Source organism: Budorcas taxicolor, chromosome 25 (genome assembly GCF_023091745.1).
Source record: "Budorcas taxicolor isolate Tak-1 chromosome 25, Takin1.1, whole genome shotgun sequence".
Taxonomy (NCBI): Eukaryota; Metazoa; Chordata; class Mammalia; order Artiodactyla; family Bovidae; genus Budorcas; species Budorcas taxicolor.
This window is the reverse complement of record NC_068934.1, coordinates 14561523-14705701: the sequence shown is the minus strand read 5'-3', so window position 1 is coordinate 14705701 and position 144179 is coordinate 14561523.

Below are 144179 nucleotides of genomic sequence, written 5' to 3'. Positions count from 1 at the left end.
ATATGTATGTATTAATATGCAATATTTGTTTTTCTCTTTCTGAATTACTTCACTCTGTATAACAGTCTGTAGGTTCATCTACCTCAGTAGAACTGACTAAAATCGGTTGCTTTTTATGGTTGAGTAGCATTCTCCAGCCATCCCACTCCTGGGCATATACCCTGAGAAAACCATAACTGAAACAGACACATATAGCCCAGCATTCATTGTAGCACTGTTTACAATAGTCAGGACATGGAAGCAACCTAGATTTCCATTGAAAACTGAATGAATTAAGAAGATGTGGTAGATATACACAGTAGAGTATTGCTCAGCCTTGTTTTCTTGCTATATGATCTTTGAAATTTGCCTGTGACTCAGGATGCCATCGCTCTCTATCCCTGACTCAAGACCCCTCTGTGTCTCTTGTACGTTTCCATCAGTTCCCTTTCTCTGGTGATAGCTTCTTTACTATTTGCACTGAAAAGAGGGGTGTTCAAACCCTTAGGCAGAAAAATATCACTTTTGGCTTATCTTTAAGTTTGAAAATAAATTGATCCTTTCTTGCAATGACATGACACTTTCCCTGTGGCATCCCTTTCTTTCACTTCAGTTTTAGCTTGAACGTAAAATTTTAACAGCTTCATATTCAACAAGGTGTTCACAAATCCTCTGTTTCAGTTCACTAAAAACAAAGGCCAAGCAATCTGTTTACAATCAGAATGACAGACTCTGGTAGGCTGGCCTGATGTCAGTCTTACACATTAAACAGCACATTGAAAAACACATCATAAGTTTCATTGCAGTAAAAGTCCCAATTTCTCAATTCCAGTCCCAACTTTTTCCTGAACTTACTGCATGATGTACCTTACTAACTTCTCTGGACTTCAATTTCCTTGATTAAAAAGGAAGCATTTGGTTTAAATAACTCTAAAGTTGTATCTAGTTCTACACGTTCTCCTTGGGCCATAATGATTTTTCTATATTAAATAATTTTTATCTTTAATTCATAACTGGGGACTTATTAACATATAAGCTTTCTCATTGAACTTCCAGTCAGAACCATCTCACTTATTTCTAATCTATTTCTGGACACATTTTGAGTGAGAAGACATCCACCCTCCAATTACAGGAGCCTGGAGCCTGACTCAGAAACCTTTGAAGCTTTCTTATATTCCCAGTAAAGACACATTTTTGAAACCTGTAAGATAGGGTGACATTTGTAAGGTTCAAGGCAGTGTGAACTTTGGCACTGAACATATTATACTATTCAGTTATACTTCCTGAAGTTTACATTTAATGTAGGCTTTATGCTGCTATTGTAAAACATACCTTTGAATCAAAGAAGAAAGAGGAAATATCTCAGTAAAGGTAATTTTGACATAAAGATGTCTATTGTTACTAGCAGAGCTTCTGAATACACTGGAACAGTTCTTGGCAGTAAAGAGGTTTTCATTATTTATTTTCCATCACAGTCTAACAAGTAGGAAGGGAAAAAAGAACAATCGCTAAATGTCTATGTTTTTTGGCACTGTGTCAAGAAATAGGAAAAGAAAAATGAATCTCACAGAAAAGAATGGGATAGTATTTTATTTTTGTAATCAGCAGAGATGATTTTATTTCTTTTACAGAAACATCTCTATGAAAAAGTGTTCAATAACGTGTCGGTTAATACATTTTAATTGAGTAGGACAACTATATTCACTTATTTTAGTAGCTAATTGATGCTTGTTCAAAGAATTTTCAGGATTGGTTGAATCGATGTGTGTATTTTACAGAGGTCACGATGTAGTTGGGGGTTGCTTTTGAATCCTTGGTTTCATTTCCCATTTGTGAAATGTTGGTTAAGAGACTCTCTAACCCTTAGTTTTCCTCATCTATGAAACCTGTAGAATATAATCACTGGTGTAAATAGCTGGGTAGGAAGATTTGCCCAAAATTGCATAGTAACTACTAGTGTTAGCGCTATATTAAATACAACGTATCTAAAATTTGAAATCCAGTCTGTGACTTTTAAACTCCATTCTTTGACTTTTGAAATCCAGTCTTTGACTTTTTTGTTATCCGGATTTACCTCCCTCCAGGTGTGCTAGTGGTGAAGAGCCCGCCTGCCAATGCACGTAGATAAAGAGGTGCAGGTTCAATCCCTGTGTCAGCTAGATCCCCTGGAGGAAGGCATGGCAACCCACTCCAATATTCTTACCTGGAGAATCCCATGGGCAGAGGAGCCTGGAGGGCTACAGTCCATAGGGATGCAGAAAGTCAGACACACTGAAGCGAATTAGCACGCACCTCCCTCCCAGAAAATATAATGTGTGTATGTTTTCCTCATGCTTTCCAGATGTACTAATGTGATATATATATATAATCACATTACTATATGTTATATATATATTATATATAGAGTATATGTGTTGCTTATATATAATTTATAAGATCTATATCATATTGTATATGTTACTTACATAGATAGAATATTATATATATATATGGTGGTGGTAGTCGCTCAGTCGTGTCCGACTCTTTGTGACCCCGTGGACTCTAACCTACTGGCTTCTCCATCCATGGGATTATATATTATATATATATAATATGTGTTACTATGTGCCAGACAGTCATTTTATCTATTTGATCCTCACAAAAATCATATGATACAAATATATCTTCTCTAATGTAGATATTTTGATGTAGCAATATCAAATTACTTATTCAAAGTCACAAGCTAGTTAGTTTGAGACAAGATTTGAATCCTAATGGTTTGGTTACTACTATTTGTTTTCTATACATTGTGATTATTGAGTTCCTAAAATAAGGGCTTCTAACAGCATTGGAGCAATACTTAACCAGTTTAACTTCTGTGAAAAATCTTTTCTGCTTAGAAATGCTTATACTATGGCATAGGGAAACAGAGACATAGGGAAATGCTTGTACTATGGCAAAGTGTTGTTGGTAGGACAGAAACTAACCTATACCATATAAATACAATTATGTAAAGCTAAACATTACAAAATTATAATCACAGTTGGGTTAAAGTAGTGGCCATTTCACTTCATAGCATGTTCACATGTGAAAGGTAATTCTCTTGACTATGGAGGTTAGATTAGTGAGGGAATTGTCAGGGTGCTGGTTAGAAGTTATTATAATTGTTCAAATAAGAGGCCAAAGAGACCTGAACTAGGAGTGACCTGGGGCCTGAGTAATTAAAACAAAGCTGTAGTTTATTAGCATTATTGGTACTAAGCTGTCAAAGTCAAAAAAGGCAAAATACAAAGTAAAGGAGCAACTTTCTTCTATCTGTTTGGTCATTTTATCTATTGCTGCCCCTTGAACTCTCCAGACTGGAAAAGAATCTCAGTGCAAAAATGCAGACACTTTAGCAACATTTAAACTCTGTCATCTCAAGATTTCTAATGCATTCCCTTACACCCTACCCCAATAACATAATATCAGAATGTTATCCAATTCTGATAACATTTTGCCTACCTACCTCCATCTCCTGCTTCTTTCCTGAAACAAATTAAGATAAGGTTAAGAGATTATTTATGAAAGTAGGAAGTCATTTTTGACCTCAGATAGAACAGTGTCAATAGAGAAGTGAGGCTAAAGTCAAACTGTGGTAGACAAAGCAGAAATGAAGGCAGGAAGAAAGTGGAGATTAAAAGGAAAATACTGCAGACACAAGAGAGAGCAAGAGAAAGAGAGAATGAGAGGGAAAGGTGGGGGAGAAAAACATCTAATACTCCTGATTACGTATAGCAAGAATCCAATATGTTGAAAGAATCCAATCCAAATGAAAGCTAAAGGAGAGAAAAGATGCTTTTAGCTGATGAATTTGTATACGAAAGTAAATCAAAAAGATAGTATTTGAATGACTTCCTTCAAATGTGATTTTTCTTTCTTTTTCTACTCAAGCATATTGTATACATCATAAATATAAGTTTCAGGTCTTTACTCGTCTAATGTAGAACTCAACCTGTTTTTGCTCCCAAACTTAATATTTGACATAATTTATCTGTATTTTGTCATGTAATTCATTCCAAAATATTCAAAGTTGGGTAGAAAGAAAAAATAGGAATTATTTCTTAGTCATTTATGCTTAGAAATGGTCCAGCCATTTTATGTGGATTATTTCATATAACCCTTACAACAATCCAAAGAATTAAGCATGATATTTACTTGGTAGGTAAATAGAAGCTGAGAGGATTAGTGATTTGTCAGATGTTACACAGTCATTTATTAGCAGAACTGGAGGTTGAATCAGGTGTATCTGATTTTAGAAATTATTCATATCTCACTGGAACATTAAAGTGACTATGAGATAAAGATGTCACTTCTTGAACCATAAGTAAAAATTATGTACAAATTAGCACCATGTTTCCCTTAGGGGCAGGGTAAAAGGCTTCTGATTTTTTAGGCAACTATGTTTCTCATCTAATATTTCTGTTGTCACAACCAGGTATGTTAAAAATATACTTTACTTAAGCTCATTTCATTTCTAGCCTCTTTGAGCATAAATATCTGATCCACATAATTTGTTTCAGTTTCTCAGATCACATTTACCCCAAGATGTTTTAGTTGACAATTTACTATATAGAACAAAAATGCTGTTTTCCAAATAAAAGAAAAAAAGTTTATATCAATAAGGAAATAACAGTTTGTATAAATAATAACACTTTACCATCTGAGCCACCAGGGAGATCCATAAATAATAAACTATTATCTTTTTGCTTACTTATGTGTCTACATATGTATATAGGGGCTTCCCTGATAGCTCAGTTGGTAACGAATCCACCTGCAATGCAGAGATCCTGGTTCGATTCCTGGGTTGAGAAGATCCACTGGAGAAGGGATAGGCTACCCACTCCAGGATTCTTGAGCTTCCCTTGCGGCTCAGCTGGTAAAGATTCCGCCTGCGATGTGGGAAACCTGGGTTTGATCCCTGGGTTGGAAAGATCCCCTGGAGAAGTAAAAGGCTACCCACTCAGGTATAGTGGCCTGGAGAATTCTAGGACTGTATAGTTCATGGGGTCGCAAAGAGTAGGACATGACTGAGCGACTTTCACTTACTCACACATATGTATATACGTAAGAAATCTGAGATAAATAAGCTTGATAAAAATCTCTAGGGAAAGATGAGTCTTTCTGAGTATTTTGTAACTTGCTTTCATTTATTAAATTTTGAGTTGATTTATTCCACTTAAGCTAAACTGATTCATTACTCATATTTATTGAAGGACATAAATAATGTTGATTTTTATAATACATCCAAAAGCTCTCTTTACAAATTCACTAGGAACTAGGCTGTAACTCATTGCCAATGCATTATCAACTCATTAGAACATGAAATTTATAAGAATCTTTGTTCAGCTCAAGGGAGAAAAGGTATAACATTTTATCACAGGTGAGGTAAATACTAAATATACCACAGACAGACTAGAATGGGGACAAATTATTATGTACTCAATATTAAAAAAAAAAAAAAAACCTCTTGAAATCTCTTATAGGAAGTTGTTCCACTGCATTTTAACTCTCTGCAAACTTGCCCCTTAGCATGGAACACATTATTTTGCAAAATAACTATGTCAACATGATGGCTGGAAAAGTAACCACGTTTCCAACATTCTTAGTGATATCTGCTGTATCAAGGCCTTTCACTTTTCTTATCCAACATCCAAACATCAGGCCCTTCCATGGTATCTTTAAAATGGTCATGTGTCAGGAAAATGGTAAGAAAAGTCATCCATTCTCCAGTCATTCAGAATGCTGTTTACCGCCTCATTAAAATAATCTACTGTGGTCAGTTTGGGAAATGTCTAGGGAGAGGAAAGAGAAAATAAGGAGACTTATAGCATCAGACAAATACAAAGCTCTAATCAACCCTGCATTCATCTTGCAAGCGTTTATCTAAACTTACTCTGGTGGGTGCATCATAGTTACTGTAAATACAGCACAGAGGGGAGGAGGATGCAGACCTCGTGCTCAGACACTTATATAACTAACTACAAATACAACCATGTGATTGTAGCAGTATGTTACTTAATTGCTATAGCTCAAATAGCACAGTGCATGGTACATGCAATGCCCTCAATAGATATTAGGGCATTGTCATATATACTATAATATTAAAATCATAGGTATATCATGTATGCATATATACCACATGTATTATATATCATTTATATGCTATATATGAGCTATTATTATTTAAAAGTACTTTTTTAATATTCTGGAAAGGAAGTAATATGTCATCGTTAGGATAAGGAAGGATGATCACAAAAGCTTCCACTGAACGTTTGACAAATTAGGTTGATCTTGAGAAAGAAACTAGACCATATTAACAGGAAAATAAGGAGCAGATTTGTTTGTTTGTTTGTTTGTTGCCTTATTGGGTCTTCATTGTTGCACGTGGACTTTCTCTAGCTATGGTGAGTGGGGGCTACTCTCTCATTGTGGTGCACAAGCTTCTTATTGTGGCAGATTCTCTTGTTGCAGAGCATAGCTGTGAGCTTCAAAAGTTGCAGTGTGTGGGTTTAGTTGCCCCACAGTGTGTGGAATCTTCCTGAACCAGGTATCAAACCCATGTCTCTTGCATTGGCAGGTGGGTTCTTAGCTAATGAACCACCAGGGTAGTCCAATGAACAGAATTCTGAACCCGACATATAAGCAGTAATTTCCTTACACCTGGGAATGAGGTGCTTATGTATTAAATCCTGAACTTTAGAGGATCAACCTCCAACCTTTCTCAGGTCATGTTACTCCTCCCCCAGAGCCCATAGCACACCTTCTAGACCATGCTCTAGATACGTAGGTCACTTGAGTTCCCAAGTATGTACAATACTTTTTTCTAGCCTTAGTCTTCTGAGTGCAGATTGCACTGTATTGTCATAACAATACTACTGAATAGTGGCAAGACTTGGTTGATTGTCAGGAGTGTGGCTGGAGCTCAGAATAATGGGCTGGGTGTGTAGGTTTCAGAACATAGACCATGTGAAGGCTTAGGGTAATTTTCTTTTGTGTGGCCACATTCTGGAGTAGAATTCTGAGGGAAGAAGACAATTCTATATTCGAAGTAAGTCTTCAAGACTGTTATCAAAGTGTACTTGACATAGTAATAAGATAGGATCCATTTATTAGTTTGATAGTTGATTTGCAGTTTTTCACTATTTTATAAGGTAGGTGGACGTCCATTTGGATGTTTGTCCCAGATTCTAAAAATACAAGGGATGGGCTTGTAACCTAACCGGGAAAGTAAAATTGCCCTGCTCACAGTATATGGATCCATGTGACAGAATTATAGAAAAGAATGAATAACGGGGAGGAAAGAATGACTAGGAAGGTGACATTCAAGTCAGATCACAAAATACTGATGCTAAGGATATGAGATTTATCCTAATGGTGGTTTGGTTATGGCTTCCAAAGTTATCCATGTACAAATTTTTAGAACCTATGAATATGTTATCTCATGTGGAAAAAAGGATTTTGAAAATATGGTCATATTACAGATTTGGGGATGATGTCTGAATTATCCGGGGGGTTCTAATCTAATTCCATGATTTCTTAAAAGCTGACACCCTTTCCCAGCTATGTGTAGAAAGTGAGACATGGGGGTAGAAGAAGAGTGAGAGAGATTCAACATCACTGACTTTAAAGGTAAAGAAAGGAAACGTGAGTCAAGGGAAACAAGTGGCCTCTAGGAGCTGGAAAGAGCAAGAAAACAAACTCTCTGGAGTCTCTAGAAAGTAATGATGCCTTGATTTTGGCACTGTGAGACCTGTGTCAAACTTCTCACCTTCAGATAATAAATGTGTGCTATTTTAAGCCTCTAACTTGTTGTTAATTTATTACAGTTCCAATGGAAATGTAATAGAGGCAGCGTCACTGAAAGTGTTTCCAGAAAATCTTGTTAGAAGTTAAACAGAGATAAATTCCTGCTGTAACATTTAGGGAATTATTTTGTCACAAATAATAAGATAAGCTGACAAACAGTGGTATACATAGGTGATGTATTTTCCTGCTTTAACCAGAAGTCCAGAGGTAGGGCCTCTGGGCTAGAGCAACTGTGCTAGGACCCAGAATTCCTCAGTCTTTCTGCACTCCATTCAATTCAACCCGTGTGCTCACGGTCACAAGATGCCTGTTGTAGGTTTCACATCTGTGTCTGAGAAAGGAGGAAGAAAGGGGATGAAAACATAGGAAGCATGCCAACAGAGGAGGATCTTCCTTTAAAATATTGTTTCCAGAAGCTCCATCCAATTCAATTACACTTAAATTTCATTGGCCAGCACTGGTTTACTTAACCAACTTCTGGATAAAAGGAAGTCACAGATATTAGGGTTTTATGTGGACACATTGCCAGAGCTCTGATAGTAGGAAGAATTAGGAGAGGGAAACTGGGAAGATAAAGCAGGTTTCTGAATTATAGGACTTATCAAAGCTTCTAAAATGTTAGTGTACATTGTCACTTTCTAAGAGGGTGATATACAGTGTTATCCAACCTTATCTGAATAAGGACACATAACTTTATTTACTTTCATATGGAGGAAGATTTCACCAGGCTAGTAAACAGCACAGACTGTAAAACATTGTTATAAAGAAGGGTAGCTATCAAAGGATTCTGAACAACTCTGAATGGGGAACGGCCTGATTCAATTTCACTCTGATTGCAGTGTTGCCATGGGTGACAAGGAAGTATCACTTTGCATAGCCTGTTGCTCATGCTCCATTCAAAGTGCAAGATCAGTGGATACAGGAGGGGCACTAAATACTCCCTATTGTTAGGTTAGGACAGTAAACACTTTAAAGTTCTCAGGATCTTATCTCTTAAACTTTGTACAAGTGTTCAGCAAAACAACTTATTAATTGAATGACTGATGCAGTTTCCAAGAATCTAAAGAAACTGATTAACCTTTGCTTTAGTTATGTAGATATACTGGAGAGACTTTAGGAAGCTAACACTCGCATCAAGGTTTTGCTTTTTAAGTGCAAAATACCGCTGAGAGCTTTGAAGGAATCCTTGAGTGAGTGAGTGATGTCGCTCAGTGCGACCCCATGGACTGTAGCCTACCAGGCTCCTCCATCCATGGGATTTTCCAGGCGAGAGTACTGGAGTGGGTTGCCATTTCCTTTTCCAGAGGATCTTCCCAACCCAGGGATTGAACCCGGGTCTTCCTCACTGTAGGCAGACGCTTTACGGTCTGAGCTACCGGGAAAGTCCTGAAGGAATCCGTAGTAGTACTGAATCCAGAGTAGTACTGAAGAGAGTACTGAAGAGAGTACTCACATCAGATTAGAGAAACAGTCTATCATTACACAGCTGTCCACTGGTGATCTTAGGGCAGAAGCCCAGTTCTCTCATTATCCAGAGTAGGTTTTTCTACTATTTCATGAGACTATTGAGCAGTAAACTTTCACCTGAGATAAGCATAAAGTTTCAGGGGATAGGATTAGAATGCAGTATATGTGCATGTATAGACCGCTTTTCCTTCTATAAAATAAGACCATCATCTACTTTCCACTGCTTCCCAGGAGTTTGAATAAATGAGCTTTGGCGATGCCTTTATGACCATAATCGGGTTCTACTTTATTTCAAATATATTCCTGTTTGGAATTTAACAGAAAATCACCTCACTGCTGCAACTAAGTTAACATGTGTAGACATAGCTGTAAATTCAGCAATATATTTTAATATAACTTGCTAGGTTCATCACACATTATTGAGTTAAGGACAGAGCCCTCTGCAGGGATGAAGATACAGGGGTATAGGACACATGCTTGTGGTCCTCGGAGAGATTTTACTTTGGGTAGAGAAGAAAAAGATTCAGAAACGGGCAGCTAAACCTGCAAGACAGCCACGGTTGAGGAAGAGAGATGAGATTTAAGCAGAGGCCACATCATTAAAAGAACTGTTTACTACAGACTTGGGAAGCATCAAATGCTGCCCAGGCTTCAGAATTACATCACTGGCACTCAAGAAGAATTGCAGAGTACAAGCTTGGCTTACAAAACAAGAAAAGAAAAAGAAAATGAGACCTTCTCTCCCCCTGCTACTCTCAACTGCCCCTCCTTTGTGTTCTGGTAATACCAAGGGCACATCGCTAGCTTCAGCAATTGTTTCCACACTTTGCAATACTGTTTATCTGTGGGTGCAACCAAATGTTTTCTGATCATCTATAGGTAATTGAACAATGTGCTTCAATACTTGCCTCTTTCATCCCAAGCAGGGTGCCAGGCTTAAGTACTGGGTCAGTGCTGATTAAATTAAATATTAAGTTATGAAAACATTCCTGGCAAAGGGAAAATTCCTCCTCCATATTTTTATTCCTTTGAATATAATACATTTATAAGTTGTAATACACAGTTAATAATTGAATAATAATTTTATTTAATTTATTAATACATTCCAACCCTCTTGAGCTGTCAGAGAATCACCCTGGAGGTCTGGAAATGTATTGCTCAGCAATGTAGAGTCAGCACATTCAAGTACAAATTCCATTTCTGCCACTAATTATCCTTGGACTTCTAAGCAAGTGACCTGACTTTTCTAAACCTCAGTTTCCACAGAAGAAAAATGGAGGTAATCCATTTAACAGATGACCATTTCGTGTATATAGATTTTTAAAAGACAAAGATTTTGTCCTAAAGATAAAATTACCTCACGCATGTTGTAGCAGACACCCTTTGAACTTGAATGATATCCCCTGGTGTCATTTGATGTGGCCGGGAGGCAGAGAGTTCCACGTAAACTCAGGTTCACCTTGACTTCTGGTGACCCACACCAGGCAGAAAGGACCTATCTGTCTATCTTTCTGCATCACAAAGACAGAACCTAATACAAACTATTGAATTTAGTTAATAATAATGTAGCAATATTGGTTCATCACTGGTAAAGATTTTAATAATAGGGAAAGTATAGGGAGATGTTGAATTTCCTGCTCATGGGAAAGCTAGAACTGCTCTAAAAAGAAAGCTAATTAATTTGAAAAAATAACAATCTAGAGCACATATGCTTATTTCTGATCTAAAATTTCAGCATATTGAATTTCGTGTGTGTAATGCATTTCAAGGGTTCATTTCTTATCCAGGAATAGCATTCTTACCTTTGAATACATAAAGTGTTTCATTTCACAACAATGACACACTTTCCTTGTTACCAGGGTGGCTGAAAGACAAGTACAACTACAAACCATTGAAAGTGATAATACAGTTTCATATAAGCTTTACAGCTAAAGGAGGCACTGTTAATCTGCTTTTACAGTTGAAGAAACAGGCTGAGAGATCTAAGATCAAATGTCACACAACCAGGGAGCAGTCATTCAGAATTCAAACCCATTCATTCTTCTTAGCATCCATGATGCCTTTAGTATTACAAAGGTAAATACATCTCTTCCTCTCTCTATATATAATTATATATCTTGGCCCTCTACAAGAAAACTTGAGCCTCATTCTTCAGTTACTTGACAAACAGCATAGCTTGCATCCACGATATGCCACTGAACCATCTTTGTCCTCAAAATGTTAACTAATAAACAATACTTTTTTTCCAAAAGATTGCCATTAAAATAATGAAAGCAATAAAGTGACGGATACATTTCTGGATAAAATATTTTGTTAATTTCCCTTGATTTATTCACAGGCATCCCTAACTAATATTTATACCAGAGAGAATTCCCTTTCCAAATAAGCAGTTAGTATTCTAGGAATGATTAGCCAGTTGGTTGCCCTCAGCTCAGCACAGAACCTTGGATGTTACAGGGCAATTATATAGAGATGGATGATCCAGATGAGATTGTAACATGGAATCCTTCAGAGAGGGTAGGACTCTCTTCTTCCTAACTTCGGACATGACATTTAAAAAAAAATTATTTATTTGGCTGCATCTGGTCTTAGGTGTAGCATGCGGGTTTCTCTCCAGGTGTGGTATGCAGGCTTAGAATCCCTTCGGCAGGTGGGATCTTAGTTCCCAACCAGGGATCAAACCCAAGTCCTGTGCATTGGGAAGGCAGATTCTTAATCACTGAACCACCGGGGAAGCCCCTGGATATGACATTTTTTGGCATACTGAATCTTTCCTTACTCAGCTCAGTGCTTGTGTGTTGTAGCCCATGTCCCTGAGGTTCATCTGTATTGATTTTTGCATGCATCTTTAAGGACAGGGACTGTCTTCTCCAGGATACAAGTATTAACACCACTGCCTCAAAGACTGTTGAAAGCACTGGGTCATTGACTCAGAAAGCAGAAAAATGGTTAAAAGCAAAACAAAATAACAGCACAATAAGAACAATGCAGAGATAGTCCCAAGATAATTAACATTGCATCTGCAGGTGAAAACATTACAACCCTAACTTTATGAAAACAAATGCTTTTATCTACTTTATGTCATTCTATTTTACTAGTCTCTTTCCTGTTAAAGGTATTACAAATAAATTATGTATATAGCAATGAAAACTGCAGGTATAATCTCTAGGCAACAGATCCTGGGACATAATTTGTACTTTTTGTGGTTTATGTTAAGATAGCATATAAATCATAAATCTTTCTTTTTCCTTTATTAAAGACGGTAAAAATCTATTATTATTGTTGTTGTTATCCCTATAACTGAATATTTTCTATAGTGGATCCTAAAATCTAAAGTCACTTCTGGGATCCACACTACCTCTTTGCACATTCTTAACAAGACTTCCTCAGATACATCATTTAAACTCTTTGACAAGCTGATCAAACACCATTTTCTCACTTTAAAAATTAACATTGCAAAATATCACCTTGAGAAAATTTCCAAATCTAGAATCACTACCTTCAAAACCCTTTTCTACTGATCTCCTTCATCCATACTGACCACGGGCTACTCAACTCCTGCTGGACTGAGCACCACCAGCTACATGGGCCTCGCTCACACCCGGGGCCCCACAGCTTCACTTCCCAGAAGACTGTCTCCTCTTCCTCACTGCCTTCTTGCCCTAATTATTCTGCCTGCCAGCTGTCATCCTTTCCTCTTCACAACTGGCTGATTCAATACTCCTTCATCTTTCAACACCACTCCCAGAAATACCTGCTCTGATAACCGTTTCTGCTGCTGCTGCTGCTGCTAAGTCGCTTCAGTCGTGTCCAACTCTGTGCGACCCCATGGACTGCAGCCCACCAGGCTCCTCTGTCCCTGGGATTCTCCAGGCAAGAGTACTGGAATGGGGTGCCATTGCCTTCTCCGGTTAACCGTCTCTAGTTTGAGGTTTATACCTAAGTGGACACACTTAGATCCTACTCAGCATTCCTTCTTTACTTTAACCTTCCTAACACAATACTGGTTTTGTCCTCTTCGTGTTGTTTTTCTCTGTTTGCTGCACCTTGTTATTTCAGGATGAAGATCTTTGAGACAGAGCAGGAGGGAGAGATCTCAGCTGGTAAGGTGATATAGTGGGCTTCCCTGGTGGCTCAGAGGTTAAAGCGTCTGCCTGGAATGCAGGGATCTAGTACACTAGATCCCCTCACTGGTCTGGATTACTGGCATGGGGAGATCTGGTTTCAAATTTTGACTCTGCAGGTTACAGGGTGCACAGTCTTTGACAGTTTTACTTTTCTGAGACCCAGTTTTGTAATATTACTATGAAGATTGCAACATCACTTTATAACATTATTATGGGGATTAATTTTTATTAAAGGTCTAGGACAGTTCTTGGCACATTGTAGGTACTCAAAAAGAGGGAAATTTTATATATGGAGTTATAGATAAACACTCTTCTGTATAGAATACTGGAGGTGTTTTCAATGAAACTTCAGAATCCTTTAGGTATATTATTTCACTTCCCTTGCTAATCTTTACATTATTGTTTGGACATTTATATATCTGATATGTACATATGCATGTGTGTATACATATATATAGTAGTGAAAACCGTGCAGTCATGTCCAACTCTTTGCAACCCCATGGACTGTAGCCCACCAGGTTTCTCTGTCAATGGAGTTCTTCAGGCAAGAACACTGGAGTGGGTAGCCATTCCTTTCTCCAAGGGATCTTCCCAACCTAGGGATCAAACCCAAGTCTCCCACATTACAGGCAGATTCTTTACAGTCTAAGCCACCAGCAAAGTCCATATAACATATATATGTATATCATATATATAATTATTCTATGTGTAATTATTTATAGAATGATATATACATTCACATATCCTTTATATGGCCTTTCTCTCTCCCTACACACCCCCCCTCTCTATATATATATGAAGTATAGTATTATACTTGTATTTCTGTAACCAAAGAAAATATATATTGTAGGGAGAAGTGTAGTGAAGTACAAGAAGCTCCAAACCTGGGTGAAAGGGATTTGAATTCTGACAATCTATGGCATCTGTTAGTGGATGACCTCATATACGTTACTTAAGACTTATCAACCTCGCTTTCTCTTTCGAAAAATAAAGAAAATATACTCTGTCAGAATGAGTTATTTCTAGGACTTAAGATAACAGTCTATGAGCAATGTATAGTGTGCATGTGTATGTGCGTGTGTGTATGTGTGTGTGTGTGTATATGTGTGTGTGTGTGTATGTGTGTGTGTAGTATGTTTTCCTAGAAGCAATAGTTTGAGTATTTATCAATCCAGTGTTTGTGATGGTTTCAGAGAACTAACACAATAATGGGAACTAACCCTATATATTTGTACTTTTATCCCCTTTAGGATGTCATTCACCTCTATATACAACACTGTACTCTGACAAAGCCTACTGTATAATGAATACTTGATTCATTTTCGCAGGAGAAAGCACAGTGGGAACAGAGGAAAGGAGAGAAGAGAGGAAGAAGACAGCAGGGCTGAAGCAGGGATGATGTCATGAGATTGCTTCAACACTCATCACAGGGCAGACACGTGGCTATGTCTAATGACTCTTTTCCCATCAAAATTCGACTGCTAAATTTTCACAGAAACGTTCCTTTTTAATGCCTTTCATGCTTGGCATCAGGACTCCCTATCATCTCTCCTGAATGCCAAATATACCTCCACATGCTTTTCATTGTTCTTCTCAAAAGATGCGCCACCATTTATAGCATCACCTTTTGCATCTGGGTCATCTGTTTTCCGGTTACACCAAGCTCTTGCTAAATCTGTAAATGAGCTCAGAGCATCCCTTCTTTTGGAGGATTCTTCATTTTTCTCCCTCTACTCTACTTCATGCTGGGATTGTGTGTGCCCTGTCCACATGTTATTTTTTCTTTCCAAGTAAGCTGAACCAGAGACTAGTGGAGCAATTTAACAAGAAGTAAAGCCATTTTTGATCTATTGGAAATCTTTGACTATAAGTGATATTAACAATATTCTTATGAGTAAAATGAGATCTGCTGGCCAGGTAACATACTGGGCCTATTCTATACTGTCATGGGCTGAATGATTTCCCTGTGAATTTTGCAGGTTAAAGTCTTAACCCTTAACCTCTAGTACTGCATAAGAGAATAGTATTTGGAGACAGAGCCTTTAAAACAAGGTAATAAATGTAAAAGGACTTCCCCAGGGGCTTAGCAGTAACAAATTCACCTGCAAATGCAGGAGGTGTAGGAGCCACGGGTTCGATCCCTGGGTCAGTAAAGGGTTGGACTCAACTTAGTGATTTAACAACAAAAACAATTAATGTAAAACAAATTAATAAGGGTAAGTCCTAACTCAATATGACTCATATCTTTAAGGGAAAGAAATATTAGGACCCAGAATTGCACAGAAGAAAGATCATGGAGAGAGAGAGGGAGATGGTGTTCCCTGGTAGCTCAGACAGTAAAAGAATCTGCCTGCAAGGCAGGAGACCATGGTCCAATCCTTGGGTCAGGAAGATCCCCCTGGAGAAGGGAATGGCAACCCACTTCAGTATGCTTGCCTGGAGAATTCCATGGACAGAGGAGCCTAGTGGGCTACAGTCCATGGGGTTGCAAAGAATTGGACACAGTTGAGCAACTTAACACTTGCTTTGACTTGATGACCACCTAAAGCCAAGAAGGGTCCTAGAAGAAATGAGCTTTGTTGACACAGCTTTGAATTCTAGCCTCGGGGACTATTCGAAAATATATTTCTGTTTTTTAAGTCCTAGAAAATTAGCATTTATATATACTTCATTCCATTTGTTGTCCTAGGAAGAACAAATAACTATCCCTTTCCCCTTTTTATAGAAGGTGAAAGTAAGACCCAGAAATAACATTTGAGGGAGAAAATCAAGCCACTTTTACTCACATTTAATCAATGTGATTAAATACAACCTAAAAAGGCAAATATAATCTGAGGCAATGTCTTTGTAGCCTGATACTCATATATTAAATACATTTCCAGTTACCTGTGTCATTCAGTAAACTAAGTTTAATTGTATCTTTTGTGTCAAGCATCGTGATCTGTGTTGAGGATGCAGAGAAACAAAGCATGGTTCCTCCTCCAAAAGCTCTTGGCCTTTTAGAGATAAGGCACACAAAATAGATTCCTTTAATGCGTTGTAATGGACACCCATCTAATTGTCAGAACTCTAGACACAGACATGATTGACTCTGTTGAGGATCAAGAAAGCCCATTTAGAGGAAATTATGACTCATCTGAGCCTTGAAGCATGAGGTTGTCAGAATAATGGCCAATAATAGCACCTCAGATGAAAACAATGTTGCATGTTATTATTTAGTTACCAGCTGGGCAGATAAGCAGATGACCAGAAATAGGAACTGAGGCAAGCCTTAGCCTTAAGGTTTTCATCAGGACTAGCTGTGCTCAGAAATTGCTCCCCTGAGCACAGCCTGGCTACCCCCAGCTCAGCTACCTGCAAATTGTGGAAAACCCATCAATCCTGATGATAGACTGACTAACTAAACAACTGCCTTATATCTGTCCATTTATTTTTAATCTGGGCTGATAATACTACCAACCTCTTCCCTGCAGAGTATATATGAAGATAAATGAGGTAATTTATGCCATAAGGTTCCAAATTCCTTAGAGAAAAATGTTCAAATAAATTTACAGTCATATTATATATTCCTTAATAAATATTTTATTGGATGTGCATAGAATATCTGTGATCGCTTAAGATTTAGGGGGAAGATCTTAAATCTTCCCCCTAAAGAAAAGACCCATAAGCCTTAAACTGCCAAAATCCAGAAGATAATTTAAGCAATGTGATAAGTAAGTTGACCTATTTCTCATTTTAAAGGCAGAAATAAAATTGCTATTCATATGTAGGAAAAGGTTTCCTTCTATGCTAAGTATGAGTAATATTAACAGAAAGCTTTCTCTTTCTTGAGAAATACTTCTAAGCTGAGCTAATTGTGCGTGAAAGAAACTCAGACAAATACAAAAGCACAACCATGAACAACAATCATAGTAGCAGGTCCTTGAACAAATCTAATCAATCCCTTTATGCTGCTCCTGAGATGCTGGGCACATTGTGGAAAAAGCAAGGGTTTTGAAGTCATGATGACCAGTGTTTCCCTCCATTTTCTTCCAATTATAAGCGAGTGGGTGGCACAGTTGGTAAAGAATCTGCCTGCCAATGCAAGAGATGCAAGAGACACGGGTTTGATCCCTGTGTTGGGAAGATCTCCTGGAACCAGAAATGGCAACCCACTCCAGTATTCTTGCCTGGGAAATCCCATGGACAGAGGAGCCTGGCGGGCTACAGTCCATGGGGTCGCAAAGAGCCAAGACACAACTGAGCACACGTGTATGGCTTTGGACAAGTGACTTAAACTCTTTATACCTCGATGTGCTCATCAATAAAAATGGAGATATTAATAAGCAGTGTGGAGATTTGTTGCATGCATGCATGATCAGTCACTTCAGTCATGTCTGACTCTTTGCAACCCCGTGGACTGTAGCCTGCCAGGCTTCTCTCTCCATGGGATTTTCCCAGCAAGAATACTGAAGTGGGTTGAAGATTTGTTGCAAGTACCCAATAAGGTAACTTTAAAAACATCTAGTACGCTCATCAAGGTATTATAGGTGGTCACCAGCCATGATATATTGTTCTTTCCACAAAATGTGTGGTTTCTAACAGGCATGGTGTTAGACTAAACTTTAGGACTTAAATGACAACTTATTAAAAGATGACTACTATTATCTTGGACTTCCCTGGTGGCTCAGATGGTAAAGCATCTGTCTACAATGTGGGAGACCCGGGTTCGAAACTATTATCTTATTTAATACTCAGTAGTCTCCTACAGTAGAGATGCTAGCACTATCAGTATTCTATAGGTCGGGAAACTGGACTTTAGAGAGATTAATGCACTTACCAAATTCAAAACGTCCATACATGGCAGACACGGGACCACATGCCAAAATCAGTATGGGAAGACTGTGCTCTTAAGTCATCACAAGGCGCTGTCTATAGAAGAAGCAACTGGTGTGTGTGTGTGTGATTAACTCAATGTAAGCAAAGATTTAGTCTTGTTTCTATTGAATAATAATATTGATTATATCTCAGATTTCTACAGCATATTTATATTTTATCAGGGTGTGTGTGTGTATGTGCATAAAAGACAACCTTGCAAAGCAGGGTTAAAGAAATCTTCTTCCTCATCTTTTAGGGGATAAAAGAAATTCTTAGAGAATGTAAGTAACTCTATTATACGTATGTGTGTGTGCATGTAAATACACACACACACGAACTAAAAAGGTGCCATTTTGCTTTTGAACAATTAACTACTCAACTCTCTACTGGGCTTCCCTGGTGGATCAGGTGGTAAAGAATCTTCCGGCAATGCAGGAGACATGGGTTCGATCCCTGGGTTAGGAAGATCTCCAGGAGAAGGAGTAATTCTCTGGTATTCTTGCCTGGATAATTCCACAGGCAGAAGAGCTTGGAGGGCTACAGTCCGTGGGGTCACAGAGAGTCAGAGATGACTCAGCATACATGCACAACAAAGAAACTGTTGTATATCACCCACTAGCACTGCACGCAGGAGGTTATCGCTGGACTGTGGACAGAAAGCCCTGGCCAGTAGCTTCATCTGAGTGTCTTGCAGACTTAGGAAAATCATTTAAATATGCTCAGTGTCACCTTGTTAGCTAAACATGGATATAAAACTTTTATTTAAGTTTCTTACTTCACAGGGTGAAGATTACTTTGCTCTATCACCAGCAGGGATGACTCCTCAGGACTCCCTCCAATTCTGAGAACTAATTTAGTCCTCTCTCTAATCCCAATGCCTCGCATTTAGAATTTCCTCCCCTATCTATCATTTAGGACTGATTACTCAGTTAGACCATTTTCACGGGTTGGTTTTCATTTCTCCCCAGCTACTCTGCCTCGGCTTATTCTTCTCAAGGTCATGTTCGACAGCCTGAGGACACTTGCCATTCCCTTCTCAGCTCAGTCCAGAGGAAAATATATGACAGCAAACTCAGATGTCTGGGCTGCTTCTGGTTTGAGAGAATGATCTGGACATGCTATAAAAGAGATGAGAGAAGGGAAAGATGGGGAAAGAGCAAAGTTCTAAAGTGAATGATAGAAACCAAGGAAAATGCGGGTGCAGGTTGGCTGTACACTCCCCTGGGGAGAAGGTAGAGCAGAATTTTCAGGAGGCAGATGTGCTTTCAAAATCTCATGTGACCCAGACATTTCCCATTCAAGCAGCCCAAAGATCTTGAACAGACTTTGTGAGAATTCTTGAAATGTCGCTGCCTCCTGTCTTCCTCTCCTCGTGTCTGTAATAACTGGAAAAAATTATGGTGGTGGTAGGAAGGGAAGGTGATTTGTTTAAAGGGAAATCTACTCTTCTCCCCTGAAAAAGTTTCCCAGGTCTTAAAACTGTAATTATTACCAAGACCTAAATTCAATGTCCTAGAAATTCTTACCTTTTGTATTTGAGTGGGCAGAATATAGGCAGACTCTATTTAAAATCAGATAACCCACTAACCATGTATGGATGTGAGAGTTGGACTATAAAGAAAGCTGAGTGCTGAAGAATTGATGCTTTTGAACTATGGTGTTGGAGAAGGCTCTTGAGAGTCCATTGGACTGCAAGGAAATCCAACCAGTCCATCCTAAAGGAGATCAGTCCTGAATATTCATTGAAAGGACTGATGTTGAAGCTGGAACTCCAATACTTTGGCCACCTGATGTGAAGAGCTGACTCATTTGAAAAGACCCTGATGTTTGGGAAGATTGAAGGCTGGAAGAGAGGGGGATGACAGAGGATGAGATGGTTGGATGGTATCACCACTCAATGCACATGAGTTTGAGTGAACTCCGGGAGTTGGTGATGGACAGTATTATATAGTATGGACTGGCATGCTGCAGTCCATGGGGTAACAGAGAGTCAGACACGACTGAGCGGCTGAACTGAACTGAACCCACAAGTCACTGCATTCCCTGAGAGGAAACATCTCAAGGGGCAAGGCAGGGTTTTCCATGTCCTGTCTCCTCATAAACCACTCTTGGGCTAGAATGTTGAGAACTGTCCCAAGTACTGGGTTGTGATGACAGGCAAAAGGGGTGGTTGAGGGAACAACTGCAGACCTGCTGCTTCTAAGCTCATTCCCAACCCATTCTGGGCCAACACAATTACATTCACTTGCTCTCTGGGGTGACTGTACCTTGGCTCCCACTTTCTCCAGGATGCCAAATGCACTAGATGTGTATGAATGACGTATCTTGTGCATTTTAACTTTTTTTCATAATATATTCAGGTTTTATATTTTTGTGTATTTTAATCTAAGGTCCTCAATCCTGCACTCTGTTCTCAGGCACGTGGGCAATTTCAGGGATAAGCCGGAAGCAGCTCCGGGTTTGCTCAACAGGAATGCTTTTTGTTGCTGAATCACCAGAGAGAACTATTTGGAGTGTAGAGCCTATTGAACTACCTCCTTTTTGCCAATTAGAGCTGACTTTTTTGCCATAGTGTCCTGCTGAAACCCCTCCATCTTCAGCGTTTCATGAGAGACTAGGTTCTAACTGGGTTGCCCCATGGCTTGGTCTCCTTCCTACTGAAAGATTGGAAATTGGTCTGAAGAGGAAAACGTGGTGCAGAGAAGTTAGGAGAGGCTGGGCCAGGTAAAAGGTGCAGAGAGGGGAAGCCAAGATTAGGCAAAGGTCATCTGTATGTGTGATAAAGGATTCCTGTTGCAGAGCTATAATCCCAGGGCACAGGATTTGTTTTATACACCAGATCCATCTTTCACCTAACTGGGCTAGGCTGACCATGCACAACAGGGTGTATGTGTTTATCAAAAAATGTAAGTTGGTAAGGAAATGTTTTAAAAACGACGCCTTCGTACCCATCTTGAGCTGCCCAGGGATGGAAATATGAAGCAAGGACAAGATCCTTAACCTGTAACAGTTCTAGGCTTGTCTTCCTTGGCTTCCAGAGAGACCATCAGCAATGGCTTCTTTGCGGTTCCCAAAGCAGGGTCCTGCCCTGCTGCAGCAGTGATTAGTATCATGGTAGCTAAAGGAGAAAGGGGAGGGGGATTTCATTTACACGCTATGAGATCACTGCAGACCTACCTCGTCGTGTTGTCATGGAACAGAACACACTGGGTGATGTGTGTCTGATCCTTCTCTCCTGCAACTGCTGCCCCCTCTAGTTATTATAAGTGTCTGGGCTTTGTAGGACCTCACAAGTAGCTGATTTGGGGATTGCTAGGTGGCCTAATTTGTGTAAATATGTGTTGGTCTTCTCCATGTTCTTTTGGGGTTTTATTGTTTACAAACTTCTTTTTATATTGAGAAAAACAGCCAAAGTATCTTTGAAAACATGTTCTGCACCAAACAAAAGAATCTGACACATAAGCTTGGGGGCCCCTCTTCTTGAAGTGGGGGGGGTCTTGAACCACACCTTCTTTTGTGTTCCCTTCCTCTATTTCCTATTTCAAACAACATCTTCTGTCCTGAAAGCTAGATTCCTACCACCTCTTTCCACCTGTGTGCCCCGCAAAATAGACCATACACCTATATGTTTAATTTGTGGGGTATCTATGATTAAACAATTTGTGCAAAAATCCTGGCAAAGCTAATAACTCTCCATCCCTTGTTCACAATCTCAAGTCATGCCCATTCGTTGATGTAATTCATGCTAAACAGACTGCTATATTTGGATGGATTAAGACCTACTTTAATTTCTAATTCAAGGATAAAGAGGAGCAATCAGAGTCCTTCCATGTAGAAGGTGGGGCAGGGAGACCACGAAAGGAAAGATGAATATATAGCAAAGTCACTCAGAAACTTGTTATCCCAAAGCACTCATCCCACACGCTAGCAAAGTAATGATCAAAATTCTCCAAGCCAGGCTTCAACATTATGTGAACCATGAAATTTCAGATGTTCAAGCTGGATTTAGAAAAGGCAGAGGAACCAGAGATCAAATTGCCAACATCCATTGGATCATAGAAAAAGCAAAAGACCTTCCAAAAAATCTACTTCTGCTTTATTAACTATGCCAAAGCCTTTGACTCTGTGGATCACAACAAACTGGAAAATTCTTAGAGATGGGAATACCAGACCACCTGACCTGCCTCCTTAGAAATCTGTATGCAGGTCAAGAAGCAACAGGTAGAACTGGACGTGTAACAACAGACTGGTTCCAAATCAGGAAAGGAGTACATCAAGGCTGTATAAGGCCACCCTGCTTATTTAACTTATATGCAGAGTGCATCATGAGAAATGCTGGACTGAATGAAGCATAAGCTGGAATCAAGATTGCTGGAAGAAATATCAATAACCTCAGATATGCAGATGACACCACCCTATGGCAGAAAGCAAAGAAGAACTAAAGAGCCTCTTGATGAAAGTGAAAGAAGAGAGTAAAAAAGTTGGATTAAAACTCAACATTCAGAAAACTGAGATCATGGCACCTGGTCCCAAAACTTAATGGCAAATAGACAGGAAAACAGTGGAAACAGTGACAGACTTTATTTTGGGGGGCTCCAAAATTACTGCAGATGGTAACTGCAGCCATGAAATTAAAAAATACTTGCTCCTTGGAAGAAAAGTTATGACCAGCTTAGACAGCATATTTAAAAGCAGAGACATTACTTTGCCAACAAAGGCCCATCCAATCAAAGCTATGGTTTCCTCAGTAGTCAAGTATGGATGTGAGGGTTGGACTATAAAGAAAGCTGAGCGCTGAAGAATTAATGCTTTTGAACTGTGGTGTTGGAGAAGACTCTTGAGAGTCCATTGGACAGCAAGGAGATCCAGCCAGTCTATCCTTAAGAAAATCAGTCCTGAATATTCATTGGAAAGACTGATGCTGAAGCTGAAACTCTAATGCTTTGGCCACCTGATGCGTAGAACTGACTCATTTGAAAAGACTCTGATTCTGGGAGAGACTGAAGGCTGGAGGAGAAGGGGATGACAGAGGATGAGATGGTTGGATGGCATCACCAACTCGATGGACATGAGTTTGAGTATACTTCAGGAGTTGGTGATGGACAGGGAGGCCTGGTGTGCTGCAGTCCATGGGGTCGCAAGGGTCAGACAGGACTGAGAGACTGAACTGAACTGAAAGAAGCTTATGTCAAAGTAGACACAAAATTGTTTAATAGGAGACAGATGAATGTAACTCCATATATACTGCTAGAAACCAAAGCTTTGCATGAAATCTTGAATTTATGGGGAGGAAGGGGGTTAGAAAAGCAAGTACCCATCTGTTCTTTCCCTCATCCCTTCTTCTCATTCATGAATTTCAGGAGATACAACCCCTTAGGCTTCAGTGGCCCCATGTGGGCAGTATTTATTTGATGGCTGATTTTGCTGTGCCAGTTACTTCCTTTCCCATTTACTATCATTTTGTAAAACACACTCTGATCCTTTTCCCTTCCCTTTCTTTTTCTTGGCAATATACAACAAATAAAAACATATTGGTAGTGAAAAAAAAAATGAGGTCTGAATTTCAAACAAAGCTAAGGAAACAGTAATGAATGTAGGTTTAATGTAGTTGTGGTTCAAATTTGATGAGAATAAGCAAGGAAATTGATGTATCTGTAAAACCACTTCTTTTGTTCAGTATGATTTTGTGGCAGTCAACTCAACATGTTTTATAAGTTCTTCTAAGATGTACATTTTTATTTTTTAATGCTTTTGAAATTGGGATGCATTTTAAAGTGGGCCACTTGAGTTACTTTAATTGGCATCTTTTTTTAATGGCACAAAATATCAGTGCATCTTAAAACTAGCAGTATATTAGAGTTAATGAATTATGCTAATAAATGTATGGTGAATAAGCATTTAAACTGCACAGAAAGAGAAACTCTTACAATTCATTTTAAGGTTTCCAAGTTTCAGTCAGTAGTTCTCAAACTTTGATATACATCAGAATCATTTGGAGAGCTCATTATAACACAAATTACTACCTCTTCCCACCAATTTTGGATTCAGTACCTTTACATTTAACGCTGATACTGCTAATCTGAGAGCAACTGCCATAGGTCATTTGAAAAAAAAATTAATTTTTTAACCTCAGTGTTTAGTACCATTAATTTAAAAAAATTCAGTTAGACTTTTATGATGTCACACCTAGAAAATTAGCATTGTCTTCTACATTTTCTCATTACTTCCATTCTCTTCTCATTCAGAACCATCTTTCCTATAAAAAATAGTATTATCTGATAGTACTTATCTTCTCAAAGTATACACACACACATACGCCTTCATTTACAATTGAAGACTGTTTAGAGTCAGACCATAATCTTCCTGAGGTAAGGCTATTCCTTCAATGGTTTGATCCTAGATTTAGCCCAAGAAACTTCTGTCCACTAGTTCCCCCATATATCAGCTTCTTCCCAACCTTTGCACTGATTTTTTGTTGCTCATCTAGAACATAAAACTCTACGTTAGTCCAACAGACAGCCTTACAGACTCAGCACTAAGACCATCTCCTTCAATTTTCCCATGACTGCACTGAAAGAAACATTTACTTCTTTTTTTTTTTTTTTTAGGACATTTACTTCCTAATATGAGGTCCATTAACATTATTGTATAGTGTGCATTACATAATCATTATGTGAGTTTGCTTATTTCTTCCCTCATTTGGACAATATCATTTCATGCTAAGATTATGTTTTATTTTATTTCATTATTTTATTGAATGTTTAACAGAATCCTTGGCACATAGATGGGACTCAATAAATGCTGTTATATGGAATCATATTGAAGTGAAGCTATATATCCTATTAAATTAGTGCTTTGGGGCTAACATGTATGCAAGTGGTCATTGTACACATATGGTTCTATTTAATTTAACCACAGTTTACTAAACATTATGTGGAAATTATTATCTGAGACACTGAAAAGAATAGAGGTGGAAAAATACACAAGATCAATTAAGCAGTGCATGTATTTATTGAACACCTATAACATGTTGAGTACATCTGAGAACCTTTCAGAGTAAAAGGCTAATGATATTCTACCAAGGGGCAATGTTTGGAAGAAGCCTGTAAAACATTCTATTGAGTTAGAGCCTCAGTATTGCTTCTTGTAGTATTCCACTGAGGCTTAAACAAAGAGCTATCCAAAAAGAATTAAATCATACTCACTGGGGCCAGAGGAAAGATGGTCCCCTCCAGACATGAAAGGAGGCAAGTGCATTTCAGAAATAAATGACTTTACATAGACACACAGGCCTCTTGAGGATGGAGCAGGCACTTCAGCTGGAAAGCTCTCAGACTAAATCAGATAGCAAAAGGTCACAACTGACAAAAAGGGAATCTCTTCTAATTTTTTTTTTTTTTTACATATCTCAACCTTAAGAAGAAACTACTTCAAGCCTCTTAATGACTAACTCAGTTTCAAGTGTAAATTGAAAAACACTAGGCCAAGATATTGCTATGGTTCAGAAATTTGGTAAACACATACTTGGCTTCAATACCGGCTTGGTTAATTAAATAAAGTATTTTGTTTTAAAACTGCACAGGAAAAAGGAAAAAATAAAGCTTAAGGCACATTATCTGCTGCTCCTAACATCTATCAAGATTCCTAGATGAATTTTACATGGCAGCGGCTCTCAAGTAGCAACAAAAAAGGGGAATCTATGGAAATGAAAAATTCTAGACACAGCTTTTCTAATTTATGTTGACCTAATTCACCTTCTAGGAATCACTGTGTGTCTACTCTCTACTGTACAAAAGCTTATCAACTAATAAAATTTGGGAGTAAGAAAATTCACAGAGCCAAATAATGGAAGTGTACATACGCAAACCTACTTCTTCCAGCTGTCAATTCTCTATATCTGCCGGTCACCTCACCCTAAATTGCCAAGCATCACTCTTCTGCATGTTGTCAACATTTAGTTATTTATTTTAAAACCTGTTTCTTCAATTAGGTACACTAAATGCTTCACTTGAAGAAATGAGTCTTTATTAGGTATCCAGAAGAGACCCTTCTGAGATTATGTCTATGTTATAATTCAGAGGATATCTCAGTCCTTCAATGAATCATTTAAATTATTATTGCAACTTGTACTCTACCCTTGTAAATAAATCTCTACCAACAATAACTTTAAAGTCAAAGGAATATGAAGTGTGACTGTTAAAGATTCAACACAGGAAACATATCAGAGTTAGAAAAAATTAAATTTTTATCTATCCCTCTATCTAAGCCCTTCATTCAAAATTAAATGCAACTATAAATTGTTCCAGGTAAAGTCAATGTTTTACTCCTCACTCTGAGAAATATGAAATAAAAATTAATTCAACTGAAAAATGATCACTTAGATTTGGTTTTCTCTCTTAGAAATGGAATTGCCTTATAATCTTTTGATTGAAAAGGAATATCACTTGAATATTAGACATGATTTCTAGAACCATTTATATTTTCATAAAACTAAGTGTCTTCCATATTACAATATATAAGAATTGACCTAAAAAAACCCCTACATTTCCCTATTTCTATCAAGAATAGAATGCAACTTGACGGGTTTATTTGTGGGTGCTTTAATCTTCCACAGTAGTAAGCCTTTCGTGCATGGAACAGTGAGGACAGAGCGGAAATTAAGAATATGAGTTCTGGTCTCTGATTACTGGGGTACAAATCCAACTCCACCCCACTTCCTGGATGTGTGACATTGGCAGTAAGGTACTTATTCATTCTGTGCCTCAATCTCCCAACCTGTAGTATGGAGATAATTCTAATAGTACTAATCAACAAAGGATAAAAATAATTGATTCCTTTTTAAGATACAATTTTCAAAATATTACATGTGACATAAATCACTTACAGTTAGCCTTAACTTAGGATAAGGGCTTAGTAAATGGTTTCTGGGCTTCCCAGGTGGCTCAGCGGTAAAGAATCCACCTACTAATGCAAGAACCAAGGAGACAAGGGTGTGATCCCTTGGTCAGGGAGATCCCCTGCAGCTGGAAATGGCAACCCATTCCAGCATTCTTGCTTGGATAATTCCACAGACAGAGGAACCAGGTGGGCTACAAAGAGGAACCATGGGGTCACGAAGAGTTGAACATGACTGAGTACGCACACTTGCATGCAGATTGCTTCTATTTTTGTTGAAGTTTGCATTTATCTGGAAGTCTGAGATTCTTGTATGATCCCGTTCTCTACCCCTCAGTAACAATGAAAAGGGTTTTATTCATTCAGCAAATGTGAGAATATATAATGTTCAACAAAAATACAATTTCTGACCTCAGGGAATGTATAGGTTTTATGGGATGACAGACCAGAAGCGACAACTCAGTTTGTAAATTTTCATTTCTCCATTCACCAAAAAAAGAGTTGACCTATATTTATTTTAGCTCTTTTTCTCCCCTAAAGGGCTAGATCTTATAAACTAAGTTAATGTGTAAATAAGGGTTGTAGTTTTGTCCATCACAAATCTGTACCTCCGGGAATAAATGTGAGCATGAGTATGAAAATCTTTTCAAAGATATCCCTTTGGATTAATAGTAGGAATTTATTATCAATAAAGAATTCTGTTTTTTTTAATGATTTTAATTAACAATGATAATTATAATTTAATGAGCTCGACCATTCATAGAGCTTTTTAAAGTTATTCACTTCCATAAAATAATAAATTCCACATAATTTAAATGGAGTTATAAAACAATATGGGCTTCCCAAGAGGTGGTAGTGGTAAAGACCCTATCTAAAGGCAGCAGACATAAAAGACACAAGTTTGATCCCTCGGTTGGGAAGATCCCCTGGAGGATGAAATGGCAACCCACTCCAGGATTCTTGCCTGAGGAATCCCATGGACAGAGGAGCCTGGTGGGCTACAGTCCATGGGGTCACAAGGAGTGAGATACAGAGTAGAGGACAGAGCGGAGTCTTATAAAAACAATATAAAACTACTATGTGGGTGGTGATATTAGGGTCTATCAGTTCAGTCGCTCAGTCATGTCCAACTCTGCGACCCCATGAACACAGGCTTCCCTGTCAATCACCAACTCCCGGAGTTTACACAAACTCATGTCCATTGTGTCAGTGATGCCATCCAACCATCTCATTCTCTGTCATCCCCTTCTCCTCCTGCCCTCAATCTTTCCCAGCATCAAGGTCTTTTCCAATGAGTCAGTTGTTCGCATCAGGTGGCCAAAGTATTGGAATTTTAGCCTCAGCATCAGTCCTTCCAATGAACACCCAGGACTGATCTCCTTTAGAATGGACTGGTTGGATCTCCTTGCAGTCCAAGGGACTCTCAAGAATCTCCAACACCACTGTTCAAAAGCATCAATTCTTCTGCACTCAGCTTTCTTTATAGTCCAACTCTCACATCCATACATGACTACTGGAAAAACCATAGCCTACACTAGACAGACCTTTGTTGACAAAGTGATGTCTCTGCTTTTTAATATGCTGTCTAGGTTGGTCATAACTTTCCTTCCAAAGAGTAAGCATCTTTTAATTACATGGCTGAAATCACCATCTGCAGTGATTTTGGAGCCCCCCAAAATAAAGTCAGCCACTGTTTCCCCATCTATTTGCCATGATGTAATGGGATCGGATGCCATGATCTTAGTTTTCCTGACTATTGAGCTTTAAGCCAACTTTTTCACTTTCTTCTTTAACTTTCATCAGGAGGCTCTTCAGTTCTTCACTTTCTGCCATAAGGGTGGTGTCATCTGCATATCTGAGGTTACTGATATTTCTTCCAGCAATCTTGATTCCAGCTTGTGCTTCCTCCAGCCCAGCATTTCTCATGATGTACTCTGCATATAAGTTAAATAAGTAGGGTGACAATATGCAGCCTTGACGTACTCCTTTTCCTATTTGGAACCAGTCTGTTGTTCCATGTCCAGTTCTAACTGTTGCTTCCTGACCTGCATACAGGTTTCTTAACAGGCAGGTCAGGAGGTCGGATATTCCCATCTACTTCAGAATTTTCCACCATTTATTGTGATCCACATAGTCAAAGGCTTTGGCATAATCAATGGCTTTGGCATAGTCAATAAAGCAGGAATAGATGTCTTTCTGAAACTCTCTTCCTGTTTTGATGATCCAGTGGATGTTGGCAATTTGATCTCTGGTTCCTCTGCCTTTTCTAAAACCAGCTTGAACATCTGGAATTTCATGGTTCATATACTGTTGAAGCCTAGCTTGGAGAACTTTGAGCATTACTTTGCTAGCATGTGCGATGAGTGCAATTGTGTGATAGTTTGAGCATCCTTTGGTATTGCCTTTCTTTGGGATTGGAATGAAAACTGATCTTTTCCAGTCCTGTGGCCACTGCTGAGTTTTCCAAATTTGCTGGCATATTGAGTGCAGCACTTTCACAGCATCATCTTTTAGGATATGAAATGGCTCAACTGGAATTCCATCAACTCCACTAGCTTTATTCATAGTGATGCTTCCTAAGGCCCACTTGACTTTGCATTCCAGGATGTCTGGCTCTAGGTGAGTGATCATACCATCATGGTTATCTGGGTCATGAAGATCTTTTTTATATAGTTCTTCTGCATATTCTTGCTACCTCTTCCTAATATCTTCTGCTTCTGTTAGGTCCATAAATTAAGCCATTCCAGTCCATTTTAGTTCACTCTTTCCTAAAATGTTGATGTTCCCTCTTGCCATGTCCTTTTTGACATTTCCAATTTGCCTTGAATCATGGACCTAACATTCCAGATTCCTATGCCATATTGTTCTTTACAGCATCGGATTTTACTTCCATCACCAGTCCCATCCACAACTGGGTATTGTTTTTGCTTTGGCTCTGTCTCTTAATTCTTTCTGGAGTTATTTCTCCTCTGATCTCCAGTAGCATATTAGGCACCTACTGACCTGGGGAGTTCATCTTTCAGTGTCCTATCTTTTTGCCTTTTCATACTGTTCTTGTGGTTCTCAAGGTAAGAATAATGAAGTGCTTTGCCATTCCCTTCTCATGGACCACATTTTATCAGAACTCTCCAGAATGACCCATCCATCTTGGGTGACCCTATACATCATGGCTCATAGTTTCATTGAGTTAGACAAGGCTGTGGTCCATGTGATCAGTTTGATTAGTTTCTGTGGTTATAGTTTTCATTCTGTCTACCCTCATGTGAAGAGTTGACTCATTGGAAAAGACTCTGATGCTGGGAGGGATTGGGGGCAGGAGGAGAGGAGGACGACCGAGGATGAGATGGCTGGGTGGCATCACGGACTCGATGGATGTGAGTCTGAGTGAACTCTGGGAGATGGTGATGGACAGGGAGGCCTGGCGTGCTGCAGTTCATGGGGTCGCAAAGAGTCGGACATGACTGAGCGACTGAACTGAACTGAACTGAACCCTCTGATGGATAAGGATAAGAAGTTTATGGATGCTTTCTGATGGGAGAGACTGACTGAGAGGGAAACTGGGTCTTATTTGATGGGCAGGGCCATGGTCAAACCATGAGGCCAAACTATGGTGGAGGTAATGAAGATAATGGCGACCTCCTTCCAAAGGTCCCATGCACTCACTGCTACACTCAGTGCCCCAACCCTGCAGCAGGCCACTGCCAACCCACGCCTCTGCCGCAGACCCCTGGACACTCATGGGCAAGTCTGGCTGGGTCTCTTGTGGGGTCACTGCCCCTTTCTCCTGTGTTCTGGTGCACACAAGGCAACCTCCTCTAGGAGGGCTTATGCCATACCCAGGCCTGCTGCACCCAGAGTCCCTGCCCCTGCAGCAGGCCACTGCTGACCTGTACCTCCACAGGAGACACTCACACACAGTTCTGACTCAGTCCTGGTGGGGTCTCTGGGTCCCAGTGTGGACAAGGTTTGTTTGAGCCCTCCAAGTGTCTCTGGCAGGTATCGGGTGTGATTCGAAATGCGTTTTTGCCCCTCCTACCATCTTGCTGGGGCCTCTCCTTTGTCCTTGGATTCAGGGTATCTTTTTTGGTGGGATCCAACATTCTCCTGTGGATGGTTGTCAGCAGTGAGTTGTAATTTTGGAGTCCTCACAGGAGACGATGGGCGCACGTCCTTCTACTCCACCATCTTCCTCCCACCAGGGTACTGAATGAGATTTTTGCTGTGCCATTAACTTTGAAAGCTTGTACAGTGTTATCCAGAAGAAGGGTGTTGTAAACCACCTCTGTATGCTGTATATCTCAGGCCAACTCTGATGTGCACATTGTAGGTTCTGCCAGCAGGCAATCGGAAACATGAGGTCATTACTGTCCACACAAGGTCTTCGTGTCCCAGCTGCATCCTCTGGGCTGGAGAAGAAAAGCCTGGAGGCCCAGCTGCACCGCCCCAGGACTCCATCAGTGTCTGCCCAGCAGCCTGCGCCATGGCCCCGAGCTACAGCACTGCCTCCTGCACCTCCTTCCAGGATGAGCTAACCAACCTGAAGCAGTGTCACAGGGAGCCCTGATCCCACCCCACTGACCCCAGAGTCCTGAGAGAACGGACTTCTCTGGTTGCTCAGTGGTAAAGAATCTGCCTGCCAAGACAGGAGATGAGGCTTCGATTCCTGGGTTGGGAAGATCCCTTGAAGAAGGAAACAGCCACCCACTCTAATATTCTTGCCTGGAAAATCCAATGGACAGAGGAGCCTGGTGGGCTACAGTTCATGGGGTCACAAGAGTCAGACATGACTTAATGACTAAACCACCACCGCCACTTACATTGTTGGTGTAAATTTGTACAGCCACTATGGAAAACAGTACAAAGTTTCCATTAAGAAAATAAAAGTAGAGCTACCATATGATCCAGTAACCCCACTCCTGTGTATATATCCAAAAAAACAAAAATTCTGATTTGAAAAAATAGATGCACCCCAATAACTATAGCAGCATTATTTATAACAGCCAAAACAGGGACATAACCTGAATGGATAAAGAAGATGTGGTATGTATGTATGTTTGTATGTATATAATGGAAAATATATATATAATGAAATACTATATAGCCATAAAAAAGAATGTGTGGACCTAGAGATCATCATATTAACTGAAGTAAATCAAAGACAAATGCCAGATATTAGTTACATGAAGAATCTAAACAAAATGATACAAAGGAACTTATTTACAAATAGTAACAGACTCTCAGACATAGAGAAAAAAACAAAACAAAACATATTTCCCAATGGAGAAGGGGAGGGGGATAAATTAGGAATTTGGAATTAGCAGATATAAACTACTGTATTAGATGAACAGTAAGATCCTCATAGCACAGATAACTGTATTCAAGATCTTTTAATAATCTATAATGAAAATAACCTTAAAATTATATGTATAACTAAATCACTTTCCTATATACTTGAAACATTGTAAATCAACTGTATACTTCAATAAATAAATAGCCAAGTCAGTTTAAACGAATAACAGTGATAGACAGTAATACATATGATTCACTAACATTCACATGCCTTGTTTTTATAGGAACATGAAACAATACTGAATTTAACCTTTGCCTTGGCTGTTCGCTCAGCCTCTGTGACCTTTGACATAACACACACTGGCCAGCTCACAGCTGTGAATCTACCTTCCTATGGCCCAGTTTATTTTTTTCCCATTGTAAAGGTGACCAATATCTCCCCAGCAGCCTTAGGGGTGTCTATGAGTTCCCTAAACTCGCTTGAGGGCCCCCATTCATCAAGGATGACCACAACAGAGCCCCATATACTAGTGGATAGCCACCCCCAGGATTTCCTCTGCAACTTTCAGGATCAGCCCACAACTTTACGGGCCCTCGTTAGTGAGTGGCAGCCCTGAAGTTGCACCTGTACCTTTCAGGCCCCACACGTTAGTGGATGACCCCGCAACGTTCCATCCTTGTATCATATCCCGACATCCTGGTGCTCACGGGAGTTCCCTCAGTCTCCTGGGCTCTGCCATTTGCTGGGCTGCACCCTACAGGCCTGCAAGCCCTGTGCTGGCCCAGCTTTAAGGCCAAGGAAAACCCTGCAGTCATTAACAGGGATGTCAGTGGTTAATGGATGGGAGAGCTTACCTGTCTTAAAGCAAGTTCCTGGAATGACGGTGTGGAAGCTGGGCAGGACATGGCAACCGGCTTTGCTTCTGGCTAGAGGTGGTTACCAGAGAAGGCAATGGCAACCCACTCCAGTACTCTTGCCTGGAAAATCCCATGGATGGAGGAGCCTGGTAGGCTGCAGTCCATGGGGTCGTGAAGAGTCAGACATGACTCAGCGATTTCACTTTCACTTTTCATTTTCCTGCATTAGAGAAGGAAATGGCAACCCACTTCAGTGTTCTTGCCTGGAGAATTCTAGGGATGGCGGAGCCTGGTGGGCTGCCATCATAGATGGCACAGAGGTTGCACAGAGTTGGACACGACTGAAGTGACTCAGCAGCAGCAGCAGCAGAGGTAGTTACTGGCTGTAAGGGGAATTGACAACAGGTTGTCTCATCAGTTACCAGGGAAACTAGCAGAGGAGCACGCTCCTCACTGCCCCTTTGACAAGCTCTCCAGGTGGAAATGTTCAAATCTAAATATTAGAACAAGCACTACCTGGGGTAGAAGCAAATGTGTAGGAAGGTCAGTCGTGTGAGTTTGGTGAGGGTGAAGCAGGCACTGGTCCACGAGGGGATGTACACCCTCGTGAGATTAAGATGTACACCCATCTTGGGTGGCTAGATCATGCAACATTTAAACATAAATCCCAGTGAGGGTATCTAAGAAATAAATAAGGAGAAATCTAGAGAGGTCTGCAAGAATCATTTTATACAAACTGCCAATGTAAGATGAGAACAATTTTCAATCAGACATAGTAAGAAGCTGGAGTTGGATGTCATTGTGGGCTCACTTCTGATTATACATATATCAGATTACTTAACTAATCCACCCAACTTTGTATCTTCTAATTATAAAGTGAACGAAGTCACAACTAGGAAATACCTTTACTCAAGATATTTTTTTTGGTTTGTTTTTCTCTTTGTTTTTAGCCTTATTTCATTTTTTGCATGAAATATTAACCTAAAAATTTTAATAAAAACAATTCAGAGTGTGACAAAAAAGTGGAAGCACTCTATAGGGATCAATTATTCATGTTTATTCTTTTAGACTCTTCATGAACATGTTTTGCAAAATATGTGAAAGAATTAAAGAGAAAAAAAAGTAATTGTCTCCAAACTCGAGCAAATATTTCTTAATGGATAACTATTCCTGAAATTTCTCTATCCTCACTACCATCTCTAATTTACATATATATGGCTTTTAATAATTTTTATTAAACCACAGTTCTGCTAAAGTGATGCATTTGCTCAGAAATCTGCAATCTCCCCCATCAACAATTTTCACCTAACCAGCCTGTTATTTCCCTCTCTCTTTAATCTGTCTGTAACCCAAATCTCCAAACTCCTTTCCTCAAGTGTCTTTTTTTCTATTCTGCCTGAATCACTAGCTTTGTCAACACTTCCTGTCTTTCTCACCTCCAAGCCTTGGGCCCACACAAGGAATGCTTTCCCCCTACTTTTGGCAGCCCTTCAAGTCCACCTAGCTCCTGTTGTCTTTCTGAATCCCTTCCTGATTTATTTATTCAAAAGTAAGCTTTCCTTCCACTAGTATATACACATTAATTGCTATATTTCAATTAAGTAATTTTTATATTTCAGCTTCCATTTCCTGCAAAATGGAAAGGAATAAAAAGAAAATGGCATGTAAATATCACTTTTAGATTCTATGTATATCATAAACATAAGCCGGGCTTGTTTAATTCTCAAACATAAAAATAATAAAACTCTTATAAAGACATTACAACAATTTACAGATAAGGAAACTGAAGTAGAAGTAAAATAATCTGAACTTTGTTTTGAATTAGAAATTAGTAAAGCCAATCTGGGGCTTCCCAGGTGGCACCAGTAGTAAAGAAGCCACCTGTCAATGCAGGAGGTATAAGAGATGCAGGTTTGATCCCCAGTCAGGAAGATCCCCTGGCGGAGGGCATGCCAACCCACTCCAGTATTCTTGCCTGGAGAACCCCATGGACAGAGGAGCCTGGTGGGCTGCAGTCCAGAGGGTTGCAAAGAGCTGGACATGACTGAAGCGACTTAGCATGCGCACAAAGCCAATCTACAATGCATTCTATATGATCTACCGTAGCAGAGTACTTTAGTTTCTAGAAATATATATGAAAGTAATGCAAAACTTAAAGGACTATTGAATTCAATGTCTTTTTATTATTTTTGACATTTTTATTCCTTTTTATATTTTTTATTGAATTGTATTTGATCTGCAATATGTTTCAGAGGTACAGAATAGTGATTCACAATTTTTTAAATTTATTTACATTTATAGTTATTATAAAATATTGGCCATATTCCTTGTGTTATACTGTACATCTTTGTAACTTATTTATTTTGTACATAGTAATTTATATAAATTTACATAATTATAAATTATTTTAAAATATATATTTTATATATCATATTATATGTAAATATACATATTAGTATATATATTGTAAATATTATATAATTTATATAAATTACTATGTATATTTAAATTTCTAAAATTTGTATAAATTATAATTAACTCTTATCCTTATCTTGACTGCCCCCACACACACCCTGGTAACCACCTCTTTGTTCTCTGTATCCATGAATCTTTTCTGTTTATTTGCTTTATTATTTTATATTCCACACATAAGTGAAATCAGCTGGTATTTTTCGTTTCTTGATCTGACTTATTCCACTTAGCATAATGTACTCTAGGTCCATCCATATTGTCACAAATAGTAAGATTTCACTCTCTTTATGGCTCAGTATAAGAAAAGTTATGACCAACCTAGATAGTATATTCAAAAGCAGAGACATTACTTTGCTGACTAATGTCCATCTAGTCAAGGCTATGGTTTTTCCTGTGGTCATGTATGGATGTGAGAGTTGGACTGTGAAGAAGGCTGAGTGCCGAAGAATTGATGCTTTTGAACTGTGGTGTTGGAGAAGACTCTTGAGAGTCCCTTGGACTGCAAGGAGATCCAACCAGTCCATTCTGAAGGAGATCAACCCTGGGATTTCTTTGGAAGGAATGATGCTAAAACTGAAGCTCCAGTACTTTGGCCACCTCATGCGAAGAGTTGACTCATTGGAAAAGACTCTGATGCTGGGAGGGATTGGGAACAGGAGGAGAAGGGGACGACCCAGGATGAGATGGCTGGATGGCATCACGGACTCGATGGATGTGAGTCTGAGTGAGCTCCGGGAGATGGTGATGGACAGGGAGGCCTGGCGTGCTGCGATTCATGGGGTCACAAAGAGTCGGACACGACTGAGCGACTGAACTGAACTGAACTGAATGGCTCAGTAATACTCCATTGTATACATTTATCACATTTTCCTCGTCTATCAGTGGACATTAGATTGCTTCCATATCTTGGCAATTGTAAATAAAGCTGTTATGAACACTGAGGTTCATGTATTTTTTCAAGTTAGGGGTTTTGGATGTTTTTGTATGAACAAAACAGGAGTGGATTTTTGAGTGACCTGGTAGTTCTGTTTTTTTTTTTAGTTTATTGAAACACTTCTATAGTGTTTTCCATAGTACCTTCACCAATTTACACCCCCACCCACAGTGTGTGACGGTTCCCTTTCTCCACATCCTTGCCAACACTTGTTACTTGTGGTTTTTTAGATGTTAGTCATTCTGACAGGTGTGAGGTTTAATGGGTGTAATTTGCATTTCTCTGATAATTAATCAAAATGAAGGTCTTTTCATGTGCCTATCGACCATCTGTTTGTTCCCTTTGGAAAGTGTCTATTCAGGTCTTCTGCCCATTTTTCATCAGGTTGTTTGTGGTTTTGATGTTGATTAGTATGAGCTGTTTGTATATTTTGGATATTAATCTCTCACTGGCCATATCACTTGTTTCTCCCATTCTATAGGTTGTCTTTTTGTTTTGTCTATGGACTCCTTTTCTGTGCAACAGCTTTAAGTTTAATGAGGTCCCATTTGTTTAGTTTTGCTTTTGTTTTCTTTCCGTTAGAAGACAAAGCAAAAAAAAAAAAAAAAAAGTATTGCTAGTTTATGTCAAAGAGTGCCCTGCTTTTGTTTTCTTCTTCTGATTCTTTAATTCATTTTCTGGAAGGTCTATTTTTTAAATTTAAATTTATTGATTTTCAATTGGAGGATAATTGCTTTATAATATTGGGTTGTTTTCTGCCACATATCAGCATGAGTCAGCCATCAGCGTCCATATAGCTCCTCTCTCTATAACGTCCCTCCCACCCCATCCCACTCCTTTAGGTTGTCACAGAGCATCAGATTTGAGCTCCCCGAGTCATACAGCAAATTTCCACTGGCGATCTAATTTTGCATGTGATAATGTAGCTGTTTCCATGCTACTCTCTCGATTCGCCCCACCCTCTCCTTCCCCCACTGTGTCCTTAAGTCTCTTCTCTACATCTGCATCTCCATTGCTGTCCTGCAAATAGGTTCATCAGTACCCTCTTCTTTTTTAGATTCCCTCTACATGTGTTAATATATGATATTTGTTTTTCTCTTTCTGACTTGCTTCATTCTGTATAATAGGCTCTAGGTTCTTCCACATCATTAGAACTGAGCCAGGTGCATTCTTTTTTTATGGTTGCATAATATTCCATTTGTATACATACCACTGTGTCTTTATCCATTTCTCTGTCGGTGGACACCTAGGTTGCTTCCATGTCCTGCTGCTGCTGCTGCTAAGTTGCTTCAGTCATGTCCGACTCTGTGCAACCCCATTTGGCATGTCCTAGCTATTGTAAATAGTGCTGAAATTAACATTGGTGTACATGCGTCTTTTGTAATTACAGATTGCCTAGGGTATATATGCCCAGTACTAGGATTGCTATCTCATATGGTAGTTTTATTGTTAACTTTATAAGGAATTTACATACTGTCTTCCATCAGTCAGTTCAGTTCAGTTCAGTCGCTCAGTCGTGTCTGACCCGACTCTTTGCAACCCCATGAGTCACAGCACACCAGGCCTCCCTGTCCATCACCAACTCCCGGAACTCACTCAGACTCACGTCCATCGAGTCAGTGATGCCATTCAGCTATCTCATCCTCTGTCGTTCCCTTCTCCTCCTGTCCCCAATCCCTCCCAGCATCAGAGTCTTTTCCAATGAGTCAACTCTTCACATGAGATGACCAAAGTGCTGGAGTTTCAGCTTTAGCATCATTCCTTCCAAAGAACACCCAGGACTGATCTCCTTTAGAATGGATTGGTTGGATCTCCTTGCAGTCCAAGGGACTCTCAGAGTCTTCTCCAACACCACAGTTCAAAAGCATCAATTCTTCGGCATTCAGTTTTCTTCATGGTCCAACTGTCACATCTACACATGACCACTGGAAAAACCATAGTCTTGACTAGAGGGACCTTTATTGGCTGTATAAATGTAGGGTTTATTTTTTTATACACTGTCAGAGAATGATCTAATTTCATTCTTTTACATATAGCTGTCCTGTTTTCCCAGCACCACTTATTGAAGAGACTATCTTTTCTCCATTGTATATTCTTGCCTTCTTTGTAGTACATTAATTGATCATATATGTATGGGTTTATTTTTGGAATTTTTATCCTGTTCCATTGATACATGTGTCTGTTTTTATGCCAGTACCATAACCCCTTTGATAACTGTTTCTTTGTAGTATATTCTAAAGTTAAGGGATGTGAATTGTTAATTCTGTTCTTTCTCAAGATTGTTTTCACTATTTGGGTTCTTTCATATTTCCATACAAATTTTAAGATTATTGGAAACTGTTCTTGGTATTTTATTAGAGATTGCATTAACCATCCATATTTGGTCTATATTTTTCTCCATTGCTTTTTATTTCATTCACCTGTCCTCACATCCCTATCTTCTTTCTCCTCTCTTTCTGTCTCTGTCTCCCTCTCCATCCCTTTCAATACCAAATGTGGATATTTCCAGATCACCACCTTCCTTTAGAACTTTAGAAATTGTCTTGTGTTTAAACTCCGAGACATACACATGAAAATCTTCTTTTATCCTTCCTCACCTCATTGACAAACTGACCATCTCAATTCAAACTCCATTGAATACTTGTAGGATACTTGACAATGACTTAGACCTCTACTGTTGCCGAAATTCTCAGAGGGACACGTTGGTTAGGTTCTGTAAAGGATTTGCTAAGAACAGTGTTTTATGTGAACAAGAGCACATCTTCACTTTATAGCAGCACAGCAATCCTTCCTTAATTCCTGGAATATATCCACTTCACATTTCTTTCTTTTCAGTGTATCATCATTCTATCACTCTATCTCCCTTTTCTCTGGTCTCTAGTCTTTTTCTCCAGTTTCTCCAGAGGAGACAGACTCTTCTCTGCCACCTCCTGGCTTATGGCATTCATCAACCAAATTTACTGGCTTGTTCTCCATCCCTGTTCACATTCATTAATCTACTGTTGGTAGCCTAGGATTTGAGAAGTACTCAGCATGTTCTTGGAGAAGGCAATGGCAACCCTTTCCAGTACTCTTGCCTGGAAAATCCCATGGATGGAGGAGCCTGGTAGGCTGCAGCCCATGGGGTCGCTAGGAGTTGGATACGACTGAGCAACTTCACTTTCACTTTTCACTTTCATGCATTAGAGAAGGAAACGGCAACCCACTCCAGTGTTCTTGCCTGGAGAATCCCAGGGACAGGGGAGCCTGGTGGGCTGCCATCTACGGGGTCACACAGAGTTGGACACGACTGAAGCAACTTGGCAGCAGCAGCAGTGTGTTCCAACAAATCCATACTGAAAGCTGACGTTTTCTGATTTCAATCACTGCTCAGATGAGGAAATTTTGAAACCCATTCAATTTAGCTATCATCACTGAGGTTAATAATTACTTTTTTTCTCAGCAACAGACTTGTGTTATTTCTGTTGACAGCACCTGAGGTCCACACATTATCCCATTTGATCTCATATTACTGTTTAGATGGTGGAGAAATTGTCAACTTGTTTGGGTTCCCACATACTGTGGAAGGAATCTGCGTGAGCACTGGATTTTTAGCTAAAACAACTGATCTCAAATTCCTGTTTTATCCTGTGTAATCTTTCAGAGAGACCACGTTTTAATCTCTAAAATGGAATTGCTACGAAAGTCTCCCTTAAAGGATTGCTGTAAGGGCTGAACTGATACAATAGATATGAAAACACCTAGGACAAGGTCTCGTGTTTTACTTGATCCTCTATACCTTCCTAACATTCCTTCTCTCTAAATGTTTTCCAATAGTCTGCCCAATAAAGAGAAGATCTTTGACATTCTCAGAATACATGCATGTTTTCAGACCGGTCATTAGAATACATTTTAGAGGAACTTACATATTAGGTTAAGAAATTGCAGCCCTATTCTATAGCCAATATATGATTTTTCCCTATTGTAGTTATTGTAGCTGTATAATTGTTAACTGCTAGGGCTCTAAACCCTACATATAAACCACATGCATAGAGTATCTAATATTTAGTAAATAAATGTGTATATAAAAATCAATTCATACTCAATAGGACATATAGGAATGACTTGTACTTTGAGTTAACAAGTGATTTATACTTTCATACTAACCTCAAAGAACTTTAATTGCATAAAGGATCTGCTCTCTATCATTGGACTTTACAGCATCTGACAAAAGCTTTGTATACAGTAGATTTTCAAAAATAAAGTATATGAAAAAAAAATGAATATCAAGATTGCTTATAATAACCCTGATACTAAATAAGTCAGAGAGTTGAGTCTTCTTAACACAGCTATTCTTAAACTTTGCTTCCAAAGAAGAAATATATTCATTTTCCAAGGATTTTTCTATTCCTTAAGAACAAATATCTAGAGTTACCTTTTTTCTCCATTAACTATAAAAGTCAAGATCTGTCCACATGGGTAAACCGATTTACAAGACCTAAAACACTAAAAACATGCCTATTATTGCTATTGTTGTATGCAATGGGGTATGCAGTACCCTAGAATGGGAGATAAGATAATCAGCCTCAGTTCCTGCTTTTCTACAAGTCAGCTGTCTGATCTTGTGAGACTAATTTAACCTAGTTTTGTAACTTTGCTAATTGATTGAGTTGAGTCCAATCATTCTAAGATAGCTTTCTCCTCCAATATTTATTAGTAATCCATAGTATGATATTATACTATATAACAGTATATATTATATTATTATATAAGCAGAAATAATTAGGATGCAATTTACATTTCCTTTTCCATTTATTTTCCTTATATGAGCTGTCAGATAAATACTTAATCCAAAATAAAAATGAACTTTCTAATTGTAAATATAAATGCAGTTTTTCAGATGATCTAGGGATTTTTTTCAAAAAAAATCTACCATAGAAAAAATATCAGGTATCTTTCTTGATTTTTAAATACATCTACAAGGAGATCCAATCAATCCATTCTGAAGGAGATCAGCCCTGGGATTTCTTTGGAAAGAATGATGCTAAAGCTGAAACTCCAGTACTCTGGCCACCTCATGCGAAGAGTTGACTCATTGGAAAAGACTGATGCTGGGAGGGATTGGGGGCAGGAGGAGAAGGGGACGACCGAGGATGAGATGGCTGGATGGCATCATGGACTCGATGGACATGAGTCTGAGTGAACTCCGGGAGTTGGTGATGAACAGGGAGGCCTGGCGTGCTGCAATTCATGGGGTCGCAAAGAGTCGGACACGACTGAGTGACTGAACTGAACTGAACTGAACTGAACTGAACATCACTGTTCATGTTTTAAAAACCTGTCTGATGTTTTAGGGGCTTTCTGGGTGGCCCTAGAGGTAAAGAGCCCATCTGCCAGTGCAGGAGACATAAGAAATGCAGGTTCAGTCCCTGGGTTGGGAAGATCTCCTGCAGGAGAGCATAGCAATCCACTCCAGTACTCTAGCCTGGAGAATCCCATGGACAGAGGAGCTTGGCAGGCTACAGTCTAGGGTCACAAAAAGTCGGACACGACTGAAGTGACTTAACACGCACACACACTGATTCTTTAGATACTTCTTCATGTTTTTAGCTGTCTCTCTTGATTTCTCACATTGAAAAGATCCTTTAGTGATGTGTGGTACTGACTTGTCTTTCATATGGATGATGCCAGAAAGAGAATAACACCTTCCAAAAATATAATAAAGTTCTTTACAAATGCAACGTTGACATCTTGAGTTTTCATTTAATATAAATAATTATTTTTTTTTTTTACTTTTACTATGTAAAATCAATTGCTGAAGATACAAAAGTGAACAAGGCATAAGAATATGCCATCTGGTAGATGAGAGAAATAATAAGCAGGCAACTGCAAGCTATTCAGGACACATGATGATGGAGATATACAGAGTGATCAGAGTATATAAAGCAGGAGGAAGTTGTTTACCATTACAAGGATCCTCAGAAAAAAACTACTCTGAAGGAAGCAGTATCTCAGCTGAGGTTTGAAGAACCTCAGGCAAAGAGGACATACTGTATGTTAAAAGCCAATGAACAGTCTGAACAAGAGTCTGGAGAGGTAGACTGAGACAGAACTTATACACGATTATACATGATCCCTAATATCTGGTGTGAATAGTTTGAAAGATACAGTGGTAAGAAGTGAAACAAGAAATGTAAGAATAGGCTGTGTAATATGTGAAAGGCTTTGGAACCCCCAGTTATGAAAATCAGACTTTCTCCTGATTGTATCAGAGTTTTCCTATGTGTGGAAAATAATTGCCAGAAGCAAATTTGAAGGGAAATAGATTATACAAATCATAACTCACTAGTGCAAACATATGAGTATGTAGAGGACCGAAAATGGTCAAAGATAGGCTGAGCTGTGGAATACACTTTAAATGTCTTTTCTCTGGTTCAATCTGAAATTGAATCTGATTTTACAAAGATAGCCAAAATATTTCAAGAGTTAAGATATATTATATATTTCAACTTACAAGACCCAGTTTCCCCTTCAGTCAGTCTCTCCCATCAGGGAGCTTCCATAAGCCTCTTATCCGTACCCATCAGAGGGCAGACAGACTGAAAACCACAATCACAGAAAACTAATCAGACTGCTCACATTAACCACAACCTTGTCTAACTCAGTGAAACCATGAGCCATGACGTGTAGGGTCCCCCGAGACCGATGGGTCATGGTGAAGAGTTTGGACAAAACGTGGTCCACTGGAGAAGGGAATGGCAAACCACTTCAGTATTCTTGCCTTGAGAACCCCATGTGCGAAAAGGCAAAAAGATAGGACACTGGAAGATGAACACCCCAGGTCAGTAGGTGCCAAATATGCTACTAGAGAACAGTGAAGAAAGAATGAGGAGACAGAGCCCAAGAAAAACACCCAGTTGTGGATGGGACTGGTGATGGAAGTAAATTCCAATGCTGTAAAGAACAATATTGCATAGGAACCTGGAGTGTTAGGTCCATAAATCAAGATAAATTGGAAGTGGTCAAACAAGATGGCAAGAGAGAACACTGACATTTTAGGAATCAGCGAACTAAAATGGACTGGAATGGGTGACTCTAATTCAGATGACCATTATATCTACTACTGTGGTCAAGAATATCTAAGAAGAAATGGAGTAGCCATCATAATCCACAAAAGAGTCTGAAATGCAGTAATTGAATGCAATCACAAAAAAATGACAGAATGATCTGTGTTGATATCCAAGGCAAATGGTTCAATATCAAAGTAACTCAAGTCTATGCCCCAACCAGTAATGGTGAAAAAGCTGAAATTGAACGGCTCTATGAAGAACAACAAGACCTTCTAGAATTAACACCCCCAAAAGATGTCATTTTCATTATAGGGGACTGGAATGAAAAAGTAGGAAGTCAAGAGATACCTGAAGTGACAGGCAAATTTGGCCTTGGAGTACAGAATGAAGCGGGGCAAAGGCTAACAGAGTTTTGCTAAGAGAATGCACTGGTCATAGCAAACACCCTCTCCCAACAACACAAGTGAAGACTCTACATATGGACATCACCAGATGGTCAATATCAAAATCAGATTGATTATATTCTTCGCAGCCAAAGATGGAGAAGCTCTACAAACTCAGCAAAAATAAGACCAGGAGCTGACTGTGGCTCAGATCATGAACTCCTTCTTGCCAAATTCAGACATAAATTGAAGAAAGGAGGGAAAAACCACTAGATCATTCAGGTATGACCTAAATCAAATCCCTCATGATTATACAGTGGAGGTGACAAACAGATGCCTTGTTCATAAAACTGCAAATTTCTGTGTAGCAGGAGATTTGCACTAAGTAGATTTGCACTAAGTAGATTTGTTGCCCATTTAAAGCATTTCTTACATTAGCTTGAGGATTCTTCAAGGGTACAATGGCACTTTACCTTTGTTTTTCATCCATCTGCTTAATCCAACACCTGAAAAAAATGTTGAGTTGAAAATATGTTTCTGTAACAGAAATAGTTTTCTTTGAGATCCCTGCAGTGCTGCATGGTAAGTTTTTTAATGACAATGGGTTAGCATTGTTTACTAGTATATAGTGTCCTTATGTGTAAACAGCAACAACAATGACGAACTGAGATTTGGATGATTTGGTCAAGGTGACTAAGCAAAGTCACTTAAAAACAAGTCTTACTATTTGCAAGGTGGGAAGAGAGATGCAGACTTAGAGGACGGACTTGTAGACACAGTGGGGGAAGGAGAGGGTGCGAGGAATTGAGAAAATGGGGTTGACATATGTACATTACCATGTGTAATCAGCTGAACTCAGCTCAGTGCTCTGTGATGACCCAGATGGGTGGGATTTGAGTGGTGGCATGGGAGGGAGATTCCAGATGGAGGGTAATGTATGTATACATATAGCTGATTCACAAGGGCGTATAGCAGAAACTAATACAACATTGTAAAGCAATTATACTTCAATTTAAAACCTTAAAAAATAATTTCTAGATTCCTTGAATTCTTGCTTTGTCTTCAGACCATACTGACTTGTTTTTATCTTTTTTAATCTGTTTGATTTCGGCTGGTAATCACTACCACTGATTTCTTACAAAATATTTGTTACAAAACAGGGCATTTCTTCTTCTTTAACTCACTTATATATTTTCAGTCTTGAAACAGATTTTAACAGGAGACTGCTGAATCGAACGGAGTTATGTGATTTTTCACAAATGTCAACATCTATTTTCATAATGGCTAAATGCTAAGATTCTACACAGCATACCAGGAAGAAAATGAGATATCCAGTTCTAAACCTAGGAAAATAAATTTTGCCAGACCATTTTCAGTTAATTTTCCCAGACCATTTTAAGTTAATTTTCCCAATGGAAATCCAATTTCATTTGCATGCTCATAAGTAGACCATTTTTTGAGAGTTTAGATTCAAATACTAACCAATATTCAGTGATCTAGAATAGGGCATCTATTTCAAGTTCTTAATATAATTTTGAGGTCACCTTTGAAGTACAATCTTTTAAGCCTTTATTCTTTCATCATTTTAAATCTTTAAAGTGAATGTCATTCTGTTTTTCTTTTCCTCCGTGAGATTAACATGAATAGAAGGCTATTTTTTAATACTCTTTTGCATAGTTTTAGTTAGAAAATGCTGAACTTATCGCTGATGAGGTTTATTTACAAGGTAATTAGTGCACTTGAGATGTTGTCATTATGAGATGGATGAAACTGGAGCCGATTATACAGAGTGAAGTAAGCCAGAAAGAAAAACACCAATACAGTATACTAACACATATATATGGAATTTAGAAAGATGGCAATGACGACCCTGTATGCAAGACAGGAAAAAAGACACAGCTGTGTATAACGGACTTTTGGACTCAGAGGGAGAGGGAGAGGGTGGGATGATTTGGGAGAATGGCATTCTATCATGTACACTATCATGTAAGAATTGAATCGCCAGTCTATGTCTGACGCAGGATACAGCATGCTTGGGGCTGGTGCATGGGGATGACCCACAGAGATGTTATGGGGAGGGCGGTGGGAGGGGGGTTCATGTTTGGGAACACATGTAAGAATTAAAGATTTTTAAATTAAAAAAAAATAAAATTAAAAAAAATAGGTTCTTGATGTGAGATGAATAAAAATCAGAGAACAGGTTTAGAATAGAATTATATGGGCAAAGTTTTTTAATATCTCTATTAATGAACCTTCAAATTGAGAATGTACTTCTATACAGATAACAACTTCCACAAAGAAGTATGGAACATATATGTACATTGTTGTCATGCTTCATAGAAACCTTCCATTCGGGCAGCAGGATTAATTATTTCACCTAAATATAGAACCCTTTTATAATAGGAAGCATAAGAATACCAAAAATAATAAAGGCAGTTATAAATATGTATGGAGATCCTTTACTCTTCATGCATTAAGCTAGTCACATGCTTTATCCATAATCATCACAATAACCCTAGCTGGTGTCTATCTTTAGCCGTGTGTTATAGGTGAATAAACTTAGACTGGTGGCGGTGGTAGTTTAGTCACTAAGTCATATCTGACTCTTGCAACCCCATGGACTGTGTAGCCTGCCAGCCTCCTCTGTCCATGGGATTCTCCAGGCGAGAATACTAGAGTGGGTTGTCATTTCCTTCTCCAAAACTTATATTAGACATGATTTTTAAAATTGCCCAGCATCACACGGGGAAGAAGTGAGGTTATCAGGCTTAAAATCCAGTTTTATTCATCTCCAAAACCCATCACTTTTTACTGCCACCGAGCTACCCATTTATAAGTTATATTACAAATAATCTATAAAAACACAAAGCATCATTATTTTTACGCCAAATTCTCCATTCAACCACAGCACCTAAATTCCCAGTAAATGGCCCAGGGACTCCCATTGTAAATGAGAATTTTTTTTTTTTTTTAATGATTGAATTCTCATAAATTAGACCACTAATCCAGGTTGAAAGTGAAAGTGAAGTCGCTCAGTCATGTCCAACTCTTTGCAACCCCATGGACTGTAGCCTATCAGGCTTCTCCATCCATGCGATTTTCCAGGCAAGAGTGCTGGAATGGATTGCCATTTCCTTCTCCAGGGGATCTTCCCGACTCAGGAATCGAACCCAGGTCTCCCGCATTGCAGGCAGACGCTTTACCGGCTGAGCCACCAGGGAATCCAGGTTGGTCAGTCTAAATGTAGATTCAGATTCAAGAGATCCTTTGTATCGCCATGATTGTCAAGAGCTTGGTATAGTCTCTCATGTGTTATTTTTATTTGTTTAACATGTAAATCTTGGGCTATATCAATAACTTTGGAGTAAAAGTTAACAAAGTTGGGATCTTCACCATAATCCCCAGGCTATGAGGACTCCTTGACCATATTCATGAAGACTGTGATAACTGGAATGTGTATATAAGTTTTTACAGCACATGGCATACATTTTCCATAGAATAAAAAGATGTACAACATTCTGATTTCTCAGAGGTGGTTAGAGCGACTGTGACAGTTATCAGCCAGTCTGCGGCCACGCTTATATACTGAAGATAGTTGACAAGTAAAATAAAAATCAGAGTAGTAGCATGTCAAGACACTCCTGTCCCAAATAGGAATTTTAGAAGCTTCACAGATCTACGATGGTAGTGTTGGCCATATCCTCATACGTGCACTTATATTGTAAGCCTCACAAACATGACAAATGCATGTACACATGCTACACACATCACACGCAGCACGAAATATCAATAGCTGAATGTGCAAGGCCAAGTGGATGATGTTAACATGTGTTTCCTGTCCAAGAGGGTCTAAAAGTAAATGAGGAATAGAATCTATTTTCCACTCCTGCCCTTGCAATATATATTAAATTGGGCAAGCTTGTCATGTCTGAGTCTGTAGCATCTGTCAAATGGGCATAAAACTGCCCTCCATGATAGGGCTGCTGTAAAGATCTCAGCAGAACATACAGGGAAAAGCTTCAGACATACATAAACACAGTCCAGTAGTGAGCACACATCAGTGAATACAGGACCAAACCATGTGGTAGAATTAAATTATTGCATGCCTACTGTACCAGGGCCTAGGCCAGGTGCTGAAGTCTAGAGATGAATAAACTCAGTCTCTTTTCTGGAGCACCCCATGACTAAATAGATGGTTATTTCCACAAAATGAGCATTACTGGAAAAGGAATCAACACAGACATAGAAGTACATAGAACATGTACAGGGAATAGAAATAATTTAAAACTTCACACCATGAAATGTAAGATAAAGCATATCAGGTATTAATACAGGAAAAATAAGGCAGATCCTTGCATCTCCAAGGGCATTTTGGGCCATGTTAAAATAACATAAGTTTACCTATTATTTTTTCCTTTTCTCTTTTACATGCTATAGTTTATGCTCATATTGAGAAGACAATAAATATTATTGAGATGAAATATTGTTGTCATGATTTGAAATATAGCTAGAAACCCATTTTTAAATATAACTGGATATTCTCTTACTTAAGACACTCAATACATTTAATTAAGAAGTATATATTGATAACGACCATGTACATGGTATTCTACAAGCCCTAGAACAGATGATAGAGACTAAAATGGACAAAAGAAACCTGACTGATAATATCAGTCTAAAGTGGAAATGCGCAATGTTTAGAATGTTAAACTGGCAACCCCAAAAAGGAGGCTTTAGTTCTAGCACGGTCACACAATATTAACAGATGACATTGACTACAGAATTATAAGTAAGTTGCTTTAATTTCTGAGCCTTCTTCCTCTTTTTCCAAGCAAAATAAGAATTCTCAAATTGTCAAGTCAGTTCAGTCACTCAGTCGTGTCCAACTCTTTGCAAACCCATGGACTGCAGCATGCCAGGCCTCCCTGTCCATCACCAACTCCCAGAGCTTACTCAAATTTATGTCCATTAAGTCAGTGATGCCATCCAACCATCTCATCCTCTGTCGTCCCCTTCTCCTCCTGCCTTCAATCTTTCCCAGCATCAGGGTCTTGTCAGATGAGTCAGTTCTTCGCATCAGATGGCCAAGGTATTGGAGTTTCAGCTTCAGCATCAGTCCTACCAATGAATATTCAGGGCTGATTTCCTTTAGGATTGACTGGTTGGATCTCCTTGCAGTCCAACAGAGTTTTATTAAAGTATAAAAGAGATAGGAAAAGCTTCTGACATAGACATCAGAAGGGGGCAGAAAGAACGTCCCCTTTCTAGTTTTTAGAAAGGCATTTTTTGTCTGTTGCTGCTGCTGCTAAGTCAGTTCAGTCGTGTCCGACTCTGTGCGACCTCAGAGACGGCAGCCCACTAGGCTCCCCCGTCCCTGGGATTCTCCAGGCAAGAACACTGGAGTGGGTTTCATTTCCTTCTTCAGTGCATGAAAGTGAAAAGTGAAAGTGAAGTTGCTCAGTCTTGTCTGACTCTTGGTGACTCCATAGACTACAGCCTACCAGGCTCCTCTGTCCATGGGATTTTCCAGGCAAGAATACTGGAGTGGAGTGCCATTGTTAGCAAGCTATTAATCATATAAATAAAACACCTCAAGGCTGAGGGCACCAGGTCCCTCTCCCACAATATGCATTTTTGAGATAGAATGGCACAATGTGTCATCCCTGGCCATAAAACAATTGACATGAATATTGGTTTGTTGAGCCATTATCAGCCCAAATTTTCAGAAAAGAAAAAAACAAAATGAAACAAAACAGATTAGTATCAGGTGGAACCATTTTGAAGAAAGATTCCAAACTGTCAAATGTATAAGCTTAATTCATAACTATGACAGTGTATGTGAAAGTCCTTAGTACATGGTAAAACTCATATACTTAGAAAAACAAGATAGATATTAAAAACCTCCTGCTACTGCTAAGTCACTTCAGTCGTGTCCGACTCTGCAACCCCATAGACTGCAGCCCACCAGGCTCCCCCATCCCTGGGGTTCTCCAGGCAAGAACACTGGAGTGGGTTACCATTTCCTTCTCCAATGCATGAGTCTTTTACATGGTTTATCTCATTTAATTCTCACAACAACCTAGGAGGTGGTACTACTATGACCCTCATTTAACAGATGAGAAACAGAGGCTCCAAGTGTTTAAACAACATCCTCAAATCCACATAACTCACAACTATCAGAATTATAATTTAAACCCAGGAAAAAATTTGGTGGCTGATCTTGTCTCACAGTCCGCCTCCCTCTCTACTTTGTACCAAGTGAAAGTGCTACCAGCCTACTTAACCAAAACAGAGTCTGGTGAAAAAAAAAAAAAAATGAAATGACAAACTGAAGTTTAGCATTATGAAGAATACAGTTAGTTAATACTCACATCATGTTAGAATTCCGGTGATGACTTGAGAAAAGTCAGAGAATTGTCACCACCAACCAGACAGTGTCCCAGGCCTCCAATGAGAAGTGATATGATGAGAAAGAAATGAAAGGGAAGAGGAGGCAGATAAGTATTCATCAGCCAGTGTGGGCCAGAGCATCATCAGGCCCGCAAGCAGCCAGAACAAGGCAGATCAAGAAGAAAGCACTGTCCTGTAAGGAAAGAAAGGCCCACTGCACTCGGTGAGAGGAAAGGATGCAAAGGCCGAGAGACAAAGGCACCAAAAAGGAGACCGAAAAAGCCCCATGGAGGACAGAGGGAGGAAGAGGCTTTAATTATCCCATAAAAAGTCACCAGAAATGCCACCTTCTCTCTGTAAAAGAGAGCTCAGCCCACTGCCTGTGGCTGTGAAGAAACTCGACGCGTTCAAACTGCGTGCGTCTCAGGAAAGACGTTTTGTTCTCTGCAGGCCTTTGGACTGTGGGGATCATGAAAACACATTTTACCAAAATAGGTTTGTAGGACATATTTGATTTCTTCTGTGACAGCTCCAAACCTAATCCTTTGAGGAAAAAAAAAAAAAAACAAAGGTGGAGGAATGTAAGGAAAACTAATGTGACAGGACAATAAAAATATCCTCACTCATGACAAAGAGAATACGTGAAGCTGAAAAAGAATTAAAGAGTAAAGCATCTAAGTATGGGGTTGGAAGAGGATGTCAAATCCAGGCTGTGATCTGAGTCAGTGTCACTGCCTGATCCTCACTCCTCAGGAACTATTCCCTCTTTTGCTGCAAAGCTTTCATTCTTAGTCCTGTGGAGATATAACAATACAATGAAAGTTAAAAAAAAAAAAAAATCCTGGAATTTCTCATCCTGTTTCTTAAAAGACAGTAGAGACATCCTGGAATGAATGACTCATGGAATTTAGCAAAAGTATTAAGATAGAACTGTTTAAAGTGCCAACCTCAGGCTAACCAAGGAGGAAGAGCTTTCTCCACTGTATGGTATACCTTGAGAATGTGGGCTACACACTATGGTATGCTGCTGATACTGCTGCTAAGTCGCTTCAATCATGTCCGACTCTGTGCGATCCCATAGACGACAGCCCACCAGGCTCCGCCAACCCTGGGATTCTCCAGGCAAGAACACTGGAGTGGGTTGCCATTTCCTTCTCCAGTGCATGAAAATGAAAAGTGAAAGTGAGGTCGCTCAGTCGTGTCCGACTCTTCGCAACCCCATGGACTGTAGCCTACCAGGATTTTCAGTCCATGGGATTTTCCAGGCAAGAGTACTGGAGTGGGATGCCATCGCCATGATTGAGTCCAAATCCTGGCTTTGCTGTTGTATAGTTTTGTGAAAGACAGGCACATCAGTCATCCTTTCTGAGCCTCAGTTTGTTTACCTGTAATGACAGACTCTATGTTTCTGTGAAGGTTAAGTTAAATTTTATGAGCTTTTTTTTTTTTTAATGCCGCACCTTACAGCATGTGGGATCTTAGTTCCCTGATTGAACTCAAGACCCCTGAATTGGGAGCGCAGAGTCTTAACCACTGGCCTTCCAGGGAAGTCCCTATGAGTTTTTTTTTTCCCAACAGCTGGCACAATAGATAGTTAAGTATTGTTAGTTCTCTCTCATGGTTTTGTTCAGTTGTTCAGTCATGTCTCGACTCTGTGCAACCCCATGGACTGTAACCCACCAGGCTTCTCTGTCCATGGGATTTTCCAGGCAGGAATACTGGAGTTGGTTGCCATTTCCTTCTCCAGGAGATCTTCCCAACCCAGGGACTGAACCATCCTCTCCTGCATTGGCAGGCAGATTCTTTACCACAAGAGTCACCTGGGAAGCCTAAATAAAAATTAAACTTCTGAGTCCTGGTTAAGCTTACTGTAACCATTTTATAAATGGCATTCATAAATATAAAACAATTAAAATTTATTTTATTTTGAGTAGATTTATTTTCATGAAGGGCTACGTGTCAGTATCTTTACGTTAGATTCTAGTGGAATCTGTACAAAATCTTCCCTGGTTCCCCTCTAAAGAATTATTTTCAGAATCCATTTTTTTCTTTAAAATTTAAAAAGTAGTTTTGGGTTCACAGCAAGGTTAAAATGAAGTACAGAGCTTTCTTATATACCCCCCTGCGTGGCCCCTCCACTTGCATAGCCTCTACTATAAGCAATATCCCCCACCAGAAAAGTACCTGCTATAATGGATGAACCTACATGAAATAACTGTCCAAAGTCCAGAGTTTACATTAGGGTTCAGAACTCCTTTTTAATGAATACATGTTTATGAAATAGATGTGAAATATTACTAAAACAAAAAAATCCAAAAATGTCCTTTAATTATACAATTTTCTATCATTTGCCCCCCTTTTCACTAGCACCACAAGATGGGAACATAATATTAAAAACAGGGAGCCTAATGTACTTGATTTGAGTAATAAAAGAATTGGACATGAGTGTCCCTTATGCCACATTTATAGAGACAAAGACAGCAGACATTTTAAAAGAGAAAAATAGAAATAAGAAATAAAATGTGTTTTTGCTAGATTGTTCAATTTCTCAGCCATCTGGTGAATGTCTTACAGATTTTGCAAACTTGTTTGCCCTGGTTCACTAACACCATAGAATAAGAAATCTGAAATGATTTACGGTGATGCCTAAACTATAGATGGTGGAGGATCATTAACTCAACATTTAGTTTATCCAAAAGCAGACCTTGCTATGAGGATTTATTGACTTTGTGTAAGTTCTTTAAATCTTAACTTTTTTTCCTTTAAGAAAAAAATTGTGTATGAACCTGTAAAGATTCTATATCTCCCTTGAAATTATTTGCAAAATGTTCTGTGAAATCAATGTTTGCATTTTTGGAGGAAAGGACCTGGAGAGACTTTATAAATTTTTTTAACAGGTAAGTAAACTGATTAAGAAATAAATTGGTTAATTCAATTTAACAAATGTTTATTCATTGTCAATATTTTTTGAAGTTTGGTATAAAATATTTCTGTATACCTACTATAATTTAGGTACAATATTTTGTTTTGTTTCAGTTCAGTTCAGTTCAGTTGCTCTGCTGCTGCTGCTGCTGCTGCCAAGTCGCTTCAGTGGTGTCTGACTCTGTGTGACCCCATAGACGGCAGCCCACCAGGCTTCCCCATCCCTGGGATTCTCCAGGCAAGAACATTGGAGTGGGCTGCCATTTCCTTCTCCAAAATGAAAAGTGAAAGTGAAGTCGCTCAGTCGTGTCTGACTCTTCACTACCCCATGGACTGCAGCATGCCAGGCCTCCCTGTCCATGTTTTGTTTACTAACATGTGTATTCAGTAAAATATTGATCACACCCGGGCCTAGTTAGCAAATATTATAGCATAAATAGAGGGGAAATGGAATGACACTCATCCTGCTGAGGTAACCTTTGATTTTATTGTGTAAAATGAATTGCTACAATGGATATAGCTTGATATGTCACTTGGAGAGACATCAAGTTCTGCTGAACCTGGTGTTTGCATCTGGGCAAAATATCCAGAAAATGAAAGAAACAAAGAAAAAATATGTCTTCCCAGATACTCAGTAAAACAGCATCAAGCAAAGGTACCTAATTTGGACAGTAGAGACTAAAGACTTTGCACTAAAATTCACAGTATAAGGAAATCAAATATTCTAGACATCAGAAATGTAAAATCAATTAAAGAAAAACTGGTGCCCTATAACATGTTTTTGTAGATTCTGTCTATGAAATCAACCCAGGAGGAAATTGTAGTCCTTCTTTCAAAGTTATTCAAATTGAATTGATGTCACCGTATGCAAGTTGAAATACAGCAGCAATTTAATTGGCTATATTCTTTGTTTCTAAAGGGCAATTTTGCGTGTGATATCTAGGTGTTCTCTGTTTGCTATTTCATTGACCTTTAGAGATTCTTAGAAACAGTCTAACAGGTTTCACACCATTTTTTTCCCCACACTGAAAACAGCTTATTAAATTGTTTCCTCTGAGATAATAACATCACCATTATAGAGACATGAATATGGAGAGACTAAGGTTGTGTCAATGATATCCCAAGTACATTCAAATATAACTGAATTTAGGGTATGGATGTCTAAGGGTTTTTTTTGCTTAGTTTTAGCTTTTCATTGTGTTTCCTTTTCTTTTCTCACAAATATAAGATGATCAATTATGATGGAAATAGTTAATTGGCAGACAATGCATACAATAGTTCATGTAATGAAATTATCTTTGTAAATGATATAGAAATCTCAGAAAGTAAAAACTGATGTTGTTTGAAATCTATAGTGTTCCAGATCTTTATTTTCCATTTAAAAAATTATAGATAATTAGCAGAAAGAACAAGTAAATTGACCACACAAATATTTAGTAATTGATCTGATTTAAATCTGAATCATGAGATTCAATGAGAGTATTTTCTTCTTTCTATTATTTAATAATGCCACCTCAGGAAAACATCATAGGTACTCTAATTACTATTACTTATTAACACTAAACTATATAATCAGATTGCCTTATGATTGCAGATCATCAGTATATCTTATATATTAGCCCATTAGTAAATAACTGACTAATGGAGAACCTTGAAAGATAAAGTCTCTGACCTTCAATGGGTTAGTATATCTTTCCTTGGATTATCTTAGATGTTGAAAGGCAGCTGAGACTGCTGACACATGAAAGTTAGGGAAAGTGTAAAGTTCATTTGCATCTGTGACAACATGATTAGGAAAATAGGATTCTGAGTTAGTTAAGAAGATTTTAAAGTACTGGTTCCCACAGTACTAATTGTATGAACTAGGGCTAATTGTTTAGCTTCCTTCATTTAAATGTCCTCATTCACAAATTCAAGGTAATAACATCATCTAAATTGTGTGGGTTTTGTGAGACTGAAAACTGTGAATACACATGAAGCTTGGACTACCTTCTAGCACATGGTGATTACTCAAATATTAATTATAGCAGGATATCAGGAAGAATGTCTTCACTTTAAAGGTACAGAAACCCAAACTATCTTAAGACAGAAGTGAATTTGTGACTTATGCATTGAGGAAGTCTACAGAATAGAACTAGCTTTAGGCACAGATGGATCTAGGGGTCATGTGATATAATAAGAATTCTGGTTTTCTCTCTCTCCCAGGTTTTTCGCTCTGGTTGGCCTTGTTTTCAGAAATGCTCTGTCTATGCCCCCTCACACTGCTACTGTCAGGCCCAATCTACCTATAGCCATACAATTTCCATATCCAGAGAAAACATAGGCAGGCCACCATGGAGATCTGGTTAGTCTAGCTTAAGCTCTGTGTTGTGACTCCAGTAATCACTATGGTTGCATGAAGTTCTGATTAGCTAACCTGAAGCACATGCTCAGCTCACCAGCCCCTGCAGTTAACTAAAGCTGGCGAGGTAATGTTACTAGAAGAAAGAAGGGATGCTGGGTACCTACATCACACACATACACAAACATACAAGATACACCATAGTTATTTGTTACTATCATTATCATTCCTTAATGTTACACATTCGCTTTCCTGGAAGAAAATAACATTTGCAATTTTTTTTTCCTGTGTGCATGTGTGCTTAGTCATGTCCAACTGTTTGCAACCCCATGGACTTTAGCCCGCCAGGCTTCTCTGTCCATGGATTTCTCCAGGCGAGAATACTAGAGTGGGTTGCCATTTCCTTCCCCAGGAAATCTTCCTGACACAGGCATCGAACCAGTGTCTCCTGTGACTCCCATATTGACAGGCAGATTCTTCTACCACGGAGCCACCTGGGAAGATCTGATTTTTTTCTAGGTTAGGAAAATCTTTGCATAGATATTCTTTACTTTATAATTATAGCTTATTTATGGAATGAACACATTCTTCATTTTATAGGAAAATATTAGTGTAGTATAAATTAATACTAGCCCAATGTATATATTAGTCTAGTGGAGCATTCGTTCTTCAGGAAAAATAAGTAAAATAACACTAGAAAATGATTTTTAAAACACATTTTTTAAACTTTTAATTAGTAGCATTATTAATTTTGAACAAATAATCTAACCTGTTTGTTAATACTTTCCTTCTATGAAGTGGGTATATGATTGCCCATGAAGGTATATAAAGGAATGTACAGAGCGAGCTTAACAAACCAACTGTACTTAATAAGATTCCTGATAGATATCAGTTAAATTATTAATGGTATAAAGTTCTAAGCCTGCATTGATAAATTATAAATACTTAAAATATTTTTCAGCACTGACTAAAAAAATATGCCTCAGCTGCATTTCAATGTGTCTTGAAATCTTATAAACTTCAGTGTCTTTATTCTGATTTAAGCTAAAACCTTTTTTTCCTTTTTCGATGTATAGTTGAGGTACAATATTGTATGTTTCAGATGTACAACATCCTGAAAGTGTACAATTTGTACAGAAATGTGTACAACATTCATAAAGACTACACTCTATAGTAATTATAAAGTAGCAGTTGTTTTCTCTGTACTGTACAATATATCATTTCATCTGACTCATTTAAAACATAGTAGTTTGTAGCTCTTAATCCACTCTCCTGATCTTGTCCCTCCCCCAATTCCTCTTTCTAATGGTAACCACTAGTTCATTTTTTATATCTAGTTCTTCTTTGTTATATTTATTAGTATGTTTTATTTATTAGTTTTCATAAATAAGTAATGACATACAGTATTTGTCTTTCTCTATTATAGATCTTGGTTTGTGGTGACCATAAGGTTTTTTATAGCTGTCCATATATGTGACTATCTTAAATTGCTGATCTCTTAACTTTAAATGCATTTTAACACCTCTCCATTGGTGCTCTCCTCCCTCATGATTACTGATTCTGACATCATGTGCACGCATACTCAGTTGCTTCAGTTATGTCTCTTTGAAACCCTATGGACTGTAGCCCACCAGGCTCCCTGTCCATGGGATTCTCCAGGGAAGAATACTGGAGTGGGTTGCCATGACCTCCTTCAGGGGGTCTTCCCAACCCAGGGATTGAACCCAGCTCTCCAGCCTTGCATGTGAATTCTTTACCACTAAACCAGTGGAGAAGCCCTTTGACATCATATGTTATGTCTAATTGTTCTGTGTATCCCTTACCTGCTTATTGTGTATTTTGATGATTTCACTACTTTTGTCTTTCTAGCCTTCCTACTAGCTTTGCACATGATAGATTCCCATCTTTACTGTCTTTATCAACAAGCGTTTGTCTTTTGTAATTTCCATGTTTCTAAACTGTGACCTTTCTGTTTTGCTTACAGATGTTCCTTCAACATTTCTTTAAAGCTGGTTTGGTGATGCTAAACTCATAGCTTTTGCTTGTCTATAAAACTTTCGATCTCTCCATTGAATCTGAACAAGAGACTCACTGGGTAGAGTCATTATTTGTTATAGATTTTTTTTTTTCCCTTTCATCACTTGAAATGTATTGTGCTATACTATGCAATCTCTTCTCTAATGTTTTCTCTTTCTGCTGAAAAGTCAACTATCAGCCTTATGAGAGTTATATACATGTCCCCTGTATGTACGTTGTTGCTTTTCCTTTGCTGCTTTTAATATTCTATCCTTATGTTTAATTCTTGTCATTTTAATTATAATATATCTTGATGCGCTCCTCTTTAGGCTGATCCTGTGTGGAGCTCTGTGCTTCCTGGAAGTTGGATCTCTTGTTTTCCTTCCCAGATATGCCCTCTGCCCCTTTCTCTCTTTCTCTTTTCCTTCTGGAGCCCCTAATATACTGTTAGTACACTTGATATTGTCCCAGAGGTCTCTTAAACTGTCATCATCCCCTTTCTTTTTCTTTCTTTTCAGCATCAGTGATTTCCACTCTCTGTCTTCCAGCTCACTCATCTATTCCTCTATATCATTTAGTCTGCTGTCGATTCCTTCTAATGTATTTTTCATTTCAGTTATTCTATCCTTCATCTCTGTTTGGTAGTTCTTTACATTTTACAACTCTTTGTTAAAATTTTCTTACCTCTTACTCTATGCACCCATTCTTTTCCTCAGTTTTTTAATAATCTTTAATATTATTACCCTAAACTCTTTATTGAGTAGATTGCCTGTCTCTGCTGCACTTACTTCTTCTTACTGTGGTTTTATCTTCTTCCTTCATTTGGAACATGTTCCTCTGGCATTTCATTTTGCCTGACTTGCTGTTTTATTTCTATGTTTCTTGCAGGTTGGTTACATTGACAAACCTCAGATAAGTTGCCTTTTGTAGATGTCATATACATTCCAGCAGCACACTCCCCTCTGGTTTCCAGAGCTACAAGCTCTAGAGGCACTCTCTATATGAGGTGTACCTAGGTGCTCAATACAGATGTGTATAGGTAGATTGAAGCTTGTCCTCCCCTATAAGAATGGAATGGCATATTGCCATCTAAAACCATTATGAGCTAGATGAGTCACGTTATACACTATTGGCTAAAATGTATTGCATACAGTTTCTGAACCAAATTGGTTAATGGTGCAAGAGCAGCTACTGTTTATTAAAATATTGTCAGATTTCAGACATAGTGGGACTGCCCCAATGACTAGATGACCACAGTGAAAGTGAGGGAATGAGGCTAAGTACACAGTGCAAGAGTAGATAATAGACGTTAGTTTCCCACCACCTCTTACAATTTAATTTTACTTTGTATATATTATTTTCAGTAGTATAGAGAAATATCAATGCCATTTTACTGAATTATGACCTTATACTAAATATGAGAGATGGAAAACTGGAACTTTAAAAGTTACCTGATGCTTTCAGAATAGAAACTGCACTGTTTATAAACAGGAAATTAGGCTACAGGTTACTCATTTACTTGGATTATAGGATTAGATTTATTACTACAAAACTTTAACAAATCACAAAATCTTGTTCAAACCTGTTCTTTTTTTTTCCCTCTGTGAAGTGAGATTGGGGAAACTCATAAATTCCTTGATGCTATAAGTTTGTCAGAATCTTCCACCTGATTGCTATCTTTTTACAGGAGGAATGATGTTCCCCCTGTCATTCATTCATTTATGCATTCATTCTTTCATGAACCAACAATTTAGAGCTCTTCTATAACTAGGAAATACACTAAGAAACAAGGATAAAGAGAAGCACTAGAAGAGCATTAACACTAGTAACACTAGACTTATCTCACTTTTCCATTCAGTACCTCCAGATACTGAATAAGATCAATGAAGACACATCATATAATGGCTGTTGTTCTTGTTTACTTGCGCAATCATGTCGAACTCTTTGCAGCCCCATGGACTGAAGCATGCCAGGCTTCCCTGTCCTTCACCATCTCCCGGAGCTTGCTCAAACTCATGTCCATTGAATTGGTGATGTGATTCAATGATCCCATCCTCTGTCTTCCCCTTTTCCTCCTGCCTCTGATCTTTCCCAGCATCAGGGGCTTTTCCAAAGAATCAGTTCTTTGCATTAGGTGGCCAAAGTACTGGAGTTTCAGCTTCAGCATCAGTCCTTCCAATGAATATTCAGGAATGATTTCCTTTAGGATCGATTGATTTGATCTCTTTCCTGTCCAAGGTACTCTCAAGAGTCTTCTCCAACACCACAGTTTAAAAGCATCAATTTGTTGGTGCTCACCCTTCTTTATGGTTCAACTCTCACATCCATACATGACTGCTGGAAATACCATAGCTTTGACTAGACAAACCTTTGTTGGCAAAGTAATGTCTGCTTTTCACTATGCTGTCTAGGTTGGTCATAGCTTTTCTTCCACAGAGCAAGTGTCTTTTAATTACATGGCTGCACTCACCATCTGCAGTGATTTGGAAGCCCAAGAAAATAAAGTCTGACACTGTTTTTATTGTTTCCCCATCTATTTGCCATGAAGTGATGGGACCGGATGGTATGATCTTATTTTTCTGAATGTTGAGCTTTAAACCACCTTTTTCACTCTCCTCTTTCACCTTCATCAAGAGGCTAGTTACAAAAAGGAACGAATTGGAGTCAGTTGTTAAGAGGTGGGTGAACTTAGAGCCTGTTATACAGAGTGGAATGACTCAGAAAAATGGTACTTATGAACGTATTTTCTGGGCAGGAATAGAGATGTAGATATAGAGAACAGACTGTGGACATTGTGGGAGAAGGAGAGGGTGAGACAAATTGAGAGAGTAGTATTGAAATATACACATCACCACATGTAATATAGATAGCTAGTGCAAAGCTGCTCCTTAACCTAAGTTCAGCCCAGTGCTCTGTGACAACCTAGAGGGATGGGATATGGCGGGGGGTGGGAGGGAGGTTCAAGAGCAAGGGGACATATGTGTACTTATGACTGATTCACATTTTTATGTGCCAGAAATAACACATATTGCAAAGCTATTATCTCCCAATTTAAAAATTTTTTAAAGTACATTGTATAGTTTACATAAAAACTATTGCTGTAATTAATTACATAAAATAACATGATTTTTAAAAAATTAGTTCATATTCATTATATTTTTAAGCAGGTAATCAAAATAATTTTAAAATAATAGTGCTGCAGTTACATCTTCAGGATGTCTTCTGATTCTTCTTTCAGTTCATTTCAGTCACTCAGTCATGTCCAACTCTTTCTGACCCCATAAATCACAGTGCGCCAGATCTCCCTGACAATCACCAACTTCCGGAGTTTACCCAAACTCATGTCCATCGAGTCAGTGATGTCATCCAGCCCTCTCATCCTCTGTCATCCCCTTCTCCTTCTGCACCCAATCCCTCCTAGCATCAGGGTCTTTTCCAATGAGTCAACTCTTTGCATGAGGTGGCCAAAATATTGGAGTTTCACCTTCAGCATCAGTCCTTCCAATGAACACTCAAAACTGATCTCCTTTAGGATGGACTGGTTGGATCTCCTTGCAGTCCAAGAGACTCTCAAGAGTCTTCTCCAACACCACAGTTCAAAAGCATCAGTTCTTCGGCACTCAGCTTTCTTCACAGTCCAACTCTCACATCCATACATGACCATTGGGCAAACCATAGCCTTGACTAGACGGACCTTTGTTGGCAAAGTAATGTCTCTGCTTTTCAATATGCTATTTAGGTTGGTCACAGGTTTCCTTTCAAGGAGTAAGCATCTTTTAATTTCATGGCTGCAATCACCATCTGCAGTGATTTTGGAGCCCCCAAAAATAAAGTCTAACACTGTTTTCCCATCTATTTCCCATGAAGTGATGGGACCAGATGCCATGATCTTCGTTTTCTGAATGTTGAGCTTTAAGCCAACTTTTTCATTCTCCTCTTTCACTTTCATCAAGAGGCTCTTTAGCTCCTCTTCACTTTCTGCCATAAGGGGAGTGTCATCTGCATATCTGAGGTTATTGATATTTCTCCTGGCAATCTTGATTCCAGCTTGTGTTTCTTCCAGCCCAGCGTTTCTCATGATGTATTCTGCATAGAAGTTAAATAAGCAGGGTGACAATATACAGCCTTGACGTACTCCTTTTCCTATTTGGAACCAGTCTGTTGTTCCATCTCCAGTTCTAACTGTTGCTTCTTGACCTGCATACAGGTTTCTCCAGAGGCAGGTCAGGTGGTCTGGTATTCCCACCTCTTTCAGAATTTTCCACAGTTTATTGTGACTCGCACAGTCAAAGGTTTTGGCATAGTCAATCAAGCAGAAATAGATGTTTTTCTAGAACTCTCTTGCTTTTTTGATGATCCAGCAGATGTTGGCAATTTGATCTCTGGTTCCTCTGCCTTTTCTAAAACCAGCTTGAACATTTGGAATTTTACAGTTCATGTATTGCTAAAGCCTGGCTAGAGAATTTTGAGCATTACTTTACTAGCCTGTGAGATGAGTGCAATTGTGCAGTAGTTTGAGCATTCTTTGGCATTGCCTTTCTTTGGGATTGGAATGAAAACTGACCTTTTCCAGTCCTGTGGCCACTGCTGAGTTTTCCAAATTAGCTGGCATATTGAGTGCAGCACTTTCACAGCATCATCTTTCAGAATTTGAAATAGCTCAACTGGAATTCCATCACCTCCACTAGCTTTGTTTATTGTGATGCTTCCTAAGGCCCACTTGACTTCACATTCCAGGATGTCTGGCTCTAGGTGAGTGATCATTCTGTCATTTTTGAGATTGCATCCAAGTACTGCATTTCGGACTCTTTTGTTGACCATGATGGCTACTCCATTTCTTCTAAGGGATTCCTGCCTGCAGTAGTAGATATAATGGTCATCTGAGTTAAATTCACCCCTTCCAGTCCATTTTAGTTCGCTGATTCCTAGAATGTCGACGCTCACTCTTCCCATCTCCTGTTTGCCCACTTTCAATTTGCGTTGATTCATGGACCTGACATTCCAGGTTCCTTTGCAGTATTGCTCTTTACAGCTCGGACCTTGCTTCTATCACCAGTCACATCCACAGCTGGGTATTGTTTTTGCTTTGGCTCCATCCCTTCATTCTTTCTGGAGTTATTTCTCCACTGATCTCCTGTAGCATATTGGGCACTTACCAACCTGGGGAGTTCCTCTTTCAGTATCCTATCATTTTGCCTTTTTACACTGTTCATGGGGTTTTCAAGGCAAGAATACTGAAGTGGTTTGCCATTCCCTTCTCCAGTGGACCACATTATGTCAGACCTCTCCACCATGACCCGTCCATCTTGGGTGGCCCCACATGGCATGGCTTAGTTTCATTGAGTTAGACAAGGCTGTGTTCCATGTGATCAGATTGGCTAGTGTCTGTGATTATGGTTTCAGTGTGTCTGCCCTCTGATGCCCTCTCACAATACCTACCGTCCCCTTGGATTTCTCTTACCTTGGACGTGGGGTATCTCTTAACATCTGCTCCAGCAAAGTGCAGCCGCTGCTTCTTACCTTGGATGAGTCGCCCCTCCTGACATTGAAAGTGGAGTATCTCCTCTAGGCCCTCCTGTGCCCGTGCAGCCACCGCTCCTTGGACGTGGGGTAGCTCCTCCCAGCTGCCGCCCCTGACCTCGGACGTGGGGTTGCTCCTCTGGTCCTCTGCCCCTGACCTCGGGCGTGGGGTAGCTTCTCTTGGCCGCCACCCCTGATCTCAGACATGGGGTTGCTCCTCTCGGCCGCCACCCCTGACCAGATTCTTCTTTAGTATGACTTATATTCTAAAAATATTCTATGAATATTTTCAATACTTAAACTGAAAAATAAAAATTTTCTTCTGTAAACTTTAGTTTCCCAATTCTTCCTGAATAGATAGATGCTGCTATTGCTGCTAAGTCACTTCAGTCATGTCCAACTCTGTGCGACCACATAAGCGTCAGCCCACCAAGCTAACCTGCCCCTGGGATTCTCCAGGCGAGAACACTGGAGTGGGTTGCCATTTCCTTCTCCAATGCATGAAAGTGAAAAGTGAAAGTAAAGTCGCTCAGTCATATCTGACTCTTAGCGACCCCATGGGCTGCAGCCCACCAGGCTCTTCCGTCCATGGGATTTTCCAGGCAAGAGTACTGGAGTGGAGTGCCATTGCCTTCTCCAAGATAGACAGATAAAGGACTGATAATCTATTATCCTTTGACAATTGTTCATTCAAGGAAACTTCCCAGAAAGAGAGCAGTTGAATGTTTACATTTAGTGCCAAATATTAAGCCACTATCAATTAACATGTGGAGATAAATCATCAATATCCATTTATAGTTGACCAGGATTTGCTATCATAAGTGAGAAATGGGAAAGAGTCTCAAAATAGTCTCAGAGGTGGAGACAAAAGACTTTTGACCTGGACATTATCATGTAAAACCTGCTACCATTTAGTATGTGATTCCCTGGTGGCTCAGACAGTAAAGCGTCTGCCTGCAATGTGGGAGACCTGGGTTTGATCCCTGGGTCAGGAAGATCCCCTGGAGAAGGAAATGGCAACCCACTCTAGTATTCTTGCCTGGGAAATCCCATGGACAGAGGAGCCTGGCCAACTACAGTCCATGGGTCACAAACAATCGGCCACGACTGAAGGACTTCACTTTCAATTAGTATCCCAGCTATACCACAAATCCCATAAATTTATTGATTCCCTGGAAATAGAATCACTGTTCATATTGTATTTACTCAAATATTGCATTACTCACTTCCCAACTCACTGTCTTCTCCAAGCACAACGGAAGCACATCTACTGTGACCCTCCTTTATCCACGGCAGAGCTTTCCACAGTCACAGTTACCTCTGTCAAACATGGTCTGGAAATAGTACATGGAAAATTTCAGAAACAAACAATTCATACATTTTAAACTGTGTTGTTCCATTTCGAGTAGCGTGAGACTCTCTCGCTCCATCCCGCTCTGTGTCACCTGAGGACAGATCCCCTTGTCTTGTGTAATCGGCCCTTTGGTCACGCGGTGGCCACCTCGGTTACACGGATGACTGTCATAGTACTGCAGTGTTTGTGTTCCAGTCGTCCTTATTTTACTTAATAGTGCCACCAAAGTACCAGAATGATGATACTGGCAATTCAGATATGTTGAAGAGAAGCCTTAACGTGGTCCATTTAAGTGAAAAGGTGAAAATTCTTAGCCTAATAAGGAAAAAACAAACAAACGTATGCTGAAGTCACTGAAGTCTGACAAGAAGGACTCTTCCGTGAAATTGTGAATAAAAAGCAGTTCATGCTAGTTTTGCTGTCATGCCTCAAACTGCAAAATTCATGGCCCTTTTCACAGTTTGAGGTGTTTGAGGTGCGTAAGTGCTTAGTTAAGATGGAAAAGGCATTAAAATTGTACAGTAGGATATTTTGAGAGAGAGACCACATTGACAAAACTCTTATGACTGTATCTTGTCATAATTGTTCTGTTTTCTTCTTAGTTATTATTAATATCTTACTGTGCCTAATTTATACATTGAAATTTACTATATGTAAGTCTAGGAAAAGCCTTAGTACCCATGGAGTTTGGTACTATCCATGGTCTCAGGCGTCTGCTGGGGATCTTGGAACATGCCCCCCACAATAAGGGGGACAACTCTTGTGAGCAGTTCATTCTCTGGGCCTCACACTCTGCTGACCAAGGCACGACTCTGCCCCAGTCACTTCTATCCACCTCCACCCATAGCCCTTTAAACCGAAAGAAGAGCGAGAGAATGAGATAGAGCTTCCTAGCTGTCACGGTCGTCTGTGAGAATTTACGGAAGCTCTTAACCTTCCCTGTGCCCTAGTTTTTTCATCTATATATTGAGACAGTAGGATAGGCCCAGATAAGCTTTCCAATTCACCATTCTCCAAGGCCATGGCTAATGTCACAGAGTCCCCCTAAATTATCTTCTGCTGCCTTTTCTACTGGACACTGATATCTTCTAGCCAAAGCATTTCCTACAGGGTCTCATGGTGAGGTTTCAGAACACAGCTTGCAGAGAATACAGAAAGCCTTATCTCACCATGCTTATTCAGTGGGCAAATTACATTCCATCGATATTTCTTACATCCAGCAGAGGCAACCTGATACTCTGAACTTCAGATATGAATATGAACAATCAAGATATACTCCTTTCTAAAAAGAGAATCACCTTGTACCTGTGCTTGTTTGGATCTTTGAGCCTAATAAGTTTCAGGAAAGCTTTTCCTACATTAAAATGTTAACAACAGCCTTCTCTGGGAAGGGAAGAAGACTTGTGGATGCTTTTTAAAAAAATTTTATTACCATGTACTTGTTTATATTTTAGTCCACACATGTGCATTTCTTTTATAAATATACAATTTATAAAAGCTAAACATTTCATGTAATCAGCAAAAGAAAACCCTCAGGAAGGTAGCATTTTTCTGTGTTTTACTATTATCCATAATAGTTAATGATGCAATTTATTTTTATTTCTCTTCAGCAGTTATTATGAAATAGTATTAACAACAGGCCTAAATGCGTTTAGGCCTATTAATTTTATCAAGAACTTTTGCATCTCTCATTCTATCTTTACAGAATTCTGCCAAGTAGTTAGGTCCATTACTATTATAAGTATACTACAAATTGAAAGGGGGAAAAAAAAAGGGAGTGAGCCCAAAGGTCACTACTAGTCCTACTAATTTTCATTTTATGTACTTATTCCTATATTAAACAATTGACTGAAAATAAACAATAACAGCACAGAGAATATATAAAGGCACAGAAATGCAACTTGAGTTACTTTTCTTCCATCATTCATTCTATGTGGTCACTTGGGTTTTATATTTTTGTTTAAATTATTTTCGTGATAAAGACATCTGAAGTTTCTGAAGTTTATTATTAGGAAATAAAATACAGATAGTACTGAAATTCCTGGAATTCATTTTAAACTGGGATCTGTTGTATATTTCTGCCAGACTGTCCTCTCTTCCATCCTTCCCACATTTCTATATATATGTGTGTGTGTGTATATATATATTTATGTATAAAACATATATAAGTATACATGCATATTATGTAAAATAAATGTATATATAATATGAAAGTATATGTTCAGTTCAGTCGTTCAGTCGTGTCCGACTCTTTGCGACCCCATGAATCGCAGCAAAAGTATATGTATATCATATTAAATAAAATTTTCAAAAATTAATATTAAAGTATTTTCTGATCAATAATGAACAGAAGCCGATTGACATATCAGATTTGGTGATACTGGCAATCGATCACAAATATTGGACCTTGATATTGATGCATTCATCGACAAATTTACAAAAATTAGGGCTAGAAAACAGACGTGGAAATACAACTCATTACTATGCTAGTAGTATGCTGGTATAAGGAGTTTTTGTTTTTTTTTTTTCCAAAAAGATATATTAATTTAAAAATACATTCAATTTTCCCTTTTTAAAAACTGTAATTTTCAACTTGTTTGGCAAGATTATGTTATCTATAATCTGATAAAAGTTTAATAAAGATAAATTTTCACTATGTTCCTTCTCTGTCCACTAGCATTATTTACTTTATTACATGATTATTCCTAAAAGCAAACATGTTAAAATGATCTATCTTGGATTTTAAATATACAAGGTACATCACTGCAATAGATATTTTCTCAGTAACACATCTTGATGTTTTTGGTATCAGCAGTCCGTGGGAAATGCTGTGCCCAATGAGGAAAACAAACATCCATCAAGGAAGCATCTGCAAATTGCAGCGCCAGATCACTGCCTAATCTCACTCAGCATCTTTGGAACCTGCAATTCCATTACCTGGTCCTTGATCTAAATCCAATATAATGGATTTCAATGTGTTTAAAAGTCAAATAAATAACATTCCTCTGTCTTATTTCAATAGCATGTCCTGTGTGATATCTTATTTTCATTAAATCATTCTGTCTGGTTGTTTTTTTAATGGCCTGAATGATTCAATTCTGTTTCCACACCAGTGTGCAACATGAGTCCAGTGTTCCCTCTTGTTTTGGGGATATCCTGATGCCTTTTTCCAAATTAGTATATTTTCTAAATTAGCCATATGCATACCTATATCATATTATATGGAGTTTAAGGGTCAAATGCCCATATCTGAGAGAAAAGTAATGCTATATTAATGAATTATATTTCTGAATAACATTTTATTTTCAATAATACTTAAAAAATTGAATTATATATCTTTGATTAGAACTACTTATCCAACAAATATATTCATTAAATCACTTCTAGTGTCAAATAGTGAAAAGCAGAAGAACACAAGAAAAGATAATAACTAAAGATCTATGTGGTTATAAGACAGATTCTCTTAGTCTAACTAACAGCTGGCTTGACACTATACGTGCAAAAGCAGCAATCTTAAAGTTACTCTTCAGTTGTTGATTTCATATAAAATGCAAATTAAATAAATACTAGTTACAATGTTCAAAAGAAAGAAAGAAAGTGAAATCGCTCAGTCATGTCCAACTCTTTGCGACCCCATGGACTTTAGGGTCCCAGGCTCCTCCACCTATGGGATTTTTCAGGCAAGAGTACTGGAGTGGGTTGCCATTTCCTTCTCCATGGGATCTTCCTGACCCAGGGATTGAACCCAGGTCTCCTGCATTGCAGGCGGACACTTTACCATCTGAGCCATCATGGAAGCCAATGTTCAAGGTGTTAGTCACATCATGCTTTTGCATTTTTACTCGTATAAAAATCTTCATTCTATAAGTAATCAAGATTTGAAAAGAATTTCAACAAATGCTAATCATTAATTTGCAAATCTAGGTAGAAAGCATCCTGCTGCTGCTGCTGCTGCTAAGTCGCTTCAGTCATGTCCAACTCTGTGCGACCCCATAGACGGCGGCCCATCAGGCTCCACCGTCCCTGGGATTCTCCAGGCAAGAACACTGGAGTGGGTTACCATTTCCTTCTCCAATGCATGAAAGTGAAAAGTGAAAGTGAAGTCTCTCAGTCGTGTCTGACTCCTAGCGACCCCATGGACTGCAGCCTACCAGGCTCCTCCGTCCATGGGATTTTCCAGACAAGAGTACTGGAGTGGGGTGCCATTGCCTTACAGTTTCTTCATTTTAGGCTACATTTAAAAAGAAATTGGTCAGTTCCTAATTATTTACACTAATGAAGGGGCCAACCATCAGAATAATCTAAATTAACTAATTTTATAAAAACAATTTATATGGTTAACATTTAGTTCTGCACCTAAGTTTTAAGATAAAGTTTCATAGTCTGTACTTTGTGTTTAATAAGAAGACAATTATGTATTCCAGTAAAAGCTCATTAAAATATAGAAATTCTCCTTGTGCCTGGAACAATGAAAGACCATATAATTAGAGTTTTTGCTCTTGTTCAATTGCTAAGTCATGTCCAACTCTTTGCAACTCCATGGACTCATTTGAGTTTACCTGAACATTAAACCTTAGTTCAAAACCCATCCTCTTCTCAAAAAGTTTTAGAGAATTCTCTTCATCAGCTTGGGCGGCTATAATAAAATACCACAGACTGGGTGGCTTAAACAACAGACATTTATTTCTCATAGCTCTAAAGGCTGGGAAATCTAAGGTGTAGATGCTGGTGGATATGGTTCCCAGTGGAGTACAATTTCTTGCCATCTTCTCTCTTTGTCCTCATGTGATGAAGAGACAGAGAAAGTTGACTCTCTTTCTCTCCTTAGAAGGACATTAATCCAGTTGTGGGAGCCCCATCCTTACACATCATCTAAATATCCCCAAGGCCTCACCTCCAAATATCATCATATTGGAAGGAGGGCTTCAACATAGGAATTTTGGGAGGGTGCAAACATTCAGTATATAACAGGACATTTTGAAATCTAGAAGCAATTTCTTTCAGTTTACTTACATATATCTTTCTCTAAAAATTAAATTAGATGCACAGAACCCAGTGGAAGGTTGAAAGTGTTTATTCCAATGGTACAATTATGTTTCCAAACTAGATATTAGATCATCAGATTCACCTCACTCCTTTATGTAGCAGTTTCCTGCAGATTGCCTCTGCTCTGAATCCAAGACGGGTAATACCGTTACACATTGGTCAGCCCCCTCTTCCAGGCTCATCCCTGTTATTCCTAGATGAATCATGGAGGTTCAGATGTGTGAAGAAACTTGCTTAAAGTCAAGGGCAAGATAGTAGCCATCCCCCAGATAAATACTTGATTTCTAGAGCTTTTCCAATACCCCAAACTTTTAATGATCACCCCCAAATTACAGATACAGGCCAAGTTAGCAGCTGCAAAACTTCGGCCACTGAGTAAACAACAAGTCTCTGATTGCATTTATTTTGCCTGTACTGGGGAATGAGTTTCAAGGTTCACAAAAATGCATTTAGGAACTGTCCTCAGCCTAAAGAGCCTTTATTATGCCCTGTGGCTTTCTCATCTTGAGGGTACTATCAATATATCACTGATTTCACAAGGTATGTTGCTATCAAAGCGAAAGTGTTAGTCATTCAGTAGTATCAGACTTTTTGCGACCCCATGAACTATAGCCCACCAGGCTCATCTGTCCATGGGATTCTCCAGGCAAGAGTACTGGAGTGGATTGCCGTGCCATCCTTCAGGGGATCTTCCGAATCCAGGGACCAAACCAGGTGTCCTACACTGCAGGCAGATTGTTTATTGTTTGAGCCACTAGTTCTATTAAAGTCTCTCTAAATTTACAGCTACACATTTTGACCTCTTAGTTATATGAATCATTCAGTGATTTACTAAACAATCAGATTACATCCTGAGAGATGCCCTAAGGAAGAAACAGAAGAAAGGAAAGAAACTAACAACTACTTCAAATAAAGATTAGTTTCCTGAAGTAATAAGGTATTTTTCACAAATTTTAGTCCATTTAACTCTCCAAAAACTCTACAAGGGGATTACTATGCTCATTTTACAAATACAGGAACTAAAGCGTGGAGGAACAGAAAAAATTTCCCATGGTCAGATAGGATGAAGCCCTAGTTAATCGGGAGAACTATTCTCAATCCTTTCATGACCCTGGCTCAGATACATGCCTCTTCATTTTGAGTATATGTTAAGGCCAAACCCAATGGATGTTGAGATCTGTGGGAAATGGAGAAAGTTACCAAACCCCAGTCATTTTAGAGCTATCTTGCCCCTGAGCTCTCTGCTGCCCTGTAGCCCTTGAGCACTAGCTCATCTGCCTTGAAATGGTTAAGATTGCAACTTTGAGATCAGAACTGTTGATTAGCTCTCCCTCACTCCACCCCACCCCACTGCTTCACACACTTCTGAAGGTCATTTAATTCTGGAAATCACCTCCCTGTCAGAAGAATGTAATACCTGTCCTCTCCCATATTTTGCCCGAGCACCAAGTATTTGCTCGGGCCAAGGCTGGTCTCACAGATGCACAGCCAGAGCAGTCACACAGGTCTCCAAAGCCAGAGGGTTCTACGTTTAGGTTTAACATTCTGCAGTTAAAGACGTCTTGAATGTCTTAATATCTTTGAATTTGTGTTTTGGAAGTAAATTCCAATGGGGTGACTGAGCATGCTCTCGGGGTTTGAAGACTCAGCTCAAAGACATCCCTTATCTGGCAGCCTACCTTTTCTCTCCCCTGCAATGAGTTTTCTAGTGACTGTTTCTCTGCTAGCTGGCATTTCTAGGTCCCATCCAACCTGCCCTCTCCCATGCCACTCAGTAACCTGGGCACCTACAGGGAGAGTCAGGTTTAAGTATGTGTACTCTGCAGCCATACTTAAGTATAAGTTGAAGCATTATATCATCCTTCCTTGCCTTCAGCTAAACACAGTTCAGCAGATGACCCTCTGCCCATCTCCTAGTCAGGTATATGTCCCAGGGCAGATCACTGGGGATGGGTGGGTGGCAACAGATCCAAAGGGGAGATGCCGTCTCACTCGGGCTGAGCATGGCTGGTGGGAGGGGGAATCCTCAGCTGGTGGGCTGGGCACATGAGCTGATTTGCAGGGTGGAGCCAGGGAGCCTGGGAAGGTCTACCTATGTCCCAGAAGCATCCCTAGCCTGAAGGAGGATACCACTAACGGCACATAAAAAACCGTGACCGGTTGAGAAAGAGTCCCTGGAAGAAAGGGAAAGTTTTATATTTTTAAACAGAGGTCAGTTTTCACATTTTCATTCTATACTGCGCACTGTAAATAATGCAGCCAGCCCTGACACTGATACAAAGAGATTGGGTTTCTGTGACTATGAAATAGATTAGGGAGCATACCTGAGCCAATTTCCTATCTTTTACCTACTTCTTTGCCTGATGAAATCCTGGGAAAATATCTGACCCTTCTCTAGCCCTATAATACATTTGCTTTTTCAACTGTACAGCAAATGTGTCCTGCATTTTTTTTCAATTCCCTATATACTTTGGATTTTTGAAAGAAAACATACACATATTTTTGAATCTGTGTACTGTTGCTGAAACAGAAGGTAATCAGTGAGCATGGGGTACTGCGTTCCTGAAACCTAAGGAAATGCTGTCTAGTTCTACCCTTCCACCAGTTTACTCACTCAAAAATCAATCTTATGAAAACAAGCTAAACAAACTCAAGCAATTTCTTTAAGAAAAATGAATTCAAATGTGCTGTTCAGGCTTGAACTCTACTCTCCCCTTTGCATTTACATGTGGTCAGATAACTGATTCACTCAACAAGCACTTCCTGAGTGAATACTGTATATATTAGCTCCAAAGGAAAAGAGTGACTTAAACTCACACTTAATCGTGAAACTTCTATGTGCCAGGCAATCGGTGTATCCTCCATCATTCAATCGCACAACAAATCAAGAGGTGGATATTTTTGGCTCCATTCACCGAACAAAGGCAGTTCCACTTGTTAAGATAAAATGACTTCATCTAAAAGTAGGAAGTCCATTCAATTATGATGTTAATGACAAACAGATCTTTCACAGTGATTATATTTTTCGGTTGATCTCAATACACTATGTTCTAATGGACCTGTCATAACTCCCCATGTATGATCTGAATACCTAGCAGGAATCAACGGACCACAGCTCTCAGCCTGTTTACACAGTTCCCTTTACAATGAATGATGATGCGGAAAGAGCACATCTCAGCGCACAAAGGGTTATTCTCAGCAGCCTGTAACCGAAGCCCTTCCTATTTCTATCAGCATTTGTCAATTGGAGGGACTCTTCTCTAACATCCAGGCATAACAGTCATTGAGAACCCACTCCTGGTGAGGAAAGAGCCGGCTGTGTTTGTCCTACAGAAGGACAAAGATGCTTTTCATTAGCCTAGCCACTCCAGTGCTCATACTGTGTCTTGCTTGGAAAAATCTTTGCCCACGTCCAAGTCTGAGTTCAGAGGGACTCTCTTGTATCCCCTTCCTTACCTAGTATGGCTGACATGGTTTACCTCGGAAGTCACTTTGTATTTTACAGAGTTTTTGAGGAAAAAAAAAAATCTGATAATGCTAATTAGTTAATATACAAACATTAATTAACCAATTCTCAAAAGAGATATGGCTTAAAAAAAAGTAGGCTACCTTATGCTAAATCAGCAATGAGAAAGTTCTAGATAAATAACTCAGTCTATCAAGGTCACAATTGATGTCAAAGAACTAGGAAAGGTAGATTAAAGAAAAAAAAAAAAAAATGCCCAAGCTGGCTGATGGCCTTACTGAGCAAAAACACATCTCCTGATGGATTTCAAACAGAGGTCTTATTTTTGTGCCCCCAATTCCATCATCCAAATCTATGTAACTCCACTTGTGAACCTACCCCTTATATTCCAATTCACATGGATAACCCCCCAGCAAGTCCTCATCTATATCACTTACATTGGTTTGTAAGTATTATGTAATTATGAAATATTTACCTTGGTTATTTTCCCAGACTGGTCTTTAGGAAGACAGAGAGAATAGCTACCATGATTTGGGAAAGCTTCTATACTGATTAGATGGTAGGAAAAATATTTGTGCTGTGTACTAATTTGCTTCAGTCGTGTCCAACCCTTTATGACCCCATGGACTGTAGCCCACCAGGCTCCTCTGTCCTTGGGGATTTTCCAGGCAAGAACACTGGAGTGGGTTGCCATGCCCTCCTCCAGGGGATCTTCCTGACCCAGGGATCAAACGTCTGCCTGCGTCTCCTGCGTTGCAGGCAGATTGTTTACCCACTGAGCCACCTGTTCTAATTTAATATCACAGACTTTGTATTAATTTGTTTTCACCAAGCACAAGAACTGAGTATTTTCACTCCACCCTACATATGTAGAGGGATTCCCCAGCAGCTCAGCTGTGAAGAATCCACCAGAAATGGAGGAGATGCACAGACCTGGGTTCAATTCCTGGGTCGGGAAGACTCCCTGGCGGAGGGCATGACAACCCACTTCAGTATTCTTGCCTGGAGAGTCCCAAGGACAGAGGAGCCTGGTGGAGAGTCAGACACAACTGAAGTGACATAACACACACACACACACCGAAACTGAGGTCTTGTGTGTCTAAAATGCTTCCTAGGATCATACAGACAATACATGACAAAGTAGGTATTCAGTTCTCATCAATCTTATGCAAACCTGGATATTTTATTACACTCTCAACTTAATAAACAGGGAAAACTAGTTTCAAGAGGAAATAAGCCCCGTTCCAATCTGCAAATCAGGTTACAGAGGAAAAGTGTGGAAAGAGAAGGCACGCACAACTAAAGAGGGCACCACAGATAACCTGCTTTATGCTCCAGGTCCACACGCCTTCTCTTTTCAGAGATGAACCTCAGAGGAGCTGACCAAGAGCCCATCTGGGCACTGTGAACGGCCTTTGGAGTTCAGTTCAGAGGCCGGAGCTAAGAAGCCATAGAATTATATGAGCAGTATTGTAGAAGGTAACAGAAAAATTACATTCAGGTCCTTGCCCTTTTGTGTCTTTTCCATTTTCATATTCCTGTGAAATTAATCATTCTGATTTCATCAGTTGGATCTTATCAGTTAAATAACAAGCACCAGTTTTTCAGAGGCCACCAAGTCCTAATTCCAGATATTCAAATGACTGTGGGGTAAGGGTTATGCTTCCCATTTTACAGAAGAGATAGGCTACCCTTTCCAGTATTCTTGGGCTTCCCTGGTGGCTCAAATAGTAAAGAATATGCCACAATTCAGGAGAATCTGTTTTGATCCCTGCATTGGTAAGATCCCCTGGAGGAGGGCATGGCAAATCACTCCAGTATTCTTGCCTGGAGGATCCTTATGGACAGAGGAGCCTGGCAGGTTACAGTCCATAGGGTTGCAAAAAGTTGGACATGACTGAGACTATCTCTTCTCCAGGGAATATTTCTGACCCTGGAATCAAACCAGGGTCTTCTGCATGGCAGGTGGATTCTTAACCTGCTGAGTTAAGAATTACATTTATTATATTTTATTTACTATATTTTATTATATTTATTATATATTATATTTGCTACCTTGCTAAGAGAAGTAAACCTAGTAAACAATGCACCTTTCTTCGTGGATCTTATAATACAGTAAAGATAAGCAAATATGTAGATTTATGATTTGTATTTGAGAAAGGTGTATAAAGGCAATATCTTGCTGTTATAGAAGAAACATGGGACTTTGGGTGGAAATGGTGTGAGGGTCTAGAAAGGGTGCTCAGGAAAGGTCAGATTTTAACCTGAAGTATGAATCATGGAAAGGACTTTTCCTTGCCAGGAGCTGGTGGCAGGGTCATCTAAAACTGAAAGTGAAGGTCATTCAGTCATGTCTGACTCTTTGCGACCCAGTGGACTATACAGTCCATGGGATTCTCCAGGCCAGAATACTGGAGTGGGTTGCCATGCCCTCCTCCAGGAGGTCTTCCCAACCCAGTGATCGAACCCAGGTCTACCGCATTGCAGGAGGATTCTTTACCGACTGGGGCATAAGGAAAGCCCATCTAAGCCTAAGGGAGGAAAAACACAACATTTTTGACTCAAAAGATATTTTGATATGTTAAAAAATTGAATATGTCCAGGTGGCTGTCAGCTTGAAAGAAGAGAAAATGATGGGAAAAGATGACATGTTAGAACATGGAGGAGAAGATAAATGAAGAAATATTCAAGTTTTGTAAGCTGAGGGAGAATGGAATAGAGACATGGGAAGGGGCTGATAATATCCCAAAGCTACCTCTGAGCAACCAGGGAAGCCCAAGAAGAGGAGTAGCCAGAATCTGAAGTCAAGTCTTCTTACACTCAAGCCCATATGGTTGACCGGCTCACTTCTCCACCTCCACCACTGACTCACAGCTGGATAAAGGTGATTAGCCTAGCCTCACGATTACATGGCAGTCAAACACCATGGCGTTGAACCAGGAGAACCTGGAGCCCACAGAAGTTACATTCCAGAGTTACAAGGCTAGTCCAGATCCTTAAGAAATCGAGTGGGGAGGAAAGGGAAGGATATGGAGAGGACGAGAAAGAGAGAGAAGAAAAGAGAAGGGAGAAGAGACAGGAGAGCATAGAGAATGACCCAATCATAACATCTTAGAGTAAAAACAGGCCCTTTGCTCCAATTTGACCAAAGCCAAAGATTCAAAACCATCTTTTAATCTAAGAGTTTCAGGGATTGGTCAAGATTGTACAAGTACTTTGAACATGACCAGACTAGAATCCAGTTGCTCTTATGTTTGGGGACAACTGTGAACATGTAAAAACAGCAAAATATAGCAGATTTTGAAAATGCATAATGGGTTTTATAATAATCCTCGTTAAAATGTGACTGTAGGCAAGGTGGGAATCCAGAAAGTAACTCTATTTGGCATTAAGGTGGAGACAGTTTTAATTATCTCCACTGTGAAATAATTTGCAGGTGATTTGCAAGTGTTTGCAGTACAAAGTAAACACATCTCTTCTGATACAAGTGATCTGTTTTTCCATATGCTAGATTTTCATTGTTCTTTTTATAACAGCAAAATGTTAGACTTACACCCTGTTGAAAAGTTTAAAAAGTACATGAGTTCCCAATCCTGAACCCCCCGCCCCCAACCTCTCTCCTCATATCATCTCTCTGGGTTATCCCAGTGCACCAGCCCGGGAACTCATGTACACCCACGGCGGATTCATGTCAATGGGTGGCAAAACCAATACAGTATTGTAAAGTAAAATAAAAATTAAAAAAAAAAGTTTAAAAAGTATTAGGTTGGCTAAAAAGTTTGTTCAGGTTCTTCTGTCCAATGTTGTGGAACAGTATCTCATTTAGGCTTTGTTACAACCGCTAATACAAAGATGATTGCATACATTCTATAGATCAATAAACTGGCCTCAGAGAGTTTCCCAAATCTATGTAGTTGTTGAGTAGTAGTGCTGGTGATGGGAGCTTCCCAGGTGGTGCTAGTGATACAGAATCTGCCTGCAAGTGAAGGAGACGTGCATTCGATCCCTGGGTCGGGAAGAGCCTCTGGAGCAGGGGATGGGAACCCATTCCAGTCATCTTGCCAAGAACACCCCATGAACACAGGAGCCTGGAGGCTACAGTCCAGGGGATGGGGGTCACAAAGGGTTGGACATGACTGAAGCGACTGAGCATGCACAGCTGGGGGCAGCTAATTCTGGTTGACTTTTCAAGTCAAACATAAGTTCTCACTGGAAATGAGAGATATGGTTCAGTTCAGTTCAGTCGCTCAGTCACGACTCTTCGAGACCCCATGGACCACAGCACGCCAGGCCTCCCTGTCCATCACCAACTCCAGGAGTTTACTCAAACTCATGTCTATTGAGTCAGTGACGCCATCCAACCATCTCATCCTCTGTCATCCCCTTTTCCTCTCGCCTTCAATCTTTCCCAGCATCAGGGTCTTTTCAAATCAGTTAGCTCTTTGCATCAGGTGGCCAAAGTATTGGAGTTTCAGCTTCAGTATCAGTCCTTCCAATGAACACTCAGGACTGATTCCCTTTAGGATGGACAGGTTGGATCTCCTTGCAGTCCAAGGGACTCTCAAGAGTCTTCTCCAACACCACAGTTCAAAAGCATCAATTCTTAGGCACTCAGCTTTCTTTATAGTCCAACTCTCACATCCATACATGACTACTGTACTAGGTTCTAAACACCTGAGGCTGTTGATTTCACTGTAGCCCTCCAAGCTCCTCTGTCCATGGGAGTCACCAGGCAAGAATATTGGAGTGGGTAGCTGTTCCCTTCTCCAGGGATCTTCCCAACCCAGGGATCAAACCCAGGTCTCACGCATTGCAGGTGGATTCTTTACCCTCTGAGCCACCAGGGAAGCCCCAAGGTGTGACTAGAAAAATAATATAGGCTCACAATCATTTACAGAGAATTTGTTAGTATTAATAACAAGTTATTGTCTTACGCTTTGTAGTTTCCATGACAAAGAAGACAGGAAAAGTCTCGTGCCAAGTCGCTTCAGTTGTGTCTGACTCTTCCGCGACACTATGGACTATAATCCGCCAGGCTCTTTGTCCATGGGATTCTCCAGGCAAGGATACTTGAGTAGATTCATTCATCAGGTCATCACTACATGCAAACTCAGGGTTGATAATGAATACCCAAAGGCCATCTTATGTCTATGACTAAAATTTTAATTTTCAGAAATAAATGCGGACATCAATTAGTAATCACTGCTGGCATTTAGAAAGGATTTCAGATATGTCAGCAACTGCTCACTGTTTGTTCATGCACTTTAATTCACTTACTTTTCAAAATCCCTTGAGAGTTAGCTTTCATTAGCTAATTTACTAAATAAGATCAAGTTGAGGTATAGAAAAGTGAATACTTCAACTTTGTAAATTAGTAGCAATGGGACTGTTTTAGGCCTCTAGAAGTTCTCAGCTTTAAAATTAGTGTGCTGTCTCTTCATACATATTTTTTATTAAAAATAATATGAAACTGTACTAGATATGTAAGAAAGTCAACAAATAACCATTTTTTTCCCATAATCACTTTTTTCATAGAATAACAGATATAATTTCCTAAAAGAATAATACTGTTGCTGGTACCCAAGCATGTCCTTAGCAGGCCTATTCTGTTAGGTAGTACAGTACCTAACGGCAAAGTTAGAATACAATACAAGCCATGTGCTTTCAATATCATTCTTCAATATAGAGTGTGACTTGGAGTTTGGAGTAACGATGTCACAGGATGGGAAGGGGGCATTCCCCAAAATCAAACATTAGAAGGGCTAAGAATGGCTACTTACCATAGGAAATATTCTTCACATTGAATAAGTAGAGGCATTTGCTCCTTTTGAACAATTACAGAGCATTTTCAATGTGCAAGATATAGTGATCAACTTCATGGACACAGAAATGAATGTGACATGGAATTTGAATACTGTTGAAAAATGATTGCAGACAGTGACAAGGTACTTTGAAAGATTAAGGAGAGATAAAGATAATGGTATCTAATCCAGGTAAATGTTGTCAAAGAATACTTTGAAAAGGTGATGATGCTTGAGCAATGCTTAAAGGAAAAGATGGAGCCTAAGAAGGAAGAAATACTATAGGTTCAAAGGTAAGAGACCATGGCCTTGGGAGAAAATGTGGGAAACTTCCTATGGTAGAAACATGGTTGATCATGGGAAAGTCATGGCATATAAACCCAAAAGTCAGCACAACCGAGACCAGAGTGAGACTGATGAACCCTAAAGAGCTGGGGCTTCCTTCTGAATACAATAGCATGCCACTGAAGACATTTTGAATGAAAGGGTCACATGATCCAATTTATATTATAGAAATTTGAATCTACCATGTGCTTAGTTTGGATTCTAAATGCTTTCAGAAGATTTCATAGCAATTGTGTGTTTATTACACTGTGACATTATTCTTATATCTTCTTCCTATGGTATTTAGACTTCAAACATCTTAGAAATAAATAGGCAAATGGTCCTTCCGAGTCCTGGAGCACTGTTCAGAGGAAACGTGTGGGTGTGTGTTAAGACCAACTTGCCAATAAAGATGTACATATTCTGGAGTCAAGTAGCTGTGTGGGCAGCCACAGACATCAAGCAAATGTCCTTCAGCTCAAGCACACACAAGGGCTGAGCAGTTGAGTCAAGATCCCATACTATGTAAGAAAGGTGAGTGTTTTGTAATAAACCTGCATGGAATTAAATCAGTCAATCAATGTGACTTGCTGTAATTTGTTATCCAATATTTAACTCAGATGACCATTATTGTATCTACTACTCTGGGCAAGAATCCCTTAGAAGAAATGGAGTAGCCATCATAGTCAATAAAAGAGTCCAAAATGCAGTACTTGGATGCAATCTCAAAAACGACAGAATGATCTCTGTTCATTTCCAAGGCAAACCATTCAATATCAGAGTAATCCAAGTCTGTGCCCCAAAAAGTCATGCTGAAGAAGCTGAAGTTGAACAGTTTTATGATGACCTACAAGACCTTCTAGAACAAACAACCAAAAAAGATGTCCTTTTCATTTTAGGGGACTGGAATGCAAAAGTACGAAGTCAAGAAATACCTGGAGTAACAGGCAAGTTTGGTCTTGGCATACAGAATGAAGCAGGACAAAGGCTAATAGAGTTTTGCCAAGAGAACGCACCTGTCATAGTAGCCTGGTCATAGTAAACACCTTCTTCTAACAACACAAGAGAAGACTCTACACATGGATATCACCAGATGGTCAATACAGAAAGCAGACTGAAAATATTCTTTGCAGTCAAACATGGAGAAGCTCTATACAATCAGCAAAAACAAGACCAGGAGCTGACTATGGCTCAGATCATGAACTGCTTATTGCCAAATTCAGATATAAATTGAAGAAAGTAGGGAAAACCATTACACCATTCCAATATGACCCAAAACAAATAACTCGCAATTATACAGTGGATGTAACAAATAGGTTCAAGTCATTAGATCAGATAGACAGAGTGCCTGCAGAAATATGGACGGAGGTTCATATTGTACAGGAGGCAGGGATCAAGACCATCCCCAAGAAAAATAAATGTAAAAAGGCAAAATGGTTATCTGAGGAGGCCTTACAAATAGCTGTGAAAAGAAGCAAAGCAAAAGGCAAAGAAGAAAAGGAAAGATATACCCATTTGAATGCAGAGTTTCAAAGAATAGCAGGAGGGATTAAAAAAAGAAAACACACCTTCCTCAGCCATCAGTGCAAAGAAATAGGGGAAAACAATAGAATGGGAAAGACTAGAAATCTCTTTGAGAAAATTAGAGATACCAAGGTAACATTTCATGCAAAGATGGGCACAATAAAGGATAGAAATGGTATGGACCTAACAGAAGCAGAAGATATTAAGAAGAGGTGGCAAGAATACACAGAAGAACTGTACAAAAAAGATCTTCACGACCAGTATAACCATGATGGTGTGATCACTCACCTAGAGCCAGACATCCTGGAATGTGAAGTCAATTAGGCCTTAGAAAGCATCACTAAGAAAAAAGCTGATGGAGGTGATGGAATTCCAGTTGGACTATTTCAAATCCTAAAAGATGATTCTGTGAAAGTGCTGCACTCAATATGCCAGCAAATTTGGAAAACTTGGCAGCGGCCACAGGACTGGAAAAGGTCAGTTTACATTCCAATTCCAGAGAAAGGCAATGCCAAAGAATGCTCTAACTCCTGCATTATTTCGTTCATCTCACCCGCTAGCAAAGTAATGCTCAAAAGTCTTCAAGCCTGGCTTCAACAGTACACGAACCATGAAATTCCAGATGTTCAAACTGGATTTAGAAAAGGCAGAGGAACCAGAGATCAAATTGCCAACATCTGTTGGATCATCAAGAAAACAAAAGAGTCCAGAAAAACATCTACTTCTGCTTTATTGACTATGCCAAAGTCTTGACTGTGTGGATCACAACAAACTGTGGAAAATTCTTAAAAAGATGGGTATATGAGACCACCTGACCTGCCTCCTGAGAAATCTGTATGCAGGTCAAGAAGCAGCAGTTCGAACTGAACATGAAACAACAGACTGGTTCCAACTCGGGAAAGGAGTACAGCAAGGCTGTATATTGCCACCGTGCTTATTTACCTTATATGCAGAGTAAATCATGAGAAATGCTGGACTGGATGAAGCACGAGCTGCAATCAAGATTGCCAGGAGAAATATCAATAACCTCAGATATGCAGATGACCCCATACTTATGACAGAAAGCAGAGAAGAATTAAAGATCCTCTTAAAAGATCTTAAAGGATCCTCTTAAAGATCCTTTCATCCTTGATGAAAGTGAAAGAGGAGACTGAAAGAGTTGACTTAAAACTCAACATTCAGAAAACTAAGATCATGGCATCTGGTCCCATCACTTCATGGCAAATAGATGGGGAACCACTGGAAACAGTGTCAGACTTTATTTTGGGGGGCTCCAAAATCACTGCAGATGGTTACTGCAGCCATGTAATTAAAAGGCGCTTGCTCCTTGGAAGAAAAGCCATGACCAACCTAAAAAGTACATTAAAAAGCAGAGATGTTACTTAGCCAACAAATTTCCATCTACTCAAAGCTATGGTTTTTCCAGTAGTCATGTATGGATGTGAGAGTTGGAGTATAAAGAAAGCTGAGAGCCAAAGAAATGATGTTTTTCAACTGTGGTGTTGGAGAAGACTCTTGAGAGTCCCTTGGACTGCAAGGAGATCCAACCCATACATTCTAAAGGAATCAGTCCTGAATATTCATTGGAAGGACTGTTGCTGGAGCTGAAGCTTCAATACTTTGGCCATCTGTATGAGTCGGCAAAGAGCCGACTCATTGGAAAAGACCCAGATGCTGAGAAAGATTGAAGGCGGGAGAAGGAGACGACAGGATGAGATGGTTGGATGGCATCACCAACTCAATGGACATGAGTTTGAGTACGCTCTGGGAGCTGGTGATGGACAGGGAAGCCTGGTGTGCTACACTCCATGGAGTCACAAAGAGTCAGACATGGCTGAGAGACTGAACAGAACTGAACTGAAGTGTTACTCAAAATTGACTACTAAAAAAAATTAATAAGAAGGGAACATTGACAAGGCATTAAAGAACATAAGGATATCAAATTCTATCACAGTGTTTCACATTTTCCTTTGATGGAACATACTTTATATTTTGGAGAAGGGCATGGTAACCCAGTCCAGTATTCTTGCGTGGAAAATCCCATGGACAGAGGAGCCTGGTGGTCTACAGTCCATGGGTTTGCAAAGAGTCAGACACAACTGAAGAGACTCAGCCTGTACACACGTACTTTATATTTAGCAGATAATATACTTAACAGTTGGGACAACCCAAACAATGAATGGAGGAAATGAAAGTATATTTAAGTGACCTAGAAGTATGACAAAATAGACTTGATTTTCTCAAAATATGTGACATAATCAGCTTTTGGTTAATTATCAAACTCTATTTTTTAAAATGCAACAATACTTTCCAATCATAAAGCAAAACCCTCATTTTAGCCTTTTAGTGTGCTAATCCATCTTTAGGAGGTATCATTGTATCTGTGGAATACAATTGAAGGATGAAGTGGCTTAATCTTCTGCATTCCTTCCTTTGTCTAATGTCAGAAGTACAATGCAATGTAGGCAAATACCATCTTATATTGAAAAAGGATGTTATCTAGGACTCTCATAGCTAGAGAGGAGAAGTCATTGCCTGCTTCAAAGCTTCAAAGGGCAGACTGACTCTCCTGTTAGGGCCTAATGCAGCCAGTGACTTTTGTTGAAGTCAGTGCCCATTTACCATTCTGAAAAGCCCAGGGCCCTTAAGAATTATGCTAAATCTAATTTGTTGATGCTCTGTAAGTGGAAAAACAAAGTCTGGAGGACAGCACATATGTTCATATGATTTACCAAGTAGTTTAACCCCACTGTAAGACTAACTGCTCAGGAATAGATTTCCTTCAAAATAACACCATTTATTTACAATTAATGTGGTCATCCAAGGGCTTTGATTGAGATAGGGAATGAGATTAAGGTTTACCTCATGTCTGCTAACACAACATCTTTTTCACATCCTATGGATCAAGGAGTGATTTCAACTTTCAAGTCTTATTTAAGAAATACATTTTGTAAGGCTATAGCTACCATAGTGACCCTTAAGATGGATCTGGGGAAAGTAAGCTGAAAACCTTTTGGAAAGGATTCATCATTCTACATGTCATGAAGGATGTTTGTGGTTCATGGGAATAGATCAAAATATCAACATTATTAGAAGTTTGGAGGAAGTTAATTTCAGCCCTCGTGGATGACTTTGAGGGGTTCAAGACTTCATTGGAGGACATAACTGTTGATATGACAGACATAGTAAGAGAACTAGAATCCGAATTAAAGCCTGAAGATATTGGTTGTAATTTCATGATAAGACTTGAAAGGATAAGGAGTTGCTTAGAGATGGGCAAAGAAAGTGATTTTTTAAGATGGAATCTATTCCTGGTGAAGATGGTATGAACACTGTTGAAATGACAACAAAGGATTTAGTTGATAAAAAAACTAGGTTGATAAAACAGTGACAGGGTTTGAGGACTGACTCTAATTTTGAAAGAAGTTCTACTGTCAGTAAAATACTATGGAAGTGCATTGCATGCTAAAGAGAAACCATTTGCAAAAGGCACAGTCAATTAATGTGGCAAATTTTAATGCTGTCTTAATTTAAGAAACTGTCACAGTCACCCAAATTTCAGCAACCACCATTCTAATCAATCAACAGTCATCAACATTAAGGAAAGACCCTCCACCAACAAAAAGATTAGGACTTTTAGGACTCACTAAGAGATGGGAATACCAGACCACCTGATCTGCCTCTTGAGAAGTCTGTATGTAGGTCAGGAAGAAACAGTTAGAACTGGACCAACAGACTGGTTCCAAATAGGAAAAGGAGTCAGTCAAGGCTGTATAAATTGTCACCCTGCTTATTTAACTTCTATGCAGAGTACATCATGAGAAACGCTGGGCTGGAAGAAACACAAGCTGGAATCAAGATTGCCAGGAGAAAAATCAATAACCTCAGATATGCAGATGACACCACCCTTATGGCAGAAAGTGAAGAGGAACTAAAAAGCCTCTTGATGAAAGTGAAAGAGGAGAGTGAAAAAGTTGGCTTAAAGCTCAACATTCAGAAAACAAAGATCATGGCATCTGGTCCTATCACTTCATGGGAAATAGACGGGGAAACAGTGGAAACAGTGTCAGACTTTATTTTTTGGGCTCCAAAAACACTGCAGATGGTGAATGAAGCCATGAAATTAAAAGACACTTACTCCTTGGAAGAAAAGTTATGACCAACCTAGATAGCATATTCAAAAGCAGAGACATGACTTTGCCGACTACGGTCCGTCTAGTCAAGGCTATGGTTTTTCCAGTGGTCATGTATGGATATGAGAGTTGGACTGTGAAGAAGGCTGAGCGCTGAAGAATTGATGCTTCTGAACTGTGATGTTGGAGAAGACTCTTGAGAGTCCCTTGGACTGCAAGGACATCCAACCAATCCATTCTGAAGGAGATCAGCCCTGCGTGTTCTTTGGAAGGAATGATGCTAAAGCTGAAACTCCAGTACTTTGGCAACCTCATGCGAAGAGTTGACTCATAGGAAAAGATTCTGGTGCTGGGAGGGATTTGGGGGCAGGAGGAGAAGGGGACAACAGAGGATGAGATGGCTGAATGGCATCACTGACTCAATGGACATGAGTTTGGGTAAACTCCGGGAGTTGGTGATGGACAGGGAGGCCTGGCATGCTGTGATTCATGGGGTTGCAAAGAGTTGGACACGACTGAGTGACTGAACTGAACTGAAAGGCACAGATGATGATTAGTATTTTTTAGCAATAAAGTATTTGTAATTAAGATATGTACTTTTTTTAGACAAAGTGGCATTGAACATTTATTTAATAGACTATCAGTTCAATTCAGTTCAGTCACTCAGTCGTGTCCAACTCTTTGTGATCCCATAAATCACAGCATGCCATGGCTGCAGTCACCATCTGCAGTGAAAATAAAGTCTGACACTGTTTCCACTGTTTCCCCATCTATTTCCCATGAAGTGATGGGACCAGATGCCATGATCTTATTTTTCTGAATGTTGAGCTTTAAGCCAACTTTTTCACTCTCCTCTTTCACTTTCATCAAGAGGCTTTTTAGTTCCTCTTCACTTTCTGCCATAAGGGTGGTGTCATCTGCATATCTGAGGTTATTGATATTTCCCCCGGCAATCTTGATTCCAGCTTGTGCTTCTTCCAGTCCAGCGTTTCTCATGATGTACTCTGCATAGAAGTTAAATAAGCAGGGTGACAATATACAGCCTTGACTGACTCCTTTTCCTATTTGGAACCAGTGTGTTGTTCCATGTCCAGTTCTAACTGTTGCTTCCTGACCTGCATATAGGTTTCTCAAGAGGCAGGTCAGGTGGTCTGGTATTCTCATCTCTTTCATAATTTTCCAGTTTATTGTGATCCACACAGTCAAAGGCTTTGGCATAGTCAATAAAGCAGAAATAGATGTTTTTCTGGAACTCTTGCTTTTTCGATGATCCAGCGAATCATCCAAATAATAGACTATAGTATATGTAAAAATAACTTTGGTATGCATTCAGTTCAGTTCAGTTCAGTTGCTCAGTCGTGTCCGATTCTGCGACCCCATGAAACGCAGCACGCCAGGCCTCCCTATCCATCACCAACTCCCAGAGTTCACTCAAACTCACGTCCATCGAATTGTGATGCCATCCAGCCATCTCATCCTCTGTTGTCCCCTTCTCCTCCTTCCCCCAATCCCTCCCAGCATCAGAGTCTTTTCCTATGAGTCAACTCTTCGCATGAGGTGGCCAGAGTACTGGAGTTTCAGCTTTAGCATCATTCCTTCCAGAGAACACCCAGGGCTGATCTCCTTTAGAATGGACTGGTTGGATGTCCTTGCAGTCCAAGGGATTCTCAGGAGTCTTCTCCAACACCAGGAAACCAAAAACTCCATGTTACTTGCTTTATTACAATATTTCCTTTATTATGCTGATTTGGAACCAAACCCACAATATCTTTGAGACACGCCTATATTGTACTATAACCCTGTCTTGGACTTCAGTTGGTACTAACCTGCTGTATAAGTTTGGGGTGTCACTACCTGACCCTAGTTAAGTTAGTTGACCTAAAGGAGTGGTTCTTTGGCTCCAGGCCATTATCATTATCATCATTTGAGAACTTGTTAAAAATGCCAATTATTGGTCCCCACCTAAACCCACTGAATTAGAAAATAGAGGAGTGGGCCCCAGCAATCTATATCTGAATGAGGCCTCTTATGTGTATGTTATACACATTAAAACTAAAAATCACTGCACTAGATTTTCTGCAAAGCGTTCTCAGCATGAATATTCTCTGGTGACACAAGTTACTTTACAAAACAGGTAAGTCCCTGGCCCTCTATCTGCAGGTACTTGTCTAGCATCTATGTAGCTCAAATGACTTCAACTAGGACAGTTACTCATGAGAAAGTATTATGAGTCAAATATTAAGAAGTTGTATGTATTAGAGGAGGTTATTAATATTTTAGACTTAGAATTATGTTGTTTGGAAGGCATAAAAAATGAAAGACATAGTCTCAAGCAAAAAAAATCAAAGGTTAAAAATACAACATATTATTAATTAAGGAATCAATCACAGACTTAAGATACTGGGATAGGAGAGTAAGGAAAAATCTGACAAATTAATTTACTTCAACTGTTTAATTTTGTTAATACAAAATCTGAAAAAAAAAGAAAAAAAAAGAAATCTGAAGCACAGATAAGAGAAATAAGTTGTCTCAAGAGTCAGTTAGTGAAAAGACAAAACATTCTGAATCTTCACGTACTAGGTGATTTGAAAATATTTGTTGAACTGTATCAAATGCATTTATCGAATAGAGGTAAGACAAATTAGTTTCTATATGTACATGATTCTGTGCTCTTCACTGAGCTATTTGGATATAGCTTTAAAACATTCATGTAAGAATCTATTTACTATGTCATTGCCTAGAGACATTTTTGGAACTTCTAGGATTAACTTTCAACTCAAAATTATCTGGAAATGAGTCATGGTTGATCTATTCCATCATATTTGACTTTTCATTATACCATGAATCAGAAATTTGATCTCAGATCTTTCTACATGGTTGCATCTTATGCAACGTTAGCTACAACTGATAGCAGATGTGGCCTCATGCCTGAAAACAATGCAAAGCAAAAAAAAACACAGTTTTCCAATGATTACCATTTATAGTTCCATTTAATTTCTCATAAAAATGTTATTGAAAGATGACACAGTTACCCTGTATCAGTTTGGTATGTTGCTGAAATATGATTTAAAAATAAAACATCTTTGAAAATGTTTAGTCATTTAGGTAAACAGCATGGATTACATGCCATGTGATTTAATAAGGCCAAACAGTCTTTTCTAATGTACATCAATTTTAAAAAAACTCATTCAATATACATTTTTCACTTAGGATGTGTATGGTCAAGGTGCCACACCTTGAGAATATAAAGATGAGTAAGACAATATCCATGTCTCAAGAAATTCATAGTCCAAGACATCAGGAAAACATATTATCATTGTAATAAAATTACTTTTTTAATCTAAGTATATACAGAGTTCATCCATTCATTTCAGTGACTAAGTCTATGATAATTTAATTCAGAATTTTTAAGGTAAGGTAAATTATGAATAGTTGTAACATCACTGGATATTTAAGCAAACCATAATTAGGATAAAGGACCAATTAATGTTTGAATTTTTCTGATATTTCAGGTAGATAATCATTGTATTAACATATTATTTCATTTCTTTTGCAACAAATTTATAACATAAATATTACCTATGTTTTGAAGATAAGGAAATGGAAAGCGAGAACTTTTAATGACCTTTTAAAGCCACACATCTAATCAATGAGGGATACAGGATTCATAGCCAGGTCAAAGCCTGAGTGAAAGTTTTTTCTAATAATGAGAATACTGTGTTTTTAGGGCAAAAGAGAGAAGCAGAGCAATGGTGAGGGAAAGAGAAAGAAAGAGAATGTGTACATGAAGTCCTTCCTATATAGGGGAAACCTAGTGATTTAGTCAATCTGATAACCCAATAAGTATGTGACAACCTAGATATCACCAAATTTCCAAGGAACAGGAATTTTAACCAATACAGGAATAAAAAATGAACTATTTTTTATTCTCTTCTATTACTTCTGTAGCCTCAAGTCATCTGGAATATATTACATTTTTATATCATATTACTTTAATTTTAATAATTGTTTAAAAATTATGCCACAGAGAACAGGTATAGCCATGGGAAGTAGTGAGCCCCACTATCCACAGAACCAATTTCCAGACTCTAAATAAAGTTGGAATGTTATTAGTGTAATCTACTATTGAAAAAGGATAGAATAACTTATCACTTGCACACACTGGCTCTGAGTAACCATAATGATGAATTTTGTAACACCTCCTTGGAGGAATCTTACTCTTTGTGAATTCAAAATTATTCCTCCCTTAATGTCTCTTTCCCCACAGAGAACCCCTAGGAGCATACATGGAGAATCACAACTGTAGCCCCAGAAAGAATGCTAACATTTTATTCTTTCCAATAGGATGAAATCCAATTATTTTTAATTTTAGAAAGATGATATTTTTTGGAAGATTGGCATCTTTGCCATCCTTGCAATTAATGTTGCCACAGTGCATTATTGCTTTTTGATACCTTTGAGCACTAGGTCTCCCTCTGGCTTAAAAATTCACTAAAACCTTCCTAGTATGGGATAAAAATTTCGCTACACTTTGGCACTTGTTTGCCTCTTGCAATATCATATCCTTGCTCACATCCATCTTTGTCCTGCATTTATTTGCTGCTGCTGCTGCTGCTGCTAAGTCGCTTCAGTCGTGTCCGACTCTGTGCGACCCCATAGACGGAAGCCCACCAGATTCCCCCGTCCCTGGAATTCTCCAGGCAAGAACACTGGAGTGGGGTGCCATTTCCTTCTCCAATGCATGAAAGTGAAAAGTGAAAGGGAAGTCGCTCAGTCGTGTCCGACTCTTCGCAACCCTATGGACTGCAGCCTACCAGGCTCCTCCGTCCATGGGATTTTCCAGGCAAGAGTACTGGAGTGGGGTGCCATTGCCTTCTCCAGCATTTATTTTCTACCTATTCTCAAAAACAAAACAAGACCAAAAAAAAAAAAAAGAAAACAAAAAACAAAACTATTTGTTCTCATATCTCCATCAATGTTGTATTGCTCCTAGGGCCCGGAACACTATTCATTCATTCATTCACATTTCTGACATTGTGAATTTCTCCATCAAAATCAAGGTCGAAAGTTGCAACTTTTCTGCAAACGTTTTTTCAACAGAATGGGTACTTATTGCCATGGTATCTTAGTTGTCATAACACCCACCAAATGTTTTTAAAGTATTTTATCACTTGTTCAAGCTCCTGAGCTTAGGGACCATGCTGTAGTCTTCTCCACAGCCCTAGCATTGCAGGCAGAATCGGAAAACACATCTTTGTCATCTGCTCTAATAGAGTAAAAACTTATATGAAACACAAAAAAAGTAAAAAGCAAAAGTCTGGAAGCTATGAGTTTTTTTTTCATTTATTGAGATGGAAACAGAACAAAATTATCCTAACAGAAAGTACTCACTATGCGTCCAGAACCATGCTAAGTGCTTTATATATCTATGTGGACATAATTAATCTTCACATCAGCTTCATCAGGAAGACAGTATTATATCATTTTAATACTGTATTATGTTAAGTAGTTAAGAAGTTAAGTAACTTACTTAAGGTCATTCATTTGGAACACAGAAATTTGATATGAACCCAGTTTTTGAAATCAAACACTACACTTTGTTACCTTTCAAAGGCCCCAGGAAAAGGATCTAGAAGTTTAGAAGCAGGCATTCACTTAGTTGCACTTGCTATAGCCTTAGCTAGAAAATGGTGGTAGATCAGATAAAGGAATATACAGATTCTGGTCCTAAATACATTACCAATTATCAATGAAGCCAAGGTCTCCCAGTTAAAATTTCTGTGACCTTTCATAACGTCCCAGGGTTTCAATTTCCTCATATCTGAGAAGGAAATAATCACAGACCTCATCTCCTGGGACTGGTTTGAAGACAAATTTAGACAACACTCATGAAAGGCTAACCACGGAATCTGCCACCAAAAAAGGTAGAGTTCAAACCAAACAACCAAAAACACCTCCCTCTGCTGATTTTTGTCTGCACGGCCACGTTTGACTGGGCAGGAGTTCACATGGCAACCATGGTGACAGAGGGGAGATTCAGTGAACTGGGAAAAAATGGAAGGTGAGGCATTGTGCTCTTTATTCTTACAGGCATTTATTTAATGAAAAATAACTTGAGTACCAAGGCTGTGTGAGGCAGTCCTACAAATTCCTTGAGACTCTCTATATTACCTCTTTCCAAGGCAGTCTTGCAGATGTCATATTAGCCCAGTGATTCACATCCTGTGACTCAGGATGCTGTGTGAGCACTTTGTTCTGAATATCCATGAGACAACTGAAATCTGACCCTGATCTCAATTTCTTCTGCTCCTGCAGGAAAGACAATCAGGTACTGAATTCTTGAGTCACAATCTTAGATATTTTCTCTAAGCTTAAGATTTTCTTCTCGCCACCTAAACTCTCACCTATTTATTCAATGCTTTTTCCTCTACAAAAGCCTAGCCAAGCAAGAGTTTTAAATTATGCACAACCCAGCAACAGGAAAATGAAAAGAGGCGAAAGACACTTCCGTGACACACTCACCCTCTGCTCCTATGAAACAGGCCTTAGGTCGAAATCATACGGAACCTTTTGCGTCTTTTCTCCTTCCCTTCCCTGAGTAAAGCCTCCTAATTAGAACTCTCCTATAGGATTAAGAGAAAGAAATCCCTCTGTGGCCACCAAAGTCAGGATATTGGTGGCCTTTCAACATTCCCTAAAGAGTAAATTTAATACAAGCCAAATTTACAATATCCTCCCCACAGCTTATGAAAACATGTTAAGCTGATTGTTTTACTGTGTGATTTTGAGCTGTAAGAGAAGGAAATACTTATACTAGGAGAGAGATTTAGAGAAAATGGTTTGTTTTTACATTGTCAAGTAATATTCAACGTCTTAGTCTATGTAACAGTTACTCAAATTCCCTTGATGCTTTCCTACCACAACCTGAGTCTTCCCTCCCTAAAGCAAACTGAAAGTACAACTGAAAACAAATCAAATATTTATCAACCCAAAGATCTCCTCTCTTGTCCCCAGGGAATAGCCACAGGGAGAAATGAAATAACATATTTTTAGAAACTCCTCAATATATAATACAGTAACACATTTGTAGTCCATCTTGGATATTCACCAATAAGAGGTGGAGATGTAGTACATATTTTTCTTTCCTTTTCAGATTCTTTTCTACTATAGGAACATAGATTAAGCATGATGCTCATCAGCTATGATAGTAAAACTGCTGTTGGTAATTATTCAAAAATCTCAGAGAACAGGAGTTTCCTGAAGACTGAAGATGAGGAAAAGTGAATTTGTAAGTTTATCTCCAACTCTACAATACAATTCGATAATGGATTATTATGCAGAATTTGTATATATTTTTTAAAAAATTAGTGATTATTAGAAGGCTACATGGGTTTATAAGAAATTGTGTCAACAAAATTTCTTTTTATTCAGATCGCCTTAGGTGTTATTTTAAAGACAGTAAGTCTCAATTGAGGCAGTTCCTTACTAATAGAATGAAAGCGTGTAGAACAGAGGATGTATCGTTAGATGGCTTTAAAGTTTAAGCACAGACCGCAGTTAACATGAATCATTGCTTCAGTGCCAAACTAGAGGGAGACTTCTGGCAGGTTGTTGAACTCCATCCTGTTCAACACTTTAGGTAAAAACGCAGAAGATATAGAAGACACACTTATTAAATTCATTGATGATACTGGGCAAAGTGGCTAAGCTAATTAGGTTGGATCACTGATTCAAGGTTTAAAAAGGCATCATTGGGAAAGAGCTAATTAGGCATCATTTATTTAATTTTTTAAGTGCCTACTATATGCAAGGCACAGTGGAACACACAAAGGTCTCTCTCAATGTTTACCAATCTTTTACAATTGGGATTACACAAATTATTAGTTAAAAGTACTAATTTTAGTATGCCATTCTAGAAACCCTAAATGAGAATAATTTGTGTGGGCAGTTATAGGAAAGCTACTGCTTTTTTAAAGCATGTCAGGTAATTTTTGTCATTGTAAAGATTTGTGGTAATACTGTTCTATGTGAAATAGTTGTTCACCTCAAGAAATTTGCAGAGGGGAAGAGGCGTAACTCAAAAAATATTTGTGAAAGTTTTGCATATATTAAATGGCTATACACATTACACATTAAATGGCTATACACGTTAGAAAGTCAAAATACAGAAAGGATTCTAAATGTTAAAAAGTGATTTTTCTTGGAGATGTTAACAAAGACAAAATTGCAACTGCTACTTAAATCTTTTATTTTTTTTTTTTAATTTATCCCCATATCTATTTTAAAGGTAAATGAAAGTGGCTGATGTAGCACTTCAAGTGGGAGAGTGTGTCCTTTTAATGTTCATCTCAGTGGTTTTTCTTTTAACCTAAATATGTGATTAAAGGATATACTCATTTATTGAACCAAAACCAAAAGTAAAGGTAGTCCAGATGACCTGAGACACATCAGTCACACCTTACTACAACGGTGAAGTCTGTGTGAACATAGCAAAATCTGGATAAAAAGGCCAAGTGGTCAATGAAATCAGATAAAATGACATGAAACTATCATTCTTGTGCATAAGATGACACTCATCTGACGTCTGAAAATGGAGATACATCCAAGTTGGTGAGCCTGTAAAGTGGTAGGGCATTTCCTATTCTCCTTGGCTGATTAACTTTATTTCTCAAGTCCTGAGCTACAGACTCAGTACTTCCTCAGGTATTCTCGATCAATCCTCTGAATCAAGGGCAGGATCAGTCATCAGATTCAGCAGGTCTGATTGAGCCTGCTAAGAGTGCTGTTAACACAAAATCTCCTCCCTCTAGAGTCAGGACTGTTATTTGGATTTACCCAGCAACCATTTTCAATCCAATCCCTGTAAATCAAATGCCCAGAGTGTGAAGTAGCATGGGGCATATGATTTTCTTTTGTGTAAGGGAAATATTGGTTTTTTACATTGTTATTACAATCAAGGAGCATAATAAAGCAGGCAGAAAACAGTGATAATAGGGGAGGAACAAAAGAAGAAAATGTAGTCATTATGATGAAAAAATATGGATTGGAAATTTTCAGCCCCAAATTAAGGAAAACCATGCATATAAAATATAGCCAGTGTTGTTGGGTATTTGAAAAGATAATAGGATTAAATGGTCTGACAATCTTTTTAGCCACAATATGTAAGACAGTTAAGTTGTTCTAAATGACACATTTATTTAGAATTATTAAGCACCATCTTATTACTTGAGTTTTCAATAAGACAGTTTACAATCACTTTGAGAATGCTCTGTACACATTTAAGAATGCATTTTGGATCACTGCATAGAGAGAAGAGTGGGATGGTTTTATGAATTATTGTTTCTAATTAAATGATAATGATGCCACTAAATATTATTATAAAAACAAATATATAAACCTATTTGTAAATAAATATTACCTTGGAAAAGCAGCCTAGAAAAGGAGAAAGTTTACATTGCCACACCAGCTCAGTCACAGCTTCAACTGACACAACAGAAGCATAATAGTTTTTTTATTAAAGTAGGGAGTAAACGGAATGTTCTCAGAAAAGAGAGCAGGCCGTCTGCCCCAAAGGCATATCCCGGAAGGCAGTAGCACTGAGGTGTCCTCAGTCTCTGAAGCAACTGAAGAAGGTCCAAAAATATCCTGCTGCTTAAACATGTTGATTTTTTGTTTAAACCTGGTGTGATTTATGCAGAGAATCATCAAAAGTCTAATTTACATACATTTAAAGGACACCGCGGAAAATTATTAACCAAACACATCACAATGCAGAGAGCATTGGACGTTGACTGAGGATTTTTAATCCTTAAATGGAAAACTAGGAGGTTAAATAAGTATCTTGGGTTGACAGGAGAAAATAGAAAACAGGAAAGAAGAAAGGTGGGAGGGAGGATGGGAGGGAGAGAGACCCAGAGAAAGCGTGTGTTTGGGGGGTGCTTTCATTGCGATGCTTCGTATCCTAAGTGTTGTTAGTAGCTCAGTCGTGCCCGACTTCTTTGCGATCCCATGGACTGCAGCCCACCAGGCTCCTCTGTCCATGAGATTTTCCAGGCAAGGATACTGGAGTGGGTTGCCATTTCCTTCTCCATCATATCCTAAAGTCATGTGAAATAATGAGTTCTTTATTCCTTTTTCTCTATTTTTTTATGAGTGAATACTCATGTTGCTCACTATCCATCATCTTGAAATATATTAAAATGATTACAGTACTGTGTGCACGTTGTAACACGTATCACCGAGCTCTAGTTTAGAGAGTTACAAGGAGAGGAATGTTGGCCTGAGAAATCACACTAAATTCCAATCAAGATTGCACTTCCCATCACTGATGCATCATGGGGGAAACCTCAAATGAAAAGTCATAGATAAATCACACATTTTTAAATAACTTACAGGAATACCTAACTTAGTGGAAATTTTCTGGAGGTTTGAATATTGAAGGTCATTACCTGTTATCCTGAAACTCTTTTAACATACTCTTTATATTTCCTCACAATGACTTAGGAGTTGACTCTTGATGAATGGAATCATTTTGTTCCACTTGATTGTACTTCAAGGACAATAAATAGAATAAGACATATGGATTTGGGTTTCAAACAAGTGGAGCATTACTTGATAACTTCTTGAAATTAAATCAGGAATCATTAACTTATGTTTATATTCTTCCTTCAAGCTATAGATAACTTCCTTGGAAGGAAAATTCTCAAAACAGTACCTTTCTGCTATTTATTTTAAAAGAACGCACACAGAGAGTTACTAGTTAATACTGGCTGAGTGTCCCAGTAAATGAGTTTAAGAACAGCATGGTTAAGACGGGGGCTGCCTAGGAGACTGGATTCAAGACCTAGAAAGCAAATCCACACACTTAATTGTAACCAAGATGTTCTCTAGATAGCACTATTGTTCAATTGTAATTGACAGTTTTAATCTAATTACCCATCATTGGACTTCTCAGTTTTGTTTTTTTCCTTTTCGCTCAGAATAGAATGCAGTTAAGACAAATGCTAGTTTAGCAAGATCTCCCCTATCTGTTTCCAGTTCTTCCAAATTGAAAATAATCACCTGTAATACTTATTTGCACAGTACCTTCACATTCCTTGTATATATTTGGAGAATTGCATTTCCCGAAGGCAAACCCTCAGTCACAACCTATCCAAAGAATTGTTTCCGGCTAACAGATAGACCTCCTATACTAATGCCAGTGCTGATCTAAAGTACAGAGAGAGCTAGGAGCTAAACTAAACAGGACTAAGGAAATAAGGCATGGGCTGTTGTAGCCTTTATAACTGACTGGCTAGATGCGTCTTAAAAAGTTATAGGAAATGACACCTAATAGCCCTATTTTGATATAAAACAGTGGCATACATTGAAATGCATATATATGTGTCTTTTATCCTCTTCCTATGTTTATATTCAAAGGTATAAGAATGTTTTCTCAAGCATAAATGTGTAGATATATTAACCTATTTTTATATACAAGCTATTCAAAATGCAATGTAAATACCCTACAGAAATGTCATTTTATTGCTTCTTCATAAAGCATTTTCTTTATTCAAGTATCATTATACTTCAACATGTATAACGTATGCATTAATAAATACAAGAAAAATAACATAAGTACATTTTTAAGATTATGCACATAAGAAGCAAAAATGTAAGGTAAAAGATATGTATAGATCACATCAGGTTAGAAGAATCAAGCATAAAGTGAATAAAATTGTATTATAACTCGACGACTGATTTAGAAGCAGAAAATACTATTAAAGGAAGCTTTCACAAAACCAACACCCTTTTGCAACATAATAGAAAATTAGCAATACCCTGTCCATCAATTTGGAAGGGTTGGCTAATATCAAAATTACTTCTCATCACCACTAGGTGGCTCACTCTCTGTATTTATGTCTCAGCAGAGACGTCTCTGTGGCCCCCAGAGGTTAGAGGCAATGAGATTCTCACTAGAGAGAACAGAAAGGAGAAAAAAAGGATGTCTTCAAAGCAAAATTAAAGTCTTGACAAGGAAATAATCTGGGTTACCCCCTACACATTTTCGTCAGAATTAACTTTACGTAAAAGAATAATTAGCAGAGCTGTTCTTAGACTAGAGACATTTAGAAAGCCAGATGGAAACCTAATAACTAGCCTACACCCATGTCCAAATATTCTCATATACTTTTCAAATACATTCAAACTATGAGAAAGATACCGAGCAGGAAAAAAGGAGTGAGAGAGAGAAAGAAAAGTACCGCTTTAAAGTTTAAAAAAATCACATTATTTACTTTTAATTGTATTTGAAATATGAGTGGAAGAAAAGTTAAAAATTGAGGAAATAAAAATAAGCCAATAAAGACAGGAAATTTAACATGGAGAGGAAATTCACTTTCCTAGCTTTGCAAGAGGGCTCTTTGCAATGAATTTCTCCACCGAATGGCATTTTAGCAGAGAGAATATAAAGGACAGTAGCCACAGTAGCTTGTAACACCATCCAATGTATTGCTATAAAAAGCTTTACCATCTGGATCCTAATTCTATTCAATATTGAAACTGTAGAGCATTTTCTTCTCCTCATTCTAATTTACAGCTATCACTCCGTGCAGCCCTGAAGGGTGCATACAATATGCCATTGTTAGAGCTAGTGTATAATCCAAGGCAATTTGGAGAAAATCAGCTTGTGCATAAAACTACATGGTTTCCTTGCTATTTAGCACCTGTTTGCATTTCATGAAAGCTTATAAGTTCTGCTTGTATTTCTTTTCCCTTCTCTTTATTTTGCCTTGGTCAGTATAGGGCTGCAAAGTCATATGCATGTTTAGAAATGTCTGTGGACAGCACCATCCACCGTACCCCACTGACTGCCGAGAACTGAGCTGTATGGGATATGACAGCAACGAACATTCACCTGCTTCTCTGAATCAATCTATAGTGTTCATCTGGCCTTTATTTTTGAAAATCTCCCAAGACACTGATTCACCAGGCTACCCAGGAAAGGCTATCAGATACAGAGGAGGAAAAAAGTGCTTTAAAATTAAGAAGCTTCATGACGAGGAGCCAGCAGTGACAAGAGGATCATCACCTCTGGCTCCAAATAAAATGAAATTGATTCCCTCTCAGTAGAGACAGCTCTGAATGGTGATCCATAATGTGCAGGCAACTGGCTAACTCTTTACCTGCCTCACAAGGCTATGTGAGAAAGGAGGTGGGCTGGGGGAAACCAAGAATGAAAAAAGATATCTCAACAACTGATTTAAATTACCTTTCACCTTCTCAGAAGGCCTGGTTAAGATCCCATCTTTGGATCGCTTACGTTGCTTGTTGAATTGGGCATTGCTGGCAAAAGAAAAACAAGAGTGTTCTCTTCCTCCCTCCAAGATTTCATTCCAAGGACACACCACTCACCTGATCTGAGAAAAATGTATATATATGTGTCCTTCACTCCCTTGCTGCTTCTGATCTCCCGACTTTACTAGGGCAAGAGCAATACCCATCCACTGCCATAAGCAGCATGGAAAAAGTAACATGACGGGTTTATTCCAAGTTTGAATATGAGTCCAAGTGTGAAGTAGCAAAACTAAAGTCCTGCTTTCCTGGTGCGTTTGTTACTTGATAGCACCTTATAGGATCTATTTTGCCAAATTACTTTAAGAGCAGTCAGTGTAAACACCATCAATATTATGGGAGCTGAAAACAATGACAGGAAAGATAGTTAAGTATTTGTCACAAACTAAAAATCTCTGTTGAGCACTTCAGAGGGATCAGGTGCATTAAACATTAATGACAGGTGAAGAAGGCGACTCTGTTTTCCCTCTGCCTTCAAAAGAAGCAGCAGATAGTCCCAAAGGTGTTTTGGTGTTTTTGTTTCTTAGGCTTTGGGTTTTGGGGGGGTGTGTTTTTGTTTCGAGGAGTGGTTTGTTAGTTTGGATTTTTCTCAAAGGATTATCAAAGGAAAGTATCTGGCTGGCCAAGCTTGAAAATTCCTGAGCCACATGTTCTCTTTACTTTCAAGCATAAACCTAGGTCTGCCTAAAGTCATGAGCCATGCTCCCATATAAAAAATGAGGTCATCCACATCAAGAGAGACATGACATCAAGACATGCGGTAGCTTAGCAGCACTTTCCAGAGGGTAATAAAACAGAGACTAACTTTTATAAGTGCAGCAGAATACAAACTGCTGTCTATGAAAACAGTCACAAAACCTCACATTCTCTCATTTTCTGCTTATACACAAACTCCTTTCAAACCTCACTTTTGAACTCAATGATAACTCAGAGGTATTGTTAGCCTGATTTGCATATGGGATGCCTGTCTCCTAAAAAACATTTTCCTTATGGTTGTTTCAACTCAGCTGCCTAAATTAGGGCTAGTATTCTCTCACAAAACTTCCTGTGGGATGATGTGCATGAAACTAGTAAAATGATTATTAAGGGATGGAGATGTTAAAATGTTGAAATTTTTCTGTTAGGAAATTTTGGCTAAATTTTGATTAAGAAATTTTGTTAAGAATTTTGGCTAACAAAACAAGTCAAGAAAGGTTAAGATCAATAACCTACAGATGAATATCACTAAGGCGAGGGTATTCAAATCAAGACACCATAGTCCTGTTTGGAGTTTTACAAAGATAGATCTGTTAGGTTAGAATGCACTCCTAGAACCCAAGCTCATTTTAGGAGAAGAAATCTCCTCCAGTTAATTCTTTACCTTGTCAAATAATTAATTTCCCCAGCTTATCACAACAGACAGACCTAGCTCAACCCAAAACTCTGGGCTTCAAAGCCGCATTACCCCAATATGTATAAGAGCTCAGAAAGATGAAAAGACATTTGCTTCCTGCCTTTCTCTCACAAATACAGCAATTTGCATGAATATTAAACTTCTGTGATTCAGCAACTTTCACTCCTGTCTACATCACTGAATGTTAAATGCTGGGGAAGAGTTTGAATCACTCGGCTTTTATTTTTGAAGACTGAGGTATGTTTTTCACAGCCGGAGAAGAGAATAAAGGTTTTTAAATCACACATGCAAAGTTGCATAACAATAGTCAACTAACTCAAAAGGTGAGAAAAGCTCACGTGCTCAATCTACATTGAGTTCCATATTTGCAGAATATCCTGCAAGGGTGGGGAGACAGCTGAGTTACCATCTGCATCCAAACTTTAATCAGCAAAACCACTCCTGAACTATCAAGCCTTTACCGTGCTGCTTCCCCTAGTGAAAAAGTCTCAGAGTAAACGCTGTGATTGAGAACGTTTTCCTTACGTAAAAGAAGAAATTGTAAGCGCCTACCTGAACGCGGGTGGTGAGGTCGCTGGCACATTAGGAGAGATGACTGGGAAGCGGGCTTACCTTCTGCAGGGAGCAGCCTCCTCCCCGGGCTGCCTGGCTTTTGGAAGAGGGTGTCCTCTTGCCAGGAGCTGGGGAAGCAGCAGGGAAGAAATAGCTGTCTGTCACTAGTTGTGACAGCGGCGTGTCACCGGGCCCTCGGAAACTGAGCTCCGGGGTCCTCTAACAAACCAGCCAGTAGCCGCTGGTCCCCAGTCTAGGATGCTGGGACTGCAGTTACTAACGCCGCCTCACTTGAGGGGAAAGCGCTGCTGCGCGTGTCCGTGTGTGTGTGTGAGCACCAACTGGCAGCTCCAGGCTGAGCCACTGTGTTCTGCATACTCAAGATGCTCCGGCAGGGAGGAGGCTCCTCCACCAGGACCCCGTCCGCCCCTGCCGGCTTGAGGAATCAGGCCACTGACCTTGCCGCTGGGAATGCTGGATGAACTATCACTCATCAGTAGGTTTAACAGTCAGTCAAATAAAGGAGACGGGATCAAGGCTCAGATAGAGACGGGCTCTTCCTCATAAACACTGAGATTAATAGACAAAAAAGATATCTCTACTCAACATTTTATAGGGTTGATTTTTTTTTTTTTCCCTTTTAAGCTCCCATGTCTTGAGCATAAAGTCTAATGGATGAGTCCAAAAGTTAAAAAACTTTTTTTTAAAAAAAAGTTTAAAAAGCAAAAATAAAAAACCACTTTCCAGGTTGTTTCCCGAAGCAGCATTAGGCTCTTACCCAGAAGGCTATTCAGAATATTTATGGCACAGAGACCTATCAGATGCAGACTTGGATTTATAAAAACCAAATCATGATGGTTTAAACTAAGAAAGTACTTTCAAACTCAGGGATTCTGTGTCATGAGTGTTAATATTTGGGACTGGAGGCAGATTCTGAGTTCCAATCCAACTCCAAACCTAGGTTTTCTTTTAAACACTAATCCAATGCCAAGTATGGGGAAAGTCTTGCACTCTGAGCGAGTTACTTGAAGTGCACATGTAAATATTTTTAAACCATAAAGGGTTAACTGTAAACCATAAATTACAGATTTTAAAAAAACTGCCAAAAAATTGCACAAGGCTTATGAGACACAAAGGAGCTTTCCAAGGGTCTAACCTCTAAATGATATAAAAGGTCTCATTGCTGAACTTGGAGCTATTCTCCTTGATTTCAGATTCTAGAACCAATGCATCCATAAAGCCAGAACAGAACTTGCCCTTGAATATATATTGCTCACCATGCCCTATAATGGCAAAAAGGAATGAAACGCTGGAATTATCTTCCCTCAATTTAGAGTCTGCCCTAGCAATATTAGACCAAACTCACATCAAGAAATGCAACACAGGAGAGAAAAGCAGAAATGAGAATCAAGGTACTTAGCATCAGTCTGCTCTGCATGCAGTCTCTTAATCCCTGAGCTTTGGACTCTGACAGTGATGATAGGAATGATGGTGATAATGACCACCACTGCTGCCAACACCACAGCAAACACACAGTGAAAGCTAATATTTACTGAGTGCTTTTTTACTTACCAGACACTAAGCATTTTGAATTTTAAAATATTTTTAATCTTCACAACAATATTATGAGGTGAATGATAATAGTATGATCCCCATTTTATAGATTAGGATGGCAAGACTGAGAACTGGAAAGGAAAAAAAGCTTACCTTTAAAATTTGAGAATAACTTCACACATGCAGGAAAGTCACAGGGGAAAAAGAATAATACAAAATACTTGAATGTCCTTTGCTTAGATTTATCTACCATCAGCAATTTAGCCCATCTGTTTTATATTTGATCTGTAGACAGAAAGAGAGAGATAGATGGGAGTTATCTGAGGATGATATACATATATCATGCCTCTTTAGTCATTATTTCACTGTACATTTTATTAGTAGTGATATTTCTCTATATAATCAAGGACTTTCATCAACCTCAGTAAATTTAACACTAATACAGACTTAATCTAATTTATTATCCATTTTCCAGTTTGCCACTTGAACTAGTCATTTTCTTCATAGAATTTTCCCTCTAAAAGAGTATCCAGTCTGGGGTCAGTTGTTGCATTTAGCTGACACGTCTTTTTGGTTTCCTTTAATCTAGAAATTCCATAACTGTTCTTTGGCTTTCATGGCATTTTGAAGAATTTCTCTCTTTGTTTCTTAATAAACTATTCCCAATTTTGCATTTGTCTTCTGTTTCCTAATGATTAGATTCATGGTATATCTTCTTGTTGGACTGACCTTTCATATACTGCCCAAAAGGCATCTTATTGCAGTCTTTTTTTTTTTTTTTAAGTCTGCTTTCTGATAATTTACGGCTCCCCCAAGCTTGCTTCTGGTTTCCTTTTGCATGGACTGTTTTTATCTATCCTTTCCATTTCAGTCTGTGTATATCCTTAGAGCTGAAGTGTTCCACGGGCAGCATGTAGATGGGTTTTGTATTTTTATCCATTAAGCCACTTTTTAATTTATTCATTGAAGCATTTAGTTACTTTTATGTAAAGTAAATATGTATAGGGATATACCTACTGACATTTGATTGTTTGGGGGTTGCGTTGTAGTTATTCTCTGTTTCTGTTTCTCTTGCTCTCTTTCCTTGTGGTTTGATGCCTTTCTTTCGTGTTACATTTAGATCCAATTCTCATTATTTATGTGTATTTACTATAGATTTTTTACTTCGTGGTCACCATGAGGCTCACTTATATCAGCTGTATATGTAAAAAGGTTTCCGTTGATAACAAGTTAGGTTTGAACCACATTCTAAAACTGCACACTTTTAGTCCCCTTCTCTCACATTTTATCTTTGATGTCACATTTTATTTCCTTTTTATTTTGTGTATACCTTTACTAATTAGAGAAGAAAATGGCAACCCACTCTAGTATCCTTGCCTGGGAAATCCCGTGGACAGAGAAGCCTGGCGGGCTACACTCCATGCGGTTGCAAAGAGTCAGATGTGACTTAGTGGCTAAACATACCCACACCTTTACTAATTGTTGTAATTATAGTTATGTTTAGCCACTTTTGTCTTTAACCTTCATATTAGCTTTAAAATTTATCAATAGCTATCAAACGACACAGTAACTGAATTCCTGGATATCCCAGAGAAACAGACTTATGTAAACACACAAGTGTGTACATGAGTGTTTGTAAAAGTTTCATATATGATAGTCAAAAATTGGAAACACCTGTGATGTACATTAACAGACAATAGTTAAATTATAGCCTATCTCATAGTGTATTACTCAGAAATAGCAGTGAGTAAAATTGATATATGAACTATTTTAATGGAATTCACTTAGAATTATGATTCACTTGGAGCTTATAGTTGTATATAATGTAAGGAATGGATATAATGGCATTTTTTTCAAATGGCTATTTAGTTGTCCTAACAACGATTAAAAGTATATATTTATCTAGTGACTGAGATATCAAATTTGTCACATACTGTATTTCTAAATATGCTTTAATCTATTTCTGAATTTGCCATTTTATTGCGTTAGTTTGTCTAATCAAGTACCTGTACTATAAACCTTTACTTACAAAGGCATTATGTTTTTAACAACTTGCATTTTCTTTTTGCCCAAAAACTGTTCAGTAGAAAAATTTTAATTTTCATGATTTATTTTTAATATTTTGACAGTCATAATTATCTATAATTCATTTATAATAAATTAGACTGCCCTGGTGGACTTACATTTGAAGTATAAAATTTGAAAAAAATTTGATACCAGTGGAAACCATCACCTCAGTCAAAAAATTAAGTTTATCACCTGCATCCTGCTTTCCTCTGTCTACAATTCCTTCCATCATCAGGCAAATACTGATCTGATTTCTTTCACTCAAGGTGAGTTTGCATTTTCCAGGATGTTATATAGTTACATTTATACAATATGTATTCATTTTTCTGACTTCTTTCAAGGGACCTAAAGGCTTTTGAGATTTAAGCATAGTGTTGTAGGTATCAACCATTCATTTCTTTTTATTGCTAAGTAGCATTGTATTATATGAATATATCATAAATTATTTTTCTATACACTGGTTGATGAACATTTGGGTTGTTTTGCTTTTCCCTCATCCTTTGTATTTTACATAATGAGGGGAAACTAAACAGAAAAAGTAATGAAAGTATATAGATGAGAAGGATGTGTTAATACCATCCTTAATCTCAGACATGATTGTTTACACAGAAAGTCCTAAAAAATAACAAAGAAATTCCTAAAATTAATAAGCCAGTTTACAAAGGTCCAGAATGAAAGTTCATTTTTAAAAGATCAATCGTATTCTACACACCAAAAACAACAAACAGTTGGAAAATATTATTTTTTTACATTCAAGATGGCTTCAAAATATGTAAAGTAGAGTGAAATAATAACAAAGGAGGGGGAAATTATTACCCTGAAAAATGCAAAATATTGCTTAGCTAAATTAGACCCAAGTGAAAGAACAGACAGAAAGTGCTCATGGAGTAGAAAGCTAAATATTACTAATATGAAAATTCACCCATAATTAATCTATAGGTTTGATGCAATCTCAATAATAATCACTGCTGGATTTTTAATAGGAATTGATAAGCTAAATCTAATATAAAAAGGAAAATGCAAATAAGAGAATCGACCAAACAGATGAAAAAAGAATAATAAAGCTCTAGGACAAATACTATTTGACTTCAGCTTTTCAATGAAGCTACAGTAATCAGGATAGCTCTGCACTTGTTTACAATTATAAAATAGATAAAACTGCAACCAAATAGAGAAGCAGTAAACAGATCCACACTTGTAATTTGCTCAAAGGCATCAATCAACTCAAATTGCGAGTAAAATATTTTTGATAATTGATGCTAAAGAATGGGTTATCATTACAAAAAGAAGGGGAAAAAAAAACTCCTTACTTTCTCACAGGTATACTAAATTAAATTCAGATGGATCAGACATCTAAGTGGAAATGCCAGACATAAAATTTTAGTAGAAAGCATGAGATGACCTATAGCAAAGTAAAGATTTCTAGGTGAACCACAGAAAGCAATAACAACCACAAAGCAAGTGCTGTGTTCCTCTAAGAAGAGATATCTTCCTTAAGACAGATTCTTAGAAGTAGAGTATGGTTCAGAATATGATGCACATTTTAAATAAATCTGCTATTTCAGTACCTCGGAAATTCTCCCCATAAATACCCAGGGGATTTGGAACTTGGGAATTTCTCTTGCCTCATGACTATGAATGAGGTATTTAAAGAAAGACAACTAATGACAACTATCTCTGGCCAGAGAGCTAGCAGCATGGCAACAGAGAACAGTGGAACCGACTACAATTACCAAATTTATAATTAAAATACTTCAATCAACTTACATGAAATAATGAAGTGGCACAGGATGGAAATGAGGTATTTGTGGCATAAGAAAGAACAAGAGCTCAACTAGCGACATTCATGTCAGGATGAAAAGTAGGTGCTTGTGAAGAGAAATACTGCAACGGAGTATGAGTGAAGTCGCTCAGTCGTGTCCGACTCTTTGCAACCCTGTGGACTGTAGCCCACCAGGCTCCTCCATCCAGGGGATTCTCCAGGCAAGAATACTGGAGTGGGTTGCCATTTCTTTCTCCAGGGGATCTTCCCAACCCAGGGATCAAATCCAGGTCTCCTGCATTGCAGGCAGACTCTTTAACCTCTGAGCCACCAAAAAAGAAAAGGAGAGGGAAGTTGGTTGCCGCCATAAAGAAGAAGAGAAGAATATAAACTTAATAAATACAGGGTAAAGGGATGTGCTGTGTTTTGTCCATTGATATATCTATAGGAATTAGCTAGAGTCTGGCACTCAATAAATGTTTCCTAAGCAAAGGAGACACAGATATAAAGAACAGAATTTTGGACTCAGTGGGTGGAGGTGAGGGTAGGATGATTTGAGAGAAGAACACTGGGACATGGGTATTACCGTATGTAAAATAGATGCCCAGTGTAAGCTTGATGCTTGAAGCAGGCCACTCAAAGCCCATGCTCTGGGACAACCCAAAGGGATAGGGTAGGGAGAGAGGTGGGAGGTGGGGGCTCAGGATTTGGGGGGGACCCATGTATATACCTATGGCTGATTCATGTTGATATATGGCAAAAACCTATCACAATATTGTAAAGAAATTATCCTTCAATTAATAAATAAATTAAAAAAATTTTAAGAAAATGAATTAATGCAAAGGAAATAAACAGACCTTGAGCACCTCATATATTGAAACTATGAATTCTCTCAAATTAAGAAACAATCATGCATGGTTAAGAACAAGTCATTTTACTTCAAACCTGTTAACAGTACTACCATCAATGTGACCTCAGTTACGATAATTCCTCTGAGCTTCTGTGTGTCATCTGGAAAAATGAAGACACTAATAACAAAATGGTGTTGTTACTATGGGACTTCCCTGGTGTCTCAGTGGTAAAGAATATGCCTGCGATGAAGGAAACATAAGTTCAATCTCTGGGTTGGGAAGATTCCCTAGAGAAGGAAATGGCAGCCCACTCCAGTATTCTTGCCTGGGAAATTCCATGGACAAAGAGGCCTGGTGGCCCTACAGTCCATGGGGTCGCAAAAGAGTTGGACATGGCTTAGCAACTAAACATCAAAAATGTGTTATTATAATGGTTTAAAAGATTATCTATAAAAAGTACATAGTCATTTGTTACATAAAATAAGATATATGTAAAACTGGTAGCTATTAATTTTATTAAAATATTCTATTTCATCTGGTTAACCGCTTGGTATTTATTGAGTATCTAATGTGTGCCAAACATTATGGTACAGATGCAGGAAGAAAAGGTCAGGCTTCCTCTTTATGGCTTGACTATGAGTTAGTAAAACTAAATTCTGAGTCATGATATGTTTCTCTTTATGACTTCTGTGTCATGAATGTACTCTTCAATTTCTCAGTGTCTGTCACATGTTAGCTACCTGGTAAATATTTACTCTTGAAGTACACACATTATTATTTGCTTATACTTTTATCTCATAAGATGTGAGCTGAAGACACTGAAGCTAAATGGTTCTATGAAGCCCTACAAGATCTTCTAGAACCAATACCCAAAAGAGATATCCTTTTCATTATAGGGGAATGGAATGCAAAAGTAGGACATCAAGAAATACATGGAGTAACAGGCAAATTTGGCCTTGGAGTACAGAATGAAGCAGGGCAAAGGCTGATAAGAGTTTTGCCAAGAGAACACACTGGTCATAGCAAACACCTTCTTTCAACAACACAAGAGAATACTCTACACATGGACATCACCAGATGGACAATCCTGAAATCATATGGATTATGTTCTTTGCAGCCAGAGATGGAGAAGCTCTATACAGTCAGCAAAAACAAGACCGGGAGCTGACTGTGGCACAGACCATGAACTCCTCATTGCCAAATTCAGACTTAAATTGAAGAAAGCAGGGAAAACCACTAGACCATTCAGGTATGACCTAAATCAAATTGCTTACGATTATACAGTGGAAGCGACAAATAGATTCAAGGTGTTAGATCTGATAGAGTGCCTGAAGAACTATGGACGGAGGTTCATGACATTGTACAAGAGGCAGGGACCAAGACCACCCCCAAGAAAGAGAAATGCAAAAAAGCAAAATGGTTGTCTGAGGAGGCCTTACAAACAGTTGTGAAAAGAAGAGAAGTGAAAGGCAAAGGAGAAAAAGAAAGATATACTGAATTGAATGCAGAGTTCCAAAGAATAGCGAAGAGAGATAAGAAAGCCTTCCTCAGCAATCAATGCAAAGAAATGGAGGAAAATAATAGAATGGGAAAACCTAGAGTTCTTTTCAAGAAAATTAGACATATCAAGGGAGGAGTTCATGCAAAGATGGGCACAATAAAGTACAAAAATGGAATGGACCTAAAAGAAGCTGAAGATATTAAGAAGAGGTGGCAAGAATACACCGAACTATACAAAAAAAGATCTTCATGACCCAGATAAGCACAATAGTGTGATCATTCACCTAGAGTCAGACATCCTGGGATGCGAAGTCAAGTGGGCCTTAGAAAGCATCACTATAAACAAAGCTAGTGGAGGTGATGGAATCCCAATGGAGCTATTTCAAATCCTAAGAGATGATGCTGTGAAAGTGCTGCACTCAATATGCCAGCAAATTTGGAAAACTCAGCAGTGGACACAGGACTAGAAGAGGTCAGTTTTCATTCCAATCCCAAAGAAAGGCAATGCCAAAGAATACTCAAACTACCACACAATTGCACACATCTCACACGCTAGCAAAGTAATGCTAAAAGTTTTCCAACCAGGCTTCAACACTACATGAACCATGAACTTCCAGATGTTCAAGCTGAATTTAGAAAAGGCAAAGGAATCAGAGATCAAATGGCCAACATCCGTTGGACTATTGAAAAACAAGAGAGTTCCAGGAAAGCATCTACTTCTGCTTTATTGACTACACCAAAGCCTTTGACTGTGTGGACAACAACAAACTCTGGAAAATTCTTAAAGAGATGGGAATACCAGACAGCCTGATCTGCCTCTTGAGAAATCTGTATGCAGGTCAGGAAGCAACAGTTAGAACTGGACATGGAACAACAGACTGGTTCAAAATCAGAAAAGGAGTACCTTAAGGCTGTATATTGTCACCCTACTTACTTAACTTATATGCAGAGTACATCATGAGAAATGCTGGACTGAAAGAAACACAAGCTGGAATCAAGATTGCCAGGAGAAATATCAATAACATCAGATTTGCAGATGACACCACCCTTATGGTAGAAAGTAAAGAACTAAAGAGCCTCTTGATGACAGTGAAAGATGAAAGTCAAAAAGTTGGCTTAAAACTCAACATTCAGAAAACGAAGATCATGGCATCTGGTTCCATCACTTCATGGCAAATAAGATGGGGAAACAGTTGAAACAGTGAGAGACTTTATTTTCTTTTGGCTCCAAAATCACTGCAGATGGTGACTGCAGCCATGAAATTAAATGATGCTTGCTCCTTGGAAGAAAAGTTATGACCAACCCTGATAGCATATTAAAAAGCAGAGACATTACTTTGCCAGCAAATGTCCATCTAGTCAAAGCTATGGTTTTTCCAATAGTCATGTATGGATGTGAGAGTTGGAGTATAAAGAAAGCTGAACGCCAAAGAATTGATGCTTTTGAAACGTGGTGTTGGAGAACACTCTTGAGAGTCCCTTAGTCCATCCTAAAGGAAATCAGTCCTGAATATTCATTGGAAGGACTGACGCTGAAGCTGAAGCTCCAATACTTTGGCCACCTGATGCAAAGGACTGATTCATTGGAAAAGACCCTGATGCTGGGAAAGATCGAAGGTGGGAGGAGAAGGGGACGAAAGGATGAGATGGTTGGATGACATCAGTGACTCAGTGGACATGAGTTTGAGTAAACTCTTGGTGTTGGTGATGGACAGGGAGGCCTGGTGTGCTGCAGTCCACAGGTTTGCAGAGTCAGACATGACTGAGTGACTAAACTGAACTGAAGATGTGAACAGTGCAAGGTAGGTCAGTAGTTGTGTCTGATTCAGCACTTTTTCTCAGTGCCCAGCACAGTGCTTGCCATGCGGAAACTTCAATGTCTGTGTGTGTGTGCTCAGTCACTTCAGTCATTTCCAACTCTGTGACGCTATGGACTGCAGCCCGCCAGGCTCCTCTGTCCATGAGATTCTCTAGGCAAGAGCACTGGAGTGGGCTGCCATGTCTTCCTCCAGGAGCTTGTCTCTACCCAGCAATTAAACCCACATCTCCTTGCATCTACTGCATTGCAAGCAGATACTTTACCCACTAAGCCACCAGGGAAGCCCCCAGGGTCTGTAAAGGGAGCTGAAATCTCTCACATGCGAGAGTGAGAGCTGGAAGCTTGACTTACAGATGAATTCAATGGAGATCAGAAAATAAAGTTGCCATAAGTGACCAGGCCAAGCAGAGGTCAGATGTATGAAAGAGATATCATAACAGTATGATAAATTAAAAAAAAAAAAAAAGAGCTAAATGCATGCCCTCCAAAGCCACACTATACATTGGGTTTGGACTACAGTTGTATGGGTAATTCATTTTGCAACCTGGGTAAGAATCAATATTTCAGTCTTTCCACCTATAAAATGAAGTTAATAACTGTAACTCTATCTTAAAGTTGTTGTAAAGATCAAATTAATTAATATAAATAAAGCATATATAAGAACATCTCACACATACTGTATTATTGTTATCATCACCATCTGCCTCTTAAAAATAAGTTCTCCTTACTCAGAACTTATTTTTCCAGCATATAGCATCCTAAGTCAAGCATTAGATTGCTCTCTGATTTTCCTCTGTGCTGCTTGCCTATAAATGAAAGATACAATCAAAAAATAGTATTTGAAGAAAATGTGCAATCAAATAAAGCAGGCAGAAATTACAAAGAAGAAATTAGACCAAAGTCAACAAGAAAACCAAACAAAAGAGATTTTTCAAAATGAAAGGTGGGAGGCAAAACCTAGAGAGATGAATCCCATGATCTCAAGGATGATGTATATTGTCCAGTGTTGTATTTTGATAGTAGATATTAAAAGAACATGGTGAATGAATTAATTCCTTGCACAATAAAAAGGGGGCTTCAAAAGAGGGGGGGACTTAAAAAAGGTGTTAGGCACAAAAGTGGGAAAAATAAAGGTGATTATCTCGCACTTATTAAATTTGATCTATTAAATAAAAAGCTTTGATTTCAAAATTCTAAAACTCCAAAATTCTAAAACTCTAAAACTCCTACTACATTTGGCTCCAGGAGCTATGCCCCTTTTCATTCTTCATCCTTTACTTGGACTTTGTATTGCTTAGTGAATCCTGGTCTAGCTTGGTTCACCTGACTCCATGGCCCCCTTGTTGATACAGGACTCTACACTTCAACTTTCACCACACAGGACTCAGGCACAATGCAGCCCCTCAGCCTGCATACAGATGCTTCAACCCTGGTGCTTCAACATGATGGAGAAGGATTCAGAATGTTGCCAAGCAACAAGGTCAGCATCCAAAGCCTGCTCTTCTAACACCATATCAATGTGTCATTTCTTAAAGAAAACACACTGTGCACACAGATGCACACAGAGAAACAGGCAAACACATATATTTTCATATTACATGTAATTTTAATTTTTATTTAATACATATTAAATTACCATACAGTCACACAGATTTCACATGCTAGGAGAGCTATGCTCAAAATGCTTCAAGCTATGCTTCAGCAGTGTGTGAACTGAGAACTTCCAGATGGACAAGGTGGGTTTAGAAAATGCAGATGAACCAGAAATCAAATTGCCAACATTCATTGGATCATAGAGAAAGCAAGGGAATTCCAGACAATCATCTTTCTGCTTCATTGACTATGCTAAAGCCTTTGACTGCTTCAGTTCAGTTCAGTTCAGTCCCTCAGTTGTGTCTGACTCTTTGAGATGCCATGAACTGCGGCACACCAGGCCTCCCTGTCCATCACCAACTCCCAGAGCTTACTCAAACTCACATCCATCGAGTAAGTGACGCCATCCAGCCATCTCATCCTCTGTCATCCTCTTCTCTTCCTGCCTTCAATCTTTCCCATCATCGGGGTCTTTTCTAATGAGTCAGTTCTTTGCATCAGGTGGCCAAAGTTGTGGTCCATGCAGTCAAAATGATGTCTCTATTTTGCTCCTTGAAAGGAAAGCTATGACAAACCTAGACAGTGTATTAAAAAACAGAAACATCATTTTCACTGCATGGATCACATCAAACTGGAAAATTCTTCAACAGGTAGGAGTACCAGACCATCTTACCTGCCTCCTGAGAAGTCTGTATGCAGGTCAAGAAGCAATAGTTAGAACCAAATATGGAACAACGGACTGGTTCCAAATTGGAAAAGGATTAGGTCAAGGCTGTATATTGTCACTCTGCTTATTTAACTTATATGCAGAGTAAAACATGAGAAATGCTGGAGTGGATGAAGCACAAGATGGAATCAAGATTGCCAGGAGAAATATCAAAACCTCAAATATTCAGATGAGACAACTCTAATGGCAGAAAGTGAAGAGAAACAAAAGAGCCTCTTGATGAGAGTGAAAGAGGAGAATGAAAAATCTGGCTTAAGACTAAACATTCAAAAACAAAGATCATGGTATCCAGTCCCATCACTTTATGGCAAATAGAAAGGGGAAAAGTGTAAGCAGTGACAAATTTTGTTTTCTTGGGCTCCAAAATTACTGCAGATGATGACTGCAGCCATGAAATCAAGAGGCTTGCTCCTTGGAAGGAAAGATATGACAACACTAGACAGTGTATTAAAAAAAAAAAAAAAAAACAAAGACATCATTTTTGCTGAAAAAGATCTGTATTTTTATCAAACAACTACCAGTGTTTCCAGTAGTTGGGTATGGATGTGAAAGTTGGACCATGAAGAAGGATGAGCACTGAAGAACTGATGCTTTCAAATCTTGGTGCTGGAGAAGGCACTTGAGAGTCCCTTGGACGGCAAAGAGATCAAACAAGTCAATCCTAAAGCAACCTTGAATATTCATTGGAAGGACTGATGCTGAAGCTAAAGTTCCAATACTTTGGCCACCTGATGTGAAGAGCTGACACATTGGAAAAGACCCTGTTGCTGGGAAAGATTGAAGGCAGGAGGAGAAGGGGATGGCTCACTGGCCATGAATCTGAGCAAACTCTGGGAGACAGTGAAGGAGAGAGGAGACTGGTGTGCTGCAGTCCATGGGGTTGCAAAGAATGGAACATGACTTAGAAACTGAACAACAACAATATAAACATGTAAATGTATAAATGTATACATATAAATTAACAGATATATTTAGAAAATACTATACAAAATCCATAAGCATTATAAGCCACTAGCCATCAAAAATCACTACAATTTAAAACTGTTTTTCTGTCATTTCCCCCCTCACACACACACACACATACATATACAATGTCTCCATGAAATTGAAATTCTTAAGTTCATGCCGCTTTGTAGCCAGCACTCTCACATAATTTATTATGAATGTCTTTCCTTGACATTAAATATGAATGCATTGCATTTTTATTAGTAGTATTATATTCCACTATATGGATGTGCCATAGTTAACCAACCTTTTACTTTTATGTTATTAAATCACGACAAATTTATTCCTTAATATAAATAACTGTGCAGTGAATATCCTTACATATAAGTCATTCTTTCCTTCAGATGTGCTGCTGAAACTGAAATTACTAGCAAATAACATAAACATGTTTAGACTTCACATTTGTCATTTATTTGCTATCATTCTGCCTCTTTATGATCCTGTGGACTGTAGCCTGTCAGGCTGCTCTGACTATGGTAAGAAAAACTGGAGTAGGTGGCCATTTCCTCCTCCAGGGGATCTTTCCAACCCAGGGATTGAAACTGTATCTCCTAGACAGGCAGGCCAAACATCAGTTCAGTTCAGTCACTCAGTCCTGTCCAGCTCTTTGCAAATCCATGGACTACGGCCCACCAAGGCTCTCTGTTCATCACCAACTGCCAGAGCTTAATGAAAGTCATGTCTATTGAGTCGGTGATGCCATCCAACCATCTCATCCTCTCTCATCCCCTTCTCTTCCTGCCTTCAGTCTTTCCCAGCATCAGGGTCTTTTCAAATGAGTCAGTTCTTCGCATCAGGTGGCCAAAGTATTGGAGCTTCAGCTTTAGCATTTAGTCCTTCCAATGAATATTCAGGACTGATTTCCTTTAGGATGTACTGGTTGGATCTCCTTGCTGTCCAAGGGAGTCTCAAGAGTCTTCTCCAATATTACAGTTCAAAAGCATCAATTATTTAGCGCTCATTTTCCTTTATAGTCCAACTCTGACAACCATACATGACTACTAGAAAAACCATAGCTTTGACTAGATAGACCTCTTTGGCAAAGCAATGCCTTTGCTTTTTAATATGCTGTCTAAGTTGGTCATAACTTTTCTTCCAAAGAGCAAGCATCTTTTAATTTCATGGCTACAGTCACCAGCTGCAGTGATTTTGGAGCCCAAAGAAAGTAAAGCGTCTCACCGTTTCCATTGTTTCTCCATGTATTTGCCATGAAGTGATGGGACTAGATGTCATGATCTTAGTTTTCTGAATGTTGACTTTTAAGCCAGCTTTTTCACTCTTCTCTTTCACTTTCATCAAGAGGCTCTTTAGTTCTTCTTTGCTTTCTGCCATAAGGGTGGTGTCATCTGAATATCTGAGGTTATTGATATTTCTCCCAGAGATCTTGATTCTAGCTTGTACCTCATTCAAACCGACATTCCTCATGATGTACTGTGTGTAAGTTAAATAAGCAAGGTGACAATATACAGCCTTAATGTACTCCTTCCCTGATTTGGAACCAGTTTGCTTTTCCATGTTCAGTTCTAAATGCTGCTTCTTGACTTCCATACAGATGTCTCAGGAGGCAGATCAGGTGGTCTGATATTCCCATTCCTTGAAGAATTTTCCACAATTTCTTGTGATCCATGCAGTCAAAGTCTTTGGTGTAGTCAATAAAGCAGAAGTAGATGTTTTCTTGGAACTCTCTTGCTTTTTTGATGACCCTACGGATGTTGGCAATTTGATCTCTGGTTCCTCTGCCTTTCTAAATCCAGCTTGAATATCTGGAAGTTCATGGTTCACGTACTGTTGAAGCCTGGCATGGAGAATGTTAAGCATTACTTTGCTAGCGTGTGAGGTGAGTGCAATTGTGCGGTAGTTTGAGCATTCTTTGGCATTGCCTTTCTTTGGGATTGGAATGAAAACTGACCTTTCCCAGTCCTGTGCACTGCTGAGTTTTCCAAATTTGCTGGCATATTGAGAGGAGCACTTTCACAGTATCATCCTTTAGGATCTGAAATAGCTCAACTGGAATTCCATCACCTCCACTAGCTTTGTTCATAGTGACGCTTCCTAAGGCCCACCTGACTTCGCATCCCAGGATGTCTGGCTCTAGGTGCATGATCACACTATTGTGGTTATCTGGGTCATGAAGATCTTTTTTGTATAGTTCTTCGGTGTATTCTTGCCACCTCTTCTTAGTATCTTCTGCTTCTGTTTGGTCCATTCCATTTTTGTACTTTATTGTGCCCATCTTTGCATGAACTGTTCCCTTGATATCTCTAATTTTCTTGAAGAGATCTCTAGACTTTCCCAACTATTGTTTGCCTGTATTTCTTCACACTGATCACTGAGGAAGACTTTATATCTCTCCTTGCTATTCTTTAAAACTCTGCTTTCAAATGAGTATATCTTATGATTATGATTATACAGTGGAAGTGACAAATAGATTCATAGACGTGGATTATGGTGAATCGTTTGCCTTGGAAATGAACAGAGATCATTCTGTCATTTTTGAGATTGCATCCAAGTACTGCATTTCAGACTCTCTTGTTGACTAGGCTGGCTACTCCATTTCTTCTAAGGGATTCTTGCCCACAGTAGTAGACATAATAGCCATCTTAGTTAAATTTACCCATTCTAGTCCATTTTAGTTCACTCATTTCTAATATGTTGATGTTCACTCTTATCATCTCCTGTTTGCCCACTTTCAATTTGTCTTGATTCACGGACCTAACATTCCAGGTTCCTCTGCAATATTGCTCTTTATAGCATCGGACTTTCCTTCCATTACCAGTCACATCCACCACTGGGATGTTTTCAGGTGCATTGTCTCCTTCCACTTCCAATTCTCTTCCCACTATAACACAGCTGCCTCTAGGAGACACAAAGAACAGAGCACGGATATTAGGGACCTGAGAAAAGAGAAAAACTTCCATTTTAATAGTAACATTGTTGAATATAACTAACAAATGGAAATTGCCAACAGAGATAGTAGCATATTTTATTCAGCATAAAATATTTTTTATTTCTTTCAGAAAGGCAGCAGATATAAGACTCATAGGAAATAATAAAGGCATACCAGAATCCTTGCATGAAAAATGAGATTTTTAATCTTGAAACAAATTTTCTTTTTTATCTGACTGGTATGTTGTAGTGAATATACTTGCATGGGAATAAATGGGTTATACTCATTTTTATTTATTTCGAATAAGATTTTCAAACTCTCCTACTGACCTTTTAAAATAAATATGTGGGCTCAGATATTACCCTTATCTAGAAAAGAAGTAGAAATATGCAAATTACAGTTCTATTATCAACATGACAATTACATAATGTCTTCTCTATCCTGCAGTGACTTTTGTGGTAATATGTATAGCCAACAATGTTAGTTCTACCCTGCAGCTATTTTTCCCATGTTATACTCTAGCACAGTTCAGACTGTCACTAACTGAGTACCCATTCCTCCTAACAACTAGCTCAGGCCAGTTATGATGTCCATTCCCTTTCTCAGTGATCTGTTCCAAGCTGGGCATGAGATACGACTCCTGCCAATGAGCTATGAAGAAAAGCGAGTTGGGGTGTTTATGGGAAAGAGTTTTTTTTATCAGTATGCAAAGGGACTGGATGTTTTCAGGTAGGGAAAGTGGAAAAGACATTTTTAGAAATAAAATTATAATAAGCAGGTGTACAGATTGTGTATTCTGAGTAGTAAATTGGTAGATGAATTTGCTAAAAGAAGAGACTCAGTATATAAAAGTCTTGTGTTCAATGCTAAAATAAGCTTGAATTTTCATTCTCTCAAATGTATTTATTAAGCATCTGCTATATGCCAAGAGTTTTCTGAGTTGGGGACAAAAATAAAAATATAAGCAAACAATACAATTTTCTATAGTATTAAGTGCTATGATGACATTAAAACAGGACAAAATATAAAAAACTGACGATAGGCTGATACTTGGGCTGGATGACAAAAGTGAGCAACTTAAAAGATATTTGACTAAGACCTCATCAATAAAGCAAAATTAATCATAAGAAGTTGTGAAGAATGGAACTTCAAGCAAGGAAAAAACTACAAATTCAAAGGCTTGGGAACATAAGAGTTTTGTTACCAAAAAATAGAGAGTAATGCTTACATGCACAAGCTGTATCATTGAGGGCATCGGAATTTATGATGAAAAGTTAATGCTAATTGTAAGTGAAGTAAGAGATAAACAGAGAATTTTAAGCTGGGCGATAATAAAGTCTAATTAATTTTTCAAAGATCTCCCTCTGTTTGTTGAGTGAAGATTAAACTGGACAATAAGATGGAATTGTCCAGATTAGAAATAACAGTATCATAGGCTAGGATGGATGAGTAGGAAAACTGAAAATACATTGTGAAGGACCACTGACAAAGCTTGCTCATGTTTAGTACAAGGTGAGGTAAAGGAAAGAGGTAGGAGGAGGCATGTAGCTTATTTGTTTGTTTGTATGTTTACGTGGTTCAAGTGAAGTCACTCAGTCGTGTCCGACTCTTTGCAATCTCATGGACTGTATTCTACCAGGATCCTCCCTCCATGGAATTTTCCAGGCAAGAGTACTGGAGTGGGTTGCCATTTCCTTCTCCAGGGGATCTTCCTGACCCAGGGATTGAACCCAGGTCTCCCACATTGCAGGCAGACACTTTACCATCTTTGCCTGTATTAAGACAACAGATGCCAAAAAGTTTTTGTCTTGATGGAAAGAGCCAATGGAGGAAGAGAAACAGTAATGTAGGAGGGGATAATCTGGCTCATAGCTGATGAATTTATTTTGAAGTTTGAAATGGCAATCCACTCCAGCACTCTTGCCTGGAAAATCCCATGGACGGAGGAACCTGATAGGTTACAGTCCATGGTGTCGCCAAACAGTCGGACACGACTGAGCGACTCCACTTTCATGATATGGACATGCTAAGTATTTTATATAGATCGCGTTGAGAACAGTAAGGACAGATCAAACATCTTATCATTATCAGGCTTCATTTTCCTTTGTAATTTTAGATGTAATTTTCAACTGGTCCTGGGTTTTTAAAAAGTATATCCCCATAACCATAGGATAGGGTATAAGCCATTAGGATCTGGTAACTCCTGAGCTCTCCAACTTCATAACCTACCATACTTTCAAAAAATTCTGTTAAGTGGTTTAGAGCTCCTGAACACATTCAGCTGTTTCACACTGTAAACGTTTGTCTTTTTACAACTTCCTTGCTTTTCTGACAAAGTAATGTTTAACTATCAAATCCTACCTCAAATAGCATAAAATTCGTTACACGTACTTTGCATACTTGAATGTCATGTATTTATCTGTTCCCTTTAGTGTATTAACTTGGCAGCTTTTGCATGGGTTCATTGTTCTATTTGTAAAAATATGATATGACTGATTTCCTTAATTAATCATGAGCCCAATAAGAGCAAGTCCAATGTCTTGCCTTCTACAACCCTACTCTCTTATATGGAGCCATGCTCAGAGGAGGTGTTCAATAAACATTTGGCTAAATGCATGAAATACTTTGAATTTGTCTATGTGTTTTAGCTTAGATACTCTCATTTATGAGGATACAGAAAATCTTTACTATTTCAATAAATAATTATTTATTTACCTTCTCTCTTATCTATCTAAATTGAGCAAGCTTATTTGGTATGCTCAATATCCTTAGATTTGTATAACTTTGCTATGTTTATAATTTCCCCCAGCCTTTCCTAAGTGAGATATTGCTGAAAGTATTCTTCTCTGGGAGAAAGCATCAATTCTGGACAAGGACTGAAGATTTGGCTTGACCTGAAAGAAGGGCCACTTGGGGGAAAAGGAAACTAGCAGAGCCTTTGATAATCACAAAGACTAGCAAAAAGTATTGGAATCCAGAGAATCCCCAAAATACAGCCAGATTTCTCCATAGGAAACATGCTGAGACCTGAAACTTCATGTAGGAAATGGTGAGAGTGAAATCTAAAGCCGCACAGTGCTTAGGAGATGATGCTCAATGAGAGAAAGAAGACTCCTCTCAAATGCAAGACCAGGTTTCCTCTGAAGACATTTAACATATCTGAGTCTCTAGCGGATGAGACTAAAGAATGAAATACCTATTATATATAGAATGGATAAACAAAAATCTCCTACTATATAACACAGGGTTAGGGTTAGGGTGGATGGAAAATATACTAAAAAGAATACATATATCTAAATCCCCTTGCTGTACAGGAGAAATTAATACAACATTGTAAAGCAACTATATGTGTGTGTGTTTGGTTGGTCAGTCACGTCCAACTCTTTGTGACCCTTTGGATTGTAGGCTTCTCTGTCCACGGGATTTTTCAGGCAAGAATACTGGAGTGGGTTGCCATTTCCTCCTCTAGGGGATCTTCCAGACCCAGGGATTGAACCTGTGTCTCCTGCATTCCAGGCAGATTCTTTACTGGCTGTGCCATCACGGAAGCCCAAAGCAACCATACTTCAATTTAAAAATGTTAAATTAAAAAAAAAAAAAATGAGTGAAATGCCAAAGCATTTAAAGGACAGATCTGAACACCTCCCCATCACCCCTTCAACACACACACACACACACACACACACACACATCTCTTAGGTGTGAGAAGACAAATACTGCTGTGTTCTCAAATGAAAGTTTGGTAGATCTTTATCTAAAGAATTAATGCTAAAATGTCTCTACTAAATTGTAACTCAGCTCAGCTACAATAAAATTGTCTGTAGGAACTAGCTAATCATTCCAACTGATTAAAAAAGCAAAGTGGAATCCTTCCCTGGTGAAAAATACCATACAGCAAACATCATAGTCCTGTCATACAAAATGCCAGGCATATAATAATTCTATCAAAGTAAACTGCATACAAAAAGGGAAGAAAACATGACCAATTCCAAAGAGAAATACAAAAACAAAACAGGGAGCATAACACCAATTTGTCAGATCATGTAAATATCATAAAAGCTTTTAAACATTAAACTATTAAAACTAAAACATTTAAAAACACAGGATATTATAGAAAAAATACATAAATACAAAAAAAATGTCAAAAGGAAAACATATAAAATAATCTAATGGAACATCTAGAACTGGAACATACAATGGCTGAAATGAAGAACTCAATGGACAGAATTTTGTAAGATCAAATTAGAAAATTCAAAGATCATTATTGGAAGTTTTCCAAAATGAACACAAAGAAAACAAGAATGAGAGAATAGAAAAGACCATGACAAACACGTGCTACCCAGTATAACAGACTAAACATAGTTGAAATTTCATTCCCAAAAGAAGTTAAAATTGCAGGATATCTGAAGTCAATAACTGGCTGAAAATTTCTAAAGCTGAAGAAAAATGGTTCATGTTTGGGAACGCATGTAAGAATTAAAGATTTTAAAATTAAAACAAAAAAAGAAAAAAAGAAAAAAAATATCAACCATGAGATTCAAGAAATTAAAAGACTAGACAGATCAAAGGTACAAATAACTCACATATAAGCACACCATAGTGAAATGCTTTTTTAAAAATGCAAGGCAGAGGAAATGTTACATGCAGATTAAAAATTTAAAAAGACATACTCAAAGAAGAAAAAATGGAGAGTAAGCTTTTTCTGTTTTTATATGTTTATTGACACTTACTTAAATTTATACTTTTGATGAAAATATATTCACATTTTATATACTTTGAATGAAATTCAAATATTTCAATCCTTAATTCATTATTTTCAATAGAACAAGACAACTCCTGATTAATGTAATGGGCCAACTGGTGACCTGAAAGATATCAGGTTCCAATCCCTGTTTACCTTATTTGAGAAAGGGTCTTTGCATTTACAGATGTGACCAAGAACTTTTCTTAAAATTCAGGTTGCGCATGTAATTTTTTAAAGGTGTAAGACAAGACTTAATATATGTACACACTGTGAAGTGATTACCACAATCAAACTAATTAAAATATTCATTACCTCACAGAGTTAGCTTTTTTGTGTGTATGGTAAGAACACTTAAAATCTACTCTCAGTGAACTTTAAGTATACAAGATAGTCTTGTTAACTTCCATCATCATGATATACATCAGACTTCCAGAACTTATTCATCTAATAACTGAAAGTTTGTAACCTCTAACCAACATCTTTCTATATCTGCCCCCTTAATCCCTAGTGCCTGGCAACTATCATTCTACTCTCTGGTTCTATGATTTTTTCACTGATGAAAGAATTTAAAGATAAAATAAATGGAAAGATATTTCATGCTCATGGATGGAAAGAATTATTATTGGTAAAATAGCCATACTACCCAAAATGATCTACAGATTCAAGGCAATCTTTATCAACATTCGAATAGTATTTTTCACAGAGATATTAAAAGAAACCTAAATATGTGTTTAACTACAAAAGTTCCTGAATAACAAAAACAATTTCAAGAAAGAACAAAGCTGGAGGCATCACACCTATTTCAAACAATATTACAACCAAGTATAGTTGCCAAAACAGCATGTGTGTGTGTGTGCTACGTTGCTTCAGTCATGTCCAACTCTTTGCAACCCTGTGGACTGTAACCTTCCAGGCTACTCTGTCCATGGGATTTTCCAGACAAGAGTACAGGAGTGGGTTACCATGCCTTATTCCAGGGGATCTTCCGGACTCTGGGATTGAATCCCTGACTCCTTTGTCTCCTGCACTGGCAGGCAGGTTCTTTACAAGTGCCACCTGTGAAGTCCATCAAAAGAGCATAGCATTTACATAAAAACGGGCACATAGATTGATGGAGCATAATTAAGAGCCCAGAAATAAACGCATGTATATATGGTCAATTAATTATTAACAAAGGAGTCAAGAATATACAATAGAAAAAGACAGTCTCTTCAACCTACAGTGTTTGGAAAACTGTACACTCACATAGAAAAGAATAAAATCAGACCCTATCTTACGCTAAACACATAAAAGCAATTCAAGATGGATTGAAGACTCAAATTTAATACTTGAAACTATAAAACTCCTAGAATAAAATATAGTGGGTAAGTTCCTGGACATTAATTTCAGCTAAAAGTTTTTGGATTTGACACCAAAAGTAAAGGCAACAAAAGTAAAAATAAACAACTTAAACTGCATCATACTAAAAAGTTTCCTCACAGCAAAGAAAAAAAAAACCTTCACAAAATGAAAAGACAACCTATGGAACAGAAGAAAATATGTACAAATCATAATCTATTAAATTTTCAAAAGCCAAAACATGTAATCTACGCAATCAGCAACAAGAAAACAACCTGATTAAAAAATGGGCAGAGGCTCTGAATAGACATTTTTCCAAAGAAGACAAAGATCTACAACAGGCACATGAAAAGATGTTCATTAGCACTAATTATTAGAAAACTGCAAATCAAAACAGCAGTGAGACATCACCTAACACCTGTTGGGATGGTCACCATCGAAAAGGTAAGAGTAATTATCATTTTTCAGGTCTCACTTCCACTGCCTTTCTTTGAGCGAAAATGTGCAGGCTCTAGCTACTTGGGAGTACAGTGAAAAGCCAACTTCTCACACCCATCAGTCCAGCCAATTTATTGAGCAACTACTATGAGCCATGCAAAGCTCCAGGCACAGGACATAGCAGGTAGAGCAGCAGATGAAATCTACACAATCTCTGCCCTGGTCACACTCCAGTGGGGGATGAACAGCAAACCAGGAAACAAACATGACATCTCATTAGATGACAGATGAACACAACTAGATAACATAAAAGATAAAACAAACATTAAAAAAGGATGTTGCGGAGACAGTGAGCGGCAGGGCCTCACCTGGCGTAGACCAGTGAGGGCAGCAGCAGGTGGAGCCCGATGCAGAGCGTGAGGAAGACATCTGAGGTCCGGAAGAGGCCCAGGGCACTGCCACGGCCCTGGACACAGCCAGGTCCCCCGGCAAGGCCGTGGCACTGGTGGGGTTCCCCATGGCTCCTCCTGCGGAGAGTGCAGGATGCCAGTCAAGTGGTCAGGGATGGGTCCATCCTCCCTGCCTCTCAGGCCCGCCCTCTCTCTGCTCAAACCAGAACCAAAATAAAAATTCTCCCTGCTGAGACATATACTGCAGTTCTCACAGTATCCTGAGACCTTGGTAGACCCTGAGGGGTCCCGCAGCCATGAGCTTTCTGACCCTGGGAGGGTAACCATATCCTGCCCAGCTCCTCTCTGATGGGCAGGAACAGGCTGCGGCCAACGAGGCAGTCATCCTCCAGGGTTTCACCTGCGTCTGGTTTCACCTCCAACCCTCTGGACTCTCCATCTCTCTTTATTGCCTTCTGATGGAGTCAGATATTTTAGATCAGTGGGGAGTCATCTCAGAGAGCTACTCTCCCTGCCCTCAGCCCAAAGCACCCACAAAGTAAACTGTGAAAGAGGCTCAGGGCAGGTCCAAGGACAGACTCTCCCACAGCCTGGGAGAGAGGCTGCCCTAAGCTAGACTGCCCATCTGGGGAGTCCTTACCGGTTAGAAAATCCTGGTGCTCTCCTGTCCACCGGAGAGCTGGGGAACTTAACTTGTACCCCATACACGTGTCAATGTGCGTGCACATACTTACACACGACACTATCCCATGAACACATACCCTATCATGGGGTACACATGCATACACTCACACACATACTCTAACACACGCTCTCACTCAGAGACTCACTCACACACATATACACAACACAATCACACATATATACTCAAATACACAATCTCACAGAAAAAAAAAAAAGACAAGAGATAAGTGTTGGCAAGGATATGGTAGAAAGGGAAAACCTGCGCATTCTGATAAGAATGTAAAACTCAGTGCAGCCTCTATAGAACATATTATGGAGCTTCCTCAAAAAATAGAACTACCTACTATATGACCCAGCAGTCTCACTTCTGGGAATGTATTCAATGTTGATTTCCCACATATATCTTGGAAATAAACAAGGTGATTCATCCATTGACAGACATTTAGGTTGTTTCCAAACACTGGCTATTGTGGATAATGCTGCAATGAATGTGGGATTACAGGTATATTTTTGAGATCCAGTTTTCATTTTCACATGTATTCAAAGAAAATGTATATTTCCATACATATCTTGGCAATTAACAAGGCGGATTTAAAGTTTAAATGAGGGGCACTCCTGGTGGCTCCGTGGTAAAGAATCTGCCTGCCAGTGCAGGACACGTGAATTCCATCCCTGATCTGGGAAGTTCCCACGTGCTGTGGAACAATGAAGCCCATACCCAACTACTGAGCCTGTGCTCTAGAGTCTAGGGTCCACAACCACTGAGCCCACATGTTGCAACTACTGAAGCCTGCAGGCCCTAGAACCCATGCTCTGCAACAGCAGACACCACTGCAATGAGAAAGCTGCGCATTGCAACTAGAGAGTAGCTCCTGCTCATTACAACTAGAGAAAAGCCCCCCGCAGTAATGAAGACCTAACACAGCCAGGTCTTTATTAAAATAAATAAATAAAATTATTTTAAAAAACTACAGTTTATATAAGAATGAAAATGACTTAGAATGGTCTAGATCTCATATCTTAAAAGTAAATGAATTCAAAAAACTTGTAACACTGGATCTTAAGATGTGCCATAAAGCTATAGTAATTAAGACTGTGAAGTAACAATGCAAGGATAGACAAATGGAGCAATTAAACAAATGGAAAAAAAATGCAGAAACACCCATAATTAAACATTCACTTGACTTATGGTAAGGAATATAGAGTTTGTCTAATAAACATACTGGAAAATTGGATATCTTTATAACAAATAGTGAACCATGATAGTGACCTCATTCTATATACATAAGTGGATGAAGTTAACATGGATCATCCATCTAAATGTGAAAGATAAAAGGCCAAAACTTTTAAGAGAAAGTAAAATACATTTTCTGACCCTTGAGTAGACATCAACTTCCAAAACAGGAAACAAAATTTACTACATATAAAAAAATGATTTATATTCTGGCTTTATTAAAATTAAGAACATCTGTCTATGATGTAGCATCAGTTAGGATACAAGTCAAGCAGAAGATTGGGAGAACATAGTATCAGTGCAAATGTCTGACAAAGAACTAAAGCTGAAAATATACAAAGAATTATTAAACATCAATAGAAAGACCAACAATATTGGGCAAAATAGACGAAAAAAGTTCTTCTTTAAACACAATGTGTAGGGGCTACTGTATACAAAAGCATACAACACAATAGCCTTCATGGAAATGCAAACTGAAGCCAAAATGATACGTGAATATACACTTTTAAAAGGACTCACACTATCAAGTGTGGGCAATGATATGAAGCAAATGGAAGTACCATCCATTGAGTGTATATTGATGCAGCTATTTTTGAAATCAGTCTCATTTAAGCTTAATGTATGCCTACTCTATGATCCTACATTTCCAACATGTAGGAAAATATTTAAGGAAAATGAGATTGTAAGCACACAGTTCGCAAAAGACATTCAAAGTAGATTTATTCATAAAAGCTCCCCAATAGAAACAAGCTAAATTCCCATCAACAGTAGTATGGCTAAACACAATGAATACTTATACAATGGAATATTACACATTAGCAAAAAGATCTACTGGTATACTTGATAAAATGTATGAAACTCACAAAAATATCAAGTGAATGAAGCCAGTCACAAAAGTATATGTATGGTATGAATTTATGTAAGTATATTTTTTTTCAAGCAAAATAAGTTCATAGTCAAAGAAGTCAGAACTATGGTTATCTCTGTGCAGATGGACTGGTAAGGGGCACCTGTGGGTTGTGTCTGGTAAATGTTCCAAATCTTATATTAGGTCATGGTTAATTGGCAATAGACGTATACAAAAATTCATGTCTTTACACTTAAGACTTATGGTACTGTTTGTATACTATACACCAGTATGAAGGTCACAAAAAGAGAATTTTACAGAGGTTATGAAATCAGTGCAAATTCATACTGCTCATAGTTGGCAGAGCTTGGCAGCCAAACCAGGTTGGCCTGACTCCAAAGCTCATGCTTTCCATATTCATTCTTCCTCTCATATAGATTCTTCCAGACCATCGACCTTCCCTTTTTTTTCACCTCTCAAAACCTACAGTAACTTGATTTGAGGCCCCAAAAGAAAAGCGTAGTCACTGAAATGATAGGGAATATGATTTATTGTTCCTAATAGCTTCTATTTTAATAGCTATTAACAGTTTTCCCTGAAGGGATTGCATGCATAGCCTTTCACCTGGAAATACCCAATGACACCAATCACATTGAAAATACTAACCTGGTTTTTAAAAAGCAGAAGCATGGATCTTTTGTCCTAGTTATTTAATTTGGCCAACTCCTTAGAAAAAATCATCAACTTAAATAGGTGACAGTTTTTATACACATCAACCAATTCTCCTCAGCACAGTAAGTTTATGGTGCTAAACTGCAAACACACACACACGTCTTGTTTTTACAAAGGGGTTAGTAATAATAAGTATATATGAATAGACATAAATATAAAACACATAGGAGTAGAAAATCAGGGTCTGACAGAGGTAAATGTCAACATGGGCCAACCATAAAGATAAACGTAATTTAAGTGAATGAACTTCACATTTGTTTTTGGGCTTCCTCATAGCCAAAGCAAAACAGTAAATGAATTCAGAGGGAAAATATCTCCATTAGTCAAGGAAATAACATCTTTTATATGTCTGAATTCCAAAAGATTTCTTATCTATGACTTTATAGAGAGCCTAACTGATGAAATAGCTGCAATAACATGGTTATTGCTCTTGAAATAGAGCATTTATATTGCTCATTCTGGTAGTGACTTTCAATGAAACCCAAGGGCATAATGTTAAAATGTAACTTAGTGAAGTAAACTACCTTAGTTTAAATGTAAAACATTTTGAAAACCTAGAATGATGGATAGATAAAATTCCTGGAAGAGCCACTGGATGTATTTTATATATATCCTGGAAAAATACGCCCAGTGGTTCTTCCAGGAGTTTTATCTATCCATCATTCTAGTTCTATGCATATAGAACTGTATATAGAACTATGTATGTATAGTTCTATATATATAGAACTAGAATATATATATTAGTTCTGTATATCTATAACTAAATATATAGATAGATCATTCTAGTTCTCTCTGTCTTTCTATATACATATATATGCACACACATATATTATATATATATATATATATAAAATCTAAACTGCATTCCTAAGAAATATGCTCTTTACAATGATTTCTCCAGTAGCACAACTTTCTGAATAAGAAGACACCGGCAACAGAGTTACAACCTTGAATAAGTAGGAAGCTGGAACAGAATCACCACCAACCAACCACCTAGATGTAAAATGAAAGATAAATAAGTCTTTGTGAATATAAGCCCTTGAATTTGGGGACCTGTTTGCCCTTGAATAAAACCAATAAATGTAGAAACTACATTGATAAAATGCTTTAGAAAAATGAAGCGAAGATCAGGATTGGTATTTCATTAAGACTTAGAAATAAAGTTATTTTTCTCATCTAGATGAAGTACCATCTTATCTCCATAGAAAGATGAGGGGCATGTATACATAAAGGGAAGAAAACCAGTTTGTTGCTGATTATATGCTATGGATTCTCCTAGACATTTTAAACACATTCTTTAAAGTTCTAAAGAAATCTCTGAAGCAGTTATCTCCTTTTATGGGAAAGGGATACAGACAAAATTTCATATAGTTCATACAGTAAAGTGGCTGAAATGAAACCCATGTCGTGCTGATTTAAAAAAAAAAATCTAGTTCTATTTATATGTCACTTCTTAAAGGCATTCCTTTTCTCAATAAATAATATAGGGTTTATGTCAATGCACAAACAAGTGATAAACTAAGTTTGAAAATTTCTACTTAATAAAATGGCCAAAATAATTCTACCAGAAAAGTATCTACTATGAAAGATATAATCACCTGCTAAAGTTTACAGCTTCTCAGTGGATTCACAGAATATGGAATGACTGAAAACATCATGATAAGTACGTGCAATGTATGCTTACCATATCGGCATCCTTGTTTCTAATTTAGCCTAATTGTCTAACAAAAGATATAAAGTTACAAACAGGACATGGGCTTTTGTGTCCAGAACACATGAGCAAAAGTCTTCCAGTCTTCACCCTGCTTCCTTATCTCAGGAAACTTGAGCAATTCTCTTGACTTTCAAAACTTCAGATTCTTCTCTTAATTATTAAGAATAATAACTATATGCCGAGTATATTCTGAACTTTAAATAGGATATCTCATTTTCAAAAACAAAATAAAAAGATGAACAAGTTGCTCTCTTAATATGTTGATAAATTTGAATTTTTTATTAAAGCTTATTTTATTCTATGAAAGTCTATCTTATTTGCCTTACTGTATTCCACTATCTGAATTTCACATTGGAATATATAAGGTAAATTATAAAATGAGGCTTTCATGTTATTGCGAAAAAATTGTTCATTTTAATGTTGAAAGTTTAAAGTTAATTTCTGTGATAACATTCATTTCATAAATATAAACACATGTATTTATGAAAGGAATGAGTTTATGAAATAAATGTCATTCCATAAAACACATTAATTACATTCAAATCATAACTATTTAAAATTTTAATGTTTTGGAGGATCACAAATTACAGAAAACTGGGTTTCAACATTGTTGGGGGGTCATAAAATCAAGGGCCAACTCTGGACTATACCATTCTGAAAGGGAAGGCAGTCCAAAAGGGAGGGTATATACATATAGGCGGGACTTCCCTGGTGGCTCAGCGGTAAAGAATGTGCCTGCAATGCAGGGGACCTGAGTTCGACCCCTCAGTCAGGAAGATCCCCTGGAGAAGGGCATGGCAACCTACTCCAGTACTGATGCCTGGAGAATCCCATGAACAGAGAAGCCTGGCAGCCTGCAGCCCATAGGATCGCAGAGTGGGACACAACAGAAGCAACTAAACAGCAGCAGCGTACGTATACTTGTGGCTGATTTGCTTTGTTGTGCAGTGAAGCTAACACAACACTGTAAAGCAACTATACACCAACAAATGTTTCTTTAAAAAAAAAAAAAAGAAACTCTCTACCTAATATCAGCACCAGCAAAACTAGGGTTCAAACAGTTAATTCTATTTTATCTGTTACTCACGATGGTCCTCTTTGGCTGCTAATTTCATTCCATTCCAAAGGTCACGTGATCATTTTTTTTTCCTTTCTTTTTGTACCCTTGCATTTGGCCTTTCTTGCCCTTGTCAAACGATCTTAGTTTCCAAACTTGGCCTCAGTACTTTCTAATCATTTTGGCTTAGCCTCAACTCTCTAGTTCATGCGTGCTTGTCTCAAGTAGCGTATCTCCAATCTAGATCTAACTATTCATATCCTTAATAATAGTAATAATAATTATAGGGAAAATAGTTATATTAGGTGTCTACTATGTGCCAGAAAGGAAATTAAACACATTATGCATATAATTTCATGCAAACTTCACACCCAGAAAGATAGGTGTGATTATGTTCACCACTAAACAGATGATAAAACTAAAATGCAATGATTTTAATAAACATGATCAAGTCTTGCATAGTAAATGATAAAGCTGAGATCAGAAACCAGATACAATATCAAAACTCATCAGTTTTCCACTAAAACATAGTTGCTTCTGGTCTGTATGGCTAAGTTACTTAAATTCTCTTGAGTTTTTATCTGACTTAAGTATAGAAAGAGAAAGTGAAGAGGATTATCTATGCACCCTACCCTTTGTAACATCCTATAAAGTTTAGTTCTGGCATAGTTGAAGCCAGAAAGCATTCACCCGAACGTAAATACTTATTTTTCAAAATATGTGCATGAAAGGGCATATTTCTTGCCAAAGACAAATATAATATCTACATAAAAAAACTACCCCTACCCACAGGGTAATATCACCCACCCCTCCTACATACTTGTCAGCCAGGGTCATGAGCTTGTAACTGTGAATCTGAGATGTAATAAAAGCTTGGAAAACCAACACTTTTTCATCTGGGCACATAGACACATTTTCATCAACATGTGTGAATAAGTTACATTCTATGTTTTAATCTTAGGGAACAATCTAACCCCAGTATAATTAAAGATAAATTATCATAAAAACACTATCATATTTTTTCTTGAGAATAAGCATAAATAAACTAAAATTAACCAAGCATTCATTTTATCTTCAGTTGGTAGTACTATATTTCAATCTTTCAATCAACTCAGTCCTAGAAAATAAACAAGAGGCATGTTGATTTACCTTTCCACTCAGCTGATGCAAACATCATCTACAAAAAGTAGGGTCAAAACCAACTACTTTGATTTGTTCGAAATCCTGCATGATTTTCCTATTCGATCATTTTTGACGTAGTTTTGCCTCAGTATAATCAATTCTTCACGTTGAAGTCAAAGAAACTTTTTCAAATGTTTCAGTTCAGTTCAGTTCAGCCTCTCAGTCTTGTCTGACTCTTTGTGACCCCATGGACTGTAGCACGCCAGGCTTCCTTGTCCATCACCAACTCCCAGAGCTTGCTCAAACTCATGTCCATTGAATTGGTGATGCCATCCAACCATCTCATCATCTGTCATCCCCTTCTTGTCCTGCCTTCAATCTTTCCAAGAATCAGTCTTTTCCAGGCAGTTGGCTCTTTGGATCAGGTGGCCAAAGTACTGGAGCTTCTGCTTCAGCCTCAGTCCTTCCAGTGAATATTCAGGACTCATTCCCTTTAGGATTAATTGGTTGGCTCTCCTTGCAGTCCAAGGGACTCTCAAGAGTCTTCTCCAACACCATAGATCAAAAGCATCAATTCTTCAGTGCTCAGTTTTCTTTATAATCCAACTCTCACATCCATACATGATTACTGAAAAACCATAGTTTTGACTAGACAGACCTTTGTTGGCAAAGCAATGTCTCTGCTTTTTAATATGCTGTCTAAGATGATCATAGCTTTTCTTCTAAGGAGCAAGCATCTTTTGATTTCATGGCTGCAGCCACCATCTGCAGTGATTTTGGAGTCCAAGAAAATAAAGTCTGTCATTGTTTCCATTGTTTACCCATCTAGTTGCCATGAAGTAATGGGACCGGATGCCATGATCTTTTTTTTTTTTGAATGTTGAGTTTTAAGCCAACTTTTTCACTCTCCTCTTTCACTTTCATCAAGAGGCTTCTAGTTCTTTCTCACTTTCTGCCTTAAGGGTGGTGTTATCTGCATATGTGAGGTTATTGATATTTTTCCTGGCACTCTTGATTCTAGCTTGTGCTTCATCCAGCCCAGCATTTCATGTGATGTACTCTGCATATAAGTAAATAAGCAGGGTGACAATACACAGCCTCGACATACACACCTTTCTCAATTTGGAACCAGTCCACTGTTCCAATTCTGGTCCTAACTGTTGCTTCTTGACCTGCATACAGATTCCTCAGGAGGCTGGTCAGGTAGTCTGGTATTCTCATCTCTTGAAGAGTTTTCCACAGTTTGTTGTGATCTATACAGTCAAAGCTTTAGCTAGTCAATAAAGCAGAAGTAGATGTTTTTCTGGAACTCTCTTGGTTTTTCAATAATCCAACGCATGTTGGCAATTTGATCTCTGGTTTTCTGCCTTTTCTAAATCCAGCTTAAACATCTGGTAATTCTCGGTTCACGTAATGCTGAAGCTTGGCTTGGACAATTTTGAGCATTACTTTGCCAGTGTGTGAGATGAGCACAATTGTGCAGTAGTTTCAACATTCTTTAGCATTGCCTTTCTTTGGGATTGCAATGAAAACTGATCTTTTCCAGTCCTGTGGCCTGTCCAGTTCAAATATTAAGTGCCTTATTTTAAATTTTCCAAATAACTCACTATTGTAATTAGAGTAAAGCCGAAACACCTTAATATGTCATTTAAGAGCTATCAAGACCTGTCCCTGATTACCACAGCATTCCCACCTGCCACCAGTTCACTCCATCATATTCTACACTTCATTCATGTTGAACCACTGTCCCTGAAACATGTTAGTAAACATGTGCAGATCTGAGAAAATAACTTTCAGGAAACAATTTTGATCAAATGTGAGTTCTTCCTCAGTAGATAACCTTACTTTACAGAATAATTACTGTTGATAGTCAACCTTTATATTATTCCCTGATAATTGAAGCAAATATCTCTCTAACGGTTAAGTGATATATTTTCTTTATGTCAGTAAGCAAGCATAGAGATGGAGACTGATAAAGATGTGTATGTGTATGTTAATACAAGGTATCTACATCATTTAGAATCTTTGATGTCTTGCATTAGATAATAAAGTATTTAGCCATAGTCTATGTGAAACATTAAAAAAGTAAGAAAATGCCACTTAATAGCAGATATTTCTCTTACTTCATGGGGAATATTATTTAAAATTTTTCACTTCTAAAATTCATAGGCAGGACTCCCCTGGGGACACAGTGGCTAAGAATTTGCCTGCCAATGCAGGGGACACGAGTTCAATCCCTGGTTCAGGAAGATTCCACATGAGCAGAGCAACTAAGCCCATGCACCAGAACTACTGAGCCCATGTGCTGCAACCACGGGAACTGTGTGCCATGGCTACTGAAGCCCGGTGCCTGGGGTCTATGCTGCACAACAAGAGAAGCCTCCCCAGTGAGACTCCTGCACGCCACAACAGAGAAGCTGCCTGTTCACCGTGACTACAGAGAGCCCCTGCAAAGCAATGAAGACCCACTGAAGCCACAAAAATAATAAAAATTCATGGGCAGAATTCCAGTTTTGGCTCCAATATACAAGGATAAGTCATAAGTCCTATCCTTTCGGGCTTCCCAAGTGGCTCAGTGGTCGAAGAATCTGCCTGCCAATACAGCAGGCACAGAAGATGCTGGTTTGATCCCTGGATTGGGAAGATCCCTGGAGGAGGAGGTGTCAACCACTCCAGTATTCTTGCCTAGAGAATCCCACGGACAGAGGAGCCTGGCGGGTCCCAGTCCATGGGGTTGCAAAGAGTTGGACGTGACTGAGCATGCACATGCCTATCCTTTAACAAGAATAATGCTGAGCAAACCGAAAAGCAATGCTTTCTCTTGGAACTATCAAAGAACAAAGATTGCAGAGCACTGCTACCTCAGAAGTCAAAGTCTATTTACCCAGAGCAGAAATGGCCAGAGACATAGATCAGACATCAGTAAGAATGTTTGGGTGGTGATTTTACTGAATTGCTAGAAGCTGAGTATGGAGCAGTGTGAATATTAGAAACCCCTGTGAGCTTCAGTCTTAGGAAGTGCTTCTCATTTCACTAGCTTTTGCCATCAGGACCCCCATCAGCTCTCACTATGAAGATCTGAGAACTGTCCCTTTGTGGTTCAGGCAGAAGGCAGGAAACAAGAATCATTGCGAAATGAGCCCAGAATAAGCTCCACAGCAAACATCTACTCTCTCTACCAAGGAAAAAGAGCTTACCAGAGTCTTGTCCAAGTTAACAGAAGGGCACTCTTTTTACTTCCGTTCTCACTAGCATTCCTGTTTCTAAAGAGAGAGACAGGAAAAAAAGAATAAACTGGAACACTGGGGAAACACTTGGGAATGTTACAGTCCCAAGTATCAGGGAGACTAAAAGAATGAGAGTTAACCATAAGATTATAGAATCCTTCTCCTCCTGCAAACCTTCCCACCAAACCGACAGGGCTGGAGTATAATTACATAAATTACACAGTGCAAATTCTATTTAAGGAGAAATGCATAGAAAGTCCAAAGACAAAATTAGTGATATTAGAGGAGTTTGAAACCTACAACAGGCTTTAAATATAGCCCAGCCAGTCAGAATAACATAAATCTCAGTAAATGTCTATTTACTTCAGCTCCTAGTATCTGACATAACATGTATGGCTTTCAACAAAAATTATCAGCATGAAAAGACAAACACTGACAACCAGAAAAACTCACAGTCTGAAGGTACAAAGAGGCACAGAAGCAGCACTCAAATATAATGCAGATGTTGGAATGATCAGACTGGGAATTTTAAATACCTGTTGATTAACTGAAATAGTATATTAATATGTGTTAATACTGTTAATGAAAAAGGTAGTAAAAACATGTAAGAATGAATGGATAATACCATCAGAGTGATGGGTACTCTAAGAAAGAATCAAAATAAAATGCCAGAAATAAAACAACATTGTAAGAGAAAGGGAAAACGCCTTTGTGCACATTAGCAGATCTGACACAGCCAAACAAACAATCAGTAAACCTGTACATACGTCAACAAAAATGTCCAAAGCAGAAATAGAAGGAGAATTTAAAAAAAGAAAACAGAGCATTTATATAGTGTAGAACAGTTTTAAAAGGTATGATATATGCATAATTGGAAATTTTTCAAATAGAGGGAGAAAAAATGAAATAGAAAACATATTTGAGGAAACAATAGCTATTTCCAAAAATTACTAACAGACAACAAATGATAGATCCAGGAACACAGAGAAGAAGAAGGATGATAAATATAAGTTATTTATATTTATAGTTATATTAACCTCTAAAAGTGAAGGAGAAATACAGATATTGTCAGGCACACAAAATCTGAAAGAATTCATTAACAGCAGATCTGATCTCCAAGAAATATTTAGAGAAGTTTTTCAGGGAGAAGGAAAATAAAATAGGTCAGAAATTTGAGTCTACAAAGAAATGAAAGGACTAGCAGAGAGGAAAGAGAAACTAAGATATTGTATTTTACTTCTTCTAAATCTAAGAGATAACTTTATAAAGCAATAGTAGTAATAATGTGTTGATGATTAAAACAGATACATGAAATAAATGAGAAAATTATTATAATAAAGAGTGGAAAAGAAAGATTGAAAACCCTTTGCTATACACAGGAAGAGTGTGATGTAATTTGAAGGTACATTGAGACTAGTTAAAAGTGTTGTAAACTCTAATGTAACCACTGAAAATAAGTATAATTAATACATTAATACATAGAGGGGGATAAAATTTAAGAGTATAAAATGTTCAGCAAATATCAGAGCTGTCAATAAAAGAAAGGAAGGTGAACAAAGAAGTACAATGATGAGAAAATAATATTATATATGATAACTCAACTGAATCAATAATCTCTTTAGATGTGAATGTTTTAAATATACTAAGACAGAGATTGTCATAGTGGATAACAAGTGAGTCTGAATACTTTCCAGATAACTTTAAAGCAAAGAACTGGAGAAATACACAATATTGACATTAATAAAATGAAATTTGGAATAGTATGTTAACTTCAGGCAAAACAAACTTCAAAATGATAAATATTATTAGTGAAAAATAGGAGAATTACATGATAAAAAATTCAATTCTCCAAGAAAATATAACAATTCTAAATATATATGCATCTAGCTAGCAATAGAGCATGAAACCGTGTGAAGCAAAATTGATAGAATTAAAAGAAAAAAACATAAAAATCTGCTCTAGGATAGAAAATTCAATATCCTTCTCTCAATGATTAAACAGTTGATCTTGTAGTCCCCCAAATTATTAACAATAGAGTTAACCTGAATACCACTATCAATCAAGATCTAATTGACATTTATAGAGTTTTCCATCTTACAACAGCAGAATATATATTCCCTTCACCTTAATACAGAATATTCATCAATATAGACCAAATTCTAGGCCATAATATGCCTCAACTAGTTCACAAGGATAGAAATCTTTCAAGGTATGTTTTCATGTCAAGATGAAATTGAATTAGGGATCATAACAAGATAGAAAATCACCAGATATTTGGGCTTCCCTGGTGGTTTAGACAATAAAGAAGTCTGCCTACAATGCAGGAGACTTGGGTGCGATCCCTGGGTCCAGAAGATCCCCTGGAGAAAGAAATGTCTGCCTACTCCAGTATTCTTCCCTAGAGAATTCCATGGACAGAGGAGCCTGCATTCACAAAGAGCTGGACATAACTGAGTGACTAACACTTTCACTTTTTAAACAACAGCACATTTCCAGGTAAGACATGGTTCAAAGAAGACTCAAGAATTTTAAAATGTTTTAAATCAAAACAAAACCACAACTTATCAAAATTATTAGGATGCAGCAAAAGCAGTAGTTAGTGGGAAATTTATAGGATAAAATTCATATTTAAAAAAGAGGAAAGATCTGAAATCAGTACCTGAATCTTTCTCACTTTAAAAACTAAAGAAATAAGAACACTTTAAGCCTAAAGCAAGCAGAATAAAATGAATAATAAAAATTAAAACGGAGATCAATGACACTTAAGAGAAAAATAAAGAAACAAAACCAAAAGCTAATCTTTGAAAAGATAACAAAAATGATAAACGCCTATGTAGCCTTACTAAGAAAAAGAAAAGACATACTTGACAAATGATAGAAATGAAAGAGGAATCATCAGTACTGACAAATGAATATCAGAATGCTTATAAATGAATGTTACAAGTTTATGCCACATACTTGATAACAAATGAAATGGAATAATACTTTGAAATGCAAATGAACCTAAATTCATGCAAGAAAAGAAAAGGTCAACATAATTGACCTGCATCTATCATATAAATTGAACTGATTATGAAAAACCTTTCCCACAGTGAACGCACTATCTCAAATGGCAACACTAGTGAATTCTACCAGATATTTATATTTTAATTCTATCAATTTTGCTTCATATAGTTTCATGCTCTATTGCTAGATGCATATATAGTTTAGAATAACAATTCTAAACTATATATGCATCTTGGAGAACTGAATTTTTATCATCATGTAATTCCATTTTTCATTAATAATATTTATTACTTTAAAGTTTATTTTGGCTGAAATTAACATACTATTCCAAATTGCATTTTATTAGTGTCAATATTGTATAAATCTCCACCATCTCTTTCAGAATATGGAAACAGAAAATATTACCTAATTTGTGGAAGCAAACAATAACCTAATACCAAAAGCAGATAGACACAACCAGAACTGATTAAACAGACCAATATCTCTCCTAAATAAAAATGAAAAAACCCTCAACAAGATACTAGCAAATGAAAACTGACAAAGAATAAAAATAATTCAGTTTCTTGGTTGATTCAAATTGAATAATGAGGTGAGAATAATGTGTATTAGGAACAATGAGTAACCATGTGTTAGGAAATGGCAACCCACTCTAGTATCCTTGCCTGGAGAATTCCATGGACAGAGGAGCCTGGTAGGGTATAGTCCATGGGGTCGCAAAGAGTCAGACACGACTGTGCGACTAACCACTAACCACACAGTTACAATGTGATGGAGGTACTTCTATTATTTTTATCATGATTCTGTTGTATGATTTGAAATATATATTACATGCTCCTATAATCCTGTATACACACACATATACAAACACTTAATCAAGTTGAGAAACTAGCCATGTATTCCTATTTTCACAATTTTTTCTCAGAAATTAAGTGTATTATGGTAAGACATGTAAGGCCACATATTTTATAACATTGATAGTTCTCAATTACTGGACTAAAACCTACTAATTTTTGCTTTTTCTTTCAGCGTAACACTGCACTGTACTTGTTATAAATTTTAGGATTTTTTCCAGTTAATTAAGATCTTTTTTTCAGCTTTTTCCTGGTCTCTTCATTACAAGGTTGACAACTTTCCCTCAATAATATTTATTTATTCCTAGCCAGCACAAGTGCTTCGCTGGTGGTTCAGTGACAAAGAATCCACCTGAAATACAGGAGACATGGGTTCAATCCCTGAATCAGGAAGGTTCCTGAGAAGGAAATGCAACCCATTCCACTTTTCTTGCCTGGGAAATCCAGTGGACAGAGGAGCCTGGCAGGCTACACTCCATGAGGTCACAAAAAAGTTAGACAAGACTGAGTGACTAAATAGCAGTAACAAAAACCACCACAAATGAGAAATGCAGCTATTTCCATCACAGAAATCTCTCTTTTATCCAGAGCAGCTATAAGGTGCAGTTTTGCATCTTTGCGTTCAAGTGTGAACTGCATTCCCTAACTATAGATGATACAATCCAAGCTCCCCAAGTGGTACCCAGGAGCCTTTTTGCTTAGGTTTGCAGTAAGAGAAAGCTTCTGCATGAGCCCACATATATAGCAAGAAGGTAAATTTCATTTTAGATAGATATAAACAGTTCATATTAACTGAACAAATAATTTTTTAGAAGACAGGAATCCAACAAAAAATAAAATATAACTGAAGATCATGAAGGAAGGAGGCTTGTATGCATGTTCAGTCACTTCAGTCATGTCCACGTCTCTGCCACCCTATGGACTGTCGCCAACCAGGCTCCTCTGTCCATGGGATTTTCCAGGCAAGAATACTAGAGTGGGTTGCCATCTACTCTTCCAGGGACCTTCCCAGCCCAGGGATTGAACCCGTGTCTCCTGCGGCTCCTGCATTGCAGGAGGATCCTTTACCACTGAGCCACTGGGGAAGCTCAGGGAGGTTTATACGTGCTTAATAAAAATATTCTCAGCATTTAATTAGGTGATAAAATGATATGTATTTTACAGACACATTTATGAATTTGTATGTATGTACGCATACGAGTACGTGTCTTTGCAAAGAAAAATTCCGGAAATGTATATAACATAATGCTTCCAATTACTTCTGAAGTGTTTAAATTGAGTATGTGTTGAGAGATGTATATTGTTTACTCTTTTTTATGTGGCTCAGCTGGTAAAGAATCCACCTGCAATGCAGGAGACCTGGGTTTGATCCCTGGATTGAGAAGATCCACTGGAAAAGGAAAAGGCTACCCACTCCACTATTCTGGCCTGAAGAATTCCATGGACTATATAATCCATGCAGTCACAAAGAGTTGGACACGATGAAGTGACTTTCACTTTCAGTTTACTTTTCAAAATATTTTAATATTGTGCATATATATTATTTCTTCAATAAAATATGTATTGTTTAAAGGCTGAAAATAAAGATCTAAAAAATAGTAAAGCATTTTGTCTAGCTAAGAACATTACAATGTATAATTTTAATAAGATAATCAAAACATTTGTAACTATCTTAGCTGTATGATCTAAATTTCAATTTGTAAAATAATTTATTCTAAAAGAACTCAGTTGAGATCCTACCGTGAGTTTCCTTCATTGTTATGTAATCTTAGTTGACATGTACTGAGTAACATAAGCCAGGAAATCAGCAGAGTATTTAACAGGCATTATCTTATTTAATACAACACCTTTCGAAGTAGTCACATGAATGGTTATAGTTTACAGATGATTTTTAATATCAAAGTATTTTTTTTTTCAGAAATGTTCATTAAACTTTAAGTCAACTATTTGCCCTCTGAATCTGAGCTACTATGTCACGCCTTAGTGATTGCAATAACTGTCATTGTAATTTATTTTTATTTTGAAACAATTAAAAAAAAAAGACACACACACAAAAAGTAAAGAACACCTGTATATCATTTGCCAGCAAACATTTCACTTCCTTTCCCCAAAGAATACTTTAGAGTAAAAAGATCCAATCACACATTCCAATCAGCATTCCATGTATTTCTGTTTTCCTATGATCAGACAGAGGTCATGCATTTCGGTCCTGCATATCCCAGAAGTGATTCTAAGTCCTTCATTGCATCCTTTTGAATGGCACACATATGGAAGTGTCCCATTAGCGGTGCTTCACATAATGATACCTTTGAGATTTTCCAAAGTAAATGGACATTTTTATCCCATTTGAAATCAATGCATCTTTTGTGGGAATATGCTTTGAGACCATGTAAAATCTTGTTCCTATTCCACATTCACCCACTAGTTTTAGCATCAAATAGATTGTATTGTTACTATGATGACTATTAAACAGGGATTTTTTTTTTAAATGAGGATGAAACTTACATAACAAAAACAATTCTTTGAAAGGGAAAAAATTAGTGGTATTTAGAACATTCACAGTATTCTGAAAACAATAACTCTCCCTAGTTCCAAAATATTCTCATTAGTCCAATATCAAAATTCCGTACTCATTTACCAGTTACTGTCTATGTTCTCCCAGCCCTTGGCAACCAATGGTGTGTTTTCTGTCTCCATGGATTCGCCTATTCTAGATATTTCACACAGGTAGACCCATACAATATTAGCTGATTTCTTTCATTTATATATTTTCAAGATGTATTCACACTGTAGAATTTATAAATATTTCATTCATTTTTAATATTGAATAACATTCCACTACATAACTAGTGTCCAAGGACCCTAGTGGCTCAGATGGTAAAGAATCTACCTGCAATCTACTAGGTTCAATCCATGGGTCAGGAAGATCTCCTGGGAAAGAGAACAGCAACCCACTCCAGTATTCTTGCCTGGAGAATTCCATGGACAGAGGAGCCTGGTGGGCTATACAGTCCATGGGGTCACAAAGAGCTGGACATGACTAAACGCCAGTTCATCACCATCATGGATATATTCCACATTTAAAAATCTATTCATCTATTCATGCACATTTGTGGTTTTTTTTTTCCTTTTGGCTATTGAGAACCTTCCTGCTATGAACATTCAAATAAAACTACCTGTTTTAGTCTCTATCTTCAATTCTTTTAGGTATTTTTTTCTCATCATTCTTGAGATAAAGTCCAAGATCAAGGTGAAATGGAAGCTCCGAAAACCAGAAAGAATTATAAATAGATGGATGCTGGAAAGAAGAATCATCTAAACAAAGAAAGGACAATAAGAGAGCCCATGGTACACTCAGAGAACTATTAACAGCGTGGGATGTTTATGGTGGAATTCTCAAAAAGAATGTATAGGAGATGAAGAAAAGGGCATGACCTGGCTGCTACCAATACTCGAAGACTGTATGATCCACAAAGTAATTTAGGTTTATCTTCATGGCAGTGGAGAAACACTGAATAACTTGAAGGAAAAGAGTGAAATCATCCAATTACATTTAGAAGATTGCTCACAGACAGTGTGGAGGATGAATTAGAAGGGCATGAGATTAAAAGCAGAAAGTTAATGCAGTTCCACAGATATAATAGAATCAATCAGAGTAATATCAGAGTGGAATATTTTTTAACCTTGTACAACATTCTACATAATTCACAGTATGGGAACATACAAGCTGTGCTTATAGGAAAAAAAAAGTGATATTTTTAACAAATAAATAATGACATAAATCCAAAAAAATAGATATTTTCAAATAGTAATCTATATAAGCTTGCACTTACTTTAACATCATTCAAAAACATTTCTAACTCTTCTTTTACACTTTTCTTCAGAGTTAGTTTATGTCACATTAAAAATGTTTATTGCTTTATAAATCATTGTCTTGATGTTGCTACCTGAAGATATTTGAAAAGATACCATTGCCTTATAAAATCTGACATCTTGTTTACAAATACCATTGCCACGTCCCTAAATTGAAGGAAAGCAATTTGGGTGCATTTACAAGACAAATATGTAGGGCTTAAAATGTCACAATTCTTTGTAGATTCTTTGTAGAAGTCACGTCTTTCATAAAGAATATGTATTCTTCCCCTGATTCTAATATTTTTGCTGTTCCCTTCTCTACTCACTCAATGTATTTGCCTGAACTGAAATCTTCAAGGTATTTTATTTTCTTACCTCAGTTTCTCTTCTAGTAGAGGATAATTAAATCTGTCTTTCAGATTTGCCATGAGGATTCATGTGAGATTAAAAACAAGGGAAGCAGAGTATTCAGCTTTGTATCATTTTAAATATCATTTTTTAAAAGTAATTGTTAACCCAAGAGGGAGAAATGAATAATCTGATTTAATTACCCAAGTTCCTAGATGACCCAGGTTGGTAATCAAATAAAAAAAAAAAAAAAAGAGAGAGAGAGAGAGAAAGAATTGTATAGATGGATATTATTACATTAATATTACACTAAACAGAACTTTAAATTTGGATGCTTTATTCATAACATAGTTTGACAGAAGCTTTAGGTCTTGATTTGGGGCATCATTATTTTATTACATTTGACTTTTAATGAAAAATGGAAATATTAGAATGTGAGACAGTGTAACTTTAGCTTGTGTATTTATGCTAAAGAAGAGTTATTTCCAAAAACTGTACTAAAAGTAAGTCTTATTATCCTAGCTTATTTAGGACAGATCTGTATATATTTCAACTTCTACTTGAGAAAAGTCAGATTTGTTTTCACAGAGTATGTTAGAATTAGCCATCCTCTTACAACTCTTGAGTTTACTATATTTTTTTCTTAACAGCTGTTGCTTATTCCACAGACATTTATATACTTTCAGAATGACTTTAACCCAAGAACACACTTTCCCCTTCATTATAGATACTTCATCAACTCACATCAATATATTCAATTTACATCAGTATATTCAATTTGTGAAGTTAGGAAACTACAAAATTAGAAAAGGCTTATAGAATAGATACGAAACCCAACCCATAGAAATATCAAGATATGGAGACTTCTCTATTTATAGGAATGCCCTTTATGATTTTGTATAATTTCAACTCAGAAATATTATTTATAGTTTTTTTCTCTGATTTCCAACTACTAATTCATTCAATTAATAATTCATATTTCAATCTTATTACACTTTGAAGAAACTGAAATAAACTAGACTGTCGTATCCCTTATCTTCAAAGTTTATACAAACTAGAAGGAAAGAAAATGAATATATTTATAAGGATACTGCATATCATGAAGGAATGTAATGAGGTATTATTGGAATGTATAATAAACTAGTCTGAGTTAACAGAAAATATTTTGCCTCTTTCATTCATCTAGAGATTATTTAAGGAGAGGGACTGTCTTATTCATGATTGCATTTCTTATATCAGGATAATATCTGATTTACATTTATATTTTTATGGGTTGTTTCATTGTTCTATTTTGTCTTGATCTTTTAACCATTTTTATAAAAAAAAAACTCATTTAATTTTTTATTATATGGAAATGTATCAGACATTTAAACATAATGTCACAAAATTCAAACAACAATAATGAATGCTACTAATTCCAGTCAAAAGTTGATTTTAATAATGTGAGTCCATTGCTAATCTAGGCTCTGTGGAAGATTTTTATTGTATAATATTCGGTATTCTACTTATCTAATACTGTGCTTACTAAAAAAGGGATTTTGATAGCTTGTGGCTATAGGTAGTAACAGAAGATTTAGTATCTTGTTGCTAAAAGATAGCTTCTCCTGAAGCACTTATTTGTTTTCATACATTTGAAAGTTCATTCACCACTAAATATTCAATATTTTAGCATGGGTACTCCAAAATTAAGCAAGGGCATATCCATCATATCTAATACAATTTATACATTTAAGAAATTTAGCATCTAATATAGGCATCCCATACTAAAATTCCTCACTTTTTCCAAAATCTTGCAAAGCTAATTTTAGAGGTTCTATTATAAATTACATATCTTCTATTCCAATTCTGCTTTAAGATTTCAGAACAAATGAATGCTGAATTTTATCTGAATCAGCTAAAATTAAAGGCTTTTCTCCTCGGTTAATTGAATAAATAACATCAACTTAGATTATTCAATGTTTTAATTTGAAAGTTTTCTACTGACCTATATGCTAGTTCCATAATTCTTTAACTAGTGTTTTCTAACCTACTGGTAAACTTATTCATTGACTTTTAATTTGTAATGTTATTTTTAAATTCAAAAATTTCTATGTTAGCCCTTTTTATAATTTTAAGAATTTAACTGAAATTCTTTATCTGAATTTTTTTTTCAGTTTCATTTCTTTTTGTTTGTTTTTACAGTTTTTATTGGAGTATAGTTGATTTACAATGTTGTGCTAGTTTCAGGGGCACAGCAAAGTCAATCAGTTATACATATACATATTATATTGAATTTTTTCTGTAGCATTTAGCTCTCAGAACTCATCATTTCCTATATATCTATCCCAATGCTTTTATATTATAAATGAATGTTCATTCAATTTGTCATTACCTAAATGTTCTTAGAGTTGTTCTATGTCTGGACGTATGCACGTCAGTTTCTGTACTCTATTTACTGAAATCTTGCTTGTTTATCAAGCTGCAAGTCAAACTTAGACTCTGACTAAAAGAAAATGGTTTTTCTAATTCAGGCACTTCTGAAACCAAGTCTATATGAATTTTCTACACCAAGAAATG